This window comes from Platalea leucorodia (genome assembly GCF_965183815.1).
Source record: "Platalea leucorodia genome assembly, contig: HAP1_HAP1_SCAFFOLD_76, whole genome shotgun sequence".
NCBI lineage: Eukaryota > Metazoa > Chordata > Aves > Pelecaniformes > Threskiornithidae > Platalea > Platalea leucorodia.
The window spans coordinates 106,566-248,785 of NW_028121442.1; the positions used below are offsets into that span (position 1 = coordinate 106,566).

Genomic DNA, 142,220 nt, shown 5'->3' on the forward strand with positions numbered 1-142,220 from the left:
ACTTTGGGTTTAGTTTCTGACTTTGACTTCTTGAGCAGTTTGTTCAGTCTTCTCTCAGTATCTGAGGTTCATGGAATGAGCCCCAAATGCTCTAACGAGCTATTTATCTTTCTATATTTTTCTTCAAGTCTTCAAGACTTGTATCGCTAATCGGAGCTGTTTCATAGTGTAGTTAAGGAGGAAGATTTCGAAGTGCACCTAATAAGAATTATTTTTTCTTTTAAAAGGAATACTGTATTACCTTTTAGTTTAGAGAAGAGGTTATAGCAGCATTCTCCAGGTGATAATGATCCTGAGTGTCTCCTCAGGAGGTTTGGACAGGTAGCAGAATCAGTTCCTTGAGGTCTGACACTGTATGGACAGCCTTGCTCCTTCCCTCCCAAACCTCACCATTTCTGACATTGGCCACCTGGGACTTGCATCACTGTTCCTTACATCAGACTTCTGCCCTGAAGTCTGCAGCTGGATGCTGCAGGTCCTTTGCACCATCTCCCACCTGCTCTCCTTAGAGAACTGGCTGCACACAGGCACAGAAGAATTTTTCCTATTTGCAAGCAAAGAAAAGAAAAGCATGATTAGGTTTCATAAACAATAAAACACACTCTGCAACCATATGCTCAGTTCAAGTTACCTCTAATGAGGTTGCCTTTCTACCAGGGATAATCTTATGAGAAATGTTTTAGATAGGTAGATACAAAAAGAGATATAACTAAAAAGTTGGCTAAAGAGACAATTAGACTACTGAAAGACAGGCCAAATTTACTCCCTGAAGCTCAAAGCAGCAGCATAAGGTATGTAGGTAGATACAAAAAGATAGACATAAACACAATTAAAGAGCTGGCTAAGGAGACAATTAGACTGTTGAAAGAGAAGTAAGCTTTTACTCCCTGAAGCTCAAAGCAGCTGCATAGGTGAGAGGTATCTGAATGAATAAAGAACAAGGGGAGGAGAAAACTGAAGAAAAATGGCAAGGGCCTATGCCTAGGCAGTCTGCATCTGCAAAGGTGACTTCAGAAATGGCCATTGTATCAGGACAGGTGCAAATATATGAAAGATTAGAGACACTGAACAGAGTGTGTAACAGGCAAAATGGTGGTAATGAAGTTACAGGGGAAGAGCGATATTCCTTTTGAATCTCCCTTTTGACTTGGGATGGGCAGAGGTCTCTTGTGAGTGAGGACAAGGCAATGTTGCACCCATCTTTGAAAGGGGCCCAAGGTGCGACCCTAGGAACCCCAGGCTGTACAAGCTCACTGTGGTGAGGAGTCTGCCATCAATTAGAGTCCTCTTGGGTGACTTCTCTGGGCACCTAAAAGAGATGAGGGTGCCCAAAAGCAGTCAGCATGGACTTACCAACGGTAAATCCTACTTCAGTAAGGCAGTGGTGACGGTAAGGAAAGCTCTCAGGTTTCCTGTGACCATGGAAGAAAGTCACATGTCAGTACAGTCAGAGCAGCTGTAGCTTTCTTGTCCTGCTCCAGGCTGTGTGGCTCAGATGCAGGGCTACTTGACAGGTATCCCCAAACAGCCCTGGTCAGTTCCTTTGCTTCACCATTCATTTCCTTTTCATTAATTTCCCACGTCTCAAGTGCTACTCTTGAACCAGCCTTAGCCCCTCCCCTGCAAAAAGTCAACCCCTTTTCACCATTTCCCCACTGGCGCTGCCTTTCCTCACTTTGTACCCACCTTTGCTGTTTCTGAGATGGTTATCACAATGCTTTCTACCTTGATTAGCAACTCCATTACACTAGTACTCTTTTCTTATCAGTAGTGTCCTGCAGCTGCTTAAGTTATGGTCTTGTTAAAGGCACCATGACTCAGGATGGACATCAGCACATGTACTTTCAGTGCTTGACTACTGGAGGTTCAGTCCAGAGGGATCTCAACACATCTGGGGATCTGGCCGACAGAAACCTGAAGGTTTGGAAGGAAAAGCTGGAGAACAACTCCGTGCAGCAGCATGGGCAGTGACCATACCAGCTAAGGAGTGCCCTGAGGAGAAGGCCCTGCGAGTCATCATGGCTGCCATAGGAGCCCATGGGCTTTACATTTCAAAAGGAAAGTGGAGAGACTGGAGGGGGTCCAGAGGAGGTCTGCCAAGATGGAGTGAGGAGCCTAAAGCAGGAGGTGTGAGGAGAGTCTGAGGGAGCTGGGCCTCTCTAGCCTGCTGAAGTGGAGGCATGGGGCAACCTAGTAAGAGGCTAAACCTACCTGGAGAGGTGATAGATCCAAGCTCTCTTTTTGCAGTAGCCAGTGAAAGAGGCAACGGCCACAAACTGCCTCTTGGCAGGAAAATAGAAAAAATAAAATGGACTAGGAAGAGCGTTTCTGTGATCTCCACCTTTGGAACTCTCCTTTGCTCCACAAAGTCACAGCCAGCCTGGAGGCTGGACTAGAGTTGCCCTGCAGTCTCTTTCCCACCAACTCTTCCAGGAGCCTGGGCCTTGACCATGTGCCCCAGGAGAAAAGCTTAAGGTGGAGGTGAGGGTCTCTATATCATATGCTCACAGGACAATTCAGGGTGGAAGGGCGCTCAGGTGATCTGTAGTCCAATGCCCAGCTCCAAGCAGGGCCAGCTCTGAGGTCAGACCAAGTTCCTCAGTAAATGTCAGCATCCAGAGAGAGAGTTTAGACATGAAGCAGGCATCTAGGCCACCATTACAGAAATGGAGACGATGTGTTTGACCAGCTCCCTGAACACAGCTATGGGTATGCCATGCCTCCTGAGATTCCTGGGAACATCCACCTTCTTGTCCAGAGGAGAGGGTTCCTTAGGCAAGTGTCCTGGCATATCTCCAGACCTTGGGGTGCTTTAGGCTGGAAACAGAATTGAAAGCCTCTGACATGGGTACTATCAACTACGTTGCTAAAGGAGAGGGAGATGGAGGGATCTCAGAGCTTCCAAATTCCTGCTGAAGATTTAAGGCCTCTGAGAAAGGAGGTGAAGACAACAGTTTTGAACTAGCATAGCCATTAGATCATCTAACTTGTGCAGGCTCTGTTGAATCATTGGCACCCAGAAATCTCACCTGCTTTGCCTTTCTCTCCTCCCAAAACCTGACCAAACGACAGGAGGAAAGGCAGCAGAAAGGCCCTTAGGCCTCTGTGAATCAGCTGGCATCTGGCACTTGGAGGGCCATGGTGTCATTCCATTGCACACCCCATAAAGAATCAAACTGGGAAGTCAGTCTGCAATTCTGTATCAGTAAGGTCCATGGACAGGCAAGGCTGTGTCTATGGCTGTAGCTGGAGACCCGTACACCTCCAGCATAGATCCAGCTGGGGCTGAAACTCAGGCCTGGATTCAATGGTCTCCTGGGCCCATGGACAGAGATGCAGGTGGTGGCCCCAGGTGAGGCTGGTCATGGCCATGAAGGCCTATGGATGCTCTCAGGGCCCTGACATGGGATCCCATGGGATCCCACCTGCCAGTGCCCTCAACAGAGCAACTTCTCACTCTCTGATATGCAAGGTCTGCTCTCTGCTCCTCTCCTTCCCCATGTCCCTGGGGATGTGGGAGACAACCTTTTCTTCATCACTACAGCCAAGGCTGGCACTGCTCTTCACATTCCTGATAAGCCCTTCCTCTTTTGGGAGTATCAGGTCCAGGTTAGCAGAAGACTGGGTGGCTCAGTTAGAAGCTGACCCACACACAAGCTGCCGTCTAACCTGTTGCCTGTCCCATAGAGAACCTCCATTTATCTTAGCTACCTTGAAATCACACAGGGCATCTTCCACTTCTTATCATCCCTGTAGGTCTCTCCTGAAGATGCTGTATCTCCATCCACTACAAAAGCCATGGGAGTTGTCCTTCCCCACCTCAGCTCTTATTCCACTGATGTCACAGCTCTGTGATAGCACACGGGGCTCCTGTTCTCTGTGCCCCAGGCTGTGGGCTTTGGTGCCCATTTGGGCTGCAGCACCTCAGATGTGGCACCAGGGCCCAGGGCAGACTTGTCACATGGAAACCTGGTCCCCAGAGATGGGACCCCATGTGTGGCAAGGCTTTGCTTCCCAGCAGAGGCATGCTGGAGTGGGTGGCAGGTGGTGCCATAATGATGGATGAGGTTCCCCCACGGAGAGCAAAAGCTGCAGTCCCCAAGGGCAGCGAGAAAGAGGCCTGGGCTGTGCAGCCCTGGCAGGAGAGGGCTTTGCTGTCCCAGGTGACTCTGCAGCACCGTGGGGCCTGTGCCAGAGATGGAGCTGATCTGCAAGAAGGACAAGGTGCTGCTGAGAAAGTCACTGTGGGAGGGCAGCCTGTGATCAAACCACACTGTGGACATCATGCTGAGGGCCGACTGGACAGAAAGCAGCTCTGCAGAGAAGGACCTTGGCATCCCAGAGGAGAAGCAGCTGTGTAGGATCTGAATTGCACCCTTACGGCAAAGGCCACCAGCTTCCTGGGCTGCATTAGGAAAAGCATTGCTGGCAGATGGAGAGAGGTGACCCTTGCCCTCCACTCAGTATTGGTGAGGCCCCATCGGGAGTGCTGTGTCCAGTGCTGGGCTCCTCACTACAATAAAGTTGTTGACCTACGAAAGCAAGTCCAGCAAAGGCCATAAAGCTGTTTTAAGGGACTGCAGCATCTTTCATAGGAGGAAATTCTGAGAGATGTGCAACTGTTCAGTCTGGAGAAGAAAAGGCTCGGAGGGATCTTGTTAATGTGCATAAACACCTGATGGGAGGGCATGAAGAACAGGGAGCCAAGCTCTTCTCAGTAGTTCCCAGTGACAAGACAAGGGGCAATGGACACAGCTAAAAACACATGAAATGCCATCTGAACCCAAGAAAGCACTTTTTGACTGTGAGGGTGGTCAAACACTGTAATAGGTTTCCCAGAGAGGTTGTGGAGTCTCCATCCATGGAGATATTCCAAACCCAGCCAGACAAGGTGCTCAGCAACCTGCTCTAGCTGAACCTGCCTCAGCTGAGGGGGTTGACCAGATGATTTTCAGAGGTCCCTTCCAATCTCAGCATTTTTCATGATTCTGTGAGTATGAAGGAGAAAAGTAAGAGAGAGAGAAAGGAACAACACCTAGCCTCGACAACAAAAACAGTGGGATCCCATGGAGAGGACCCAAGCTGGAGCATGGGAGAAGTGTGAGGAGGAAGGAGCAGCAGAGATGTTCTGTAGTGACTGTTAACCCCCTCTTCACCATCCCCCCTGCTCCTGGTGGTGTTGAGGTAGGTAGAAGAACTGGGAACAATGGAGTAATTTGAGCCTGGGAGAAAGTGTGAGGGGAATGATCTTTAATATTTCTGTCATTGCTTCTCACAGTCTGAATCTTTTTATAATTGGCAACAAATGAATTTGATCTTCCCCAAGTCAACGGGTCTTTACCCATGATGGTATTTGGTAACTGATCTCCTTTACTTTATCTTGACCCATGAGTTATTCCATCTTATTTTCTCCCCTTGTCCTGTTGAGGCAGGGGAGTGAGTGAGCAGCTGGGTGGGTGTCTGGCTGCTGGCCAAGGCTAACCCACTACAGGACCACCACATCAGGACTGCTGAGTCCAGTATGCAGCTTCCTAGTACAAGAAAGACTTTGACAGACTGGAGCAAGTCCTGCAGAGGCCAGAAGGGTGGCTGGGACCTGGAGCACATTATGGACAAGGAGAGGCTGAGAGAGCTGGATTCTTGAAAAATCATTCAGAGCGAAACACTGGAGCAACAATCCAGGCCACCTGATGGGAAGTCACTCAATGGAGATATTCAGTATTTGTTGAGACAAGGCCACGAGCACCTGTTAAAGGTGGAGCTGACTGAGAACAGGCTTGGCTGAGAGAGGCCAGCTGTGACAAGAGCTATGGGGCTTGTGTGCAGTAAATGTCAGTAGGAAACTGATTCCCTTTCTGTTAATAATGGCAGTGGAATTGGGTATCACCGTGCCCTGGAGGAGGACAGAGTTTACCATGCAGCAAAGGTCCCTTCTCAGAGCTGGGATATACAAACAGAGATGGAAATGACCACCATGCGGGACTGATCTGGGACAGTTTTCCCAGGAAAGCTTCCTCAGGATGTCCAGGGAACATGGCACAGACTGACCACTCTCTTCTGCACCTTTGGTGCCTTGCTTCCTTCACCATGACACCTGACTCTGCACTGTGAGCACCCTAATGGGTGCCCCCGCCCTGCGCACTCACACAGCTTAGCTCTACACTGGTGCTTTCCTCTCCCAGGCACTTCCCAGCCCAGCCCCTCCCCATCTCTCCCCACCTCCCCTGCCCTCTCCCAATCCCAGCAGATCAGCCCAGTTTGGGCTGGCCCCATGGCAGTGCCCACCACAGGGTGCTGCAGAGCTCTGGGCACTCACCCCACAGCCCCAGCCCCTCTGAAGAGCACAGCAGCTCCTGGAGGGCAGAGAGGGGGTTCAGGCTCTGCATCAGCGCCATGGCTGGTGCTGGCCCCAAGGGCACGAGGAAACAGAGGTGAGGCATGTCTCATGATGGGCCAAGGAAGGGTGACTGTGTCTCTGAGAGGAGAAAGGGACTGCTGCAAAGAAACATCTCTGCAGAGGTGAGACAGGCAACATCGGTGATTCCTTCAGTCTCTTCCCAAGCAGGTTCCTGGAGGGCCCCAGGGACACCTGGAGGGAGCACAGAGTGGGGCGGGGGGCAGAGAAAGTGACGTCTTGGGCAGGTCCCCTCCTCCGGGGCTGAGACAGGCTCCTGGGATGGAGGGAGCTCCTGGTAAGCAGGCAGCAGGGCAGAGAGACAGCTCTGCCAAGGAGCAACTCCTCTGCCAAGCGCGGCAGGGCTCTGGGCAAAGGAGTAGGGCAGAGCGAGATTAAAGGCAGCCTGGAGTGGGAGGAGAGAGGAGAGCTGCAAGGGAAGAAACCTTTGCAGCCCTTGACACGGTAAGTCTCTTGGTGCAGGGCAATGCAGCTGCCGTTGCGGGAAGGGTCTCCGAAAGCGTTCATAGGCTCCAGCCTGCAGGGTCTGTCAGGAGGCCTCCCAGCCCAGGGGCTCATGTTAGACCAGGGGGAAGGGGTGAAGGCAGGGTGTGCAGCCAGAGCTGCCCAGGGCATTTCAGAGGGGACTTTTGCAGAGGAAGAGCAAGGCAGGGGATACCTTACAGCTAAAGAGCTTTCCTGAGGCTGTGCTTTCAGTTTCCTGCTGTTTCAGGAAAAGGGGAAAAGGCGCTGCTGCGTTTGGAGAGGGAGCCTGAGAGTCCTGAGCTGCCACCCTGAGAGATCAGTAGGTCTGGTAGGAGCCAAGGCAACTGCTTGCATCCACTCCTCTACCTCCAGAGAGCACCAGCATCTCCTTTGCTGGCCTCAGCAGGGTTTGTCTGACCTGCTCCTTCCTGCCTGCAAACGGGGAGTACCTCTAGAGAGTGCCTGGAACTGGGAGGTTTCTTCAGGTCAGAGCTGAGCAGACAGGAGTGGGTGATGGGGTCTGTGATCCCTGACAGGGAAAAACTGGAGGGCAGAGAAACAGCTCCCGGCAGCAGAGACATGGGCCGAGAGCTCTAGGAACCTCCAACCCCAAATGGCATGGGAGGGAGAAGCTGGGAAGCTCCCTGTCATCCCCTCCAATGCAGACACCTTCCTCTGTGCAAGACCCCTGCTCTCGTCTCCCACCCAGCACAGCCTCTGCCCTCAAGGCTGTGTGGTCCAGGGCAGGAGTTGCCTCCTCTGCAGCCAGAGCTCTGGCACAGCAGAGGGGCATCTCTCCTGACACGTGGCCGCTTCCCTCTGCAGGGCAAAGGGGCTGAGAGCGACTGCCCTGGGCTTTTGCTGACTGGGAGGTGCTGTGCTCTGCTGGGTAAGGAGAAGGCTTTCCTGAGTGCCCGGCCGCCTCTCCTCTCCTTGCTTCCCTTAGGAGGAGAGTCACAGAGTTCTTCTTTGTTCCTCCACCTGCTTGTGCTGCTCTTCTTCCTGCTCCTGGGGTCCCTGGCAGTAACGGTGGTGGTGTGGGGCAAGGGGTGGGGGTGTGGAGTGCCTGCTCTGGCCCTGACCTGGAGGGCGTTGCCCTGGAGGGCGTTGCCCTGGAGGTGTTTCCATGGGACCAAAGTGCCCAAGGACTCTCTTCATTTTCCAGGCTCGAGACACTGCACTCAGTGCTTGGGCAATGAGACACTGCTTCCCTTAGCAGACCTCACCTTAAGACACCAGATTCTGCTGGACACGGAGTCCTGCGGGGCTGTCAGCATCCCTCCAGAAGGGCACAGCTCTCCTGTAGGACCTTGGAGATGTCTGAGAGCACCCGATCTGCCCATGCCAATCAGCATCCTTGCCCTGTCCCCTTCCTCATACTCTGCAGAGCTGTGCTGGAAAGGAGAGGTGTTTTGAACTCTGCACCTGGAACAGGACTCCTCTGCTCCCAGGACAGTCCAGTGTCTTTTCCAGAGCAACCTGTGGGGAAGAAAGCGTCCTTCTGGGCTTTTTGCCCTCCGCTCCAGTGCAGCACAAGGAACTCCTCCCCAGGAAGCCTCCCTCCAAACACACTGGGCTGTTGCTGCCTCCATGAGTCATTGCTGGAAATCAGGGCTGACCCTTCAGGAGCCCCTGGGGAGAGGGCACGGCTCTGCACAGCACACTCAGCCAGCACAAACCAGAGCTGAAGCCTCCGAGCTGCATAACAGTCCCCCGGGAAAGACCTTTAGATAGTTCACAGTGAATGAATCAAATTTGGCTAAGAGAAGCTTCTCTGAATGTTTCTGTTTTATCTCCTTTGGCAGTTTCCATGCCCAGAAGCAGCAGATGTCCAATGGCAGCTCCATGACTGAGTTCCTCCCCCTGGCATTCGCAGACACGTGGGAGCTGCAGCTCTTGCACTTCTGGCTCTTCCTGGCCATCTACCTGGCTGCCCTCCTGGGCAACGGCCTCATCATCACTGCCGTAGCCTGCGACCACCGCCTCCAAACCCCCATGTACTTCTTCCTCCTCAACCTCTCCCTCCTCGACCTGGCCTCCATCTCCACCACTCTCCCCAAGGCCATGGCCAATGTCCCGTGTGACACCAAGGCCATCTCCTACTTGGGATGTGCTGCACAGCTCTTTTTCTTTCTCTTCTTCATCACAGTGGAGTATTTTCTTCTCACTGTGATGGCCTACGACCGCTACGTGGCCATCTGCAAACCCCTGCACTACGGGACCCTCCTGGGCAGCAGAGCTTGTGTCCACATGGCAGCACCAGCCTCGGGCAGTGGGTTTCTCAATGCTGTGCTGCACACTGCCAATACATTTTCCCTACCCCTCTGCCAAGGCAATGTCCTGGACCAGTTCTTCTGTGAAATCCCCCAGATCCTCAAGCTCTCCTGCTCAGATGCCTACCTCAGGGAAATTGAGGTCCTTGTGTTTACTGCTTGTTTAGCCTTTGGGTGTTTTGTTTTCCTTGTGGTGTCCTATGTGCAGATCTTCAGGGCCATGCTGAGGATCCCCTCTGAGCAGGGACGGCACAAAGCCTTTTCCACGTGCCTCCCTCACCTGGCCGTGGTCTCCCTTTTCCTCAGCACTGGTATGTTTGCCTCCCTCAAGCCCCCCTCCATCTCCTCCCCAGTTCTATATCTGGTGGTATCATTTCTGTACTCAGTGTTTCCTCCAGCAGTGAACCCCATCATCTACAGCATGAGGAACAGGGAGCTGAAGCGTTCCGTGAAGAAACTTGTGATGGGATGCTGTTAAACTGCAAGAAACTGCCCATCTTCTTCTGCAAATCTCATTGCACTCATAATGGAACTCCTTACAGGCTGAGACTTTCTTTGGTACTTTGTTTTTAGCTTTTCTTAGTTGTAATAATGCTGTCCACAAAAAAGTGCCTTTCTTCCTCGTGCTTCTGTTTCAATATCCACCTGGTTTTTGTGATCCACGGACTGTGTAAATGAGGAACCATGCTCTCTGTGTCTTTAAACAAAATAAACGACCCTGCAGCGACTTGTTTTCTAAGATCCTTCTCCTCAGACCTTTGTAAAGCTGCAGGTGGAGTACCTTGGTGCAGAGGTGGAGAGGAAAAACAGCCCTGGCACAGCAGCACTGCCAGGGAGTACCAGTTCTTGGTCTTTTCCAAGCTGCTCTCTTTCCACTTCCACACTCTCCTTCTTAGCCCTTGTGTTGGTGCATGGTCGGAGTGCTCTGGCAGCTTGGTCACAGTCCTGTGGTGCGGCAGTCCTGTGCCCGCAGGCAGGGAGGGGCAATGGGCACCTCTGTGACAGAGCTGGCCTCCATAATAGCATTTTAGATTAGCTATTAGTAAAAACGTCTTCACGGACAGAGTGGGTAGGCATTGGAACAGACTGCCCAGGGAAATGGTACAATCACAATCCCTCAAAATATTCAGAAAATGTGTGGATATGGATATGGTGCCTAGGGACATGGTTTAGAGGCGGACCAGGCAGTTAGGTTAAGATGTTGGACTCAAGGATCTCAGTGTTCCTTTCCAACCTTAACGATTCTATGATTCTATGATTCTGTGAGAAAGGATCTTCTCAGGGCAGTGCCTGAAGGCTTAGGTCTTCTTTCAAAGTGGCTCTAGAGAACATGCCCAGAGAAGTGCCCAGGAGAGGAAAACCCTTGTGAGCAGCTCAAGTGTGTGAGTGTGCAGGTCTGGGGCACACAGCAGTGTCATGGACGCTCATGGGAGAATTCAGTCCTTGGCACCCAAGAACGTCTCCTCGCACAGCCAGGCCTCCTGGGAGAGACGTGAAGGACCAGCACAGCAGGGTCTGGTTTGTTTCCCTTAGACGTAAACCGTTGTGCAAGTCTGAGACTAAGATTGCACCTAGCCGCACCTGGGCTCCATCGGGAGTTTAGAAAGGAAGGGGGTCTACTCTCAACCTTGTGACTCATTGGGAGGGTCTTCCTGACTCTTTGCATCTCTGGTCTCTCTGTGAATCAGTTTAACTCGCGTGTAACTCAATTTCCCTTTGTATGGTTCTTCCATGCAGTAATTAATGGAGCGAACCTTGCCATCACACTTTTTTAAGTCGCACTTTTCTATATTTTATCCTGAGTCTAATTCAAGCATTTCAGAAATGTGATGATGGTGAAATGAAAGAGCGTCCTCTGAGTACTCCGGCGCCATTGCACGCTCCAAGACAGAGCGATAACCCTTTCCTCCCCCTTAGGGATGAACAGCAAAACATGAGGTCAAAAACCAGGTAATGCCAGGACAGCAACTGGGCCTCCTGTCTGGCAAGTGGAATCCTTTCAATGGATAAATAATAATAATGGGCCATATATTTTGATTCCAGTTGGTCCTCGATGACGACTGGTGAAATTTCTAATAGATACAGGAGCACAAATTTCAATGTTAACACAACCGGATGCCGAGATGCTGGGTGTACAACCTGGACGGCAAAGAGATAAAATTACTGGAGGTAACGGAGCAAGTCCTATTTGCCAAACCGTGAAAGTGAATTTAAGGCTCCCAGGCGAGAAGCGCATGCTACCTACTCACTTTGCAATCAAAGATCACAATGAAAATATTTTGGGTTTCGATGTTTTGAATGGCCGAACCTGGCGCCTGCGGGATGGCAGCGTGTGGTCCTTCGGTTCAAATATTAACCCTAACCCTGATAAAAATGGGGAGACTACAGTGTGTGTACTCCACGCTGCCCCTGCACTCCCTGATGCGTAGGTTACTAATGTACTGCTACACCCGATTGCTGCTGTGGCACAAAACCGGATTTCTGAAGTAATAGCAGACTTAGAAAAATGGCACATTATTTCCAGAACCCATACAATTCACCAGTCTGGCCAGTCCGAATGGGAGATGGCGCCTGACAATTGATTATCGGTGCCTAAATGCTAACACAGCTCTGCTAACGGCTGCAGTACCTAATACTGCAACTTTAACAGCCACGCTACAAGCAGCTGCACACCCATGGATGGCAGTGCTAGATGTGAAAGATATGTTCTTTATGGTCCCCTTGCAGGAGGGAGATAAAGAAAAATTTGCTTTTACTGGGGAAGGTATGCAATAAACCTTTAACAGACTCCCACAGGGGTATAGACATTCACCCACAATTGCTCATGCTGCACTTGCTGAACTGTTACAAACAGTCTCACTCCCTCAAGATGTGAAACTGTACCACTATATAGATGATATTCTGACTGAAGGAACTTTCCCTGAAAAAGTGGGGGAAGTGGCAGCAGCAGTGTGGCAAGCACTAGATAAAGCAGAAGTTGACATTCCCCTTGAAAAATGTCAGGGTCCAAGGAGAGAAGTAAAATTTTTAGGTACTTGGTGGATTGCAGAAAAATTGCAGATACCCCAGTCTAGTAAAGAATTGCAACAACTTATGGGTACGTTAGCATACTGGAGGAAACATGTACTTGGATTTTCTGTCATTGCTCACCCCCTGTACTCACTTTTATGAAAGGGAAACTCAATATCCCTTTGTGTGATTCTTCCACACGGTGATTTATAGAGTGAACCTTGCCATCAAACTTTCTTAAGTCGCACTTTTACAACATCATATTAAAACCACTTTTGCTGACACCGTGGATGGTGATTCCTTATGTGTTCTAGGTTATCCATTTGCGACACATTCTGAGGGACATCAGCAGGCTGGAGGAATGGGTAGAGAGGAACCTCATGAAACTTCAACAAAGGGAAATGCCCAGGCAGGGAAAACACTGTCCACCAGGACATGCTGAGGGCCAACCGGCTAGAAATCAGCTTTTCAGAGAAGGACCCTGGTTTTCCGGTGGACAACAAGCTGAACAGGAGCCCTCCATGTGCCCCTGCAGCAAAGGCGGCCACCAGTATCCTGGGCTGAGATAGACTGATACATAGGTGGAGAGATAGATTTTTTTTTCTTTTCTTTCTTTGTCTTAATCTGAAATTTCCCCTCCTGCTTCTTGTCCTTCTTGTCCCTTGTCCCTTCTTTCCCTTCATGGTGCCCACCCAGATCATCACAACTACCCAGACCAAGGACAGTCACAACCTCCTGTCTAAGCTCAGCCTCACTGGGACCCTTTGGGACCATGCAGGCAGGCTGTGGTGTCCAGCTCCAAGCAGAGAGATGGAACTGCAGAAGGACCGTGGTCGTGATTGTGAGCTATTGCTGGGACAGAGCCATGGGACATGGGGGTCAGCAGAGAAGACCTCCAGCAGGTCCCCTTCACACCCAGGCAGGCAGTAATGCAGCTGGTGGTGCTCTTGAGAGAGGACAGTGGCACAGGAGGGGAGGCACAGCGAGCTGCAGCGCAGGGAACCAACACTCACCGTGTGCCTTGGGGCTCCTGACAGGTGGTGCCAGTGGCTGCAGCCTCCAAGACACCCCTGAGCCCATGAGCAGCAGCGAGTCCTGTCGCGGCTGTGGGGAGCTGCTCTGTCTTCAGAGGGGCTGCTGGCAGAGCTGGCGCTGGAAGTGTCCACCCCAGACCTCCCACCCTTGTTGTCTCCTGGGTTCCCAGAGTCATCGCAGTGACCGAGGCAACAGCCCTGCCTGGCTGTGGGTTGGCAGTCATTTTTATGTCCTAGCAGTGCAGGAGCTTCAAGGAGCATCATGTCTCCTGTTTGCATTCCCATCCTTGCACCAGCCCCACTGCCCCACGTGCAGCCGCACAGCCCAACTGTGCAGGCACCACACAGGGCAAGGTGCATTCAGGGTGGGGAATCATTTCCCTGGCGTGGTCTGCACAACAGACCTCAATGCCCCATCTCCCTGCCCCCCTCCTGCTTTGGCAGCCCTCCCCAGCACCCAGCCCCTACCCAGGCTCGACTGTGTCCCACACAGAGGTTCACAGACAGCTCTGCTCTGGGGTCTGCCAGGCGCTGGGCATGTGTGAGCCTGGGAAGGGCTTGGTGGTTCCCCCATGTAGTTGGATTTCAAATATGAGCCCAAACCTGTCCAGGTCCAGACTGCCCTCTGTAAAGACACCATCGACCAGTTCACGTGCAGGACAGCCTTGGGTATGTACCATTCGCCAGCTTTGGAAGAAGAGCCCAGCTTTCAGGCAGTGGACCAGAGAAATCGGATTTTATTACAGAGATGATATGAGAGAGTCAGCTCTGACGAGATCATGCTAATCATGCTCACGATAATTAAAAAAAAAACAACACAAAGTACAGGCCTGGAACAAGACAGCCTGGGATTCATGTGTGGGGAGTGTTGGGAAGTTTCTCGCTATTGAAAAACAGCCATGAAATCACTTTCCTAACGGACTCCTTGAGCTCCTGGTTCCTCAGGCTGTAGATGAGGGGGTTCACTGCTGGAGGCACCACAGAGTACAGGACTGCCACCACTAGATTCAGGGATGGAGAGGAGATGGAGAGGGGCTTCAGGTAGGCAAACATGGCAGTGATGATAAACAGGGAGGCACGTGGAAAAGGCTTTGTGGCATCCCTGCTCAGAGGGGAGCATTAGCACAGCCCTGAAGATCTGCACATAGGAGAAAAGAATGAAAACAAAACACCCAAATGCAAAACAGACACAAAACACAAGAGGCCCCACTTCCCTGAGGTAGGCATCTGAGAAGCTCAGACTTCTAAACTTCTCCCTCTTTTTCTGAGGGTGGCCTCCACACTTCCCTTCTAGGCAAGGACACACTGGGCATCTTTCACCTGCCCACATAGAGCTGCTCGACACCATTTCCATAGCCTTAGCACCTCTCAGCCCCTGTGCTCTGCAGAGGGAAATGGGTGCGTGGCTGGAGAGAGGCACCTCTCCTCTGCTGGAGCTCTGGCTGCAGAGGGGGTGGCCGATGCCTTGTGCCCCACAGCCACGAGGGCAGAGACTTTGCTGGGTCAGAGAGGATGCAAGGGGGCTTGCTCAGAGGAAGGTGTCTGCGCTGGAAGGGGTGAGAGGGAGTTTTCCCAATTCTCCTTCCCCTGAAATTGCCATTTTTAGTTTGTTCTTCTTCCCTGCCCACCCCTCTGCTTCCCGGACCTTTTCCACCTGCTTCCCTGCCCCACATTGTTTTCCTCACAGCAAATTCTGAGAGACCCCATCCCAGCATTTGTGTGCTCGGTTCTGCCTCACACAAAACTCCTCGTGGGAGGGCACTGTCTAGGCACATCTCCCTGGTTGCAGGTGATAAAGAGCAGGTCAGACAAACCGTGATGTTGCCAGCAAAGGTGATGGTGGTGCTGCCTGTAGGCTGAGGGGTAGGTGAAGGCAGTTTATGAGGTTCCTAGCAGACCTTCTGATCATGCCATGTAACGGGTCAAGAATCCCAGCTGCTTCTCAAAAGTGGCAGCTCCTTTTCCCTGTACACCCCCACAGCATGAAATTGAAGACTAAGGGAAGCACCTTCCTTTCCAGGTAGCCCCTGCCTGCACCTTCCTCTTGAAACATCCCCTTGGAAATGCCCTGGGGGTGTTCTGGACCTGTGAGGAGCCTCTGAGCCACACAGCACCCTCTTGAGAGCAGAAGGACCCTGCTCTGCCCTGCCAGGGGTCACTCCTTCCACCCACAGCTTCTCCCCACAGCACCATGGGGAGATCCCCAGGCAGGCTGAGTGCTGACCCTGGCAGGCAGCAGAGTCCTTGTCATGGCACACAACCCCCTGGCGTGCAGGGACCCTGCTCGGAGCCCAGGACACCGCTGCATGCACACCCAGCTTGGCACCCCTGCAGCCATCCCTGGGAGGAGGGAGCCATCATGCCCTGTCCCTCTGATGGTGCAGCAGGCAGTCCCTGCTCTGGAGCACGTCCTCCTCCTCCACACCAGAAAAGCCAGGAGAGCCACCCCGACAGGTCCTGTCAGCTGTGGCATGTGCCAGATCTAGGAGACACTTCCAGGAGCTCATCTGCATTGCCCTGCAGCCTAACACTTACCATGTCAAAGGCTGTGAAGATTTCTCCCTTAGCGAGCTCTCACTTGTCCTCTCACCCCAGACTGCCTTTGACCTCTCACTCCTCTTGTCTGTCCTCAGTGCCTGCAGGCAGTGCCCTCAGCCCTGCTGCCCTTTGCAGAGGAGCTGCTCCTGCGCAGAGCTGTCTCTCTGCAGTGCTGCCCACTTGCCAGCGGCTCCCTCCATCCCAGGAGCCCGGCCCAGCTCAGCAGCAGAGGCCCAGCCCAAGGCAGCACTTTCTCTGCCCCTCTGGGCTCCCTCCAGGTGTCCCTGGGGCTCCAGAGGAACCTGCTGTGAAACAGGCTGAAGCAACCACTGATGTTCCATCCCTCGGCTGGGGAGAAACACTTCTTTCCAGAAGTGTAATTTCTCCTCTCAGAGTCAGTGTTACATCTAAATGTCACCTTTTTTGGTGTTATTATTACACAGGATACCCAGGCAGGGACAGGCAGGGATCTCCTTTACCCCTGCTGAGGGAAGGGATTCAGCTGAGTCAACTGAGGCATCTCATCCTGCATTTCTGCACCAAAGGTAATAGCAAAAGTGGTTTTCATATGATGTTGTAAAACTTTGACTTAACAAAGTTCGATGGTGAGGTTCACTCTATTAATTACTGCGTGGAAGAATCCTACAAAGGAAAACTGAGTTACACTCGAGTTAGACTGATTCACAGAGAGACCGGGGACACAAAAGGGTAAGGAGGACCCTCCTGTAGAGTCACGAGGTTCAGAGTGGACCCCCTTGCTTTCTAAACTCCTTCCTCAGAGAGGAGACTAGGTGCAGATGGGTCCAAACCTAGTCTCAGACTTGGTCAACAGTTTGTGTCTAAAGGATTGTACATGCCAAGTTTATGTAATGTTTGATTAGCATCAATTCAGCCTGCAATTAAAGTTACCAAGACAAAATCAAAGTTACCGTACTACAAGGTTATGCACGATATCAGTCACTTACCAAAGATCTGTCGTTGGTAAAAGTGGTTGAGTCTCCATCCCTGGAGGTATTTAAAAGACGGGTAGACGTGGTGCTCGAGGGCATGGTTTAGTGGTGGACTTGGCAGTGACAGGTTAATGGTTGGACTCGATGATCAGATTGAAACGAGAGGAGTTCACAGCCTGGCCATGGCTCAGGCCCTTCCCTCTTCCAGAGCCTGCCCCAAACCACGGGCAGTCTGGTCAAGGGGCTGAGCACACCCATCACGGACGGGCAGGATTTGCCTGGGCTGCAGGCCGCATCGATCCCCTTGCCAGGATCGGAGCAGCCCAGGCTTCACAGCCTGGTCCAGCCCCATTGCTCTCCTTGAGGTCTGCAGACTCTTGGTGACACCTCGGGGTCAGGGGTGGGTTGGAGCTGGACACCCAGCTCGAAGCTGGACCCCTAACTTGAAGGCACCCTTGAGTGGTTCATTCGGTTAATTCAGTCTTGGCTGGTTTAGCTCTCTGTTTCTGGTTGCATTTCAGAAAACTTGGCTGGGGTTTTCCTCTTGGAAGGAAAGTGTTTTGCATACAAATATGTAAATACCTTCCAATTCTTTTCCCCTTTGCTGGCTTTCCTCTCGGCAGCGCCTCCCCACATGGCATCCGTTCAGAAGACTGAAAGTCCTACCGCTCTTTGCAAAATTAAACCCGTGGACGTTATTTTTCATACATGTCAGCTACCAGCAAGCTTTTACTGGCGGCTTTTTTCTGTCACTAGGCTTTGCTCTGCTGATGTTCAGCTATCACTGAAAAGCTCATCACACCGGGTAGTTTACTGAAAACGTTTTATTGTAATCAAGAAGTGACATAACAAGGCTGCAATGTATTCTGCAAATCATTCTGCTGCTATTTTATAACTGATACCAGCTGCTTCTGCCAGGCAATTAAAAGAAAATTCAACTGTGAAAATTTTCAGGACAGAAAACTCCAGCCAGACTAATTAACGGTGGTTAAAAGTAAGAGGCCCCAGCAACGCCTTTCATGTTGCGTGGTCACAACTCACAATTCTGTACAAAATGTTCGCTTTTTAAAGCTCCGATGTAAAAATCAAACAATCCAGCGGCAATTTTTTAAGTGCAACACAGGGTCTTTCATGTCATCATTTGCAATGCTTGAACTCGTTCACATTTCAACAAAGTTTAATACAGATGACTTGGGAATTAAGTCTTTTTTCATTATCTGTCATTCTATGTAGGGACAGATTTCACTTTTTGGTCATCTTGCTCCTTGTCTTTGCTCTTCTTCCATTTGTTCTTCTTGTGCTTGTGTTTGTGGCTCTTTTCCAATTCCATTTCATTTCCAATGTGTTTCTTCTGCTGCTTCTGTTTCTTCTGCTTCTTGTCCTTCTTCTTCTTTTTTTTCTTGTTCTTTTTCTTGCTGTCTTGCCTCTCTCCTGAGCTGGCACTGCTCCTGTGGCCTCCAGTCTGACTCTCAGAAGGGCTTTGGCTACGGCTGCGCCTAACACTGGGACTGCTTTGCCTTTGACTTCGCCTTGCTTCAGGCCGGTCACCTGGAGCAGGTGCTGCTGTATCCTCTTTCACCTTATCAACAGCCTTTTCCTTTGGGTCGTCATGAGTTTTCCCTGCCGCTTCCTCACCTTTTGCAGATACCTTACTCTCACTTTCATTGCAGTCTGGTACAAATGCAGCCTCATCAGTGTCTCGCGTTCGATCAGAAGAGAGCGGCGAGGAGCTGCTTACCTGAGGCTTAGGCTGGGCAACACTTTTATTGTTTTGTCCAGTCACGTTCTCTTTCTCATGTTTTACATCTGGCGATTCCTCTCTCCAAGGTGCCTTATTACCACCTGGCTCTTTCTCTTCATTGCTCTTTACTTCTGGTACGTGCTTCTCTTTCTCTTCTCCTGCGTTTATATCTAGAGGTTTGGGTTCCTCCAATGTGCGCTTGGAATCGTGAGCAGCTTTGTGATCAGACTGCTGCCGCTCAGGCGGAGGGCTGCAGCTGCTCCTGTTGGCGTCTCCAGTGCACTTTTCGGACAGCTCTGCTCGTTCGTCTCTCGGCTTACTCTCCTGGACTGACGTAGATTCTCTGTTTTGAGAAGGGGACTCTCTTCCCCTTGCTAATTCACTCTTTTCATCTCTACGCTTGGAACTAGAATAATCTCTGTTGCCATCACGGTCAGAATTTTTGTCTTGCTTAGGAGTAAAGTCTTTAGCAGCGGATCCATGGCCAGTATCAGGCTTCTCTGAAAATCTGCGGTCTTTGGAAGATTGGGAAATACTTTTTCCATCTCCTTGCTCGGTTGCATGTTCTGAGGGGTCTTCTTCTTGCTGAACACTGCTCTTTCTCTTCTCAGAGGTGTCTTTGTCTGACAAAGAATGATCCCGGTCTTTGGTTTTTCCTTTTTCATTTGACATCGAACTTTTTGAACTTTTTGCGTCATGCTGGGAGCTTTCATAACTCACCTCTTTTGTAGTTTTCTGTCTTTCCTTCAAAGGCTCCGTCTCTTTCTCACTCTGTTTTACAGGGTTTGGTGGCTTAGCACTCGCATTTTGTATAACATTAGCAGGTTTTCCTACGGTTGCGGGCACCTGGGTAGATCGAATGTCTTCCTCTTCAGACTCAAAGTCATCCTTCTCCCACTTTGACTGAGGGACCTGGATCATAATAAGGATGTCTTTCTCAGGGGCTGTGATATCATTATTATACTCCTCCATGGTCTTAATGACAGTTTGTTTTGTGTCTGGCTTTTCTTCAGTCTTTCTAACGGGGCTTCCTCCAGTAGAACTAGTGCTAAGAGGAAAAAAGCTGACATTAATCGTGGGTGAGATATACACACCGCCATCTTTTGTAACAGTTTAGAAAACGGCTTGTGTTTCCATTCTAAATCTTGCGTATTTTTTCAAAAGATGTTCAATTAAGGGAACAGACGAGAGAAAGGATGAGTCCACTAGCTAAGACTATGAGCAATCAATTAATTTAGTACCTTCCTACTCTACATTTAATTAACAAAGACACGAGATTATCAGATTGGGGACTGTCTGACCTGGTAATTCCTTCATGTCCTGCTTCTACCAATGGTAGATAAATTAGCTATACATTCTTGTTTCGACATCTAAGCAAGCAATTAGGGAGAGGTATACACAACCACAGTTTTATTCTCATGTCCCAGTGTTCTTCTTCAGAAAAAATGTACGTTTTAAAAACTGTTTAGAATATCAAGACACTATCTTAAGTCTCCAGTGACGTCTTAAATGGTTTGAGTTTGCGCTGTCCGGCTTCTTTAGATGCTGAAATGTACGTAATAACAGCTTCACACTAGATTCACTCTTTCAAAGAAGTTGGCACTGAGCTGGAAGCAGTGTAGCTGTGTCAACACGGCACTGTGCTCAAAGCTCAAATCAGTACAAGATATTGGCAACCAAGCTGCTATTTCTGCAAGGTATCGTTTCATCTCACACTGACAAAAGTAGATCATTACAGCACCTTGCAATTTTTCAAAGGCAACATATTGCATGGTAGAGACATGTCTGTTATCCTTGCCTTTAGCTGGATCTGAAGGAAAACCTCGAGGGGACTCCTCAGAGAGTCAACATATAATGAATAAGAAGGGGGGAAAAAAGTCCCAGAAGTAAGGGTGAAAGACGTCATCAATGAATTAACCTTATGAGCTGTCTGGGCAGTACAGACTGCTTGTTTTCTTTCACAAAATTTGATTCTGACCCAAGTACAGCTTAGCAGGAAAGATCACAGATTATTCACTCATTTAGCACAGATTTAGCTGTTCCTTTCATTAGTCACCATAAAGACTTTTACATTTGTTTGCAGGGGGGAGGGAGGAAAGAAAGAATAGGAAAAGAAAAGATGAGGTACCTGGTGCAATGTACCAGAGTTGCACTAGATCCATCAGCTGCCGTTCCTTTGCTTCTTACTTTTCCCTTTGCTTTTTCTTGCTTAAGTTTGCTGCTGTTCGGCTCAGCTTTCTCACCAGGTTCTTCTGCAGGTAGCACATTTTCTCCACTCACAACCTTTTTGCCAGTTTCTTGGTTAAGTTTAATCTTTTTGGCGGGGTTGTTAAGAAAAGCAGGTTTATCCTCTTCTGGAGTTTGCTCTCCTTTTTCACCATCAGGCTCAGTCTTCCCCTTTGGTGGTCTTTTCGAGTCAGCAGCTTCTGGTTTAGAGGCCTTTAGGGAAGTCGCTTCATGTTCTTCAGCAACCTTTTCATCTACTTTTCGTTTTCTTTGTTCAGGTTTTGCATCAGAGGGGTTGCTTTTTTCAGCAGGTGTTTTTGACTTGCCCTCTTTGTTGGAGGGCTTCTCCGACTTGGTTTCTTTTCGATGGTCTTTCTTTGCCGTTTCCTCGTTGGCTGCTCTGGTTTCTGGGTGATCTTTTGTAACTTTGGGGTGAGCTTTCCGTGGGGAACCAAGAGCCTTCTCAGCCTTTTGAGAGGAAGAGGTTTTAACACTGTCTGTCTTTGGCAACTCTTCCTTCACTTTTTTCACAGCAGGTTCCATTCGAGGAGATTCTTCACGATCGCTGTCCACCTCCTCTTGGGAAGCTTTAGCTGGTTTTATTATGCTGTCGTTCTTAGGCAGAACAGCCACTTCTGCTTTCCGCTTTGTCTTGTCAATTTTTGCTTTTGGCTTCTCCTTCTCTTTTTTCACCTTTGCAGATACTGGTTTGAAAGCAAGAGAATCTGCTTCCATAGGCTCATCTCTCACAGGGGTGGCATCGTCTCTTCTTGGGAGCATGAACAGAGAGTCCATTTTAACATCTGCTGCTGGAACTGGCTCTTTGGCTTTCCTCGCACCTTCTAACAACTCAGCTTTGGGAAAGCCTTCATTCTCATCCCCTTTTCTTCTCTTCTGGGGGTTTTTATCTTTATTTCCTTTGCCATCTCCCAGTGGATGTTCCACCTCCTTCTCTTTGGATTTTGTAGCATCTCGGATGTCATGGCTCTCTCTTCCAGAAGGTTTTTCAGGGTAATTTCCAGCTGTATTACGATTTCTGTGGCTCTGCCCACCAGGATAATCCTCCCTACGTCCCCAAGCCTGTGGCAAATTCTCTCGTCTGGTCCCAGGCGGACCAAACCTATCTGGAGAAAAGTTGCCCCTGTTTACTGGAGGCGGAGGTTGAGGGCCAACAGCAAAGCTCTTGTGAAACTTTTCGTACCATTCTCTAGAGTTCCTTTCCCATTCTCTGTATCTTTCCTTTTCAAATGGATCTCTCAAGTCAACAGATCTGCCATAGCACGCTTTCATATCATGTGGAGGAACTTCTCTGTATCTGTTAAAATACTCCCTTCCTCCTTCCCCTCGAGGTACGGTCCGTGTAGTGGGAGAGTGGCCTCTAAACACTGGAGACCTTGATCGTGAACGGTATCTTCTTAGCCTTGAATGGTGATAACCCCATGACCTTGACCTAGAACGATATTTATGACTCTTCCCTTTGCCTCTTCTTGAATACCGTGGGGATCGTGAGCAGGAACGAGAATGGGAACGACTAAAGGATCGAGAGTAGGAGCGAGAGCGGGAAGAACCTGATCTTGACTTGGAGTAGGTGTATGAACTTCTCGAGTAAGATGAAGCACTATAGGGAGACTTGGACCTTAAAAAAAACACAAAACACAAAAAAAGTGAAGTTAACTCAAAACAGTCGCTCTCCCCAGTTTTTTTCCTCCCACATTTGGTTTGGGTTTCTTTTCCTCTCCACAGGCTAATGCCAAAGCTTCTTTCAGCTGCTGACATACTGCTACTGCAAACTGAAGAACTTGATCGTATGTAAAAGTTTCTGCTTAGGAGACAGAACAGCTGCTGCATTGTTAGTGTACCAACATACAGGAAGGGGAAGCCTATTTCCACCCACTTCTATGACATTAACTACCATAGCTATTGATTGATCTAAGGCGGGGTATACTGGCCTCTACTGGTACATGAACGCACACATTTTTCACTACTCAACAACTACCTGCAGTGCAAATCATTTTTGTTGCAGTAAGATGCAAAAGGTGCAAGTCTTAATGGCTAGAGTGCAGTATCAAACACCAAGAAAACACGATTTAGCCTGAAGACGGCAAAGCTCCATTTTAAAATGCCAGCTGAGTCTCTTCATCTTCACTACTGGTTTGGCAATTTGTACAGGATGCAAAAGACTTGTACTGCAATCTTACACCCAGGACTATTTACTCCTGTCGCTGCTGATCCCTTGACTCATCCAATCCATCTGACGATGGAGAGGTGGAGGCGAACTCCTCCTGATTCTTCTAGACAACCCGCTTCTCCATTACGGACGTGTAAAGCAGTTACCTGGAAAACAAACGCCTACGCTCCTTTTGAATCTTTTTATATTCCATCGGTTCTTTACCAAAATCCTTTGTAAACTCATCACATTTGGACTTTTTCTTCTCCCTGTTAAAAGAAGTTTGACCTTTCTTACAAGGATAGTTTGACCTTTCTTACAAAAAGACATCAAGAAACAAACCCTGGCCGATAGGAGAAAATGTCTACGGCACGCAAATGCAAAAGGTGAACATCCCAGTTAAGCAAAGCCAGTTTAGAATGCCTAGAAGTTTCAGGGAAAGCTTTAGAATGACATTTGTCTGGGTTTACTTTTGCATGGTTTCACCTGCAATGAAAAAGAATATTGCAAAAACCACTAGGTCATCTTTGCTTATGTCAGACACACTTTAGTGTAACTGCAGTCCGATATACTATCGCAAGAGATACAAAAATGAAAACCAACGCAACTTCATTGAGCCAAATACTTACTCCTCTTTAGGTCTCTGTTGTTCTCTGTAAAACTCCTCCCTAGGTAAAGGAGGTGCTTGTGTCGTTGGGATGGTATTTGAAGGAGCCGTTGGTCCTGCTGTTGGTACCCAAGCTGGCGACCTGTTGGCAGGAGCTGGGGGATATCCTGGAGGGGGGGCAGTGCACCCAGCAGCTGGAGGCTGACCAGGGGGAAACTGAGGAGGCAACTGGGGCGGTGGTACCCGCGGTGGGAGAGGAAGGGCATGGGGTGGTGGAGGATGCAAGGGAGGTGGAGGCACAGGCACAAAGATGGCGATTGATGGTGGCAGTGCTGGGGCCTGAGTCCTTTGGGTACGTTCACTAGGCGGGCGTCCTCGATTTGAACTTCTAAAGAAACCCAAAAACATGTGTCACTGTTTGTTACACTCTGCCCCAATTTTAAAGAGGAAGGCGAAGGAAGCGGGAGCACGGTGGCGAGCACTTCTTGTTCTCAACTTAAGCATTTCTCTCCCTGCTGTCTGTTCATTAGAGACTGCCCTCATTTCTTGATCCTCAGACTCGCCTTCCACATCCCCAGCCCCAGCGGTTCCCTCAGTCTTCTCTCCTTATACTCAGCTTTGCGCCTGTGGATGGAGGCTGCCCGTGCTTGAAAGACACTCCCATCTCCCCTGTGCCAAGTGCCCACCGCTCCTCTGCCACTCCTTGATATGGTCAATACTTCACACTTCTGATCTTCAAAGCACTGCACAAATACTAACTCATCTTCTCTCAAACTTCTTTTAACTTCTTCCACATAAGCCTCCTATGTTGTTGCCTCATGAGGATGTGTTTGGCCTGGTTTTGTCCCCAAATTGTTATTTTCGGGCTTACTGAATTTGAGATTTTAGACAATCTGTGGGATGGATCCTGGGGTTTGTTTTTATTTATCTTTAGCATAGTATGAACACAATGCCCCCTTACAATCTATCTATAACAAATATGTACCAAAAGGAAGGACTAACTTGACACTGCAATAATAGAGAAAACAGACTCCTCTCTCTCTCTCCAACTGAGAGAAAGCAGCTTGGCTATTTCAGAGGACTGAATTGAAGACATTCAAAATTTTTATAAAATAACACAACACAGTGTTGACTATCCAATGCTTTGCTCAATCAGTATCAACTAAGTTGGTAAAAAAGAATGTTGGAGGCTGATTTCTATGGGGAAATCAATTTCTCCAGCCCTATTCAGCCAGTGATCAGAAGGGTGGCTTTCCACCTCACCCTTTAATGATATTTCATTTTTGTATGTAATTATGCTTTCTTCAAACAGTGTTCATTTTTCAGAGTCCTCTTCTCAATCATGTGCTGCAGTTTTCTTTTAAATACTCTTACTGCAAGCATAGATCCCCTTCGTTAAAGCCAATTCAAACGAAGCCATTTAAAAACGAATTACCACTTGTATTCTCCACAACTATCTGTGCACACTTATTTCATTCTAAATCAGCTTTAAGTTATTACATTATTATTTACTGTATAAGCTACGTGTTATGGTCTCGTTTAACAGGTTACAAGTAGGAATATATTGAATTTCTGTAGCATACTTACAGCTCCCAGCCTGGTCTGCCAGCTGCTGAGCGAACTGCGCTGGCTCTCCTGGGATGGCCTTTTGGCGTGGAGAGAGGAAAAAGAAAAAAATCCCATTCAGTTGATCTGAAGATAAGTTTTGAAAAGAACTTCTCAAGTTATAGTTGCTTACCAGTTGTGTGTATTGAGTGTCCTTGGGGGCCCAGAAGACTTGGTAACGCTGGTTGTCTTACTACAGGAACCCGACAGCCCTTGTGAATAAATGCAAACAGTTGGAAAAGAAGCTCTGCTAAAATACAAGCAGCACTGCATATGTTGAAATAAAATTTACCTTCTCTTCCACCAAACTGCCGATTGACTGAAAGGAAGATTTAGAAAGCCCAGCAGCACTCACCAGCGCAGCAGGAGGCAGAACAGTACCGGCATCACTACAAAAAAACCCAAATTTTTATTATTCAAACAGTGTTTTGAAGTGCTACTTGAAATACAAAGTCCCAAGTGAGAAAAGGCTGACTATAGTAAATGGGGAAAAAAATGAAAAAATAATCTTCTCCAGATGTACAAATGGGAAGTTGGCCGATTCCAAATGAAGCACTGACGAGAAGTCTGTTTGGACTAGTGGCATTTAACGAGAAATAGAACAGAATAGACTAGACTATTTCAGTTGGAAGGGACCCACAACGATCATCTGCTCTGACTGCCTGACCAATTCAGGGCTGACCAAGTTAAAGCATGGGATTAAGGGCACTGTCCAAATCCCTCTCCAACACTGACAGGCTTGGGGCATCGACCACCTCTCCAGGAAGCCCGTTCCAGGGTTTGAACAACCTCTCGGTAAAGAAATGCTTCCTCATGTCCAGTCTAAGCCTCCCCTGGCACAGCTTGGAACCATTCCCACGTGTCCTATCACTGCATCCCACCGAGAAGAGATCAGCACCTCCCTCTCCACGTCCCCTCCGCAGGAAGCTGCAGAGGGCAATGAGGTGGCCCCTCCGCCTCCTCTTCTCCAAACTGGACAAAGGCAGAGTCCTCAGCCGCTCCTCAGAGGACATTCCTCCCAGCCCTTTCACCAGCTCTGTTGCCCTCCTCTCGACGCACTCAAGGACCTTCACCTCCTTCTTCAATTGTGGGGCCCAGAACTGCACACCGTGTTCAAGGGGAGGCCGCAGCAACGCTGAATACAGCAGGATAATGACCTCTTTTCACTGGCTGCTTCCCCTGCCTTTGATGCATCCCAGGATGCAGTTTGCCCTCTTGGCTGCCAGGGCTCACCGGAAAAATATTTTAGTAAGCTGGCTGCACATAAAAGGATTGGAGTACGTATAGCCCAGACACTGACTCTCAGTTGTGGAAGATGCAAGAACTGAAATTCTCTTGGGAAACGTTTATGTGCTGGCTCAGTGGCTGCCTTAGAGGTTCTTTTGACTTGTGACCTTTGTAGTCAACGGTACAGCTGCGCCTGACAGTCTTCTGGACAGAGTGGCTCTTTGCATTCCAGGCATAAAATCGAAAGGACAGAAGCCCTCAACAACAGTACAGATTTTCCATGTATTTTCATACCGCTTCACTGGGTTGCCAACTAGGACTTTGTTGGTAAATGTTTGTAAAGACTTCAAATTTACAGTGTTTCAATGTTTATTATCCAAATCTGCGTGCGGCGCTGACTACACGGCATTACTGAGAATGACTCTGACTTATAATACTGATGATAGAAATACTGTAGAAAAAAGTGATGTGAAACACCTGGTCAGTTTTACCTCTCATTGGGCTTTTTCACTTTTCAGGAAACGATTATTTCCTCAGTACTAAAGAGAAATGAATGCACTCCAGAAGCTCTGACATAACCAAATGCTTACTTTAGGAATTGCTAGCCACTTAAACTCAAAGGGCTCCTGGGGGAAAAAAGTTCCTCTTTCAGGGTCAACGCGTACTGAATGACTTGTAAGAGAAGCAAACCAAAATACTTTGGAGAAAATTCTTGCATGAGGCACGCTTCCAAATTATTAAAGTGTCCTCATTCAAAGTAAAACCCAAACCCAGAACGGCCACAGTTCTCTGGAACTGTCACTAATGCTATAGAAATCGCTAGCTGAGAAGCTCAGGAGAAACAATCTAACTTCTTTTATATTCGTGTTGATCTACAGATTTCCTTACCAAAAAGGTCCACCTGGCTTTTCAGCAGGGGCCAACGATGACAGAGCAGCAACAGAAGAAGAAGCCAGACAAGCCAGTGGACTCATGAGTGGATCCCGCTGGCTGGAAATTGTTGGCCAGAGCAGAGGCTGCAGGTTGCGGGCTGTTGTTTGCCTCAGGAGTGGTGGTGGAGGTGGTGGCGGTGGCGGCTGCTGCTGCTGTTGCTGCTGAACCTGCTTATGGAGCCCTTTTGCGTAGCCAGTCCCATTTCTGAAGTTGTTCACAGCCTAGAGGCAGGAAAGCATTTACAAAAAGTTAATACGAAACTTCAGTAGACAGACGAAGAAAAGCCTGCACGGAGTAAAACTCCTTGTGTATCCTGTAAATGCTATCAGTCCTAAAATGAATCAACATACAGATGTATGGATACATCACACTGAACACTGATATTCATGACTTGCAACTCAGAGTAGCTGTATTTAAAGTACTCCAGCGTTAGCACTGAGTTTGAAAGTGAGACAAGCCTGTTAAACAAAAGGGTGACCTGAATTTGCCAGATTGTCTCTAAAGAGTTGTAAGCTTCTGTAACAACAGATAACGTATTTGAAAAGTAAATTGAGCCTTACTCCATTTAGCCTTGCTTAAGGAGAGGTAAATGAATATCTTCTTCCCTTTCAGCTTTTGAAAAATAGACTTTTCCTTGCCAACAGTTTACGTGAAAGTCATCGTGTTACCTGGCGTAGGGACTTGTTGGCGACTAAAGCGTCAGGAGAAACGTCTGTTTGATGACATGTGGGGCATCTGTGTTCCTCAGAGTCCAGTAACGCTGTTCTAATACCTGTGAATCATCAGAATCATCAAAACAGCTTTTAGCCAAACTAAGGAGTATTTTTGGGCTCTAATCAATTCTAAACACAAGTGTGTGGTTAATGGGTGAATATGGTCTTGAATTGAGAGCACGGAGCGATCAATGTTCAACAGTGTAAAAAATTTCCAGTCTGCAGCAAATAACTATACGGTTTGATATTGCACTCATGCAACACCTGAAGATGTAGAGGAGGCTGTGCCTTGATGTTCCGACTGATCTTCTTTCCGCTGGCTAGTACAGTGAGAAGTCACTAACCTCAAGGTTAATGAAGAAAACACATTTCAACACATTAGGAGGTTTGAGTTCTGAAGGTTTTAACCAACCCTCCGGTGGAGAAGAAGGCGGATTAAATGCCTGACTATCCGTTTGTTGCAGACCACACCAAATCACCAGAGCTGGCTATATAATTTTGTATGAGAGAAAGGGCTGTGGACAAATAAATGCAGTCACTATCTAATTCTGGAATCTCCTGCACAATTACGCACTCTTCTCATACTCGTCCTTCCGTATTGTGCTGGTCTGGGCGGGGACAGAGTTCATGTTCTTCATAGTAGCTAGTGGGGGGCTATGGTTTGGATTTGTGCTGGAAACAGGGTTGGTAACACGGGGATGGTTTCCTTATGGCTGAGCGGTGCTTACACAGAGTCAAGGCCTTTTCTGCTTCTCACACCGCCCCACCAGCAAGGAGGCCGGGGGGGCAGAAGAAGTGTGAAGGAGACACAGCCGGGACAGCTGACCCCAGCTGAGCCAAGGGCTATCCCACACCGTATGGCGTCATGCGCAGCATATAGAGCTGGGGGAAGAAGAAGGAAGGGGGGGATGTTGGGAGTGATGGCGTTTGTCTTCCCAGGTAACGGTTACGCGTGATGGAGCCCTGCTGTCCTGGGGATGGCTGAACTCCTCCCTGCCCATGGGAAGGACGGAATGAATTCCTTGTGTTGCTTTGCTTGTGCGCGCGGCTTTTGCTTCACCTGTTAAACTGTCTTTATCTCAACCCACCAGCTTTCTCGCTTTTACCCTTCCGATTCTCTCCCCATCCCACTGCGGGGGAGCGAGCGAGCGGCTGGGTGGTGCTTAGTTGCCGGCTGGAGTTAAACCACGACACGCGTGTAAAGAGATTTAACGAGATACATAAAAAGGGGAAAAAGCTTTCTGCCTTTTTTTTTTCCTTTCTACAAGGAGAGTCCTTTCCTAGTCAGGCTATACTTCAGTCTTAAATCGAACTGGTGACAAAGTAATGCCGTTATCTCCTATGTCTGCTTTCAGAAGATCAGTTTGATGTTTGGGATTAACAAACCTGGGAGTAACACTTACATTCGTCACAGTAACTGTTTCTACAGCAGGGAATAACCACGGCATCAGTCACTGTATCTTTACAAAGGAGACACAGCAGCTCCTCTGGAACGGGATCATGGGAGGAGGAGGGGGAGGACGGCTCCTCGGGTAAAAAGGGTGGCTTTTCCTTCTTGCCTCTGGCATAAGCTTCCCTGGAGGGGGGGGAGGGGAGGAAAAAGAAAAAAGTGAAAGACGAGGAAAGGAAAACTTTTCCAAGCGTAGGATTTTATCAAAGGAAGACAAGAGATGGAATTCTCCTCGCTCCACACTAGCCTTCGAAGACGCAGGCATCTCGTTTAAACTGCTTTTCTATAGCCACAAGACCAGAAGAGGGAGGGGGGAACAATTTTCCTTCTGCAGAACTCTCCCATTCATTGGATCAACTAAGAAATTGGCTCCAACTACAACAATAATGTTTTGACAGCTAGAAATTGGGTGCAAGGAATCCCACCTCTCCTTTGCCAGGGGGTAAAGGTAAATTGCAGGCTCAGGATGAAGTGAGTCTCCGAGTAATTCCATTTTATAAATAAGGGCAGTCTATGTTCCAGCTTCTACAAAAGGAGATCCACGACAGAAAAGCAGAAGTGCTACCAAGTGCATTTCGTAACAGCCCCTCTTGTCAGCCCACTGCTGGATTTTCTGAGTTTAGAGCAACAGGGAAACTTCAGCCTGTTTCACACGTGAGCTTGGATAAAAGTCAGAGGGGGAGGAAATCTCAGTCCAACGGCGATGGGTTACATTTTGCAAGAAGCCTTTGAAACATAAACCAGCAGCAAAACGAGCTTTCAGAGAGAACAACTCCCACTGTCAACACTACTGAAATATTTTGCAGAAATACAGATTCTTAGCACAGCACTAGTTTAACCAGCTTCCAGGGCCATGAGCAGTAGGGCCACCCTATTTTAATCTTAGAAAGTATCACAGATTTTAAGGTTCAGATACAACGACAATGCTTCCTCCCCTGCAATTACAGAGGCTGGCCGATTTGGTCGCCTGGCCACTCAGACATTTACGCACAGTTTCTCTCATTCGCTTTTGGGTCGGTCCAATGAATTCCCTACTTACGCATTAATAGCTGGTATGGCATACTTCCCAGTGTTGGTTAGCATAGCACCCTTTGTATTGGGATCTTTCACCTCTATCAGGAAACTCCGTGGAATTCCCGTGCTCCTTTTAATTCTGGGAACAGACTCAACATTTTTGCCCTGTTAAGAGAAGAAAGGCAAACATAGCTCATCTTAAGACCCACACTTAAAATGACATGTCCATGATTATTCTAAGCAGCAAAAGCCTTTAATCCTCTCCTTTTCCTTAACAGAAGGGTTGCTTGACTAAAATACTTATTTTCCTAAATGAATATAGCCAGGGTGTTCCAAGGCTTGAGCAGTGTTTTGAACGCCGTCGACACTCTTGGGCTTAACTTCAGGTTCCTTAAGGGTGAAATATCCCTTAGCCTGCCCTCCGCTCAGAAAAGACACCAACCCGCTCCTCCTCCAAAGCGCAATTCCCAGGGCAAGCTCAGTTCAGTGCTCTGAACCAGGCACTGAGGAACTGTATATGAAGGTTCAGTTCATACCTCACGCATATACAACGGTAAATGGCATGCATACTCACCCAGAGGCTTGTGTCATTAAAACAGGCAAATATTCAGCGGGTGGGGTCAACAGAAAGGAGCTTGGGTTTATACGAAATACTAAAAACTGTGAACTGTTGTTAAAAAGAGTTAAAACCAGAAACATTTCCAATGATATTGGAATATCTAAAAATATGCATGAAAGTTCACAGAGAAAGATCTATGGACATATTGAATGTCTATGACCTGGAAAAAATAAAAGTTTACATTTACAACTCCAGGTTTCCCTTGAATTTTGAAGGGCTTCACCCCCAGAGAAACAATTCCAAAGATGAGCAGTCATGTAGTTGTTAGGTAACTGCCAAGGTAAAAAAATGAACCCCCAAGTAACACCAGAAGTCCCCCTCAATCTTACCCCATTTGTTGGGCAGTTCTTTATATAGTGGCCAGGTTGTCCGCAACGGAAGCAGGTATATGATGGTGGAAGCAGACCCAAGGGTTTCTTCATGTAACTAAAAGGTTTTTGGGAAAAAGAAAAAGCTATGCGTGCGTCTCTCTTGTTAAAACAAACATCTCTACGATTTTTCCATCATCTTCAAAGAACAGATTGGACGTTATCAACACTTACTTGATTGGATGATACTCATGGCAGGACTGTGTCATCATAGCCTTGATTTTATCTTCTTCAGAAGCATTGGCCTCAGCCAGATTGGCAGTCTGTTCAACAGGCAATACACACATTAGAAACACATTTCAGCCCACACGGCCAAAGACACCACCACTCCCCCGATCCTGCAAAGAGCAGCACAACGCGGGCTGAGGTTGCATGAAAACAGCCGCTGACAGAAAACAGAGCCGTGCTGAAGATGCGCTGGGGAGTCCTTAGGCCACTGCAGGGGGTTTATGGGCCTGGGAACCTACTTGAAAAGAGCCTTCTTGGGCACTCCAAACCTTGGGCTCTCTTTGTACCTCACACAAAGACTCCTGTAACCAATCCAATGTGCTTCCAAGTGGACTGAAGCTCTGTGTAGGAAAAATTATACTATCCAGCACTTTTAAACGGATTTTTAAGCCCCAGACTATTTGAAGCAGAAGATAGCCCCTGGACATTTAATTGAAAAAGATGCAGGCAAGTACCATTATTTACATTTCGCAGCAGTAAAAGGACACACAAGAGTCGGGGAAGTGGGTCTTGCTGGCTGAAATTCAGCTTCAGACACAGAAGCATTAAAAGGAATCAAGCTTTTTATAATCCCTCAGCAAGACAAAAGATTCTTGTCAGTGGACCACGATGTGCTGTAGGCAGTCCCAGCTGCACGTTCCCCCCCGCTACCCTCTTCATATTCAGCGATTTAACTGCAGCAAGCAAAACCTGCCGGTTTTTCCAGTTTACTGTGTCCTTTTAACATACAAATCGTAATAGAAACCTTATCCAGAATTACTGAAGGTAGCTGATTTTTCTTTTAAGTCGTGTTTGTTCCAATGTTTTTATTACACACCAGCCCAGATACAAGCAGGGCCTGAGGGAGTGACTGTAAATGATCTGGACCTTCAGGCACTGATCATGCAGGTCAACCACTCCTGCTTTTGTTTTTAGATGCATTCACTCCCAAAAGCAACCAACCAGGTTCAACATTCTCTGAAATGGTTGTTTCATATACACAGTTTTTTCTCCACAGTCACATAATGCAGATCGACATCTATGAAATCATTAATGTTTATAGAAAACTTTACAGATACTTGACTCGTTTGTTTGAACCCAAACGGTTTACAAAACACACCCAAAACCCACAAAACCTTACTAGGAATAGACCAAAATTCAAACATAGCGTTTCATACATAGGAATAATAAAACAGAAACCTGCTAACACATTGCCTCCATGCTAAGCCAGTCTGCACTGAAGAGGTCAGAGCAAGTAACAGTTTTGAGCTGCTTTATGCTATGTTCCTGTATTTTTCTGAAATACTTAAATTTTCTCAAAAGCTTCAATGTGTGCCCTACTTGGACAGGTTTTCACATTTCAGAGTAAAACTTCACAGGAGTTTACAGAACCAAGGACACGTTCAGAGACAGCACCAATGGAGACCAATTTCTTTTGGTGGCTGCCTTCCAAACAAATTTATGTTTCCTTCCCCCCAGTGTACACAATTTAATTTCTGCAGGAAGAGAGGGAAGAAGTTACCCGTGGGGAGAGATTTCTCTTTCTCGGCAATGAACTCCAGCCTTTATTTTCAGAAGAAAGAACCAGCTCCTCTGCATTAAGCCCTGCCTTCTCTAATCTTTGTAACTTTGCAGACTAGGAATTCAGTTGGCTAGCACTACGCCTGTCACAAAGGGCCATCACTAGTGCTTTCCCCGACAAAGTGACACCTGGCTGAGCAAAACCAGCAAGCAGCTCCATAGCAAAACAGGGCATTACAACCGTTTCAGAAGGGCACATCTGCTAAAATGCCACACATGCGCATCGGCATGTTCCTCTCGACAGTTAGGTACACTGACACAATTTACACAGTCTGCATTCAAACAAATTAGATCGTGGTGTCCACTGTAGATACGCTACAATTGATGAAATTGTGCAGCATCCGCAGAATGCATCTAGAACTATAAGGACTAGAAATTCAAAAATAGCCATGCAATTGTCCGTGTTCCAGAAGCGCTTCTATTTTGGCTGTTGCAAACCCCCTTGAAATGGCCATAACTTACAGCCAATTAAATTCTTCTGTAAAAAGTGTGTTAGTTTCCAACGCAAAATTAACAAAACATAGGAAAAACGGTAAACGGCTTCCGAAGTGCTGCTGCTTTGTGTCTTGCAGATGAGTAATACTGCAACATTATGTTGAGGCTGAGTTCCCATACTGGTAACTCCTCTTTACAGGATAGTACCAAAATATACACACGTTTTAAAGTTAAAATAAAAACTTTAAATTGCTAAGAATTAAATTAAAGTTGTGTTCACATTACAACAGTCATCCAGCTACAGATCACGGTATAGGACTTAAAAATATGAAGCTAACACAGTTTTTTTAAAGTATTTGACAAGAATACGTACATACCTTAGCAAGCTGGCTCAGAGAAATAGATGCAGAAGAGTCATCAATCTGTTCACAAAAAATGAAACACAGATTCAAGTTCTACAATCAAAACACAGCAATAGTTAACCTCTGCTGTAGCCTGAGAGCCTGCGCTATGTCCTCTGAGTGTCACTCAAAGAGGCATTTCTAACCTAGTGCAATCTGTATCTGCTCAAAACAAAGTCCAAGCCTATGACAGCTTAAGAGTGCCTATGTGGTTCATGAGAAGAAACTAAAAGAACCAAACCCGCTTGCGATCAACTCACTGCTCCAGAATATCGCAGAGAAGGACCCCTGTCCAATGTTCACAACTGCTTAAAAGCTGAAAGGGTAAGGAAGCTGTCAATTTTCAGCTCAAAAGGACTTAAAAAAATACTTGACTTTGTTTGAGAAGGAAGCATCACGACAGGAGACTTCTTTTCAGTGTAGTTTGTAAATTAAGCAGTTAACGTCTCATCATTTAGAAATGCACACGGTTTGGGTTTATGAACGCAGTACAGTTGCCCGTCAAAATAAAGCACAGGCGTATATGCCCTGAAACATGAACTCTGCCCCTCCTGTCCACCAGTTTAAGAATATTCACCGTCCCCCACCAAACCCAAATAAGAACACCAATCCATCACCAACACATCAGCCATACAAGTAACCACCACTTTGTCTAGACAAAAATCAACTGCTAAAATTATTGAAATAAAGGTGACCGAGAGTTTGGCCAAACTAAAAATTCAGCCAGGAAGGACCACAGTTGTGCCTGACGGTGCTAAAACAACGGCCATGACTCTCTGCATTTCTGCAGCCTCGAAGGACAAACACCAACTAGAGATCCTTGCTGTTACTGAAATAGTAATCGAAGTCAAAAAGGATCCACTTTCCTGCTTTGGGCGTAGTAACATTAGGGCAAGAGCGCAAATGTGGAAGTGGAGAATGATAGCTAACACAAGACAAGACAACGAAGAAATATTCAAAGTGTAAGCTTTTGTGCATGCTTTTTAAAAAACTCTTAACTCATTTCAATTTTGCTGCTTTACTCTTCAACAACAATTGGCAAGCTTTCCAGTGCTTTATTCCTGAAAGAAACAAAAAGCACACGACAAGCTGTACAAACATACATCTTGCCAGCTCTAGGCAGCCAGATGGAGAACACGGCACCACGTTCAGCTGTGCAAACCCTGAACCTACATGATCTAAAACCGATCACGCGTCCTCTGTACAACACAAAGTCATTCAGGACATGTTCTAGCAGACTCAGTACGAAATACAACGCATTACTGGGCACAAATACCAACGTTCACATCAGAGCTGTGCAAATAATGGCATTACTCAGTTTTTACTATGCCCAATCAAAGACATTGTATTTACAACATATGCTATGTTTCACTGGAAAAGATATTAAGTTCATGTTTGGAAAACTACTACAAAGCTGCATTGTTTAGAATTAAGGGCAGTGTGTAGAAAAAAGTGTGAGATTGTGTTTTACATACTGCTCTTGATGTGCCACTCGCTGGCTCAGTTCGACTTCTTCTAGAAGAAGAAATAAAGGTGATCAGAACTTCAAATAAAGCACTTGTACCCAACGTAAAGTAGTGAAAACCGATTATAAAACCTGAATATCAAAACATTATGTCCCGATAGTCTCGTACATGTGGAAATTTATTCATATACACAAACTGTTCTCCCTTGGTACATGCAGTGCAACTAAAAAAAAATCCCCAAATCACGTTTCTACTTTGTCACAAATTACTCTAAGGCTTACAGCTATAGAACACAGCAGTGCAAGAGCAAGCCCTCAGGTATTTTGTCTCTGCTATGGAAATATCAAAAATACAAAGTCTGTACTACAGGTCTGTGTTCTTCCATAATCAGCCACCAAAACACGAAGGTCACTTTAGCCAATGTGGGTGCCCCCAGCGTTACAAATAGGCACCAGATACAGCACTTTAGTTTCTAAGAAAGAACAGGGACAGTCTAGACACTTTGAAGTGCAAGTGCACTTATGTTAAAAAAATCAGCCGTCGGACAAAGAAATACCAAACCCGTCAGCAGCAGAGTCTTTAGAACAGGGTTGCTTTGTGGAAGCCCAAGCCCTGTGCTCAGGTATCTGCCATATTTAGCTATGAAAGTGCCAAAATATTAAATGTGTTACGTATGCTATATTGACTCAAAATAGTAATAGAAAGGTCACCTGAAAGCAGTTCCTGGGGCTTTGTGCGATTTAGGAGTCCTGCGACAAAAGAAAAAGGTCTTGATTGCCAGAATTTGCATTAAGATAATCTTGACAATGTTACAATAGTTTAGGAAATATTTATTACATTTGAACACTCGCTGAGATTCCACACACTCATTGATCTGTACCTGCATGCTACTCATCATGGATCAGACATGCAACCGCTGATAGCGTTAGCAAACAATTCATACATCCTCCAAAGTGTGCCATGAGCAGAGGCAATTCAAAGGCTGCAGTGGAATTTAGGTACAAATAGAGAGAGGGCCATTCTTTCCTCATCCCCACATGCAGGCATTTATTTGGTCTTTGATGCTAGCAGCATCTCTCCTCTCCTTTCAGGGCAGCATTACAATACCAGGAGAGGGTGCCATCCAACCCGAAACGGAGGATGCATTGACAAGACGGCGCTAAGCATACGCATTGAAATTAACCCCCAACACAAGGCCCTGTTTATAAGCACAACGCTGTGGCGTCCAGAATTACCAGGCAGCGCCTGAAAGCACTGTAACAACCACGGCAGTAATACGCCCAAAGTTTACATGCAGAGCCACATTAATTCAGGGGTTTTTGCTTGCAAAGGCTTCCTGGGTCCCAGGATGCTCCTGTACTGTTGGTTCAAGACACGCTGTAACTCATCAGTTTATTTACTGAGAACCAACATTAGAAAGACGTGGCAGAACCCCAAGCTAATAATATCAACTAATTGTGGTGGAGAGGTGTATCTTTAAGTAGGCTGGCAAACAGGACCCTCCAAACAATGCCAGTGGAGCTAATATAGAACTGGACTGCATGAATACATAAATGACAGCAATAATCCTGTAGTCGGGATTGCATTTGAAGGGCTGTCATTTTAATCAATATGCCCGGTTCTCTGTCCTCCGTGAATCTTAGGAATACAGAACTAAAACCTGGGGCACCGGTATCACCTCAGGGTAAAAACAGACTTAGAAGGATAACTAGTAACATTTGGTACCGTGCTAAACGGCTTACTGAGTTTCAAGTTTGGAAAGGATTAACCATTCCTTCATCGTACTTGCACAAAAGGCAATATACTTTAGGATATTGTTGTTTTTCTCTTGCCTGAAACGGACATTGTCTTTAGGAAACTACTAAGAATCACTTCTGAATGGAACTTCTTGTTTGCATGGTTCGCCAGCCGGCAACTCTTGGTCTGTCCTCTAGAGCTAGCGTGCAAAAGCCCCAGATTTGGGGGGTAAGAAGAGCTGCCATATCCCTCCCCCTCCCTCCCCCAAATGCAAGGAAGAGTCAAACCCCGAGAAGCAGACTCTTCGGAGATGGGAACAAATTACAAGTTTACACTACAATGCCTATCTGTCTGTACTATAAAAGCCATCAAAGCAAACACATAGAATAAGGAATCTCTCCATGTAGAGGAAACAGGATCCACAACTTGGCTCTCAGAAGAATCAACCCCAAGAACAAACCCAATGAAACCATCTTAAAAGTTACCACTGTTGGAGGTTGAACCCCGTGGCCCAGCAGGTCTGAAAAGGTAAGTCTGCTTTGGGACAGATACATTAAAATTTACCCCATTACAACAAAAACTAACAGCAGCTTTCACAAGAAAGATCCAATCGGAATGCCTCTGTAAACTACGAGCAATAAAAAAGTTAACACACTGAAACCCCCAACAAAGAATGCAATGCTTTACGGATACTTACATCACGTAGGGTTTGCTGGCAGCTTTAACTCCTGCAACAGGGATTCTTCGAACGATGACCGAGGAGTTCTTAGGAATGAGGGCGTTATCATCGGTGTATTCTGCAAACAACACAAATACAGACAAAAACATTAGTCGCTTCCTAAGAATGTGTATTAATAGCTAATTACACAGCACTTCAGAGAACCCCCTCACAGATGTCAAAGCAAAATTTGATGTGTAACATCGCGCTTTTATCATCTCAACACACTAACAGTACAGTTCAAGAAATCTTCAGGTCTGATAATCAAACACAAGCAGCACCATCTTGTTCTTTTTTTTAAAATAGTTGGAATGCCAACAGCAAAATGGTCCCAAGGGTCACTAAAGGAGGCTCTGCTAATGCATGAGGTTCTTTCCTGACCTAGCTGAAGTGGCTTTTGCTGCTGTTGGGCTCCAAACCCAGGAGGTCTTTGAAGAAAAACAAACAGCAGCAAAGTCTCACCTGCATAAACCAGATTCTGAAGCCTGACCAGCTTGCCCTGCAGCAAAACAGGCACTGCGCTAAAGCCTGGAAACTCTGCGCCATTGCTTCAGTAGCCGTTCACTAAAAACGCTTCAGCTACGCTGCTGGTGCTCAGGACGGACAGAACACGGAAGAGAGCCTGCCCTCGCTGCCTATTTCTTGGAGCTTCATCCATCAACAGCCACACTTCTCAGCTGCTCGTTACACTGAAATGGAAACGGGGCTGGCAGTTCTAGAATTTGGATCACAGAAATGTTGGGCGGTTTTTGAGCTTGCTTTCACAAGCAGGGCAGAATGGGCTCCAACGCGGTATCTCCCCTCTTCAGCTGCTCATCTCGTTTGAACGAACCAAAGGAACGTGAATACTTTCCATTCACTTTTTGCAGAGCAGAGAGACTCAAAGGAAATTCCTTAGGAAGGCAGCCTCGGAAAGCCTCTCGAAAACAGCGTGTGCCTGAAGCTACCCATGCTCTGCCTTGGCTCACACCATGTCAGTCTGCTGAAGAGGAGGAAAGCCGCCTGACCTTTACACAAGGCCCCAACAAAAAACCACCTGCCTGAGACACTTGGACTGAGACAGCTTAAAATGCAAAGATCTCTCCATGAGAATGGTTTTGATATTGCACTTCCACAAGCTGGATATGACTAAATATGTTAAAGCACTCTCAGCAGCCATTCCCTGTAATCTGCCTACAGTTTGCAATATCAAAAGCCCTTACCTTCACAGACTAAATCAGAACGATGGTCTGAAAACCAAAGATGCTGCATACCCAGCCAAGCTCTGTCAGGGTGGTTTTGCTCAGTGATCACATACAAAATAGGAATATTTCACAATTTACGCTCCATTTTTCAGTGTCTTAGTCCTAGAAAGGACTACCATTGACAAAACCAGAAGCTTTTCCAGAAGGCCCATATCCTGAAACCAACCCCTAGAGCTCTTCTCAAAAGGAAAATCTAACCATTGCACAGCCCCCTGTCAAGAAAGGCCTGCCCTGGGACGTTTTGATGGAGCAGGAGCTCCGACAGTACTGAGGCCCAGACAAAGAACGGGGAGCTCATGCCAGCTGCACTTCTCGAAGCCCCAAGCTTCAAGGTTTTGAGCTGCTGAACGAAGCCGTGCAGAATATTCTTCCTGCTCCAGATCACAAACCACCGGGTTTTGATTTCAGAGATACGCGATAAGCAACAGTGGCTCCACAAAAAGGCAGGGGTTTGCTACGCCTGTGCCCAACTGAGGATTGCGGGGGTTCTGCAGAAGATTGCAAGCGGCAGCACCTCTCCTAGAAAGAGACTGTATATATGAGGACAGCAACCAATGCTTTGATTCACAAATCATGCAAGCCTGCAGCGGTCAATTTGAACACGCACAGCGGGTGTACGACGCAGAAAGAGGAATAAGACCTCTTTTAGTGTCTTGTGACAATTCATTGACCGTTAGAGGAGAAGCATTGACATCTGCCTTCTGAAGCGACTATCCGTGCATGTATCTGGAGAGAGACAGGTACGTGCTTGTTTTCAATCCACTTGTTAAGTGCACACTGAAGAGAGCTCCAGCCATCTAATGACAGACTGCTATAAAAATGAATTCACCTTCCAAGTCAATCAGTCCACATTTAAATGGATCACCTGAGGAGTGACAATAGCTTGGTGAAGTAACGGCTTTATTTGTGTAGGACACTCATCATGGCCCATATTGGTATTTGGTGCTTGAAGGATCCTACTGGCTCAGCCAGCAGTCAGAGAATTTGTGGAAGAGTGTTTGCATACAGCAGAGGACATTGCTGAGCTCGTTGTGGGAAGGGACCTGGGGCCAGTTGGCTTTCATACATTTATTTTTCCTTTGCCTCAATTAATTGAATGCATTTTGGTGAGGAAATTTTGTTAAAGGTGAAGTCAAACCATGTAGACTAAAAAGTTAATTTTTTTTTTTTTTTTTTTTTTAATCGGAAAGGACTAAAGCTAAAAACACGTGTCTAAAACACAGCCCTGAAGGTAGCTGTCAGGACAGCGACGACAAAACAACAGCTCTGTCGGGCCCCCAGCACAAGTCACAGCTACCGACTGTGGCCGAATCCCGTTATCGCGTCCCACCCCGTGCCCACCACCCCCACCCACCTTCTTGGGTCTGGGCGTTGGAGATCTGCAGGTCGCAGTTGGCCGCCTTCAGCTTCTCGCGGCCCATGATCTGGCGCTTCAGGTCGCACAGGGAGATGTGGAGCCCATTGAAGGTGACTGTATCGTAGTTCAGCTTGGAAAAGAACTTATAGTGGATGCACGACATGGTCGGTGCCTGCTCCGCGACGACGTCTACCGCAGCAGACGGCGTCGCAGCCTCCGCGCCAGGACAGGGCCTGCGGCAGCTCGGGGAAGGGCCCACGGAGGGGGCCAGGCAAGCAGCACGGGCTGGGCTCAAGGCCGCTCAGAGGCCACAGCGCTCCACCACGGCCAGGCCCCCTGGCCTCAGGCAGACTCGGCTGATGGAGGCCGAGTGGTGGACTCCATCCCGGCGGTGCTGCAAGGCCCCGGCCCTCGCCCCTGCAACGCCCCTGCCCACAGCCCTCAGCGATGGAGCTGGGCCGCGGCGGCAGCTCCTGCCCGCTCCTCCTCGCAGTCCAAGCGGGCGAGTGGACGACGGGGAGAGGCCCCCACGGCCCCGGCTCAGCCTCCGCTCCCTCTCCGCACGCAGCGCACCTCGGCCCAACCGCTCACTATGGCAACTCGGGTGCCCCTGCCCCAACGTTCCGCCGAGGGGTTTCCCGGCCAACAACCGCAGGGGCTGCCGTCAGCGTGTCACCGCGCACACATAATGGCGCACGCACAACGGCACACCGCACCCACCTCCCCGCGCCTCACGTGGCCGCTGGTGTCCCTGCTGTCCCCCCGGCCTGTCGCCGCCCGCTGTCCTGCCCCGCTTTGGGCCTGCGGTGTCCCCCTGTCACCTCCCGGGCCTTCACCACCCAGCGTCACCTCCCGCCAGCCCCTGGCCTGTGGTGCCTCTCCCAACAGCCCTGGGCCTGCGGTGTCCCTCCTGTCACCCCCAGGCTGTCACCACCCACTGTCCCCTCCTGTCAGCAGCCAGCCAGGGCAAGACAGCCGGGGGGAGATGCAGCGGCCTTTGCCGGCTGGCGCTCGGCTGCCCGCGCCGCAGGGCCAGCGAAGGGAGGGGACATCTCAGGGTGTCGGAGTGTATTTGGGTGCATTTATGGGAAGTTCAGTCAAAGAAGCCCACGACCATTTCTATTTCTTGCCATCAACCAAGGTACTTCCCCACTTCCCAACCGTGGCACATCCACGGTTGCCTGAACTCTGGGGAGGAGGACTAAAAAGCAAAGAAGGAACCATGAGCGATAGGAGCTGCCCCAGGACAATATTTCTTGCTTTCTCAGTCCTCACCGCTGCTGCTGCAACAGCCCTAGCGCATGACATCATGCCTTGCCTTACCAGGTCTCGTTCTGCTGACTAATATGCTACAGCTTGCAGACGGTTCTGGCCCAACTGGCTATTCCTTTCTCTTCATGTAAATATAATATAAAAGACCTGTTAGAGTCTGGCGGGGCTAACGAGGGAGCTTCCACCACGGCTTGGTTTAGATCTCTAAATGCCTTTTGGTTTTCTGGAGTCAGGAAACCCTTTTGATTTCAGTGCTGTCCTCTATAGCCAAGGGATGCTTAGTTTTGCTACTTGTGTCTCTTTGTTTTTCCTGTCACTAGTGATTTGGAAGCCTAGGCTTTAATATGGTAGCCTTGCTTATAAGCCTGGGGTGGAATATGGATTATACGCATTCATTCCATAATTGGGCCATCGCCACACTCCAAACGACAGCAGCAGAGGCAAATAAGCCCGACTGTTGGATAGGCACTAAAAGCCTATCCTCTACCCCAAATCTACTCTCCTGGGTACCCGTCCCATTGAATTCTCAGTGGTACAAGGACAGGCCCCTACGTTACGAATTTTCACTGAAGAAAGGAAGCACAGCACCCTTCCGCCAAGAAGGGTTTGTCACCGGTCTGAAAGGAGACCCCTGGGTATGCTTGGAGAGCAAACCTATGGACAAGCTTACTCACTCTGTAGGGGCTGGGAACTGGGAATGCCAATAAGCCGTAAAATTCATAGAATGGAGGGACATGGACAATTCAGATCTTATGACCATACAGACAAAAAGGGGAGGCTTATGCCTGGAGTGTTCCGTAGATCTGTTCCTAGGCCTAAAGGGAATTGGTATCACTCCACAAATCCTTCCAAAACCTTGTTGTATACCACATCCACCGAGCATGGGAGGCAGATTCTCCAGAAGCCCTTACATAAAACCTATTGCAATAAGCCTTCACGCTGCAGATTTCTTCCTGGATGGAGCTTATCAGGCCCTGCAGACTCCAAGACAATGTGGATATTTGCAGATAGATTAACTCGCTATTCTGCAGGAAGCCATAACCAGATTGAAGATAATCAATCACCATCGAGCTCCTGGGGGATATCAAGAACACTTGTCAGGCAGCAGCTGCATCCTCTTGCGCAGGCTTTGAACTAGCCCTGGCGAAAAAGCTGACCAGCAGACTGGGGTACGTAAGAAAAAGCTCCTATGTAAAGATGGCTTCGAAGGATGCGCAAGAGAGCTTGACTGGCAGTGACCTCGCCTATACAAGTGGGTCTATTGTTAGAAGAAACCAGACAGAAACCAGCTGAAAGCAGCAAAGTTGCAACAAAATATGCAAACTCAGCTAATAAATGTGCATTAAGCGAGCTTGCACGGGGTTTGTGCGTACAAATCCTCAAAAGTGAATGGTAACAGGCGATCTCACGGCCAAAGCCAACAGGTTTTTTAGACTGTAAAAAAGCACATGTGAGTAGCCTTAAGATTGCCTGTAAGGAATCAAGAATTGTACCACGGGGTCCTTCTCAGGCTCCCAGCCAAGAGGCACCTTTATGGCCGGCGATAAAAAGGGGTTTCAGCTAGAGTGCACCTCTGCTGCCTTCTTTCCTGTACCCACGCGAGAACTGGAAGAGAAGTGCAAGCAAATCCATTTCAGTAAAAGTTCAGGCCAACATTTAAACAGCCCAAACTCTCAGTACTTACACTGACCCTTACTTAGAGATTTATTTTATCTTCCTTTGGTATGGAACTAAGCACATTCCCTCCTACCCACAGTCTTTCCTCCAAGCCTCACAGCTCTCCTACATAAGAAACGTAAAGCTACATAAGCGACAAAAGACAAAAAACCTGCTTTGGTGAACACCAAAACACCCATGACTTGCTCAAACTCTTCATCGCCCCACCTGAGAGTCAAGGGACAGGATCTCCTAAAGGCTCTTTCGCAGGCACTGCCCTGAAACCCCCTCGCTGCTTCTCTGCTAGTGCACAGCGATCAGGAAGAGTTTCATTTTTAACTCTCTGTAGACAATTTCTGAAATTAGACAAGTAATTGTTAACGAGGATAAGCCCTTTGCCTTGCATCTGGCAACCAACGCGGATGCGGACCCAGCAGCACAGACCACTGCCACGCACAAACCACCACCCCACGCCCAGGGAAAGCACGACCCGTCAGAGGTGGTACCCGATCCCGCTCCTCACATCAGGTCTCTGTATGAGCAGGTTAGTTCTTTTAGTCAGACACAGAAATCAGAAGTGATTTCTCCTGCTGCTGCTGCCGAAGCAGACTTTTAAGTAGATATTGCCAAAGAATGCAAAAACAGCCACAAAAAGTTAAAGCAGGTACTTTCATCCTCACTAGATGCACACCATTGAAGTGTTGCTCACATTCTCTTCTCTAAAGGGTCCCCACTTCAGATGCATTTGAGTGACATTGCCATTGAGCATACTCCCCTACAAGACATTTCTCCGGACTGAAGGCTGGCAGCAGTGGACAAGGACAGTCCTTTGTGGTCACCTCACTCCGGCGTAGAAATACCTGAGACTTCCTTTAAGGACAGAAATCTGAAGAGCTACAAGCAGCTTTTTAAATCAAGCACGGCAAATAAAAAGCAAACAAACAAGCAATGACAGGTAAACGTCTGAGGCACTAAAGAGGAACAAAAGGTCTCCCGTTAAGCCCGCTGCCCCTCACAAAACAGACAAGAGGCTTAAAGAGATGCCCGCAAAGAAACCGCGGATGGAAGATAACCCTGATAACTCCAGTACAAGTGACCAACGTTGAAACAGGAGTGCTGACCCTTCTGCTCCTCCTACGAGCTCTTCACCAGCCACGTGAAGAGGCAAAACCAAGGTTGATCGACCCAGGTCTGACAAGAAATTGGCCCCCCCCAAATCCAAAATGATCAAGAAATCTATCTGAAATACAGATTCACATCCACTACCATGGATGATGAACCTCGTCCTAAGCACACGTTGTGCCTTCAGACAGGAGCTAAGGACTGCATGAAGTCACCGCCACGAGCAGATGTTCAAACCCAATGCCTCCAGAACACGCAGGCAAACACCCACCATTTTTTTCAGCAACGTTTCAAGTCACGCGATACTCAGTCCACGACTTTACAAAATGTCACAAAATGATAGCAGCCTCTCTGCAGTTTTCTTACTCAAAAGCAAAAACCAAAAAGCCACATACCCTCGGGGAAACCATTGTCCTTCCGTGTGGCTGGTGTCTTCCCATGGGTCATTTTTTCTTGCAGGTTGAATTTAGAGCTTCAATAGTATTTTTTTAAAAGCAAAATCAACAAGCAAACAAACAAAAAAACCGCTGGGCGATATTTTTCCTTCCAGCTGGGCTCTTCTCCCCCAGCCCTGGCCACCCTGCAAGGTGATGACTGTCACCAATATGAGGGCGCAGGACTGGGCCCAGGTCAGGGCTGTTGCAGGCAGCACGTGTCTTGCGGCTCCCGGGAATGCAGGTCCTGGGGAGTGCGCAAGAAATGGGGCAGCTGCCCATCACTCCTATTTTTGCTCTCTCCCCATGGCTCTCTCTCTGGCTCCCGCTCCCCCTTTTTTAATTTCTCCCTGTCTGTCTTTAGCCCGTCACCATTTTTTCCTTTCTCTTACTCCCTGTCTGTCTTGTCTAATTCCTCCCTCTCTCTCCTATAGCCTGCTGCTATTTTTTCCTTTCTCTACATCTCTCTCTCCCACTCCCTCTCCCTCTCTTCTTTCTGTCACCAGCTCCTGCTTCCTGCCCTTAATTGCTCCTCCCTGTCCTGCAGCCTGTGTCCTCTTTCCTGACTGCATCCCCTGCTCCACTGCCTCTGCTTCTCTCTGGCCTCCGTCCCGCTCCCCATCCCCTTTTGCTCTTCCTCCCTCTCCACCCTGGAGGCCATCGCTGTTCTCTCCTCCTCCGCCTCCTTCTCCCCATCCGCCTCCCTCTGTGTCTCGTCCCTCTGGATTGTGTCCCGCCCTCCCCTCGCTCTGTGTCCCACTCTCCGTCCCTGCCTCTCCCTTTCTCCCTCCCCTTCCTTTCCCCTCTCACCCTTTCCCCTCGCTCCCTCTCTCCCGCTCCCTCTCCCATTTCTCTCTCACTCCGCTCTCCTGCTGCCTTTCCTGTCCCTCTGCCCCCCTCTCCCGCTCCCTCACCCTGACTCTGTCTCTCTGTCCCTCTGTCCTCCTCCCTGCCCTGCTGCTTCTCTCCCTGGCCCTCTGTCCTGCTGCTTAGCGCTACTTTTCTTCCTGCACCCCACTCTCCCCTTCCCCTCCACCTCTTTCCCGCTCTATCCCTAGGCCAGCTCCTCACCAGGATTCTTCCTTCCTCTACTCCCTGCCCACCTCCCCCCGTTCTCGTCCCTCTGTCCGTCTCCCGTCCCTCTCCTGCCGCACCACCGCCCTGTCCCACCCCTCTCTCCCGCTCTGTCCCTCTCTCCTCCTCCTCCTCCCTCCTCCACCGGGGCTCCGGGGCCTGGGCCTGGGCCAGCGCAGCCCCGGGGAGGCGGCCATGGGGCTGCAGGGGGGTGAGGCCCAGCCGGGGCGGGCGACGGTGGCCGCGCAGGGTCAGGCAGCAGCAGGGGGCGCCCCGCGGCATGCCGGGAGCTGTAGTGCTGGGCACGGGGCTGCCGGGCGGCCATGTTGGTTCCCGGGGCATGCCGGGAGCTGTAGTGCTGGGCACGGGGCTGCCGGGCGGCCATGTTGGTTCCCGGGGCATGCCGGGAGCTGTAGTGCTGGGCACGGGGCTGCCGGGCGGCCATGTTGGTTCCCGGGGCATGCCGGGAGCTGTAGTGCTGGGCACGGGGCTGCCGGGCGGCCATGTCGCTCTTGCGAGGCGCCGACTCTGCTCCGGCTGCGGCCCAGCTGAGGTGAGGGCCGGGCCCTCTCGCACTGGCTCTGCCTCTGGCTCTCTGGCCTTGCTCTCCTGGCGACGTGGGCGACAAGGGGCAGGTGGACGCTTACTGGCCTTGGAGAGGGGCCGGTGCAGCTGGAGCTGAAGAGACCAGAAGAAGGTGAAGCAGCTGGAGGATGAAAGGAAGGGGATGCAGCCAGCTGCTGCCTCCAGCTGCAGCCAAGAGACAGCCAGCCTCTCCGGGTGAGGAGGGACCCCTCTGAGCAGGCCTCAGCAGACCACATTGCCCACGGGCACCGCAGGGCCTGTGGAAGTAAGGAAAATTGCAGCATGGCCCTGTAGTGTGTGCGTGTGCGTGTGCGTGTGCATGGCTGTGTACCTGGGAAGCCTCATGTTGTAAGAGCTGTAAGACACCCAGGCGTTCTCTTCCCTGGAGGACAGTCAAGTACCTGGAGCTAGAGAAGAGGAAGGGAGGCAAGGACAGACAGACAGAGAGAGAAGTGCCTGAACTCTCAAATTTGCCTGGCAGTGCAGAGAGCAGGAACTGCAGGGAGTCCTGGGCCCCTGGGGTCATGTCACCCCTCTTCTGCGTCCCGGTCCCTCCCTGCCCCCTCCCCTTTCCCTCGGTGTCATTTTTTTCGCTTCCCCCTGCCTCCCTTCATCTCTGTTATTGTGCTCTGCTCCCTGTCCCCCCATCTCTTCAAGTCTCTCTTTCTCTGCCATCCTCCTTCTCCCTTTACTTTCCTTGTCGCCCCTCTTTCCTTCTCCCCGAGCCTCTTTCTTTCGGTCTCTCTCTGTCCTGCAGGCCATCGCGGTTTTTCCCTTCTCCATCTCTTTGTCTTGATCTGCATCCCTCTCTTTTGCCCCATCATCTCTCTGGCCTGTTCCCTGTCTTTCGTCTCTTTCTGCCTGTAGCTTCTGCTCCCTGTCCTTGTCTTCCCCTCTCCCTCATTCCTTCTGCTTCTCTTTCTTTCTCTCTCTCTCTTGCTCTCTCCTGTTCACTGTCACTGTGTTTTTGCAGTCTGGATCCCACTGTCCCTCTCCTTCTTCCTGTTCATCTCCTCTCTCTGTCCCTCTCTGCTGCTCCCTGACCATCTCTCCCCACCACCCCCACCTCTCTGCAGGGCTCCTGATAACCTCCCTCTCTTTCTCCACCCCTCTGTGCTGCTCACCAGCCCTGGTTTTCTCTTTCTCTTTGCCGTTATTCTTGTCTGTCGCTCTGTCCTGCTCCCTGTCCCGTCATTTCTCACTACATCCCTCTGGCCTGCTCCCTGCCCCTGTCCCTGCCCCTGTTCTTTTCTACTTCCTCTCCGTCTTGCTGCCCACCCTAGGCTTTTTTTGCAATCTCTCTCCTGCCCCCAGCCCTTCTTTTTCTTTCTCTCTCCTGCTCCCTCTCCCTCTTTCTGCCTCCCTTCCTCTCTCCCTGCTGCTTCTTTCTCCATCTCTGTCAAGATCCCCGTCCCTTTTATCCTCTTGCTGTCCTTCTGTCCTTTTCCTCTTGCTGCCTTTCTCTCTCTGTCCCGTTCCCTGTCCCCTCCTTTCTCACTGTATCCCCCTGTCCAGCTGGCTGCCCCTTCTGTCCACTTTCTCTCGCTCTGTTTTGTTCTCTCTCCATCTCTCTGTCCTGCTGCCCTTCGCAGGTGGTTTTTGCCTCCAGTGCTGCCCTGCCCCCTCTTCCTTTTCTCTTTCTCCGTCACTCTCTCCTGCTCCCTGTGTCTTTTTTTAAATTCTTCTCAGTCCTGCAGCCCGTCACTATTTTGTTCTTCTTCCATCCCTTTGTCCTGATCCCTGCCCCCATCCTTGTCTCTCCATCCCTTTGTTCTGCTGCCCATCTCTTTTCCCTCCTTGCTCCCTCTCTCTGTCCTGCTCCCTGCCCCTCTCATTCCCTCTCTGTTTCTCTGCCCTGCTCCCTGTCTCTCCCCCACCCTCTTTTTCTTTCCTGCTCCCTCTTCACTTTCTCCGCTCTGTCACTCTGTCCTGCTCCCTGTCGCTGTTATTTCTCACTCATCTTCCTCCTGCAGTCCAATGCTGGTTTTTTGGTCTTCATCTCTCTGTCCTGCTGCCCAACCCAGGCTTTTTTACCTCCATCTGTGCCCTGCTCTCTCTGTCTTATTTTTGCCTGTCTTTCCCTTTGTCCTGCCTCCCTCACCCTTTTTTCTCTCTCTGTATCGCCCTGTCCTTCTCCCTCTCCTTGTGTTTCTCTGACAATCTGTGTCCTGCTCCCTTTCCTTGTCTTTCTCTCTCTGTCCCATGTCCTTCTTCCCGTCTTTCTGTTCTCTCTATCCCTTTGTTCCTGCTGCTTCTTTCTCCACTTCTGTCACACTCCCTGACCTTTTTCTCCTCTCGCTCTCCCTCTGTCCTGCTTCCTATCCCCGTTTTTTCTGTCTTTAGTTCTCTGTCCTGCTGCCTGTCCCACTCTTTCTTGCTATCCACCCCTGTCCAGCTGGCTCTCCCTTTTATTTGTCCTCTCTTCCTCTTTCCTGCTTCTCAGCTCTCTTTTCCTCTTCTTCTAGCTCATTGCTGGTTTTTTTTCCCGTTCTCGGTCTCTTCATCCAGATCTTACCCTCTCTTTATTTCTCAGTCTCTTTCTTCTGTTCCCTGTCCTCCTCCTTCTCCCTCCATCTCTACATCCTGCTCCCTGTCTTTCTTCATCCCCCCTTCTTTCTTCTCCTCCCTCCCGCCCGTCCCTCTGCCCTGCTCCTCAAGGCTCCTTTTTCTTCCTCCATGTCTCACCAGGGCTCCCCATCCCGATCTGTCTTCATTTCTCCACCTCTTTAGCATTTTCCCTGGGAGTTTCTTCCTCTCTCGGCTCCTCTGTCTTCTGTCTTGTTTGATTGGTCTCTTTCTAGTCCTCTGTCCTTTTCCCCATCAGCTTAAACTGAATGCGCAGGGGCGCCTGTGCTCTGCTGTTTCCTTTAGCATTGCCCTAGGGAAGATCGGTGGGTTTAGGGCTAGGGGTCATTTAGGAGCTGGTCTCCTTACGGAGACGGCAGAGCTGGGTTCTTCTCAGCGGCTGCTCTCTGCATCTTGTGGAAAGAGCAGGCTGTGGGCCTCATTTTGAAGGAAGGTTTCTTGTTCTGTGCTTATTGCTCCTCGGGAGGCTGCCCAAGAGCGGTGTTGGGGACTGGAGGGACAGATGGGACCTGCTGTGGTTCCTCGGAAATGTGAACTGAACCTGTCCTAATGTACTCGGATGAGAGCAGACTGACTTCATAGGGTTTTCTTCCCAGCTCCAGTTCCAGCCCACGTGCTCAGCACTAGTGACCAAGAGACCATGTGCTCTCTTCCAGACGGCCGTGGCTGCGGATTAGCTGAGAACATCACTACTTGGGTAACGGGGCGGTGGCCTGTGATAAGGGATATGCACTCGCATGATGGTGCTTTCATGAATGTCTTCTGATCTTGCCACTCCAAAGCCCTTCCTTTTCGTGGAGATTTTAGGAAGGCATTTCTTATTCTGGGGTTCAGACTGGAGTTGGACTTTATGTTGAACAGCCGATACAATGGACTGCATAAAAGGCGAATAAGAACCCCGCGCTTTTGTTGTTGTTTTCAAACACTGCCTGAACTTTGGTAAGCCAGAGTGGCTGAAAGTCTGTTTGTTGAGAGTAACGTATTCCCATAGCGTGCCCATCTCTGTGTGGTGAAGGTTTCCTACCTGCAGTGGGATTTTGCTGGGCTATGAGGCTGTGTTGGAGCAGCAGAGGTAAGAAGTGGTGTCTTTAAAGGTAATGAAGCTGTAGCAAAACTAGTGGGAAAAGCTAGTTTCTTGCTAGAACGCTGCCTGACAAAAATAGGAGCAAGTTAAGGCACTTGAAATTGGCTTTTTTATGCAGTCTTCGTACGGAGCTTTTGATCTTGATTGGTTTCTGGGAAGCAAGTGCTGAGTGCCTGTGCACTCCCATAAGCCATGTTGCCTCCCAAAATGGGTCCACCCTTCTCCACTCCTGCTCCTTCCACACTCGTGTAGAAGAGGGAAATGCAGCAGTGTGCAGGTTCAGTAATTCCCTGGCAACGGGTGCACGCTGGGAAGGCCTGGCGGAGGGCATGGCCCGATGGGGCTGTGAGGTTATAGAGCAGCAGCGTGGTGCGAGCGTGGGGGGCCGTGGTTCTCCCCTGCCTCCTCCTCCTCCTGGTGGCCCTGCAAGCCCAGAACACCCAGGCTGCTCACAGACGAGCGCAGGGAGCAGGTAGGCGGGCGGGGGCAGCACCCAGCCCCGAGCAGCGTGTCATGGCATCCACCGCACCTCAGCGGGGCGGCAGCGGGGCCAGGGCTGGGGCTGGCTGCAGGAGAGCAGCTGGGCTGGGCTGGGCCGGGCGAGCCAGGCAGGCACCATGGTGCGGGCAGGGGGCAGACGCCCTGCGGGGAGGCACAGAGGGGCTGCAGCTGCTTCGGGGGCATTTTCTGGGTGAGCAGGGGAGCTCAGAGCGGCGACATGGGGTAGGAAGCCCGACGCTGAGTCCCCGTGGGGCTCTCCCTGCTGCCTGGCCCCGTGCCACACTGCCCTGCCCCGGAGCAGCCTGTCCCCAGTGTGCACGTCGGGCCGGGGGTGGTGAGCGAGCAGCGCCGCAGGAGCCAGGCAGCAGCCCACGGCAGCATTTCTCCCCAGGCTGGTTGCAGCCGTGCCCAGGGCCATGACTCTGCTGCTGCCCAGCTGGATCCTGGCTTCCAGCCTCAGGGAGGTCCCGGAGCGGCACGCTCGGGAGGTGTCCGCTCGGGAAAACAGGAGCGTTTCTGCTCTCGCCCTGCTTCCCTTGAATGAACTGCAGGTCCCCAGCCCGCAGGAACACGCAGGGGTAGCGCTGGTGCAGCCTTTCCCAGGCTCTTGTCCACAAGCAGCACAGACAACCGCTTTTTCCTCCAGTTTCCTCCTTCCTCTGTGTGCATGGAAACTCCTCTGCTCTGTGCTTGATTCCAGGGGATGGCATTGGCAGTGCTCATCGAGCTTCTCAGCTGGGTCCTGGTTATGAGCCTTGGGGGGGTGGCAGAGGTAAGTTGTCCATGTCTGTCTGCTTGAGGGAACACTTCTGTTTGAATAGGTTATTCATGGGCAGCTTTACCTAAGATCCTCTTGAGGCCTTCCAGGAGCTGTTTGTGCCTCGGGGGCGTTGCACAGATGAGTCCTGAATATTTATTTCCCTGAAGAGCTGCTAGGTCTCGGCAAACAAGTCACCCGTGTTCCTTTTCAGCTGTGGAACCTACACCTCTGTCTGTGTCCCGTGTCATTACCTCACCCCCTTCCAGCCCCTGCAGGTGACTAAGGAAGCAGTAGATCACAACATGCAATGGAAACTCTCCTCACCTGTGTTCGATTACCTGTTTGGTTCCTGCAGTCCATGTTGATCACGACCCTTGGTGGAATCCTGTTCCTGGGCCTGGGGGGAATCCCAGAGGTAAGGATTCAGTCTTCCTTTGTTATTGGCGTTTTGTGTTTGTTAATCGTTGGTTTGTTATTTGTTAATATCTTGTCGTGATAGTTCAGCCTCCCAGTGGCCAGCAGGCTCTTCTCTACAAGAATTGTGAATGATCGTTTTTTCCTGTGGTGCTACCTGCTCCCACTTTTGCGTGGGCTTCCTTTTGTGTGTGTGAGAGGTCTCCTGGTAAGAGGGCCCTGAGAGGCCCTATGTTTGTCCGTCTGGTCCTTGCGGGGTGTCGCACGTGGCCTGGAGACAGTAGTTTGAAAGCCGCCGGGCCCCAGCCAAGAGGTCACCAGGCCCCTCTGCAGCTTTGGGAATCTCAGCCTGCGCCTGTGTCCCATGTTGTTGCCTGGCTCCCTTCCGGCCACTGCACGTCACCAAGGAAGAGGCAGATCACAACGTGCAACGGAAACATTTTTCATCTCAGCTTGATTACAGCTGTCCCTGTAGGCAGCGGCTACTTGAATTCCCGACTTGAGCCTGTCCGTGAGCCTCAGGGCGATCCCACAGGTGAGGCCCTTGAACGAATGAGCGTTTACATTTTAATTTTCTGTTCATGTGAAAATTAGCTTACTGCTTTCTTGGCTGCTGCTTGGGCATGCAGAAGAGCAGAGAGGGAATGGGTGCGGCTCAGTGATGTACCCCGGGGCGCTCTGCCTTGCAAAGCTGTCTTTGCCAGCTGCTCCGCCCCTGCACTGGTTCCAGTGCCCGCTGCAAAGCCAGCAGGTGCCTTGGGGTTGAGTTGAGAGCTGGCGTGAGCTCCAGGGAGTCCTTTCTCCGACAGCTCCATGCCTGGTTAGTGGCCACTGCAGGCACCCAGGAAATGTTTGCAAGATGCTCCCGAGTGGAAGGGAGAGAGGATTGCTCTCGAGTAGCCCTGTGTTTGAATTGCATTCACTGTCATTCCAATCTGAAGAAGTATATTGAAATATTTCAGGGGCGCTGCTCTGTCCTGTGCTCGTTTCCAGACGTGGCTGCAGGCAGTGGTTATCCAGCTTCCCGGCTGGGTGCCAGGGCTGACCCGCAGGCAGGTCGCGTGGGTACGTCGTGGCTTTTTACTGCCTTTGAGAGCTGCCAGCTGGAAGTCCAAAGTCAGCCAGGCGCCTCTGCAGGTGTGAGAATACAGAGCTGCGCGTGTGTGCCGTGTCATTCCGTGATCCCCTTGTATGTTCTGCTATTCAGTTATGACGGTACAGATCAGGGCATGTGATGGTAACTTCTCGTGGGTGTTTGGTTGTAGACATGGCCACAGGATGGGCTTTTCCAGCTCCTCGGATGGATCCAGGGCTGGATCCCAGCTGGCATCCCAAGGGTGAGTAGTCCGTCTTTATTGATTTTACCGAGTAAGCACTCCTTTTCAATAGTTTATTAATGTGAAATTGGCCTTCATACTTTCTGTTAACGTCCTCAAAGAGGAAAGCCTAAAGCTCAAATAGGGAAGTATTCCCAAAAGATACCGGAAGGTGCAAAGGAAATCCTGAAAGACTTGGAGCAAGCAGCACCTGGTTGGTGTATTTCCCTCTGACCTTATGACTTGGGCAGCTGAGGTTTTAGATTCGTGTATGGACGTGCTGTAGCCTGCACAGCAGGAAGGGATCAATCAGAGCCTCACCGCAGTGACGCTCGATTTCACGCCTTGCGTGGGGTGGTGAGCCACAGAGATGGTCCAGCACAGCATCTGCTACCAGCTGTGGTTCAAGCTGAGTCCCAGGGGCAGCTGCTGCCCCCGTTGTACCATTACTGGTCAGAGCTGCTTTGTGCAGACGCTGGTATGCAGGTGTCAGGAACCGGCGTGTGCTGAATTTGTGTTCAAGGCAGGCATGATGTCCCAAGAGATCTTGGCTGCCCTTTCCTCATGTTGGAAGTCAGGTGCAGATGCTGATTCTGCTTGTGATTGACTTTCAGCCTGCAGACTGATAGTGGTGGTAGGACGAGCGTGAGTGGTGGTGGTGCTCCTGGAGCGCGTGCGGGACTTGCGGAGGAGCGCATTGCTCATGAGCCGTGAGAGGGCCAGCACCCTGGCAGTCGCTGGAGGGGAGAGGGCCCTTGGGCAGCGGGGAGGATGGGTAGGCAGATTTGGGTGGCTGGGACCGTGTCGCGAATCCTGATTTAGGATCCTGCCAACTACGCCAGTTTGTCGCAAAAGAGTGATTTAGATCGCTTAAGGAATCACCATCAAAGGTAATAGCAAAAGTGGTTTTCATATGATGTTGTAAAACTTTGACTTAACAAAGTTCGATGGCGAGGTTCACTCTATTAATTACTGCATGGAAGAATCCTACAAAGGAAAACTGAGTTACACTCGAGTTAGACTGATTCACAGAGAGACCGGGGACACAAAAGGGTAAGGAGGACCCTCCCGTAGAGTCACGAGGTTCAGAGTGGACCCCCTTGCTTTCTAAACTCCTTCCTCAGAGAGGAGACTAGGTGCAGATGGGTCCAAACCTAGTCTCAGACTTGGTCAACAGTTTGTGTCTAAAGGATTGTACATGCCAAGTTTATGTAATGTTTGATTAGCATCAATTCAGCCTGCAATTAAAGTTACCAAGACAAAATCAAAGTTACCGTACTACAAGGTTATGCACGATATCAGTCACTTACCAAAGATCTGTCGTTGGTAAAAGTGGTTGAGTCCCCACCCCTGGAGGTATTTAAAAGACGGGTAGATGTGGTGCTCAGGGCATGGTTTAGTGGTGGACTTGGCAGTGACAGGTTAATGGTTGGACTCGATGATCAGATTGAAACGAGAGGAGTTCACAGCCTGGCCATGGCTCAGGCCTTTCCCTCTTCCAGAGCCTGCCCCAAACCACGGGCAGTCTGGTCAAGGGGCTGAGCACACCCATCACGGACGGGCAGGATTTGCCTGGGCTGCAGGCCGCATCGATCCCCTTGCCAGGATCGGAGCAGCCCAGGCTTCACAGCCTGGTCCAGCCCCATTGCTCTCCTTGAGGTCTGCAGACTCTTGGTGACACCTCGGGGTCAGGGGTGGGTTGGAGCTGGACACGCAGCTTGAAGCTGGACCCCTAACTTGAAGGCACCCTTGAGTGGTTCATTCGGTTAATTCAGTCTTGGCTGGTTTAGCTCTCCGTTTCTGGTTGCATTTCAGAAAACTTGGCTGGGGTTTTCCTCTTGGAAGGAAAGTGTTTTGCATACAAATATGTAAATACCTTCCAATTCTTTTCCCCTTTGCTGGCTTTCTTCTCGGCAGCGCCTCCCCACATGGCATCCGTTCAGAAGACTGAAAGTCCTACCGCTCTTTGCAAAATTAAACCCGTGGACGTTATTTTTCATACATGTCAGCTACCAGCAAGCTTTTACTGGCGGCTTTTTTCTGTCACTAGGCTTTGCTCTGCTGATGTTCAGCTATCACTGAAAAGCTCATCACACCGGGTAGTTTACTGAAAACATTTTATTGTAATCAAGAAGTGACATAACAAGGCTGCAATGTGTTCTGCAAATCATTCTGCTGCTATTTTATAACTGATACCAGCTGCTTCTGCCAGGCAATTAAAAGAAAATTCAACTGTGAAAATTTTCAGGACAGAAAACTCCAGCCAGACTAATTAACGGTGGTTAAAAGTAAGAGGCCCCAGCAACGCCTTTCATGTTGCGTGGTCACAACTCACAATTCTGTACAAAATGTTCGCTTTTTAAAGCTCCGATGTAAAAATCAAACAATCCAGCGGCAATTTTTTAAGTGCAACACAGGGTCTTTCATGTCATCATTTGCAATGCTTGAACTCGTTCACATTTCAACAAAGTTTAATACAGATGACTTGGGAATTAAGTCTTTTTTCATTATCTGTCATTCTATGTAGGGACAGATTTCACTTTTTGGTCATCTTGCTCCTTGTCTTTGCTCTTCTTCCATTTGTTCTTCTTGTGCTTGTGTTTGTGGCTCTTTTCCAATTCCATTTCATTTCCAATGTGTTTCTTCTGCTGCTTCTGTTTCTTCTGCTTCTTGTCCTTCTTCTTCTTTTTTTTCTTGTTCTTTTTCTTGCTGTCTTGCCTCTCTCCTGAGCTGGCACTGCTCCTGTGGCCTCCAGTCTGACTCTCAGAAGGGCTTTGGCTACGGCTGCGCCTAACACTGGGACTGCTTTGCCTTTGACTTCGCCTTGCTTCAGGCCGGTCACCTGCAGCAGGTGCTGCTGTATCCTCTTTCACCTTATCAACAGCCTTTTCCTTTGGGTCGTCATGAGTTTTCCCTGCCGCTTCCTCACCTTTTGCAGATACCTTACTCTCACTTTCATTGCAGTCTGGTACAAATGCAGCCTCATCAGTGTCTCGCGTTCGATCAGAAGAGAGCGGCGAGGAGCTGCTTACCTGAGGCTTAGGCTGGGCAACACTTTTATTGTTTTGTCCAGTCACGTTCTCTTTCTCATGTTTTACATCTGGCGATTCCTCTCTCCAAGGTGCTTTATTACCACCTGGCTCTTTCTCTTCATTGCTCTTTACTTCTGGTACGTGCTTCTCTTTCTCTTCTCCTGCGTTTATATCTAGAGGTTTGGGTTCCTCCAATGTGCGCTTGGAATCGTGAGCAGCTTTGTGATCAGACTGCTGCTGCTCAGGCGGAGGGCTGCAGCTGCTCCTGTTGGCGTCTCCAGTGCACTTTTCGGACAGCTCTGCTTGTTCGTCTCTCGGCTTACTCTCCTGGACTGACGTAGATTCTCTGTTTTGAGAAGGGGACTCTCTTCCCCTTGCTAATTCACTCTTTTCATCTCTACGCTTGGAACTAGAATAATCTCTGTTGCCATCACGGTCAGAATTTTTGTCTTGCTTAGGAGTAAAGTCTTTAGCAGCGGATCCATGGCCAGTATCAGGCTTCTCTGAAAATCTGCGGTCTTTGGAAGATTGGGAAATACTTTTTCCATCTCCTTGCTCGGTTGCACGTTCTGAGGGGTCGTCTTCTTGCTGAACACTGCTCTTTCTCTTCTCAGAGGTGTCTTTGTCTGACAAAGAATGATCCCGGTCTTTGGTTTTTCCTTTTTCATTTGACATCGAACTTTTTGAACTTTTTGCGTCATGCTGGGAGCTTTCATAACTCACCTCTTTTGTAGTTTTCTGTCTTTCCTTCAAAGGCTCCGTCTCTTTTTCACTCTGTTTTACAGGGTTTGGTGGCTTAGCACTCGCATTTTGTATAACATTAGCAGGTTTTCCTACGGTTGCGGGCACCTGGGTAGATCGAATGTCTTCCTCTTCAGACTCAAAGTCATCCTTCTCCCACTTTGACTGAGGGACCTGGATCATAATAAGGATGTCTTTCTCAGGGGCTGTGATATCATTATTATACTCCTCCATGGTCTTAATGACAGTTTGTTTTGTGTCTGGCTTTTCTTCAGTCTTTCTAATGGGGCTTCCTCCAGTAGAACTAGTGCTAAGAGGGAAAAAGCTGACATTAATCATGGGTGAGATATACGCACCGCCATCTTTCGTAACAGTTTAGAAAACGGCTTGTGTTTCCATTCTAAATCTTGCGTATTTGTTCAAAAGATGTTCAATTAAGGGAACAGACGAGAGAAAGGATGAGTCCACTAGCTAAGACTACGAGCAATCAATTAATTTAGTACCTTCCTACTCTACATTTAATTAACAAAGACACGAGATTATCAGATTGGGGACTGTCTGACCTGGTAATTCCTTCATGTCCTGCTTCTACCAATGGTAGATAAATTAGCTATACATTCTTGTTTCGACATCTAAGCAAGCAATTAGGGAGAGGTATACACAACCACAGTTTTATTCTCATGTCCCAGTGTTCTTCTTCAGAAAAAATGTACGTTTTAAAAACTGTTTAGAATATCAAGACACTATCTTAAGTCTCCAGTGACGTCTTAAATGGTTTGAGTTTGCGCTGTCCGGCTTCTTTAGATGCTGAAATGTACGTAATAACAGCTTCACACTAGATTCACTCTTTCAAAGAAGTTGGCACTGAGCTGGAAGCAGTGTAGCTGTGTCAACACGGCACTGTGCTCAAAGCTCAAATCAGTACAAGATATTGGCAACCAAGCTGCTATTTCTGCAAGGTATCGTTTCATCTCATACTGACAAAAGTAGATCATTACAGCACCTTGCAATTTTTCAAAGGCAACATATTGCATGGTAGAGACATGTCTGTTATCCTTGCCTTTAGCTGGATCTGAAGGAAAACCTCGAGGGGACTCCTCAGAGAGTCAACATATAATGAATAAGAAGGGGGGAAAAAAGTCCCAGAAGTAAGGGTGAAAGACGTCATCAATGAATTAACCTTATGAGCTGTCTGGGCAGTACAGACTGCTTGTTTTCTTTCACAAAATTTGATTCTGACCCAAGTACAGCTTAGCAGGAAAGATCACAGATTATTCACTCATTTAGCACAGATTTAGCTGTTCCTTTCATTAGTCACCATAAAGACTTTTACATTTGTTTGCAGGGGGGAGGGAGGAAAGAAAGAATAGGAAAAGAAAAGATGAGGTACCTGGTGCAATGTACCAGAGTTGCACTAGATCCATCAGCTGCCGTTCCTTTGCTTCTTACTTTTCCCTTTGCTTTTTCTTGCTTAACTTTGCTGCTGTTCGGCTCAGCTTTCTCACCAGGTTCTTCTGCAGGTAGCACATTTTCTCCACTCACAACCTTTTTGCCAGTTTCTTGGTTAAGTTTAATCTTTTTGGCGGGGTTGTTAAGAAAAGCAGGTTTATCCTCTTCTGGAGTTTGCTCTCCTTTTTCACCATCAGGCTCAGTCTTCCCCTTTGGTGGTCTTTTCGAGTCAGCAGCTTCTGGTTTAGAGGCCTTTAGGGAAGTCGCTTCATGTTCTTCAGCAACCTTTTCATCTACTTTTCGTTTTCTTTGTTCAGGTTTTGCATCAGAGGGGTTGCTTTTTTCAGCAGGTGTTTTTGACTTGCCCTCTTTGTTGGAGGGCTTCTCCGACTTGGTTTCTTTTCGATGGTCTTTCTTTGCCGTTTCCTCGTTGGCTGCTCTGGTTTCTGGGTGATCTTTTGTAACTTTGGGGTGAGCTTTCCGTGGGGAACCAAGAGCCTTCTCAGCCTTTTGAGAGGAAGAGGTTTTAACACTGTCTGTCTTTGGCAACTCCTCCTTCACTTTTTTCACAGCAGGTTCCATTCGAGGAGATTCTTCACGATCGCTGTCCACCTCCTCTTGGGAAGCTTTAGCTGGTTTTATTATGCTGTCGTTCTTAGGCAGAACAGCCACTTCTGCTTTCCGCTTTGTCTTGTCAATTTTTGCTTTTGGCTTCTCCTTCTCTTTTTTCACCTTTGCAGATACTGGTTTGAAAGCAAGAGAATCTGCTTCCATAGGCTCATCTCTCACAGGGGTGGCATCGTCTCTTCTTGGGAGCATGAACAGAGAGTCCATTTTAACATCTGCTGCTGGAACTGGCTCTTTGGCTTTCCTCGCACCTTCTAACAACTCAGCTTTGGGAAAGCCTTCATTCTCATCCCCTTTTCTTCTCTTCTGGGGGTTTTTATCTTTATTTCCTTTGCCATCTCCCAGTGGATGTTCCACCTCCTTCTCTTTGGATTTTGTAGCATCTCGGATGTCATGGCTCTCTCTTCCAGAAGGTTTTTCAGGGTAATTTCCAGCTGTATTACGATTTCTGTGGCTCTGCCCACCAGGATAATCCTCCCTACGTCCCCAAGCCTGTGGCAAATTCTCTCGTCTGGTCCCAGGCGGACCAAACCTATCTGGAGAAAAGTTGCCCCTGTTTACTGGAGGCGGAGGTTGAGGGCCAACAGCAAAGCTCTTGTGAAACTTTTCGTACCATTCTCTAGAGTTCCTTTCCCATTCTCTGTATCTTTCCTTTTCAAATGGATCTCTCAAGTCAACAGATCTGCCATAGCACGCTTTCATATCATGTGGAGGAACTTCTCTGTATCTGTTAAAATACTCCCTTCCTCCTTCCCCTCGAGGTACGGTCCGTGTAGTGGGAGAGTGGCCTCTAAACACTGGAGACCTTGATCGTGAACGGTATCTTCTTAGCCTTGAATGGTGATAACCCCGTGACCTTGACCTAGAACGATATTTATGACTCTTCCCTTTGCCTCTTCTTGAATACCGTGGGGATCGTGAGCAGGAACGAGAATGGGAACGACTAAAGGATCGAGAGTAGGAGCGAGAGCGGGAAGAACCTGATCTTGACTTGGAGTAGGTGTATGAACTTCTCGAGTAAGATGAAGCACTATAGGGAGACTTGGACCTTAAAAAAAACACAAAACACAAAAAAAGTGAAGTTAACTCAAAACAGTCGCTCTCCCCAGTTTTTTTCCTCCCACATTTGGTTTGGGTTTCTTTTCCTCTCCACAGGCTAATGCCAAAGCTTCTTTCAGCTGCTGACATACTGCTACTGCAAACTGAAGAACTTGATCGTATGTAAAAGTTTCTGCTTAGGAGACAGAACAGCTGCTGCATTGTTAGTGTACCAACATACAGGAAGGGGAAGCCTATTTCCACCCACTTCTATGACATTAACTACCATAGCTACTGATTGATCTAAGGCGGGGTATACTGGCCTCTACTGGTACATGAACGCACACATTTTTCACTACTCAACAACTACCTGCAGTGCAAATCATTTTTGTTGCAGTAAGATGCAAAAAGTGCAAGTCTTAATGGCTAGAGTGCAGTATCAAACACCAAGAAAACACGATTTAGCCTGAAGACGGCAAAGCTCCATTTTAAAATGCCAGCTGAGTCTCTTCATCTTCACTACTGGTTTGGCAATTTGTACAGGATGCAAAAGACTTGTACTGCAATCTTACACCCAGGACTATTTACTCCTGTCGCTGCTGATCCCTTGACTCATCCAATCCATCTGACGATGGAGAGGTGGAGGCGAACTCCTCCTGATTCTTCTAGACAACCCGCTTCTCCATTACGGACGTGTAAAGCAGTTACCTGGAAAACAAACGCCTACGCTCCTTTTGAATCTTTTTATATTCCATCGGTTCTTTACCAAAATCCTTTGTAAACTCATCACATTTGGACTTTTTCTTCTCCCTGTTAAAAGAAGTTTGACCTTTCTTACAAGGATAGTTTGACCTTTCTTACAAAAAGACATCAAGAAACAAACCCTGGCCGATAGGAGAAAATGTCTACGGCACGCAAATGCAAAAGGTGAACATCCCAGTTAAGCAAAGCCAGTTTAGAATGCCTAGAAGTTTCAGGGAAAGCTTTAGAATGACATTTGTCTGGGTTTACTTTTGCATGGTTTCACCTGCAATGAAAAAGAATATTGCAAAAACCACTAGGTCATCTTTGCTTATGTCAGACACACTTTAGTGTAACTGCAGTCCGATATACTATCGCAAGAGATACAAAAATGAAAACCAACGCAACTTCATTGAGCCAAATACTTACTCCTCTTTAGGTCTCTGTTGTTCTCTGTAAAACTCCTCCCTAGGTAAAGGAGGTGCTTGTGTCGTTGGGATGGTATTTGAAGGAGCCGTTGGTCCTGCTGTTGGTACCCAAGCTGGCGACCTGTTGGCAGGAGCTGGGGGATATCCTGGAGGGGGGGCAGTGCACCCAGCAGCTGGAGGCTGACCAGGGGGAAACTGAGGAGGCAACTGGGGCGGTGGTACCCGCGGTGGGAGAGGAAGGGCATGGGGTGGTGGAGGATGCAAGGGAGGTGGAGGCACAGGCACAAAGATGGCGATTGATGGTGGCAGTGCTGGGGCCTGAGTCCTTTGGGTACGTTCACTAGGCGGGCGTCCTCGATTTGAACTTCTAAAGAAACCCAAAAACACGTGTCACTGTTTGTTACACTCTGCCCCAATTTTAAAGAGGAAGGCGAAGGAAGCGGGAGCACGGTGGCGAGCACTTCTTGTTCTCAACTTAAGCATTTCTCTCCCTGCTGTCTGTTCATTAGAGACTGCCCTCATTTCTTGATCCTCAGACTCGCCTTCCACATCCCCAGCCCCAGCGGTTCCCTCAGTCTTCTCTCCTTATACTCAGCTTTGCGCCTGTGGATGGAGGCTGCCCGTGCTTGAAAGACACTCCCATCTCCCCTGTGCCAAGTGCCCACCGCTCCTCTGCCACTCCTTGATATGGTCAATACTTCACACTTCTGATCTTCAAAGCACTGCACAAATACTAACTCATCTTCTCTCAAACTTCTTTTAACTTCTTCCACATAAGCCTCCTATGTTGTTGCCTCATGAGGATGTGTTTGGCCTGGTTTTGTCCCCAAATTGTTATTTTCGGGCTTACTGAATTTGAGATTTTAGACAATCTGTGGGATGGATCCTGGGGTTTGTTTTTATTTATCTTTAGCATAGTATGAACACAATGCCCCCTTACAATCTATCTATAACAAATATGTACCAAAAGGAAGGACTAACTTGACACTGCAATAATAGAGAAAACAGACTCCTCTCTCTCTCTCCAACTGAGAGAAAGCAGCTTGGCTATTTCAGAGGACTGAATTGAAGACATTCAAAATTTTTATAAAATAACACAACACAGTGTTGACTATCCAATGCTTTGCTCAATCAGTATCAACTAAGTTGGTAAAAAAGAATGTTGGAGGCTGATTTCTATGGGGAAATCAATTTCTCCAGCCCTATTCAGCCAGTGATCAGAAGGGTGGCTTTCCACCTCACCCTTTAATGATATTTCATTTTTGTATGTAATTATGCTTTCTTCAAACAGTGTTCATTTTTCAGAGTCCTCTTCTCAATCATGTGCTGCAGTTTTCTTTTAAATACTCTTACTGCAAGCATAGATCCCCTTCGTTAAAGCCAATTCAAACGAAGCCATTTAAAAACGAATTACCACTTGTATTCTCCACAACTATCTGTGCACACTTATTTCATTCTAAATCAGCTTTAAGTTATTACATTATTATTTACTGTATAAGCTACGTGTTATGGTCTCGTTTAACAGGTTACAAGTAGGAATATATTGAATTTCTGTAGCATACTTACAGCTCCCAGCCTGGTCTGCCAGCTGCTGAGCGAACTGCGCTGGCTCTCCTGGGATGGCCTTTTGGCGTGGAGAGAGGAAAAAGAAAAAAATCCCATTCAGTTGATCTGAAGATAAGTTTTGAAAAGAACTTCTCAAGTTATAGTTGCTTACCAGTTGTGTGTATTGAGTGTCCTTGGGGGCCCAGAAGACTTGGTAACGCTGGTTGTCTTACTACAGGAACCCGACAGCCCTTGTGAATAAATGCAAACAGTTGGAAAAGAAGCTCTGCTAAAATACAAGCAGCACTGCATATGTTGAAATAAAATTTACCTTCTCTTCCACCAAACTGCCGATTGACTGAAAGGAAGATTTAGAAAGCCCAGCAGCACTCACCAGCGCAGCAGGAGGCAGAACAGTACCGGCATCACTACAAAAAAACCCAAATTTTTATTATTCAAACAGTGTTTTGAAGTGCTACTTGAAATACAAAGTCCCAAGTGAGAAAAGGCTGACTATAGTAAATGGGGAAAAAAATGAAAAAATAATCTTCTCCAGATGTACAAATGGGAAGTTGGCCGATTCCAAATGAAGCACTGACGAGAAGTCTGTTTGGACTAGTGGCATTTAACGAGAAATAGAACAGAATAGACTAGACTATTTCAGTTGGAAGGGACCCACAACGATCATCTGCTCTGACTGCCTGACCAATTCAGGGCTGACCAAGTTAAAGCATGGGATTAAGGGCACTGTCCAAATCCCTCTCCAACACTGACAGGCTTGGGGCATCGACCACCTCTCCAGGAAGCCCGTTCCAGGGTTTGAACAACCTCTCGGTAAAGAAATGCTTCCTCATGTCCAGTCTAAGCCTCCCCTGGCACAGCTTGGAACCATTCCCACGTGTCCTATCACTGCATCCCACCGAGAAGAGATCAGCACCTCCCTCTCCACGTCCCCTCCGCAGGAAGCTGCAGAGGGCAATGAGGTGGCCCCTCCGCCTCCTCTTCTCCAAACTGGACAAAGGCAGAGTCCTCAGCCGCTCCTCAGAGGACATTCCTCCCAGCCCTTTCACCAGCTCTGTTGCCCTCCTCTCGACGCACTCAAGGACCTTCACCTCCTTCTTCAATTGTGGGGCCCAGAACTGCACACCGTGTTCAAGGGGAGGCCGCAGCAACGCTGAATACAGCAGGATAATGACCTCTTTTCACTGGCTGCTTCCCCTGCCTTTGATGCATCCCAGGATGCAGTTTGCCCTCTTGGCTGCCAGGGCTCACCGGAAAAATATTTTAGTAAGCTGGCTGCACATAAAAGGATTGGAGTACGTATAGCCCAGACACTGACTCTCAGTTGTGGAAGATGCAAGAACTGAAATTCTCTTGGGAAACGTTTATGTGCTGGCTCAGTGGCTGCCTTAGAGGTTCTTTTGACTTGTGACCTTTGTAGTCAACGGTACAGCTGCGCCTGACAGTCTTCTGGACAGAGTGGCTCTTTGCATTCCAGGCATAAAATCGAAAGGACAGAAGCCCTCAACAACAGTACAGATTTTCCATGTATTTTCATACCGCTTCACTGGGTTGCCAACTAGGACTTTGTTGGTAAATGTTTGTAAAGACTTCAAATTTACAGTGTTTCAATGTTTATTATCCAAATCTGCGTGCGGCGCTGACTACACGGCATTACTGAGAATGACTCTGACTTATAATACTGATGATAGAAATACTGTAGAAAAAAGTGATGTGAAACACCTGGTCAGTTTTACCTCTCATTGGGCTTTTTCACTTTTCAGGAAACGATTATTTCCTCAGTACTAAAGAGAAATGAATGCACTCCAGAAGCTCTGACATAACCAAATGCTTACTTTAGGAATTGCTAGCCACTTAAACTCAAAGGGCTCCTGGGGGAAAAAAGTTCCTCTTTCAGGGTCAACGCGTACTGAATGACTTGTAAGAGAAGCAAACCAAAATACTTTGGAGAAAATTCTTGCATGAGGCACGCTTCCAAATTATTAAAGTGTCCTCATTCAAAGTAAAACCCAAACCCAGAACGGCCACAGTTCTCTGGAACTGTCACTAATGCTATAGAAATCGCTAGCTGAGAAGCTCAGGAGAAACAATCTAACTTCTTTTATATTCGTGTTGATCTACAGATTTCCTTACCAAAAAGGTCCACCTGGCTTTTCAGCAGGGGCCAACGATGACAGAGCAGCAACAGAAGAAGAAGCCAGACAAGCCAGTGGACTCATGAGTGGATCCCGCTGGCTGGAAATTGTTGGCCAGAGCAGAGGCTGCAGGTTGCGGGCTGTTGTTTGCCTCAGGAGTGGTGGTGGAGGTGGTGGCGGTGGCGGCTGCTGCTGCTGTTGCTGCTGAACCTGCTTATGGAGCCCTTTTGCGTAGCCAGTCCCATTTCTGAAGTTGTTCACAGCCTAGAGGCAGGAAAGCATTTACAAAAAGTTAATACGAAACTTCAGTAGACAGACGAAGAAAAGCCTGCACGGAGTAAAACTCCTTGTGTATCCTGTAAATGCTATCAGTCCTAAAATGAATCAACATACAGATGTATGGATACATCACACTGAACACTGATATTCATGACTTGCAACTCAGAGTAGCTGTATTTAAAGTACTCCAGCGTTAGCACTGAGTTTGAAAGTGAGACAAGCCTGTTAAACAAAAGGGTGACCTGAATTTGCCAGATTGTCTCTAAAGAGTTGTAAGCTTCTGTAACAACAGATAACGTATTTGAAAAGTAAATTGAGCCTTACTCCATTTAGCCTTGCTTAAGGAGAGGTAAATGAATATCTTCTTCCCTTTCAGCTTTTGAAAAATAGACTTTTCCTTGCCAACAGTTTACGTGAAAGTCATCGTGTTACCTGGCGTAGGGACTTGTTGGCGACTAAAGCGTCAGGAGAAACGTCTGTTTGATGACATGTGGGGCATCTGTGCTCCTCAGAGTCCAGTAACGCTGTTCTAATACCTGTGAATCATCAGAATCATCAAAACAGCTTTTAGCCAAACTAAGGAGTATTTTTGGGGTCTAATCAATTCTAAACACAAGTGTGTGGTTAATGGGTGAATATGGTCTTGAATTGAGAGCACGGAGCGATCAATGTTCAACAGTGTAAAAAATTTCCAGTCTGCAGCAAATAACTATACGGTTTGATATTGCACTCATGCAACACCTGAAGATGTAGAGGAGGCTGTGCCTTGATGTTCCGACTGATCTTCTTTCCGCTGGCTAGTACAGTGAGAAGTCACTAACCTCAAGGTTAATGAAGAAAACACATTTCAACACATTAGGAGGTTTGAGTTCTGAAGGTTTTAACCAACCCTCCGGTGGAGAAGAAGGCGGATTAAATGCCTGACTATCCGTTTGTTGCAGACCACACCAAATCACCAGAGCTGGCTATATAATTTTGTATGAGAGAAAGGGCTGTGGACAAATAAATGCAGTCACTATCTAATTCTGGAATCTCCTGCACAATTACGCACTCTTCTCATACTCGTCCTTCCGTATTGTGCTGGTCTGGGCGGGGACAGAGTTCATGTTCTTCATAGTAGCTAGTGGGGGGCTATGGTTTGGATTTGTGCTGGAAACAGGGTTGGTAACACGGGGATGGTTTCCTTATGGCTGAGCGGTGCTTACACAGAGTCAAGGCCTTTTCTGCTTCTCACACCGCCCCACCAGCAAGGAGGCCGGGGGGGCAGAAGAAGTGTGAAGGAGACACAGCCGGGACAGCTGACCCCAGCTGAGCCAAGGGCTATCCCACACCGTATGGCGTCATGCGCAGCATATAGAGCTGGGGGAAGAAGAAGGAAGGGGGGGATGTTGGGAGTGATGGCGTTTGTCTTCCCAGGTAACGGTTACGCGTGATGGAGCCCTGCTGTCCTGGGGATGGCTGAACTCCTCCCTGCCCATGGGAAGGACGGAATGAATTCCTTGTGTTGCTTTGCTTGTGCGCGCGGCTTTTGCTTCACCTGTTAAACTGTCTTTATCTCAACCCACCAGCTTTCTCGCTTTTACCCTTCCGATTCTCTCCCCATCCCACTGCGGGGGAGCGAGCGAGCGGCTGGGTGGTGCTTAGTTGCCGGCTGGAGTTAAACCACGACACGCGTGTAAAGAGATTTAACGAGATACATAAAAAGGGGAAAAAGCTTTCTGCCTTTTTTTTTTCCTTTCTACAAGGAGAGTCCTTTCCTAGTCAGGCTATACTTCAGTCTTAAATCGAACTGGTGACAAAGTAATGCCGTTATCTCCTATGTCTGCTTTCAGAAGATCAGTTTGATGTTTGGGATTAACAAACCTGGGAGTAACACTTACATTCGTCACAGTAACTGTTTCTACAGCAGGGAATAACCACGGCATCAGTCACTGTATCTTTACAAAGGAGACACAGCAGCTCCTCTGGAACGGGATCATGGGAGGAGGAGGGGGAGGACGGCTCCTCGGGTAAAAAGGGTGGCTTTTCCTTCTTGCCTCTGGCATAAGCTTCCCTGGAGGGGGGGGAGGGGAGGAAAAAGAAAAAAGTGAAAGACGAGGAAAGGAAAACTTTTCCAAGCGTAGGATTTTATCAAAGGAAGACAAGAGATGGAATTCTCCTCGCTCCACACTAGCCTTCGAAGACGCAGGCATCTCGTTTAAACTGCTTTTCTATAGCCACAAGACCAGAAGAGGGAGGGGGGAACAATTTTCCTTCTGCAGAACTCTCCCATTCATTGGATCAACTAAGAAATTGGCTCCAACTACAACAATAATGTTTTGACAGCTAGAAATTGGGTGCAAGGAATCCCACCTCTCCTTTGCCAGGGGGTAAAGGTAAATTGCAGGCTCAGGATGAAGTGAGTCTCCGAGTAATTCCATTTTATAAATAAGGGCAGTCTATGTTCCAGCTTCTACAAAAGGAGATCCACGACAGAAAAGCAGAAGTGCTACCAAGTGCATTTCGTAACAGCCCCTCTTGTCAGCCCACTGCTGGATTTTCTGAGTTTAGAGCAACAGGGAAACTTCAGCCTGTTTCACACGTGAGCTTGGATAAAAGTCAGAGGGGGAGGAAATCTCAGTCCAACGGCGATGGGTTACATTTTGCAAGAAGCCTTTGAAACATAAACCAGCAGCAAAACGAGCTTTCAGAGAGAACAACTCCCACTGTCAACACTACTGAAATATTTTGCAGAAATACAGATTCTTAGCACAGCACTAGTTTAACCAGCTTCCAGGGCCATGAGCAGTAGGGCCACCCTATTTTAATCTTAGAAAGTATCACAGATTTTAAGGTTCAGATACAACGACAATGCTTCCTCCCCTGCAATTACAGAGGCTGGCCGATTTGGTCGCCTGGCCACTCAGACATTTACGCACAGTTTCTCTCATTCGCTTTTGGGTCGGTCCAATGAATTCCCTACTTACGCATTAATAGCTGGTATGGCATACTTCCCAGTGTTGGTTAGCATAGCACCCTTTGTATTGGGATCTTTCACCTCTATCAGGAAACTCCGTGGAATTCCCGTGCTCCTTTTAATTCTGGGAACAGACTCAACATTTTTGCCCTGTTAAGAGAAGAAAGGCAAACATAGCTCATCTTAAGACCCACACTTAAAATGACATGCCCATGATTATTCTAAGCAGCAAAAGCCTTTAATCCTCTCCTTTTCCTTAACAGAAGGGTTGCTTGACTAAAATACTTATTTTCCTAAATGAATATAGCCAGGGTGTTCCAAGGCTTGAGCAGTGTTTTGAACGCCGTCGACACTCTTGGGCTTAACTTCAGGTTCCTTAAGGGTGAAATATCCCTTAGCCTGCCCTCCGCTCAGAAAAGACACCAACCCGCTCCTCCTCCAAAGCGCAATTCCCAGGGCAAGCTCAGTTCAGTGCTCTGAACCAGGCACTGAGGAACTGTATATGAAGGTTCAGTTCATACCTCACGCATATACAACGGTAAATGGCATGCATACTCACCCAGAGGCTTGTGTCATTAAAACAGGCAAATATTCAGCGGGTGGGGTCAACAGAAAGGAGCTTGGGTTTATACAAAATACTAAAAACTGTGAACTGTTGTTAAAAAGAGTTAAAACCAGAAACATTTCCAATGATATTGGAATATCTAAAAATATGCATGAAAGTTCACAGAGAAAGATCTATGGACATATTGAATGTCTATGACCTGGAAAAAATAAAAGTTTACATTTACAACTCCAGGTTTCCCTTGAATTTTGAAGGGCTTCACCCCCAGAGAAACAATTCCAAAGATGAGCAGTCATGTAGTTGTTAGGTAACTGCCAAGGTAAAAAAATGAACCCCCAAGTAACACCAGAAGTCCCCCTCAATCTTACCCCATTTGTTGGGCAGTTCTTTATATAGTGGCCAGGTTGTCCGCAACGGAAGCAGGTATATGATGGTGGAAGCAGACCCAAGGGTTTCTTCATGTAACTAAAAGGTTTTTGGGAAAAAGAAAAAGCTATGCGTGCGTCTCTCTTGTTAAAACAAACATCTCTACGATTTTTCCATCATCTTCAAAGAACAGATTGGACGTTATCAACACTTACTTGATTGGATGATACTCATGGCAGGACTGTGTCATCATAGCCTTGATTTTATCTTCTTCAGAAGCATTGGCCTCAGCCAGATTGGCAGTCTGTTCAACAGGCAATACACACATTAGAAACACATTTCAGCCCACACGGCCAAAGACACCACCACTCCCCCGATCCTGCAAAGAGCAGCACAACGCGGGCTGAGGTTGCATGAAAACAGCCGCTGACAGAAAACAGAGCCGTGCTGAAGATGCGCTGGGGAGTCCTTAGGCCACTGCAGGGGGTTTATGGGCCTGGGAACCTACTTGAAAAGAGCCTTCTTGGGCACTCCAAACCTTGGGCTCTCTTTGTACCTCACACAAAGACTCCTGTAACCAATCCAATGTGCTTCCAAGTGGACTGAAGCTCTGTGTAGGAAAAATTATACTATCCAGCACTTTTAAACGGATTTTTAAGCCCCAGACTATTTGAAGCAGAAGATAGCCCCTGGACATTTAATTGAAAAAGATGCAGGCAAGTACCATTATTTACATTTCGCAGCAGTAAAAGGACACACAAGAGTCGGGGAAGTGGGTCTTGCTGGCTGAAATTCAGCTTCAGACACAGAAGCATTAAAAGGAATCAAGCTTTTTATAATCCCTCAGCAAGACAAAAGATTCTTGTCAGTGGACCACGATGTGCTGTAGGCAGTCCCAGCTGCACGTTCCCCCCCGCTACCCTCTTCATATTCAGCGATTTAACTGCAGCAAGCAAAACCTGCCGGTTTTTCCAGTTTACTGTGTCCTTTTAACATACAAATCGTAATAGAAACCTTATCCAGAATTACTGAAGGTAGCTGATTTTTCTTTTAAGTCGTGTTTGTTCCAATGTTTTTATTACACACCAGCCCAGATACAAGCAGGGCCTGAGGGAGTGACTGTAAATGATCTGGACCTTCAGGCACTGATCATGCAGGTCAACCACTCCTGCTTTTGTTTTTAGATGCATTCACTCCCAAAAGCAACCAACCAGGTTCAACATTCTCTGAAATGGTTGTTTCATATACACAGTTTTTTCTCCACAGTCACATAATGCAGATCGACATCTATGAAATCATTAATGTTTATAGAAAACTTTACAGATACTTGACTCGTTTGTTTGAACCCAAACGGTTTACAAAACACACCCAAAACCCACAAAACCTTACTAGGAATAGACCAAAATTCAAACATAGCGTTTCATACATAGGAATAATAAAACAGAAACCTGCTAACACATTGCCTCCATGCTAAGCCAGTCTGCACTGAAGAGGTCAGAGCAAGTAACAGTTTTGAGCTGCTTTATGCTATGTTCCTGTATTTTTCTGAAATACTTAAATTTTCTCAAAAGCTTCAATGTGTGCCCTACTTGGACAGGTTTTCACATTTCAGAGTAAAACTTCACAGGAGTTTACAGAACCAAGGACACGTTCAGAGACAGCACCAATGGAGACCAATTTCTTTTGGTGGCTGCCTTCCAAACAAATTTATGTTTCCTTCCCCCCAGTGTACACAATTTAATTTCTGCAGGAAGAGAGGGAAGAAGTTACCCGTGGGGAGAGATTTCTCTTTCTCGGCAATGAACTCCAGCCTTTATTTTCAGAAGAAAGAACCAGCTCCTCTGCATTAAGCCCTGCCTTCTCTAATCTTTGTAACTTTGCAGACTAGGAATTCAGTTGGCTAGCACTACGCCTGTCACAAAGGGCCATCACTAGTGCTTTCCCCGACAAAGTGACACCTGGCTGAGCAAAACCAGCAAGCAGCTCCATAGCAAAACAGGGCGTTACAACCGTTTCAGAAGGGCACATCTGCTAAAATGCCACACATGCGCATCGGCATGTTCCTCTCGACAGTTAGGTACACTGACACAATTTACACAGTCTGCATTCAAACAAATTAGATCGTGGTGTCCACTGTAGATACGCTACAATTGATGAAATTGTGCAGCATCCACAGAATGCATCTAGAACTATAAGGACTAGAAATTCAAAAATAGCCATGCAATTGTCCGTGTTCCAGAAGCGCTTCTATTTTGGCTGTTGCAAACCCCCTTGAAATGGCCATAACTTACAGCCAATTAAATTCTTCTGTAAAAAGTGTGTTAGTTTCCAACGCAAAATTAACAAAACATAGGAAAAACGGTAAACGGCTTCCAAAGTGCTGCTGCTTTGTGTCTTGCAGATGAGTAATACTGCAACATTATGTTGAGGCTGAGTTCCCATACTGGTAACTCCTCTTTACAGGATAGTACCAAAATATACACACGTTTTAAAGTTAAAATAAAAACTTTAAATTGCTAAGAATTAAATTAAAGTTGTGTTCACATTACAACAGTCATCCAGCTACAGATCACGGTATAGGACTTAAAAATATGAAGCTAACACAGTTTTTTTAAAGTATTTGACAAGAATACGTACATACCTTAGCAAGCTGGCCCAGAGAAATAGATGCAGAAGAGTCATCAATCTGTTCACAAAAAATGAAACACAGATTCAAGTTCTACAATCAAAACACAGCAATAGTTAACCTCTGCTGTAGCCTGAGAGCCTGCGCTATGTCCTCTGAGTGTCACTCAAAGAGGCATTTCTAACCTAGTGCAATCTGTATCTGCTCAAAACAAAGTCCAAGCCTATGACAGCTTAAGAGTGCCTATGTGGTTCATGAGAAGAAACTAAAAGAACCAAACCCGCTTGCGATCAACTCACTGCTCCAGAATATCGCAGAGAAGGACCCCTGTCCAATGTTCACAACTGCTTAAAAGCTGAAAGGGTAAGGAAGCTGTCAATTTTCAGCTCAAAAGGACTTAAAAAAATACTTGAGTTTGTTTGAGAAGGAAGCATCACGACAGGAGACTTCTTTTCAGTGTAGTTTGTAAATTAAGCAGTTAACGTCTCATCATTTAGAAATGCACACGGTTTGGGTTTATGAACACAGTACAGTTGCCCGTCAAAATAAAGCACAGGCGTATATGCCCTGAAACATGAACTCTGCCCCTCCTGTCCACCAGTTTAAGAATATTCACCGTCCCCCACCAAACCCAAATAAGAACACCAATCCAAAACATCAGCCATACAAGTAACCACCACTTTGTCTAGACAAAAATCAACTGCTCAAATTATTGAAATAAAGGTGACCGAGAGCTTGGCCAAACTAAAAATTCAGCCAGGAAGGATCACAGTTGTGCCTGACGGTGCTAAAACAACGGCCATGACTCTCTGCATTTGTGCAGCCTCGAAGGACAAACACCAACTAGAGATCCTTGCCGTTACTGAAATAGTAATCGAAGTCAAAAAGGATCCACTTTCCTGCTTTGGGCGTAGTAACATTAGGGCAAGAGCGCAAATGTGGAAGTGGAGAATGATAGCTAACACAAGAGAAGACAATGAAGAAATATTCAAAGTGTAAGCTTTTGTGCATGCTTTTTAAAAAACTCTTAACTCATTTCAATTTTGCTGCTTTACTCTTCAACAACAATTGGCAAGCTTTCCAGTGCTTTATTCCTGAAAGAAACAAAAAGCACACGACAAGCTGTACAAACATACATCTTGCCAGCTCTAGGCAGCCAGATGGAGAACACGGCACCACGTTCAGCTGTGCAAACCCTGAACCTACATGATCTAAAACCGATCACGCGTCCTCTGTACAACACAAAGTCATTCAGGAAATGTTCTAGCAGACTCAGTACGAAATACAACGCATTACTGGGCACAAATACCAACGTTCACATCAGAGCTGTGCAAATAATGGCATTACTCAGTTTTTACTATGCCCAATCAAAGACATTGTATTTACAACATATGCTATGTTTCACTGGAAAAGATATTAAGTTCATGTTTGGAAAACTACTACAAAGCTGCATTGTTTAGAATTAAGGGCAGTGTGTAGAAAAAAGTGTGAGATTGTGTTTTACATACTGCTCTTGATGTGCCACTCGCTGGCTCAGTTCGACTTCTTCTAGAAGAAGAAATAAAGGTGATCAGAACTTCAAATAAAGCACTTGTACCCAACGTAAAGTAGTGAAAACCGATTATAAAACCTGAATATCAAAACATTATGTCCCGATAGTCTCGTACATGTGGAAATTTATTCATATACACAAACTGTTCTCCCTTGGTACATGCAGTGCAACTAAAAAAAAATCCCCAAATCACGTTTCTACTTTGTCACAAATTACTCTAAGGCTTACAGCTATAGAACACAGCAGTGCAAGAGCAAGCCCTCAGGTATTTTGTCTCTGCTATGGAAGTATCAAAAATACAAAGTCTGTACTACAGGTCTGTGTTCTTCCATAACCAGCCATCAAAACACGAAGGTCACTTTAGCCAATGTGGGTGCCCCCAGCGTTACAAATAGGCACCAGATACAGCACTTTAGTTTCTAAGAAAGAACAGGGACAGTCTAGACACTTTGAAGTGCAAGTGCACTTATGTTAAAAAAATCAGCCGTCGGACAAAGAAATACCAAACCCGTCAGCAGCAGAGTCTTTAGAACAGGGTTGCTTTGTGGAAGCCCAAGCCCTGTGCTCAGGTATCTGCCATATTTAGCTATGAAAGTGCCAAAATATTAAATGTGTTACGTATGCTATATTGACTCAAAATAGTAATAGAAAGGTCACCTGAAAGCAGTTCCTGGGGCTTTGTGCGATTTAGGAGTCCTGCGACAAAAGAGAAAGGTCTTGATTGCCAGAATTTGCATTAAGATAATCTTGACAATGTTACAATAGTTTAGGAAATATTTATTACATTTGAACACTCGCTGAGATTCCACACACTCATTGATCTGTACCTGCATGCTACTCATCATGGATCAGACATGCAACCGCTGATAGCGTTAGCAAACAATTCATACATCCTCCAAAGTGTGCCATGAGCAGAGGCAATTCAAAGGCTGCAGTGGAATTTAGGTACAAATAGAGAGGGCCATTCTTTCCTCATCCCCACATGCAGGCATTTATTTGGTCTTTGATGCTAGCAGCATCTCTCCTCTCCTTTCAGGGCAGCATTACAATACCAGGAGAGGGTGCCATCCAACCCGAAACGGAGGATGCATTGACAAGACGGCGCTAAGCATACGCATTGAAATTAACCCCCAACACAAGGCCCTGTTTATAAGCACAACGCTGTGGCGTCCAGAATTACCAGGCAGCGCCTGAAAGCACTGTAACAACCACGGCAGTAATACGCCCGAAGTTTACATGCAGAGCCACATTAATTCAGGGGTTTTTGCTTGCAAAGGCTTCCTGGGTCCCAGGATGCTCCTGTACTGTTGGTTCAAGACACGCTGTAACTCATCAGTTTATTTACTGAGAACCAACATTAGAAAGACGTGGCAGAACCCCAAGCTAATAATATCAACTAATTGTGGTGGAGAGGCGTATCTTTAAGTAGGCTGGCAAACAGGACCCTCCAAACAATGCCAGTGGAGCTAATATAGAACTGGACTGCATGAATACATAAATGACAGCAATAATCCTGTAGTCGGGATTGCATTTGAAGGGCTGTCATTTTAATCAATATGCCCGGTTCTCTGTCCTCCGTAAATCTTAGGAATACAGAACTAAAACCTGGGGCACCGGTATCACCTTAGGGTAAAAACAGACTTAGAAGGATAACTAGTAACATTTGGTACCGTGCTAAACGGCTTACTGAGTTTCAAGTTTGGAAAGGATTACCAATTCTGTCATCGTACTCGCACAAAAGGCAATACACTTTAGGATATTGTTGTTTTTCTCTTGCCTGAAACTGACATTGTCTTTAGGAAACTACTAAGAATCACTTCTGAATGGAACTTCTTGTTTGCATGGTTCGCCAGCTGGCAACCCTTGGTCTGTCCTCTAGAGCTAGCGTGCAAAAGCCCCAGATTTGGGGGGTAAGAAGAGCTGCCATATCCCTCCCCCCCCCCCCCCCCAAATGCAAGGAAGAGTCAAACCCCGAGAAGCAGACTCTTCGGAGATGGGAACAAATTACAAGTTTACACTACAATGCCTATCTGTCTGTACTATAAAAGCCATCAAAGCAAACACATAGAATAAGGAATCTCTCCATGTAGAGGAAACAGGATCCACAACTTGGCTCTCAGAAGAATCAACCCCAAGAACAAACCCAATGAAACCATCTTAAAAGTTACCACTGTTGGAGGTTGAACCCCGTGGCCCAGCAGGTCTGAAAAGGTAAGTCTGCTTTGGGACAGATACATTAAAATTTACCCCATTACAACAAAAACTAACAGCAGCTTTCACAAGAAAGATCCAATCGGAATGCCTCTGTAAACTACGAGCAATAAAAAAGTTAACACACTGAAACCCCCAACAAAGAATGCAATGCTTTACGGATACTTACATCACGCATGGTTTGCTGGCAGCTTTAACTCCTGCAACAGGGATTCTTCGAACGATGACCGAGGAGTTCTTAGGAATGAGGGCGTTATCATCGGTGTATTCTGCAAACAACATAAATACAGACAAAAACATTAGTCACTTCCTAAGAATGTGTATTAATAGCTAATTACACAGCACTTCAGAGAACCCCCTCACAGATGTCAAAGCAAAATTTGATGTGTAACATCGCGCTTTTATCATCTCAACACACTAACAGTACAGTTCAAGAAATCTTCAGGTCTGATAATCAAACACAAGCAGCACCATCTTGTTCATTTTTTTAAAATAGTTGGAATGCCAACAGCAAAATGGTCCCAAGGGTCACTAAAGGAGGCTCTGCTAATGCATGAGGTTCTTTCCTGACCTAGCTGAAGTGGCTTTTGCTTCTGTTGGGCTCCAAACCCAGGAGGTCTTTGAAGAAAAACAAACAGCAGCAAAGTCTCACCTGCATAAACCAGATTCTGAAGCCTGACCAGCTTGCCCTGCAGCAAAACAGGCACTGCGCTAAAGCCTGGAAACTCTGCGCCATTGCTTCAGTAGCCGTTCACTAAAAACGCTTCAGCTACGCTGCTGGTGCTCAGGACGGACAGAACACGGAAGAGAGCCTGCCCTCGCTGCCTGTTTCTTGGAGCTTCATCCATCAACAGCCACACTTCTCAGCTGCTCGTTACACTGAAATGGAAACGGGGCTGGCAGTTCTAGAATTTGGATCACAGAAATGTTGGGCGGGTTTTGAGCTTGCTTTCACAAGCAGGGCAGAATGGGCTCCAACGCGGTATCTCCCCTCTTCAGCTACTCATCTCGTTTGAATGAACCAAAGGAACGTGAATACTTTCCATTCACTTTTTGCAGAGCAGAGAGACTCAAAGGAAATTCCTTAGGAAGGCAGCCTCGGAAAGCCTCTCGAAAACAGCGTGTGCCTGAAGCTACCCATGCTCTGCCTTGGCTCACACCATGTCAGTCTGCTGAAGAGGAGGAAAGCCGCCTGACCTTTACACAAGGCCCCAACAAAAAACCACCTGCCTGAGACACTTGGACTGAGACAGCTTAAAATGCAAAGATCTCTCCATGAGAATGGTTTTGATATTGCACTTCCACAAGCTGGATATGACTAAATATGTTAAAGCACTCTCAGCAGCCATTCCCTGTAATCTGCCTACAGTTTGCAATATCAAAAGCCCTTACCTTCGCAGACCAGATCAGAACCACGGTCTGAAACCCAAAGATGCTGCATACCCAGCCAAGCTCTGTCAGGGTGGTTTTGCTCAGTGATCACATACAAAATAGGAATATTTCACAATTTACGCTCCATTTTTCAGTGTCTTAGTCCTAGAAAGGACTACCATTGACAAAACCAGAAGCTTTTCCAGAAGTCCCATATCCTGAAACCAACCCCTAGAGCTCTTCTCAAAAGGAAAATCTAACCATTGCACAGCCCCCTGTCAAGAAAGGCCTGCCCTGGGACATTTTGATGGAGCAGGAGCTCCGACAGTACTGAGGCCCAGACAAAGAACGGGGAGCTCATGCCAGCTGCACTTCTCGAAGCCCCAAGCTTCAAGGTTTTGAGCTGCTGAACGAAGCCGTGCAGAATATTCTTCCTGCTCCAGATCACAAACCACCGGGTTTTGATTTCAGAGATACGCGATAAGCAACAGTGGCTCCACAAAAAGGCAGGGGTTTGCTACGCCTGTGCCCAACTGAGGATTGCGGGGGTTCTGCAGAAGATTGCAAGCGGCAGCACCTCTCCTAGAAAGAGACTGTATATATGAGGACAGCAACCAATGCTTTGATTCACAAATCATGCAAGCCTGCAGCGGTCAATTTGAACACGCACAACGGGTGTACGACGCAGAAAGAGGAATAAGACCTCTTTTAGTGTCTTGTGACAATTCATTGACCGTTAGAGGAGAAGCATTGACATCTGCCTTCTGAAGCGACTATCCGTGCATGTATCTGGAGAGAGACAGGTACGTGCTTGTTTTCAATCCACTTGTTAAGTGCACACTGAAGAGAGCTCCAGCCATCTAATGACAGACTGCTATAAAAATGAATTCACCTTCCAAGTCAATCAGTCCACATTTAAATGGATCACCTGAGGAGTGACAATAGCTTGGTGAAGTAAAGGCTTTATTTGTGTAGGACACTTATCATGGCCCATATTGGTATTTGGTGCTTGAAGGATCCTACTGGCTCAGCCAGCAGTCAGAGAATTTGTGGAAGAGTGTTTGCATACAGCAGAGGACATTGCTGAGCTCGTTGTGGGAAGGGACCTGGGGCCAGTTGGCTTTCATACATTTATTTTTCCTTTGCCTCAATTAATTGAATGCATTTTGGTGAGGAAATTTTGTTACAGGTGAAGTCAAACCATGTAGACTAAAAAGTTAATTTTTTTTTTTTTTTTTTAATCGGAAAGGACTAAAGCTAAAAACACGTGTCTAAAACACAGCCCTGAAGGTAGCTGTCAGGACAGCGACGACAAAACAACAGCTCTGTCGGGCCCCCAGCACAAGTCACAGCTACCGACTGTGGCCGAATCCCGTTATCGCGTCCCACCCCGTGCCCACCACCCCCACCCACCTTCTTGGGTCTGGGCGTTGGAGATCTGCAGGTCGCAGTTGGCCGCCTTCAGCTTCTCGCGGCCCATGATCTGGCGCTTCAGGTCGCACAGGGAGATGTGGAGCCCATTGAAGGTGACTGTATCGTAGTTCAGCTTGGAAAAGAACTTATAGTGGATGCACGACATGGTCGGTGCCTGCTCCGCGACGACGTCTACCGCAGCAGACGGCGTCGCAGCCTCCGTGCCAGGACAGGGCCTGCAGCAGCTCGGGGAAGGGCCCACGGAGGGGGCCAGGCAAGCAGCACGGGCTGGGCTCAAGGCCGCTCAGAGGCCACAGCGCTCCACCACGGCCAGGCCCCCTGGCCTCAGGCAGACTCGGCTGATGGAGGCCGAGTGGTGGACTCCATCCCGGCGGTGCTGCAAGGCCCCGGCCCTCGCCCCTGCAACGCCCCTGCCCACAGCCCTCGGTGATGGAGCTGGGCTGCGGCGGCGGCTCCCGCCCGCTCCTCCTCGCAGTCCAAGCAGGCGAGTGGACGACGGGGAGAGGCCCCCACGGCCCCGGCTCAGCCTCCGCTCCCTCTCCGCACGCAGCGCACCTCGGCCCAACCGCTCACTATGGCAACTCGGGTGCCCCTGCCCCAACGTTCCGCCGAGGGGTTTCCCGGCCAACAACCGCAGGGGCTGCCGTCAGCGTGTCACCGCGCACACATAATGGCGCACGCACAACGGCACACTGCACCCACCTCCCCGCGCCTCACGTGGCCGCTGGTGTCCCTGCTGTCCCCCCGGCCTGTCACCGCCCGCTGTCCTGCCCCGCTTTGGGCCTGCGGTGTCCCCCTGTCACCTCCCGGGCCTTCACCACCCAGCGTCACCTCCCGCCAGCCCCTGGCCTGTGGTGCCTCTCCCAACAGCCCTGGGCCTGCGGTGTCCCTCCTGTCACCCCCAGGCTGTCACCACCCACTGTCCCCTCCTGTCAGCAGCCAGCCAGGGCAAGACAGCCGGGGGGAGATGCAGCGGCCTTTGCCGGCTGGCGCTCGGCTGCCCGCGCCGCAGGGCCAGCGAAGGGAGGGGACATCTCAGGGTGTCGGAGGGTATTTGGGTGCATTTATGGGAAGTTCAGTCAAAGAAGCCCACGACCATTTCTATTTCTTGCCACCAACCAAGGTACTTCCCCACTGTGGCACGTCCACGGTTGCCTGAACTCTGGGGAGGAGGACTAAAAAGCAAAGAAGGAACCATGAGCGATAGGAGCTGCCCCAGGACAATACTTCTTGCTTTCTCAGTCCTCGCCGCTGCTGCTGCAACAGCCCTAGCGCATGACATCATGCCTTGCCTTACCAGGTCTCGTTCTGCTGACTAATATGCTACAGCTTGCAGACGGTTCTGGCCCAACTGGCTATTCCTTTCTCTTCATGTAAATATAATATAAAAGACCTGTTAGAGTCTGGTGGGGCTAACGAGGGAGCTTCCACCACGGCTTGGTTTAGATCTCTAAATGCCTTTTGGGTTTCTGGAGTCAGGAAGCCCTTCTGATTTCAGTGCTGTCCTCTATAGCCAAGGGATGCTTAGTTTTGCTACTTGTGTCTCTTTGTTTTTCCTGTCACTAGTGATTTGGAAGCCTAGGCTTTAATATGGTAGCCTTGCTTATAAGCCTGGGGTGGAATATGGATTATACGCATTCATTCCATAATTGGGCCATCGCCACACTCCAAACGACAGCAGCAGAGGCAAATAAGCCCGACTGTTGGATAGGCACTAAAAGCCTATCCTCTACCCCAAATCTACTCTCCTGGGTACCCGTCCCATTGAATTCTCAGTGGTACAAGGACAGGCCCCTACGTTACGAATTTTCACTGAAGAAAGGAAGCACAGCACCCTTCCGCCAAGAAGGGTTTGTCACCGGTCTGAAAGGAGACCCCTGGGTATGCTTGGAGAGCAAACCTATGGACAAGCTTACTCACTCTGTAGGGGCTGGGAACTGGGAATGCCAATAAGCCTTTAAAATTCATAGAATGGAGGGACATGGACAATTCAGATCTTATGACCATACAGACAAAAAGGGGAGGCTTATGCCTGGACTGTTCCATAGATCTGTTCCTAGGCCTAAAGGGAATTGGTATCACTCCACAAATCCTTCCAAAACCTTGTTCTATACCACATCCACCGAGCATGGGAGGCAGATTCTCCAGAAGCCCTTACATAAAACCTATTGCAATAAGCCATCACGCTGCAGATTTCTTCCTGGATGGAGCTTATCAGGCCCTGCAGACTCCAAGACAATGTGGATATTCGCAGATAGGTTAACTCGCTATTCTGCAGGAAGCCATAACCAGATTGAAGATAATCAATCACCATCGAGCTCCTGGGGGATATCAAGAACACTTGTCAGGCAGCAGCTGCATCCTCTTGCGCAGGCTTTGAACTGGACCTGGCGAAAAAACTGACCAGCAGACTGGGGTACGTAAGAAAAAGCTCCTATGTAAAGATGGCTTCGAAGGATGCGCAAGAGAGCTTGACTGGCAGTGACCTCGCCTATACAAGTGGGTCTATTGTTAGAAGAAACCAGACAGAAACCAGCTGAAAGCAGCAAAGTTGCAACAAAATAGTGCAAACTCAGCCAATAAATGTGCATTAAGCGAGCTTGCACGGGGTTTGTGCGTACAAATCCTCAAAAGTGAATGGTAACAGGCGATCTCACGGCCAAAGCCAACAGGTTTTTTAGACTGTAAAAAAGCACATGTGAGTAGCCTTAAGATTGCGTATAAGGAATCAAGAATTGTACCACGGGGTCCTTCTCAGGCTCCCAGCCAAGAGGCACCTTTATGGCCGGCGATAAAAAGGGGTTTCAGCTAGAGTGCACCTCTGCTGCCTTCTTTCCTGTACCCACGCGAGAACTGGAAGAGAAGTGCAAGCAAATCCATTTCAGTAAAAGTTCAGGCCAACATTTAAACAGCCCAAACTCTCAGTACTTACACTGACCCTTACTTAGAGATTTATTTTATCTTCCTTTGGTATGGAACTAAGCACATTCCCTCCTACCCACAGTCTTTCCTCCCAGCCTCACAGCTCTCCTACATAAGAAACGTAAAGCTACATAAGCGACAAAAGACAAAAAACCTGCTTTGGTGAACACCAAAACACCCATGACTTGCTCAAACTCTTCATCGCCCCACCTGAGAGTCAAGGGACAGGATCTCCTAAAGGCTCTTTCGCAGGCACTGCCCTGAAACCCCCTCGCTGCTTCTCTACTAGTGCACAGCGATCAGGAAGAGTTTCATTTTTAACTCTCTGTAGACAATTTCTGAAATTAGACAAGTAATTGTTAACGAGGATAAGCCCTTTGCCTTGCATCTGGCAACCAACGCGGATGCGGACCCAGCAGCACAGACCACTGCCACACACAAACCACCACCCCACGCCCAGGGAAAGCACGACCCGTCAGAGGTGGTACCCGATCCCGCTCCTCACATCAGCTCTCTGTATGAGCAGGTTAGTTCTTTTAGTCAGACACAGAAATCAGAAGTGATTTCTCCTGCTGCTGCTGCCGAAGCAGACTTTTAAGTAGATATTGCCAAAGAATGCACAAACAGCCACAAAAAGTTAAAGCAGGTACTTTCATCCCAGGTCTGACAAGAAATTGCCCCCGCCCCCCCAATCCAAAATGGTCAAGAAATCTATCTGAAATACAGATTCACGTCCACTATCATGGATGATGAACCTTGTCCTAAGCACACGTTGTGCCTTCAGACAGGAGCTAAGGACTGCATGAAGTCACCGCCACGAGCAGATGTTCAAACCCGATGCCTCCAGAACACGCAGGCAAACACCCACCATTTTTTTCAGCAATGTTTCAAGTCACGCGATACTCAGTCCATGACTTCACAAAATGTCACTAAACTTAACGATAGCAGCCTCTCTGCAGGTTTCTTACTCAAAGGCAAAAACCAAAAAGCCACATACCCTCGGGGAAACCCTTGTCCTTCCGTGTGGCTGGTGTCTTCCCATGGGTCATTTTTTCTTGCAGGTTGAATTTAGAGCTTCAATAGTATTTTTTTAAAAGCAAAATCAACAAGCAAACAAACAAAACAACAGCTGGGAGATATTTTTCCTTCCAGCTGGGCTCTTTTCCCCCAGCCCTGGCCACCCTGCAAGGTGATGATTGTCACCAATATGAGGGCGCAGGACTGGGCCCAGGTCAGGGCTGTTGCAGGCAGCACGTGTCTTGCGGCTCCCGGGAATGCAGGTCCTGGGGAGTGCGCAAGAAATGGGGCAGCTGCCCATCACTCCTATTTTTGCTCTCTCCTCATGGCTCTCTCTCTGGCTCCCGCTCCCCCTTTTTTAATTTCTCCCTGTCTGTCTTTAGCCCGTCACCATTTTTTCCTCTCTCTTACTCCCTGTCTGTCTCGTCTAATTCCTCCCTCTCTCTCCTATAGCCTGCTGCTATTTTTTCCTTTCTCTACATCTCTCTCTCCCACGCCCTCTCCCTCTCTTCTTTCTGTCACCGGCTCCTGCTTCCCGCCCTTAATTGTTCCTCCCTGTCCTGCAGCCTGTGCCCTCTTTCCTGACTGCATCCCCTGCTCCACTGCCTCTGCTTCTCTCTGGCCTCCGTCCCGCTCCCCATCCCCTTTTGTTCTTCCTCCCTCTCCACCCTGGAGGCCATCGCTGTTCTCTCCTCCTCCGCCTCCTTCTCCCCATCCGCCTCCCTCTGTGTCTCGTCCCTCTGGATTGTGTCCCGCCCTCCCCTCGCTCTGTGTCCCGCTCTCCGTCCCTGCCTCTCCCTTTCCCCCTCCCCTTTCTTTCCCCTCTCACCCTTTCCCCTCGCTCCCTCTCTCCCGCTCCCTCTCCCATTTCTCTCTCACTCCGCTCTCCTGCTGCCTTTCCTGTCTCTCTGCCCCCCTCACCCTGCCTCTGTCTCTCTGTCCCTCTGTCCTCCTCCCTGCCCTTCTTCTTCTCTCCCTGGCCCTCTGTCCTGCTGCTTAGCGCTACTTTTCTTCCTGCACCCCACTCTCCCCTTCCCCTCCACCTCTTTCCCGCTCTATCCCTGGGCCAGCTCCTCACCAGGATTCTTCCTTCCTCCACTCCCTGCCCACCTCCCCCCGTTCTCGTCCCTCTGTCCGTCTCCCGTCCCTCTCCTGCCGCCCCACCGCCCTGTCCTACCCCTCTCTCCTGCTCTGTCCCTCTCTCCTCCTCCTCCTCCCTCCTCCACCGGGGCTCCGGGGCCTGGGCCTGGGCCAGCGCAGCCCCGGGGAGGCGGCCATGGGGCTGCGGGGGGGTGAGGCCCAGCCGGGGCGGGCGACGGTGGCCGCGCAGGGTCAGGCAGCAGCAGGGGGCGCCCCGCGGCATGCCGGGAGCTGTAGTGCTGGGCACGGGGCTGCCGGGCGGCCATGTTGGTTCCCGGGGCATGCCGGGAGCTGTAGTGCTGGGCACGGGGCTGCCGGGCGGCCATGTTGGTTCCCGGGGCATGCCGGGAGCTGTAGTGCTGGGCACGGGGCTGCCGGGCGGCCATGTTGGTTCCCGGGGCATGCCGGGAGCTGTAGTGCTGGGCACGGGGCTGCCGGGCGGCCATGTCGCTCTTGCGAGGCGCCGACTCTGCTCCGGCTGCGGCCCAGCTGAGCTGAGGGCCGGGCCCTCTCGCACTGGCTCTGCCTCTGGCTCTCTGGCCTTGCTCTCCTGGCGACGTGGGCGACAAGGGGCAGGTGGACGCTTACTGGCCTTGGAGAGGGGCCGGTGCAGCTGGAGCTGAAGAGACCAGAAGAAGGTGAAGCAGCTGGAGGATGAAAGGAAGGGGATGCAGCCAGCTGCTGCCTCCAGCTGCAGCCAAGAGACAGCCAGCCTCTCCGGGTGAGGAGGGACCCCTCTGAGCAGGCCTCAGCAGACCACATTGCCCACGGGCACCGCAGGGCCTGTGGAAGTAAGGAAAATTGCAGCATGGCCCTGTAGTGTGTGCGTGTGCGTGTGCGCGTGCATGGCTGTGTACCTGGGAAGCCTCATGTTGTAAGAGCTGTAAGACACCCAGGTGTTCTCTTCCCTGGAGGACAGTCAGGTACCTGGAGCTAGAGAAGAGGAAGGGAGGCAAGGACAGACAGACAGAGAGAGAAGTGCCTGAACTCGCAAATTTGCCTGGCAGTGCAGAGAGCAGGAACTGCAGGGAGTCCTGGGCCCCTGGGGTCATGTCACCCCTCTTCTGCGTCCCAGTCCCTCCCTGCCCCCTCCCCTTTCCCTCGGTGTCATTTTTTTCGCTTCCCCCTGCCTCCCTTCATCTCTATTATTGTGCTCTGCTCCCTGTCCCCCCATCTCTTCAAGTCTCTCTTTCTCTGCCATCCTCCTTCTCCCTTTACTTTCCTTGTCGCCCCTCTTTCCTTCTCCCCGAGCCTCTTTCTTTCGGTCTCTCTCTGTCCTGCAGGCCATCGCGGTTTTTCCCTTCTCCATCTCTTTGTCTTGATATGCATCCCTCTCTTTTGCCCCATCATCTCTCTGGCCTGTTCCCTGTCTTTCGTCTCTTTCTGCCTGTAGCTTCTGCTCCCTGTCCTTGTCTTCCCCTCTCCCTCATTCCTTCTGCTTCTCTTTCTCTCTCTCTCTCTCTCTTGCTCTCTCCTGTTCACTGTCACTGTGTTTTTGCAGTCTGGATCCCACTGTCCCTCTCCTTCTTCCTGTTCATCTCCTCTCTCTGTCCCTCTCTGCTGCTCCCTGACCATCTCTCCCCACCACCCCCACCTCTCTGCAGGGCTCCTGATAACCTCCCTCTCTTTCTCCATCCCTCTGTGCTGCTCACCAGCCCTGGTTTTCTCTTTCTCTTTGCCGTTATTCTTGTCTGTCGCTCTCTCCTGCTCCCTGTCCCGTCATTTCTCACTACCTCCCTCTGGCCTGCTCCCTGCCCCTGTCCCTGCCCCTGTTCTTTTCTACTTCCTCTCCGTCTTGCTGCCCACCCTAGGCTTTTTTTGCAATCTCTCTCCTGCCCCCAGCCCTTCTTTTTCTTTCTCTCTCCTGCTCCCTCTCCCTCTTTCTGCCTCCCTTCCTCTCTCCCTGCTGCTTCTTTCTCCATCTCTGTCAAGATCCCCGTCCCTTTTATCCTCTTGCTGTCCTTCTTTTCCTCTTGCTGCCTTTCTCTCTCTGTCCCGTTCCCTGTCCCCTCCTTTCTCACTGTATCCCCCTGTCCAGCTGGCTGCCCCTTCTGTCCACTTTCTCTCGCTCTGTTTTTTTCTCTCTCCATCTCTCTGTCCTGCTGCCCATCACAGGTGGTTTTTGCCTCCAGTGCTGCCCTGCCCCCTCTTCCTTTTCTCTTTCTCCGTCACTCTCTCCTGCTCCCTGTGTCTTTTTTTAAATTCTTCTCAGTCCTGCAGCCCGTCACTATTTTGTTCTTCTTCCATCCCTTTGTCCTGATCCCTGCCCCCATCCTTGTCTCTCCATCCCTTTGTTCTGCTGCCCATCTCTTCCCTCCTTGCTCCCTCTCCCTGTCCTGCTCCCTGCCCCTCTCTTTCCCTCTCTGTTTCTCTGCCCTGCTCCCTGTCTCTCCCCCACCCTCTTTTTTCTTTCCTGCTCCCCCTTCACTTTCTCCGCTCTGTCACTCTGTCCTGCTCCCTGTCGCTGTCATTTCTCACTCTTCTCCTGCAGTCCAATGCTGGTTTTTTGGTCTTCATCTCTCTGTCCTGCTGCCCAACCCAGGCTTTTTTACCTCCATCTGTGCCCTGCTCTCTCTGTCTTATTTTTGCCTGTCTTTCCCTTTGTCCTGCCTCCCTCACCCTTTTTTCTCTCTCTGTATTGCCCTGTCCTTCTCCCTCTCCTTGTGTTTCTCTGACAATCCGTGTCCTGCTCCCTTTCCTTGTCTTTCTCTCTCTGTCCCATGTCCTTCTTCCCGTCTTTCTGTTCTCTCTATTCCTTTGTTCCTGCTGCTTCTTTCTCCACTTCTGTCACACTCCCTGACCTTTTCCTCCTCTCGCTCTCCCTCTGTCCTGCTTCCTATCCCCGTTTTTTCTGTCTTTAGTTCTCTGTCCCGCTGCCTGTCCCACTCTTTCTTGCTATCCACCCCTGTCCAGCTGGCTCTCCCTTTTATTTGTCCTCTCTTCCTCTTTCCTGCTTCTCAGCTCTCTTTTCCTCTTCTTCTAGCTCATTGCTGTTTTTTTTCCCGTTCTCGGTCTCTTCATCCAGATCTTACCCTCTCTTTATTTCTCAGTCTCTTTCTTCTGTTCCCTGTCCTCCTCCCTCCATCTCTACATCCTGCTCCCTGTCTTTCTTCATCCCCCCTTCTTTCTTCTCCTCCCTCCCGCCCGTCCCTCTGCCCTGCTCCTCAAGGCTCCTTTTTCTTCCTCCATGTCTCACCAGGGCTCCCCATCCCGATCTGTCTTCATTTCTCCACCTCGTTAGCATTTTCCCTGGGAGTTTCTTCCTCTCTCGGCTCCTCTGTCTTCTCTCTTGTTTGACTGGTCTCTTTCTAGTTCTCTGTCCTTCTCCCCATCAGCTTAAACTGAATGCGCAGGGGCGCCTGTGCTCTGCTGTTTCCTTTAGCATTGCCCTAGGGAAGATCGGTGGGTTTAGGGCTAGGGGTCATTTAGGAGCTGGTCTCCTTACGGAGACGGCAGAGCTGGGTTCTTCTCAGCAGCTGCTCTCTGCATCTTGTGGAAAGAGCAGGCTGTGGGCCTCATTTTGAAGGAAGGTTTCTTGTTCTGTGCTTATTGCTCCTCGGGAGGCTGCCCAAGAGCGGTGTTGGGGACTGGAGGGACAGATGGGACCTGCTGTGGTTCCTCGGAAATGTGAACTGAACCTGTCCTAATGTACTCGGATGAGAGCAGACTGACTTCATAGGGTTTTCTTCCCAGCTCCAGTTCCAGCCCACGTGCTCAGCACTAGTGACCAAGAGACCATGTGCTCTCTTCCAGACGGCCGTGGCTGCGGATTAGCTGAGAACATCACTTACTTGGCTAACGGGGCGGTGGCCTGTGATAAGGGATATGCACTCGCATGATGGTGCTTTCATGAATGTCTTCTGATCTTGCCACTCCAAAGCCCTTCCTTTTCGTGGAGATTTTAGGAAGGCATTTCTTATTCTGGGGTTCAGACTGGAGTTGGACTTTATGTTGAACAGCCGATACAATGGACTGCATAAAAGGCGAATAAGAACCCCGCGCTTTTGTTGTTGTTTTCAAACACTGCCTGAACTTTGGTAAGCCAGAGTGGCTGAAAGTCTGTCTTTTGAGAGTAACGTATTCCCATAGCGTGCCCATCTCTGTGTGGTGAAGGTTTCCTACCTGCAGTGGGATTTTGCTGGGCTATGAGGCTGTATTGGAGCAGCAGAGGTAAGAAGTGGTGTCTTTAAAGGTAATGAAGCTGTAGCAAAACTCGTGGGAAAAGCTAGTTTCTTGCTAGAACGCTGCCTGACAAAAATAGGAGCAAGTTAAGGCACTTGAAATTGGCTTTTTTATGCAGTCTTCGTACAGAGCTTTTGATCTTGATTGGTTTCTGGGAAGCAAGTGCTGAGTGCCTGTGCACTCCCGTAAGCCATGTGGCCTCCCAAAATGGGTCCACCCTTCTCCACTCCTGCTCCTTCCACACTCGTGTAGAAGAGGGAAATGCAGCAGTGTGCAGGTTCAGTAATTCCCTGGCAACGGGTGCACACTGGGGAGGCCTGGCGGAGGGCATGGCCCGATGGGGCTGTGAGGTTATAGAGCAGCAGCGTGGTGCGAGCGTGGGGGGCCGTGGTTCTCCCCTGCCTCCTCCTCCTCCTGGTGGCCCTGCAAGCCCAGAACACCCAGGCTGCTCACAGACGAGCGCAGGGAGCAGGTAGGCGGGCGGGGGCAGCACCCAGCCCCGAGCAGTGAGCAGCGTGTCATGGCATCCACCGCACCTCAGCGGGGCGGCAGCGGGGCCAGGGCTGGGGCTGGCTGCAGGAGAGCAGCTGGGCTGGGCTGGGCCGGGCGAGCCAGGCAGGCACCATGGTGCGGGCAGGGGGTGGTGAGCGAGCAGCGCCGCAGGAGCCAGGCAGCAGCCCACGGCAGCATTTCTCCCCAGGCTGGTTGCAGCCGTGCTCAGGGCCATGACTCTGCTGCTGCCCAGCTGGATCCTGGCTTCCAGCCTCAGGGAGGTCCCGGAGCGGCACGCTCAGGAGGTGTCCGCTCGGGAAAACAGGAGCGTTTCTGCTCTCGCCCTGCTTCCCTTGAATGAACTGCAGGTCCCCAGCCCGCAGGAACACGCAGGGGTAGCGCTGGTGCAGCCTTTCCCAGGCTCTTGTCCACAAGCAGCACAGACAACCGCTTTTTCCTCCAGTTTCCTCCTTCCTCTGTGTGCATGGAAACTCCTCTGCTCTGTGCTTGATTCCAGGGGATGGCATTGGCAGTGCACATCGAGCTTCTCAGCTGGGTCCTGGTTATGAGCCTTGGGGGGGTGGCAGAGGTAAGTTGTCCATGTCTGTCTGCTTGAGGGAACACTTCTGTTTGAATAGGTTATTCATGGGCAGCTTTACCTAAGATCCTCTTGAGGCCTTCCAGGAGCTGTTTGTGCCTCGGGGGCGTTGCACAGATGAGTCCTGAATATTTATTTCCCTGAAGAGCTGCTAGGTCTCGGCAAACAAGTCACCCGTGTTCCTTTTCAGCTGTGGAACCTACACCTCTGTCTGTGTCCCGTGTCATTACCTCACCCCCTTCCAGCCCCTGCAGGTGACTAAGGAAGCAGTAGATCACAACATGCAATGGAAACTCTCCTCACCTGTGTTCGATTACCTGTTTGGTTCCTGCAGTCCATGTTGATCACGACCCTTGGTGGAATCCTGTTCCTGGGCCTGGGGGGAATCCCAGAGGTAAGGATTCAGTCTTCCTTTGTTATTGGCGTTTTGTGTTTGTTAATCGTTGGTTTGTTATTTGTTAATATCTTGTCGTGATAGTTCAGCCTCCCAGTGGCCAGCAGGCTCTTCTCTACAAGAATTGTGAATGATCGTTTTTTCCTGTGGTGCTACCTGCTCCCACTTTTGCGTGGGCTTCCTTTTGTGTGTGTGAGAGGTCTCCTGGTAAGAGGGCCCTGAGAGGCCCTATGTTTGTCCGTCTGGTCCTTGCGGGGTGTCGCACGTGGCCTGGAGACAGTAGTTTGAAAGCCGCCGGGCCCCAGCCAAGAGGTCACCAGGCCCCTCTGCAGCTTTGGGAATCTCAGCCTGCGCCTGCGTCCCATGTTGTTGCCTGGCTCCCTTCCGGCCACTGCACGTCACCAAGGAAGAGGCAGATCACAACGTGCAACGGAAACATTTTTCATCTCAGCTTGATTACAGCTGTCCCTGTAGGCAGCGGCTACTTGAATTCCCGACTTGAGCCTGTCCGTGAGCCTCAGGGCGATCCCACAGGTGAGGCCCTTGAACGAATGAGCGTTTACATTTTAATTTTCTGTTCATGTGAAAATTAGCTCAGTGCTTTCTTGGCTGCTGCTTGGGCATGCAGAAGAGCCGAGAGGGAATGGGTGCGGCTCAGTGATGTACCCCGGGGCGCTCTGCCTTGCAAAGCTGTCTTTGCCAGCTGCTCCGCCCCTGCACTGGTTCCAGTGCCCGCTGCAAAGCCAGCAGGTGCCTTGGGGTTGAGTTGAGAGCTGGCGTGAGCTCCAGGGAGTCCTTTCTCCGACAGCTCCATGCCTGGTTAGTGGCCACTGCAGGCACCCAGGAAATGTTTGCAAGATGCTCCCGAGTGGAAGGGAGAGAGGATTGCTCTCGAGTAGCCCTGTGTTTGAATTGCATTCACTGTCATTCCGATCTGAAGAAGTATATTGAAATATTTCAGGGGCGCTGCTCTGTCCTGTGCTCGTTTCCAGACGTGGCTGCAGGCAGTGGTTGTCCAGCTTCCCGGCTGGGTGCCAGGGCTGACCCGCAGGCAGGTCGCGTGGGTACGTCGTGGCTTTTTACTGCCTTTGAGAGCTGCCAGCTGGAAGTCCAAAGTCAGCCAGGCGCCTCTGCAGGTGTGAGAATACAGAGCTGCGCGTGTGTGCCGTGTCATTCCGTGATCCCCTTGTATGTTCTGCTATTCAGTTATGACGGTACAGATCAGGGCACGTGATGGTAACTTCTCGTGGGTGTTTGGTTGTAGACATGGCCACAGGATGGGCTTTTCCAGCTCCTCGGATGGATCCAGGGCTGGATCCCAGCTGGCATCCCAAGGGTGAGTAGTCCGTCTTTATTGATTTTACCGAGTAAGCACTCCTTTTCAATAGTTTATTAATGTGAAATTGGCCTTCATACTTTCTGTTAACGTCCTCAAAGAGGAAAGCCTAAAGCTCACATAGGGAAGTATTCCCAAAAGATACCGGAAGGTGCAAAGGAAATCCTGAAAGACTTGGAGCAAGCAGCACCTGGTTGGTGTATTTCCCTCTGACCTTATGACTTGGGCAGCTGAGGTTTTAGATTCGTGTATGGACGTGCTGTAGCCTGCACAGCAGGAAGGGATCAATCAGAGCCTCACCGCAGTGACGCTCGATTTCACGCCTTGCGTGGGGTGGTGAGCCACAGAGATGGTCCAGCACAGCATCTGCTACCAGCTGTGGTTCAAGCTGAGTCCCAGGGGCAGCTGCTGCCCCCGTTGTACCATTACTGGTCAGAGCTGCTTTGTGCAGACACTGGTATGCAGATGTCAGGAACCGGCGTGTGCTGAATTTGTGTTCAAGGCAGGCATGATGTCCCAAGAGATCCTGGCTGCCCTTTCCTCATGTTGGAAGTCAGGTGCGGATGCTGATTCTGCTTGTGATTGACTTTCAGCCTGCAGACTGATAGCGGTGGTAGGACGAGCGTGAGTGGTGGTGGTGCTCCTGGAGCGCGTGCGGGACTTGCGGAGGAGCGCATTGCTCATGAGCCGTGAGAGGGCCAGCACCCTGGCAGTCGCTGGAGGGGAGAGGGCCCTTGGGCAGCGGGGAGGATGGGTAGGCAGATTTGGGTGGCTGGGACCGTGTCGCGAATCCTGATTTAGGATCCTGCCAACTACGCCAGTTTGTCGCAAAAGAGTGATTTAGATCGCTTAAGGAATCACCATCAAAGGTAATAGCAAAAGTGGTTTTCATATGATGTTGTAAAACTTTGACTTAACAAAGTTCGATGGCGAGGTTCACTCTATTAATTACTGCATGGAAGAATCCTACAAAGGAAAACTGAGTTACACTCGAGTTAGACTGATTCACAGAGAGACCGGGGACACAAAAGGGTAAGGAGGACCCTCCTGTAGAGTCACGAGGTTCAGAGTGGACCCCCTTGCTTTCTAAACTCCTTCCTCAGAGAGGAGACTAGGTGCAGATGGGTCCAAACCTAGTCTCAGACTTGGTCAACAGTTTGTGTCTAAAGGATTGTACATGCAAAGTTTATGTAATGTTTGATTAGCATCAATTCAGCCTGCAATTAAAGTTACCAAGACAAAATCAAAGTTACCGTACTACAAGGTTATGCACGATATCAGTCACTTACCAAAGATCTGTCGTTGGTAAAAGTGGTTGAGTCTCCATCCCTGGCGGTATTTAAAAGACGGGTAGACGTGGTGCTCGAGGGCATGGTTTAGTGGTGGACTTGGCAGTGACAGGTTAATGGTTGGACTCGATGATCAGATTGAAACGAGAGGAGTTCACAGCCTGGCCATGGCTCAGGCCCTTCCCTCTTCCAGAGCCTGCCCCAAACCACCGCCAGTCTGGTCAAGGGGCTGAGCACACCCATCACGGACGGGCAGGATTTGCCTGGGCTGCAGGCCGCATCGATCCCCTTGCCAGGATCGGAGCAGCCCAGGCTTCACAGCCTGGTCCAGCCCCGTTGCTCTCCTTGAGGTCTGCAGACTCTTGGTGACACCTCGGGGTCAGGGGTGGGTCAGAGCTCGAAGCTGGACCCCTAACTTGAAGGCACCCTTGAGTGGTTCATTCGGTTAATTCAGTCTTGGCTGGTTTAGCTCTCCGTTTCTGGCTGCATTTCAGAAAACTTGGCTGGGGTTTTCCTCTTGGAAGGAAAGTGTTTTGCATACAAATATGTAAATACCTTCCAATTCTTTTCCCCTTTGCTGGCTTACCTCTCGGCAGCGCCTCCCCACATGGCATCCGTTCAGAAGACTGAAAGTCCTACCGCTCTTTGCAAAATTAAACCCGTGGATGTTATTTTTCATACATGTCAGCTACCAGCAAGCTTTTACTGGCGGCTTTTTTCTGTCACTAGGCTTTGCTTTGCTGATGTTCAGCTATCACTGAAAAGCTCATCACACCGGGTAGTTTACTGAAAACGTTTTATTGTAATCAAGAAGTGACATAACAAGGCTGCAATGTATTCTGCAAATCATTCTGCTGATATTTTATAACTGATACCAGCTGCTTCTGCCAGGCAATTAAAAGAAAATTCAACTGTGAAAATTTTCAGGACAGAAAACTCCAGCCAGACTAATTAACGGTGGTTAAAAATAAGAGGCCCCAGCAACGCCTTTCATGTTGCGTGGTCACAACTCACAATTCTGTACAAAATGTTCGCTTTTTAAAGCTCCGATGTAAAAATCAAACAATCCAGCGGCAATTTTTTAAGTGCAACGCAGGGTCTTTCATGTCATCATTTGCAATGCTTGAACTCGTTCACATTTCAACAAAGTTTAATACAGATGACTTGGGATTTAAGTCTTTTTTCATTGTCTGTCATTCTATGTAGGGACAGATTTCACTTTTTGGTCCTCTTGCTCCTTGTCTTTGCTCTTCTTCCATTTGTTCTTGTGTTTGTGTTTGTGGCTCTTTTCCAATTCCATTTCATTTCCAATGTGTTTCTTCTGCTTCTTCTGTTTCTTCTGCTTCTTGTCCTTCTTCTTCTTTTTTTTCTTGTTCTTTTTCTTGCTGTCTTGCCTCTCTCCTGAGCTGGCACTGCTCCTGTGGCCTCCAGTCTGACTCTCAGAAGGGCTTTGGCTACGGCTGCGCCTAACACTGGGACTGCTTTGCCTTTGACTTCGCCTTGCTTCAGGCCGGTCACCTGCAGCAGGTGCTGCTGTATCCTCTTTCACCTTATCAACAGCCTTTTCCTTTGGGTCGTCATGAGTTTTCCCTGCCGCTTCCTCACCTTTTGCAGATACCTTACTCTCACTTTCATTGCAGTCTGGTACAAATGCAGCCTCATCAGTGTCTCGCGTTCGATCAGAAGTGAGCGGCGAGGAGCTGCTTACCTGAGGCTTAGGCTGGGCAACACTTTTATTGTTTTGTCCAGTCACGTTCTCTTTCTCATGTTTTACATCTGGCGATTCCTCTCTCCAAGGTGCTTTATTACCACCTGGCTCTTTCTCTTCATTGCTCTTTACTTCTGGTACGTGCTTCTCTTTCTCTTCTCCTGCGTTTATATCTAGAGGTTTGGGTTCCTCCAATGTGCGCTTGGAATCGTGAGCAGCTTTGTGATCAGACTGCTGCCGCTCAGGCGGAGGGCTGCAGCTGCTCCTGTTGGCGTCTCCAGTGCACTTTTCGGACAGCTCTGCTCGTTTGTCTCTCGGCTTACTCTCCTGGACTGACATAGATTCTCTGTTTTGAGAAGGAGACTCTCTTCCCCTTGCTAATTCACTCTTTTCATCTCTATGCTTGGAACTAGAATAATCTCTGTTGCCATCACGGTCAGAATTTTTGTCTTGCTTAGGAGTAGTGTCTTTAGCAGCGGATCCATGGCCAGTATCAGGCTTCTCTGAAAATCTGCGGTCTTTGGAAGATTGGGAAATACTTTTTCCATCTCCTTGCTCGGTTGCACGTTCTGAGGGGTCGTCTTCTTGCTGAACACTGCTCTTTCTCTTCTCAGAGGTGTCTTTGTCTGACAAAGAATGATCCCGGTCTTTGGTTTTTCCTTTTTCATTTGACATCGAACTTTTTGAACTTTTTGCGTCATGCTGGGAGCTTTCATAACTCACCTCTTTTGTAGTTTTCTGTCTTTCCTTCAAAGGCTCCGTCTCTTTCTCACTCTGTTTTACAGGGTTTGGTGGCTTAGCACTCGCATTTTGTATAACATTAGCAGGTTTTCCTACGGTTGCGGGCACCTGGGTAGATCGAATGTCTTCCTCTTCAGACTCAAAGTCATCCTCCCACTTTGACTGAGGGACCTGGATCATAATAAGGATGTCTTTCTCAGGGGCTGTGATATCATTATTATACTCCTCCATGGTCTTAATGACAGTTTGTTTTGTGTCTGGCTTTTCTTCAGTCTTTCTAATGGGGCTTCCTCCAGTAGAACTAGTGCTAAGAGGGAAAAAGCTGACATTAATCATGGGTGAGATATACGCACCGCCATCTTTCGTAACAGTTTAGAAAACGGCTTGTGTTTCCATTCTAAATCTTGCGTATTTGTTCAAAAGATGTCCAATTAAGGGAACAGACGAGAGAAAGGATGAGTCCACTAGCTAAGACTACGAGCAATCAATTAATTTAGTACCTTCCTACTCTACATTTAATTAACAAAGACACGAGATTATCAGATTGGGGACTGTCTGACCTGGTAATTCCTTCATGTCCTGCTTCTACCAATGGTAGATAAATTAGCTATACATTCTTGTTTCGACATCTAAGCAAGCAATTAGGGAGAGGTATACACAACCACAGTTTTATTCCCATGTCCCAGTGTTCTTCTTCAGAAAAAATGTACGTTTTAAAAACTGTTTAGAATATCAAGACACTATCTTAAGTCTCCAGTGACGTCTTAAATGGTTTGAGTTTGCGCTGTCCGGCTTCTTTAGATGCTGAAATGTACGTAATAACAGCTTCACACTAGATTCACTCTTTCAAAGAAGTTGGCACTGAGCTGGAAGCAGTGTAGCTGTGTCAACACGGCACTGTGCTCAAAGCTCAAATCAGTACAAGATATTGGCAACCAAGCTGCTATTTCTGCAAGGTATCGTTTCATCTCACACTGACAAAAGTAGATCATTACAGCACCTTGCAATTTTTCAAAGGCAACATATTGCATGGTAGAGACATGTCTGTTATCCTTGCCTTTAGCTGGATCTGAAGGAAGACCTCGAGGGGACTCCTCAGAGAGTCAACATATAATGAATAAGAAGGGGGGAAAAAAGTCCCAGAAGTAAGGGTCAAAGACGTCATCAATGAATTAACCTTATGAGCTGTCTGGGCAGTACAGACTGCTTGTTTTCTTTCACAAAATTTGATTCTGACCCAAGTACAGCTTAGCAGGAAAGATCACAGATTATTCACTCATTTAGCACAGATTTAGCTGTTCCTTTCGTTAGTCACTATAAAGACTTTTACATTTGTTTGCGGGGGGGAGGGAGGAAAGAAAGAATAGGAAAAGAAAAGATGAGGTACCTGGTGCAATGTACCAGAGTTGCACTAGATCCATCAGCTGCCGTTCCTTTGCTTCTTACTTTTCCCTTTGCTTTTTCTTGCTTAAGTTTGCTGCTGTTTGGCTCAGGTTTCTCACCAGGTTCTTCTGCAGGTAGCACATTTTCTCCACTCACAACCTTTTTGCCAGTTTCTTGGTTAAGTTTAATCTTTTTGGCGGGGTTGTTAAGAAAAGCAGGTTTATCCTCTTCTGGAGTTTGCTCTCCTTTTTCACCATCAGGCTCAGTCTTCCCCTTTGGTGGTCTTTTCGAGTCAGCAGCTTCTGGTTTAGAGGCCTTTAGGGAAGTCGCTTCATGTTCTTCAGCAACCTTTTCATCTACTTTTCGTTTTCTTTGTTCAGGTTTTGCATCAGAGGGGTTGCTTTTTTCAGCAGGTGTTTTTGACTTGCCCTCTTTGTTGGAGGGCTTCTCTGACTTGGTTTCTTTTCGATGGTCTTTCTTTGCCGTTTCCTCGTTGGCTGCTCTGGTTTCTGGGTGATCTTTTGTAACTTTGGGGTGAGCTTTCCGTGGGGAACCAAGAGCCTTCTCAGCCTTTTGAGAGGAAGAGGTTTTAACACTGTCTGTCTTTGGCAACTCCTCCTTCACTTTTTTCACAGCAGGTTCCATTCGAGGAGATTCTTCACGATCGCTGTCCACCTCCTCTTGGGAAGCTTTAGCTGGTTTTATTATGCTGTCGTTCTTAGGCAGAACAGCCGCTTCTGCTTTCCGCTTTGTCTTGTCAATTTTTGCTTTTGGCTTCTCCTTCTCTTTTTTCGCCTTTGCAGATACCGGTTTGAAAGCAAGAGAATCTGCTTCCATAGGCTCATCTCTCAAAGGGGTGGCATCGTCTCTTCTTGGGAGCATGAACAGAGAGTCCATTTTAACATCTGCTGCTGGAACTGGCTCTTTGGCTTTCCTCGCACCTTCTAACAACTCAGCTTTGGGAAAGCCTTCATTCTCATCCCCTTTTCTTCTCTTCTGGGGGTTTTTATCTTTATTTCCTTTGCCATCTCCCAGTGGATGTTCCACCTCCTTCTCTTTGGATTTTGTAGCATCTCGGATGTCATGGCGCTCTCTTCCAGAAGGTTTTTCAGGGTAATTTCCAGCTGTATTACGATTTCTGTGGCTCTGCCCACCAGGATAATCCTCCCTACGTCCCCAAGCCTGTGGCAAATTCTCTCGTCTGGTCCCAGGCGGACCAAACCTACCTGGAGAAAAGTTGCCCCTGTTTACTGGAGGCGGAGGTTGAGGGCCAACAGCAAAGCTCTTGTGAAACTTTTCGTACCATTCTCTAGAGTTCCTTTCCCATTCTCTGTATCTTTCCTTTTCAAATGGATCTCTCAAGTCAACAGATCTGCCATAGCAAGCTTTCATATCATGTGGAGGAACTTCTCTGTATCTGTTAAAATACTCCCTTCCTCCTTCCCCTCGAGGTACGGTCCGTGTAGTGGGAGAGTGGCCTCTAAACACTGGAGACCTTGATCGTGAACGGTATCTTCTTAGCCTTGAATGGTGATAACCCCATGACCTTGACCTAGAACGATATTTATGACTCTTCCCTTTGCCTCTTCTTGAATACCGTGGGGATCGTGAGCAGGAACGAGAATGGGAACGACTAAAGGATCGAGAGTAGGAGCGAGAGCGGGAAGAACCTGATCTTGACTTGGAGTAGGTGTATGAACTTCTCGAGTAAGATGAAGCACTATAGGGAGACTTGGACCTTAAAAAAAACACAAAACACAAAAAAAGCGAAGTTAACTCAAAACAGTCGCTCTCCCCAGTTTTTTTCCTCCCACATTTGGTTTGGGTTTCTTTTCCTCTCCACAGGCTAATGCCAAAGCTTCTTTCAGCTGCTGACATACTGCTACTGCAAACTGAAGAACTTGATCGTATGTAAAAGTTTCTGCTTAGGAGACAGAACAGCTGCTGCATTGTTAGTGTACCAACATACAGGAAGGGGAAGCCTATTTCCACCCACTTCTATGACATTAACTACCATAGCTATTGATTGATCTAAGGCGGGGTATACTGGCCTCTACTGGTACATGAACGCACACATTTTTCACTACTCAACAACTACCTGCAGTGCAAATCATTTTTGTTGCAGTAAGATGCAAAAGGTGCAAGTCTTAATGGCTAGAGTGCAGTATCAAACACCAAGAAAACACGATTTAGCCTGAAGACGGCAAAGCTCCATTTTAAAATGCCAGCTGAGTCTCTTCATCTTCACTACTGGTTTGGCAATTTGTACAGGATGCAAAAGACTTGTACTGCAATCTTACACCCAGGACTATTTACTCCTGTCGCTGCTGATTCCTTGACTCATCGAATCCATCTGACGATGGAGAGGTGGAGGAAAACTCCTCCTGATTCTTCTAGACAACCCACTTCTCCATTACGGACGTGTAAAGCGGTTACCTGGAAAACAAACGCCTACGCTCCTTTTGAATCTTTTTATATTCCATCAGTTCTTTACCAAAATCCTTTGTAAGCTCATCACATTTGGACTTTTTCTTCCCCCTGTTAAAAGAAGTTTGACCTTTCTTACAAGGATAGTTTGACCTTTCTTACAAAAAGACATCAAGAAACAAACCCTGGCCGATAGGAGAAAATGTCTACTGCATGCAAATGCAAAAGGTGAACATCCTAGTTAAGCAAAGCCAGTTTAGAATGCCTAGAAGTTTCAGGGAAAGCTTTAGAATGACATTTGTCTGGGTTTACTTTTGCATGGTTTCACCTGCAATGAAAAAGAATATTGCAAAAACCACTAGGTCATCTTTGCTTATGTCAGACGCACTTTAGTGTAACTGCAGTCCGATATACTATCGCAAGAGATACAAAAATGAAAACCAACGCAACTTCATTGAGCCAAATACTTACTCCTCTTTAGGTCTCTGTTGTTCTCTGTAAAACTCCTCCCTAGGTAAAGGAGGTGCTTGTGTCGTTGGGATGGTATTTGAAGGAGCCGTTGGTCCTGCTGTTGGTACCCAAGCTGGCGACCTGTTGGCAGGAGCTGGGGGATATCCTGGAGGGGGGGCAGTGCACCCAGCAGCTGGAGGCTGACCAGGGGGAAACTGAGGAGGCAACTGGGGCGGTGGTACCCGCGGTGGGAGAGGAAGGGCATGGGGTGGTGGAGGATGCAAGGGAGGTGGAGGCACAGGCACAAAGATGGCGATTGATGGTGGCAGTGCTGGGGCCTGAGTCCTTTGGGTACGTTCACTAGGCGGGCGTCCTCGATTTGAACTTCTAAAGAAACCCAAAAACATGTGTCACTGTTTGTTACACTCTGCCCCAGTTTTAAAGAGGAAGGCGAAGGAAGCGGGAGCACGGTGGCGAGCACTTCTTGTTCTCAACTTAAGCATTTCTCTCCCTGCTGTCTGTTCATTAGAGACTGCCCTCATTTCTTGATCCTCAGACTCGCCTTCCACATCCCCAGCCCCAGCAGTTCCCTCAGTCTTCTCTCCTTATACTCAGCTTTGCGCCTGTGGATGGAGGCTGCCCGTGCTTGAAAGACACTCCCATCTCCCCTGTGCCAAGTGCCCACCGCTCCTCTGCCACTCCTTGATATGGTCAATACTTCACACTTCTGATCTTCAAAGCACTGCACAAATACTAACTCATCTTCTCTCAAACTTCTTTTAACTTCTTCCACATAAGCCTCCTATGTTGTTGCCTCATGAGGATGTGTTTGGCCTGGTTTTGTCCCCAAATTGTTATTTTCGGGCTTACTGAATTTGAGATTTTAGACAATCTGTGGGATGGATCCTGGGGTTTGTTTTTATTTATCTTTAGCATAGTATGAACACAATGCCCCCTTACAATCTATCTATAACAAATATGTACCAAAAGGAAGGACTAACTTGACACTGCAATAATAGAGAAAACAGACTCCTCTCTCTCTCTCCAACTGAGAGAAAGCAGCTTGGCTATTTCAGAGGACTGAATTGAAGACATTCAAAATTTTTATAAAATAACACAACACAGTGTTGACTATCCAATGCTTTGCTCAATCAGTATCAACTAAGTTGGTAAAAAAGAATGTTGGAGGCTGATTTCTATGGGGAAATCAATTTCTCCAGCCCTATTCAGCCAGTGATCAGAAGGGTGGCTTTCCACCTCACCCTTTAATGATATTTCATTTTTGTATGTAATTATGCTTTCTTCAAACAGTGTTCATTTTTCAGAGTCCTCTTCTCAATCATGTGCTGCAGTTTTCTTTTAAATACTCTTACTGCAAGCATAGATCCCCTTCGTTAAAGCCAATTCAAACGAAGCCATTTAAAAACGAATTACCACTTGTATTCTCCACAACTATCTGTGCACACTTATTTCATTCTAAATCAGCTTTAAGTTATTACATTATTATTTACTGTATAAGCTACGTGTTATGGTCTCGTTTAACAGGTTACAAGTAGGAATATACTGAATTTCTGTAGCATACTTACAGCTCCCAGCCTGGTCTGCCAGCTGCTGAGCGAACTGCGCTGGCTCTCCTGGGATGGCCTTTTGGCGTGGAGAGAGGAAAAAGAAAAAAATCCCATTCAGTTGATCTGAAGATAAGTTTTGAAAAGAACTTCTCAAGTTATAGTTGCTTACCAGTTGTGTGTATTGAGTGTCCTTGGGGGCCCAGAAGACTTGGTAACGCTGGTTGTCTTACTACAGGAACCCGACAGCCCTTGTGAATAAATGCAAACAGTTGGAAAAGAAGCTCTGCTAAAATACAAGCAGCACTGCATATGTTGAAATAAAATTTACCTTCTCTTCCACCAAACTGCCGATTGACTGAAAGGAAGATTTAGAAAGCCCAGCAGCACTCACCAGCGCAGCAGGAGGCAGAACAGTACCGGCATCACTACAAAAAAACCCAAATTTTTATTATTCAAACAGTGTTTTGAAGTGCTACTTGAAATACAAAGTCCCAAGTGAGAAAAGGCTGACTATAGTAAATGGGGAAAAAAATGAAAAAATAATCTTCTCCAGATGTACAAATGGGAAGTTGGCCGATTCCAAATGAAGCACTGACGAGAAGTCTGTTTGGACTAGTGGCATTTAAGGAGAAATAGAACAGAATAGACTAGACTATTTCAGTTGGAAGGGACCCACAACGATCATCTGCTCTGACTGCCTGACCAATTCAGGGCTGACCAAGTTAAAGCATGGGATTAAGGGCACTGTCCAAATCCCTCTCCAACACTGACAGGCTTGGGGCATCGACCACCTCTCCAGGAAGCCCGTTCCAGGGTTTGAACAACCTCTCGGTAAAGAAATGCTTCCTCATGTCCAGTCTAAGCCTCCCCTGGCACAGCTTGGAACCATTCCCACGTGTCCTATCACTGCATCCCACCGAGAAGAGATCAGCACCTCCCTCTCCACGTCCCCTCCGCAGGAAGCTGCAGAGGGCAATGAGGTGGCCCCTCCGCCTCCTCTTCTCCAAACTGGACAAAGGCAGAGTCCTCAGCCGCTCCTCAGAGGACATTCCTCCCAGCCCTTTCACCAGCTCTGTTGCCCTCCTCTCGACGCACTCAAGGACCTTCACCTCCTTCTTCAATTGTGGGGCCCAGAACTGCACACCGTGTTCAAGGGGAGGCCGCAGCAACGCTGAATACAGCAGGATAATGACCTCTTTTCACTGGCTGCTTCCCCTGCCTTTGATGCATCCCAGGATGCAGTTTGCCCTCTTGGCTGCCAGGGCTCACCGGAAAAATATTTTAGTAAGCTGGCTGCACATAAAAGGATTGGAGTACGTATAGCCCAGACACTGACTCTCAGTTGTGGAAGATGCAAGAACTGAAATTCTCTTGGGAAACGTTTATGTGCTGGCTCAGTGGCTGCCTTAGAGGTTCTTTTGACTTGTGACCTTTGTAGTCAACGGTACAGCTGCGCCTGACAGTCTTCTGGACAGAGTGGCTCTTTGCATTCCAGGCATAAAATGGAAAGGACAGAAGCCCTCAACAACAGTACAGATTTTCCATGTATTTTCATACCGCTTCACTGGGTTGCCAACTAGGACTTTGTTGGTAAATGTTTGTAAAGACTTCAAATTTACACTGTTTCAATGTTTATTATCCAAATCTGCGTGCGGTGCTGACTACACGGCATTACTGAGAATGACTCTGACTTATAATACTGATGATAGAAATACTGTAGAAAAAAGTGATGTGAAACACCTGGTCAGTTTTACCTCTCATTGGGCTTTTTCGCTTTTCAGGAAACGATTATTTCCTCAGTACTAAAGAGAAATGAATGCACTCCAGAAGCTCTGACATAACCAAATGCTTACTTTAGGAATTGCTAGCCGCTTAAACTCAAAGGGCTCCTGGGGGAAAAAAGTTCCTCTTTCAGGGTCAACGCGTACTGAATGACTTGTAAGAGAAGCAAACCAAAATACTTTGGAGAAAATTCTTGCATGAGGCACGCTTCCAAATTATTCAAGTGTCCTCATTCAAAGTAAAACCCAAACCCAGAACGGCCACAGTTCTCTGGAACTGTCACTAATGCTATAGAAATCGCTAGCTGAGAAGCTCAGGAGAAACAATCTAACTTCAGCACCTTGGTGCCTTTTATATTCGTGTTGATCTACAGATTTCCTTACCAAAAAGGTCCACCTGGCTTTTCAGCAGGGGCCAACGATGACAGAGCAGCAACAGAAGGAGAAGCCAGAGAAGCCAGTGGACTCATGTGCGGATTCCGCTGGCTGGAAATTGTTGGCCAGAGCAGAGGCTGCAGGTTGCGGGCTGTTGTTTGCCTCAGGAGTGGTGGTGGAGGTGGTGGCGGTGGCGGCTGCTGCTGCTGTTGCTGCTGAACCTGCTTATGGAGCCCTTTTGCGTAGCCAGTCCCATTTCTGAAGTTGTTCACAGCCTAGAGGCAGGAAAGCATTTACAAAAAGTTAATACGAAACTTCAGTAGACAGACGAAGAAAAGCCTGCACGGAGTAAAACTCCTTGTGTATCCTGTAAATGCTATCAGTCCTAAAATGAATCAACATACAGATGTATGGATACATCACACTGAACACTGATATTCATGACTTGCAACTCAGAGTAGCTGTATTTAAAGTACTCCAGCGTTAGCACTGAGTTTGAAAGTGAGACAAGCCTGTTAAACAAAAGGGTGACCTGAATTTGCCAGATTGTCTCTAAAGAGTTGTAAGCTTCTGTAACAACAGATAACGTATTTGAAAAGTAAATTGAGCCTTACTCCATTTAGCCTTGCTTAAGGAGAGGTAAATGAATATCTTCTTCCCTTTCAGCTTTTGAAAAATAGACTTTTCCTTGCCAACAGTTTACGTGAAAGTCATCGTGTTACCTGGCGTAGGGACTTGTTGGCGACTAAAGCGTCAGGAGAAACGTCTGTTTGATGACATGTGGGGCATCTGTGCTCCTCAGAGTCCAGTAACGCTGTTCTAATACCTGTGAATCATCAGAATCATCAAAACAGCTTTTAGCCAAACTAAGGAGTATTTTTGGGGTCTAATCAATTCTAAACACAAGTGTGTGGTTAATGGGTGAATATGGTCTTGAATTGAGAGCACGGAGCGATCAATGTTCAACAGTGTAAAAAATTTCCAGTCTGCAGCAAATAACTATACGGTTTGATATTGCACTCATGCAACACCTGAAGATGTAGAGGAGGCTGTGCCTTGATGTTCCGACTGATCTTCTTTCCGCTGGCTAGTACAGTGAGAAGTCACTAACCTCAAGGTTAATGAAGAAAACACATTTCAACACATTAGGAGGTTTGAGTTCTGAAGGTTTTAACCAACCCTCCGGTGGAGAAGAAGGCGGATTAAATGCCTGACTATCCGTTTGTTGCAGACCACACCAAATCACCAGAGCTGGCTATATAATTTTGTATGAGAGAAAGGGCTGTGGACAAATAAATGCAGTCACTATCTAATTCTGGAATCTCCTGCACAATTACGCACTCTTCTCATACTCGTCCTTCCGTATTGTGCTGGTCTGGGCGGGGACAGAGTTCATGTTCTTCATAGTAGCTAGTGGGGGGCTATGGTTTGGATTTGTGCTGGAAACAGGGTTGGTAACACGGGGATGGTTTCCTTATGGCTGAGCGGTGCTTACACAGAGTCAAGGCCTTTTCTGCTTCTCACACCGCCCCACCAGCAAGGAGGCCGGGGGGGCAGAAGAAGTGTGAAGGAGACACAGCCGGGACAGCTGACCCCAGCTGAGCCAAGGGCTATCCCACACCGTATGGCGTCATGCGCAGCATATAGAGCTGGGGGAAGAAGAAGGAAGGGGGGGATGTTGGGAGTGATGGCGTTTGTCTTCCCAGGTAACGGTTACGCGTGATGGAGCCCTGCTGTCCTGGGGATGGCTGAACTCCTCCCTGCCCATGGGAAGGACGGAATGAATTCCTTGTGTTGCTTTGCTTGTGCGCGCGGCTTTTGCTTCACCTGTTAAACTGTCTTTATCTCAACCCACCAGCTTTCTCGCTTTTACCCTTCCGATTCCCTCCCCATCCCACTGCGGGAGAGCGAGTGAGCGGCTGGGTGGTGCTTAGTTGCCGGCTGGAGTTAAACCACGACACGCGTGTAAAGAGATTTAATGAGATACATAAAAAGGGGAAAAAGCTTTCTGCCTTTTTTTTTCCTTTCTACAAGGAGAGTCCTTTCCTAGTCAGGCTATACTTCAGTCTTAAATCGAACTGGTGACAAAGTAATGCCGTTATCTCCTATGTCTGCTTTCAGAAGATCAGTTTGATGTTTGGGATTAACAAACCTGGGAGTAACACTTACATTCGTCACAGTAACTGTTTCTACAGCAGGGAATAACCACGGCATCAGTCACTGTATCTTTACAAAGGAGACACAGCAGCTCCTCTGGAACGGGATCATGGGAGGAGGAGGGGGAGGACGGCTCCTCGGGTAAAAAGGGTGGCTTTTCCTTCTTGCCTCTGGCATAAGCTTCCCTGGAGGGGGGGGTGGAGGAAAAAGAAAAAAGTGAAAGACGAGGAAAGGAAAACTTTTCCAAGCGTAGGATTTTATCAAAGGAAGACAAGAGATGGAATTCTCCTCGCTCCACACTAGCCTTCGAAGACGCAGGCATCTCGTTTAAACTGCTTTTCTATAGCCACAAGACCAGAAGAGGGAGGGGGGAACAATTTTCCTTCTGCAGAACTCTCCCATTCATTGGATCAACTAAGAAATTGGCTCCGACTACAACAATAATGTTTTGACAGCTAGAAATTGGGTGCAAGGAATCCCACCTCTCCTTTGCCAGGGGGTAAAGGTAAATTGCAGGCTCAGGATGAAGTGAGTCTCCGAGTAATTCCATTTTATAAATAAGGGCAGTCTATGTTCCAGCTTCTACAAAAGGAGATCCACGACAGAAAAGCAGAAGTGCTACCAAGTGCATTTCGTAACAGCCCCTCTTGTCAGCCCACTGCTGGATTTTCTGAGTTTAGAGCAACAGGGAAACTTCAGCCTGTTTCACACGTGAGCTTGGATAAAAGTCAGAGGGGGAGGAAATCTCAGTCCAACGGCGATGGGTTACATTTTGCAAGAAGCCTTTGAAACATAAACCAGCAGCAAAACGAGCTTTCAGAGAGAACAACTCCCACTGTCAACACTACTGAAATATTTTGCAGAAATACAGATTCTTAGCACAGCACAAGTTTAACCAGCTTCCAGGGCCATGAGCAGTAGGGCCACCCTATTTTAATCTTAGAAAGTATCACAGATTTTAAGGTTCAGATACAACGACAATGCTTCCTCCCCCGCAATTACAGAGGCTGGCCGATTTGGTCGCCTGGCCACTCAGACATTTACGCACAGTTTCTCTCGTTCGCTTTTGGGTCGGTCCAATGAATTCCCTACTTACGCATTAATAGCTGGTATGGCATACTTCCCAGTGTTGGTTAGCATAGCACCCTTTGTATTGGGATCTTTCACCTCTATCAGGAAACTCCGTGGAATTCCCGTGCTCCTTTTAATTCTGGGAACAGACTCAACATTTTTGCCCTGTTAAGAGAAGAAAGGCAAACATAGCTCATCTTAAGACCCACACTTAAAATGACATGCCCATGATTATTCTAAGCAGCAAAAGCCTTTAATCCTCTCCTTTTCCTTAACAGAAGGGTTGCTTGACTAAAATACTTATTTTCCTAAATGAATATAGCCAGGGTGTTCCAAGGCTTGAGCAGTGTTTTGAATGCCGTCGACACTCTTGGGCTTAACTTCAGGTTCCTTAAGGGTGAAATATCCCTTAGCCTGCCCTCCGCTCAGAAAAGACACCAACCCGCTCCTCCTCCAAAGCACAATTCCCAGGGCGAGCTCAGTTCAGTGCTCTGAACCAGGCACTGAGGAACTGTATATGAAGGTTCAGTTCATACCTCACGCATATACAATGTTAAATGGCATGCATACTCACCCAGAGGCTTGTGTCATTAAAACAGGCAAATATTCAGCAGGTGGGGTCAACAGAAAGGAGCTTGGGTTTATACGAAATACTAAAAACTGTGAACTGTTGTTAAAAAGAGTTAAAACCAGAAACATTTCCAATGATATTGGAATATCTAAAAATATGCATGAAAGTTCACAGAGAAAGATCTATGGACATATTGAATGTCTATGACCTGGAAAAAATAAAAGTTTACATTTACAACTCCAGGTTTCCCTGAATTTTGAAGGGCTTCACCCCCAGAGAAACAATTCCAAAGATGAGCAGTCATGTAGTTGTTAGGTAACTGCCAAGGTAAAAAAATGAACCCCCAAGTAACACCAGAAGTCCCCCTCAATCTTACCCCATTTGTTGGGCAGTTCTTTATATAGTGGCCAGGTTGTCCGCAACGGAAGCAGGTATATGATGGTGGAAGCAGACCCAAGGGTTTCTTCATGTAACTAAAAGGTTTTTGGGAAAAAGAAAAAGCTATGCGTGCGTCTCTCTTGTTAAAACAAACATCTCTACGATTTTTCCATCATCTTCAAAGAACAGATTGGACGTTATCAACACTTACTTGATTGGATGATACTCATGGCAGGACTGTGTCATCATAGCCTTGATTTTATCTTCTTCAGAAGCATTGGCCTCAGCCAGATTGGCAGTCTGTTCAACAGGCAATACACACATTAGAAACACATTTCAGCCCACACGGCCAAAGACACCACCACTCCCCCGATCCTGCAAAGAGCAGCACAACGCGGGCTGAGGTTGCATGAAAACAGCCGCTGACAGAAAACAGAGCCGTGCTGAAGATGCGCTGGGGAGTCCTTAGGCCACTGCAGGGGGTTTATGGGCCTGGGAACCTACTTGAAAAGAGCCTTCTTGGGCACTCCAAACCTTGGGCTCTCTTTGTACCTCACACAAAGACTCCTGTAACCAATCCAATGTGCTTCCAAGTGGACTGAAGCTCTGTGTAGGAAAAATCATACTATCCAGCACTTTTAAACGGATTTTTAAGCCCCAGACTATTTGAAGCAGAAGATAGCCACTGGACGTTTAATTGAGAAAGATGCAGGCAAGTACCATTATTTACATTTCGCAGCAGTAAAAGGACACACAAGAGTCGGGGAAGTGGGTCTTGCTGGCTGAAATTCAGCTTCAGACACAGAAGCATTAAAAGGAATCAAGCTTTTGATAATCCCTCAGCAAGACAAAAGATTCTTGTCAGTGGAAATTTGACCACGATGTGCTGTAGGCAGTCCCAGCTGCACGTTCCCCCCCGCTACCCTCTTCATATTCAGCGATTTAACTGCAGCAAGCAAAACCTGCCGGTTTTTCCAGTTGACTGTGTCCTTTTAACATACAAATCGTAATAGAAACCTTATCCAGAATTACTGAAGGTAGCTGATTTTTCTTTTAAGTCGTGTTTGTTCCAATGTTTTTATTACACACCAGCCCAGATACAAGCAGGGCCTGAGGGAGTGACTGTAAATGATCTGGACCTTCAGGCACTGATCATGCAGGTCAACCACTCCTGCTTTTGTTTTTAGATGCATTCACTCCCAAAAGCAACCAACCAGGTTCAACATTCTCTTAAATGTTTGTTTCATATACACAGTTTTTTCTCCACAGTCACATAATGCAGATCGACATCTATGAAATCATTAATGTTTATAGAAAACTTTACAGATACTTGACTCGTTTGTTTGAACCCAAACGGTTTACAAAACACACCCAAAACCCACAAAACCTTACTAGGAACAGACCAAAATTCAAACATAGCATTTCATACATAGGAATAATAAAACAGAAACCTGCTAACACATTGCCTCCATGCTAAGCCAGTCTGCACTGAAGAGGTCAGAGCAAGTAACAGTTTTGAGCTGCTTTATGCTATGTTCCTGTATTTTTCTGAAATACTTAAATTTTCTCAAAAGCTTCAATGTGTGCCCTACTTGGACAGGTTTTCACATTTCAGAGTAAAACTTCACAGGAGTTTACAGAACCAAGGACACGTTCAGAGACAGCACCAATGGAGACCAATTTCTTTTGGTGGCTGCCTTCCAAACAAATTTATGTTTCCTTCCCCCCAGTGTACACAATTTAATTTCTGCAGGAAGAGAGGGAAGAAGTTACCCGTGGGGAGAGATTTCTCTTTCTCGGCAATGAACTCCAGCCTTTATTTTCAGAAGAAAGAACCAGCTCCTCTGCATTAAGCCCTGCCTTCTCTAATCTTTGTAACTTTGCAGACTAGGAATTCAGTTGGCTAGCACTACGCCTGTCACAAAGGGCCATCACTAGTGCTTTCCCCGACAAAGTGACACCTGGCTGAGCAAAACCAGCAAGCAGCTCCATAGCAAAACAGGGCGTTACAACCGTTTCAGAAGGGCACATCTGCTAAAATGCCACACATGCGCATCGGCATGTTCCTCTCGACAGTTAGGTACACTGACACAATTTACACAGTCTGCATTCAAACAAATTAGATCGTGGTGTCCACTGTAGATACGCTACAATTGATGAAATTGTGCAGCATCCACAGAATGCATCTAGAACTATAAGGACTAGAAATTCAAAAATAGCCATGCAATTGTCCGTGTTCCAGAAGCGCTTCTATTTTGGCTGTTGCAAACCCCCTTGAAATGGCCATAACTTACAGCCAATTAAATTCTTCTGTAAAAAGTGTGTTAGTTTCCAACGCAAAATTAACAAAACGTAGGAAAAACGGTAAACGGCTTCCAAAGTGCTGCTGCTTTGTGTCTTGCAGATGAGTAATACTGCAACATTATGTTGAGGCTGAGTTCCCATACTGGTAACTCCTCTTTACAGGATAGTACCAAAATATACACACGTTTTAAAGTTAAAATAAAAACTTTAAATTGCTAAGAATTAAATTAAAGTTGTGTTCACATTACAACAGTCATCCAGCTACAGATCACGGTATAGGAGTTAAAAATATGAAGCTAACACAGTTTTTTTAAAGTATTTGACAAGAATATGTACATACCTTAGCAAGCTGGCCCAGAGAAATAGATGCAGAAGAATCATCAATCTGTTCACAAAAAATGAAACACAGATTCAAGTTCTACAATCAAAACACAGCAATAGTTAACCTCTGCTGTAGCCTGAGAGCCTGCGCTATGTCCTCTGAGTGTCACTCAAAGAGGCATTTCTAACCTAGTGCAATCTGTATCTGCTCAAAACAAAGTCCAAGCCTATGACAGCTTAAGAGTGCCTATGTGGTTCATGAGAAGAAACTAAAAGAACCAAACCCGCTTGCGATCAACTCAGTGCTCCAGAATATCGCAGAGAAGGACCCCTGTCCAATGTTCACAACTGCTTAAAAGCTGAAAGGGTAAGGAAGCTGTCAATTTTCAGCTCAAAAGGACTTAAAAAAATACTTGAGTTTGTTTGAGAAGGAAGCATCACGACAGGAGACTTCTTTTCAGTGTAGTTTGTAAATTAAGCAGTTAACGTCTCATCATTTAGAAATGCACACGGTTTGGGTTTATGAACACAGTACAGTTGCCCGTCAAAATAAAGCACAGGCGTATATGCCCTGAAACATGAACTCTGCCCCTCCTGTCCACCAGTTTAAGAATATTCACCGTCCCCCACCAAACCCAAATAAGAACACCAATCCAAAACATCAGCCATACAAGTAACCACCACTTTGTCTAGACAAAAATCAACTGCTCAAATTATTGAAATAAAGGTGACCGAGAGCTTGGCCAAACTAAAAATTCAGCCAGGAAGGATCACAGTTGTGCCTGACGGTGCTAAAACAACGGCCATGACTCTCTGCATTTGTGCAGCCTCGAAGGACAAACACCAACTAGAGATCCTTGCCGTTACTGAAATAGTAATCGAAGTCAAAAAGGATCCACTTTCCTGCTTTGGGCGTAGTAACATTAGGGCAAGAGCGCAAATGTGGAAGTGGAGAATGATAGCTAACACAAGAGAAGACAATGAAGAAATATTCAAAGTGTAAGCTTTTGTGCATGCTTTTTAAAAAACTCTTAACTCATTTCAATTTTGCTGCTTTACTCTTCAACAACAATTGGCAAGCTTTCCAGTGCTTTATTCCTGAAAGAAACAAAAAGCACACGACAAGCTGTACAAACATACATCTTGCCAGCTCTAGGCAGCCAGATGGAGAACACGGCACCACGTTCAGCTGTGCAAACCCTGAACCTACATGATCTAAAACCGATCACGCGTCCTCTGTACAACACAAAGTCATTCAGGAAATGTTCTAGCAGACTCAGTACGAAATACAACGCATTACTGGGCACAAATACCAACGTTCACATCAGAGCTGTGCAAATAATGGCATTACTCAGTTTTTACTATGCCCAATCAAAGACATTGTATTTACAACCTATGCTATGTTGTACTGGAAAAGATATTAAGTTCATGTTTGGAAAACTACTACAAAGCTGCATTGTTTAGAATTAAGGGCAGTGTGTAGAAAAAAGTGTGAGATTGTGTTTTACATACTGCTCTTGATGTGCCACTCGCTGGCTCAGTTCGACTTCTTCTAGAAGAAGAAATAAAGGTGATCAGAACTTCAAATAAAGCACTTGTACCCAACGTAAAGTAGTGAAAACCGATTATAAAACCTGAATATCAAAACATTATGTCCCGATAGTCTCGTACATGTGGAAATTTATTCATATACACAAACTGTTCTCCCTTGGTACATGCAGTGCAACTAAAAAAAAATCCCCAAATCACGTTTCTACTTTGTCACAAATTACTCTAAGGCTTACAGCTATAGAACACAGCAGTGCAAGAGCAAGCCCTCAGGTATTTTGTCTCTGCTATGGAAGTATCAAAAATACAAAGTCTGTACTACAGGTCTGTGTTCTTCCATAACCAGCCATCAAAACACGAAGGTCACTTTAGCCAATGTGGGTGCCCCCAGCGTTACAAATAGGCACCAGATACAGCACTTTAGTTTCTAAGAAAGAACAGGGACAGTCTAGACACTTTGAAGTGCAAGTGCACTTATGTTAAAAAAATCAGCCGTCGGACAAAGAAATACCAAACCCGTCAGCAGCAGAGTCTTTAGAACAGGGTTGCTTTGTGGAAGCCCAAGCCCTGTGCTCAGGTATCTGCCATATTTAGCTATGAAAGTGCCAAAATATTAAATGTGTTACGTATGCTATATTGACTCAAAATAGTAATAGAAAGGTCACCTGAAAGCAGTTCCTGGGGCTTTGTGCGATTTAGGAGTCCTGCGACAAAAGAAAAAGGTCTTGATTGCCAGAATTTGCATTAAGATAATCTTGACAATGTTACAATAGTTTAGGAAATATTTATTACATTTGAACACTCGCTGAGATTCCACACACTCATTGATCTGTACCTGCATGCTACTCATCATGGATCAGACATGCAACCGCTGATAGCGTTAGCAAACAATTCATACATCCTCCAAAGTGTGCCATGAGCAGAGGCAATTCAAAGGCTGCAGTGGAATTTAGGTACAAATAGAGAGAGGGCCATTCTTTCCTCATCCCCACATGCAGGCATTTATTTGGTCTTTGATGCTAGCAGCATCTCTCCTCTCCTTTCAGGGCAGCATTACAATACCAGGAGAGGGTGCCATCCAACCCGAAACGGAGGATGCATTGACAAGACGGCGCTAAGCATACGCATTGAAATTAACCCCCAACACAAGGCCCTGTTTATAAGCACAACGCTGTGGCGTCCAGAATTACCAGGCAGCGCCTGAAAGCACTGTAACAACCACGGCAGTAATACGCCCAAAGTTTACATGCAGAGCCACATTAATTCAGGGGTTTTTGCTTGCAAAGGCTTCCTGGGTCCCAGGATGCTCCTGTACTGTTGGTTCAAGACACGCTGTAACTCATCAGTTTATTTACTGAGAACCAACATTAGAAAGACGTGGCAGAACCCCAAGCTAATAATATCAACTAATTGTGGTGGAGAGGCGTATCTTTAAGTAGGCTGGCAAACAGGACCCTCCAAACAATGCCAGTGGAGCTAATATAGAACTGGACTGCATGAATACATAAATGACAGCAATAATCCTGTAGTCGGGATTGCATTTGAAGGGCTGTCATTTTAATCAATATGCCCGGTTCTCTGTCCTCCGTAAATCTTAGGAATACAGAACTAAAACCTGGGGCACCGGTATCACCTCAGGGTAAAAACAGACTTAGAAGGATAACTAGTAACATTTGGTACCGTGCTAAACGGCTTACTGAGTTTCAAGTTTGGAAAGGATTACCAATTCTGTCATCGTACTCGCACAAAAGGCAATACACTTTAGGATATTGTTGTTTTTCTCTTGCCTGAAACGGACATTGTCTTTAGGAAACTACTAAGAATCACTTCTGAATGGAACTTCTTGTTTGCATGGTTCGCCAGCTGGCAACCCTTGGTCTGTCCTCTAGAGCTAGCGTGCAAAAGCCCCAGATTTGGGGGGTAAGAAGAGCTGCCATATCCCTCCCCCCCCCCCCCCAAATGCAAGGAAGAGTCAAACCCCGAGAAGCAGACTCTTCGGAGATGGGAACAAATTACAAGTTTACACTACAATGCCTATCTGTCTGTACTATAAAAGCCATCAAAGCAAACACATAGAATAAGGAATCTCTCCATGTAGAGGAAACAGGATCCACAACTTGGCTCTCAGAAGAATCAACCCCAAGAACAAACCCAATGAAACCATCTTAAAAGTTACCACTGTTGGAGGTTGAACCCCATGGCCCAGCAGGTCTGAAAAGGTAAGTCTGCTTTGGGACAGATACATTAAAATTTACCCCATTACAACAAAAACTAACAGCAGCTTTCACAAGAAAGATCCAATCGGAATGCCTCTGTAAACTACGAGCAATAAAAAAGTTAACACACTGAAACCCCCAACAAAGAATGCAATGCTTTACGGATACTTACATCACGCATGGTTTGCTGGCAGCTTTAACTCCTGCAACAGGGATTCTTCGAACGATGACCGAGGAGTTCTTAGGAATGAGGGCGTTATCATCGGTATATTCTGCAAACAACACAAATACAGACAAAAACATTAGTCACTTCCTAAGAATGTGTATTAATAGCTAATTACACAGCACTTCAGAGAATCCCCTCACAGATGTCAAAGCAAAATTTGATGTGTAACATCGCGCTTTTATCATCTCAACACACTAACAGTACAGTTCAAGAAATCTTCAGGTCTGATAATCAAACACAAGCAGCACCATCTTGTTCTTTTTTTTAAAATAGTTGGAATGCCAACAGCAAAATGGTCCCAAGGGTCACTAAAGGAGGCTCTGCTAATGCATGAGGTTCTTTCCTGACCTAGCTGAAGTGGCTTTTGCTTCTGTTGGGCTCCAAACCCAGGAGGTCTTTGAAGAAAAACAAACAGCAGCAAAGTCTCACCTGCATAAACCAGATTCTGAAGCCTGACCAGCTTGCCCTGCAGCAAAACAGGCACTGCGCTAAAGCCTGGAAACTCTGCGCCATTGCTTCAGTAGCCGTTCACTAAAAACGCTTCAGCTACGCTGCTGGTGCTCAGGACGGACAGAACACGGAAGAGAGCCTGCCCTCGCTGCCTGTTTCTTGGAGCTTCATCCATCAACAGCCACACTTCTCAGCTGCTCGTTACACTGAAATGGAAACGGGGCTGGCAGTTCTAGAATTTGGATCACAGAAATGTTGGGCGGGTTTTGAGCTTGCTTTCACAAGCAGGGCAGAATGGGCTCCAACGCGGTATCTCCCCTCTTCAGCTACTCATCTCGTTTGAATGAACCAAAGGAACGTGAATACTTTCCATTCACTTTTTGCAGAGCAGAGAGACTCAAAGGAAATTCCTTAGGAAGGCAGCCTCGGAAAGCCTCTCGAAAACAGCGTGTGCCTGAAGCTACCCATGCTCTGCCTTGGCTCACACCATGTCAGTCTGCTGAAGAGGAGGAAAGCCGCCTGACCTTTACACAAGGCCCCAACAAAAAACCACCTGCCTGAGACACTTGGACTGAGACAGCTTAAAATGCAAAGATCTCTCCATGAGAATGGTTTTGATATTGCACTTCCACAAGCTGGATATGACTAAATATGTTAAAGCACTCTCAGCAGCCATTCCCTGTAATCTGCCTACAGTTTGCAATATCAAAAGCCCTTACCTTCGCAGACCAGATCAGAACCACGGTCTGAAACCCAAAGATGCTGCATACCCAGCCAAGCTCTGTCAGGGTGGTTTTGCTCAGTGATCACATACAAAATAGGAATATTTCACAATTTACGCTCCATTTTTCAGTGTCTTAGTCCTAGAAAGGACTACCATTGACAAAACCAGAAGCTTTTCCAGAAGGCCCATATCCTGAAACCAACCCCTAGAGCTCTTCTCAAAAGGAAAATCTAACCATTGCACAGCCCCCTGTCAAGAAAGGCCTGCCCTGGGACATTTTGATGGAGCAGGAGCTCCGACAGTACTGAGGCCCAGACAAAGAACGGGGAGCTCATGCCAGCTGCACTTCTCGAAGCCCCAAGCTTCAAGGTTTTGAGCTGCTGAACGAAGCCGTGCAGAATATTCTTCCTGCTCCAGATCACAAACCACCGGGTTTTGATTTCAGAGATACGCGATAAGCAACAGTGGCTCCACAAAAAGGCAGGGGTTTGCTACGCCTGTGCCCAACTGAGGATTGCGGGGGTTCTGCAGAAGATTGCAAGCGGCAGCACCTCTCCTAGAAAGAGACTGTATATATGAGGACAGCAACCAATGCTTTGATTCACAAATCATGCAAGCCTGCAGCGGTCAATTTGAACACGCACAACGGGTGTACGACGCAGAAAGAGGAATAAGACCTCTTTTAGTATCTTGTGACAATTCATTGACCGTTAGAGGAGAAGCATTGACATCTGCCTTCTGAAGCGACTATCCGTGCATGTATCTGGAGAGAGACAGGTACGTGCTTGTTTTCAATCCACTTGTTAAGTGCACACTGAAGAGAGCTCCAGCCATCTAATGACAGACTGCTATAAAAATGAATTCACCTTCCAAGTCAATCAGTCCACATTTAAATGGATCACCTGAGGAGTGACAATAGCTTGGTGAAGTAAAGGCTTTATTTGTGTAGGACACTTATCATGGCCCATATTGGTATTTGGTGCTTGAAGGATCCTACTGGCTCAGCCAGCAGTCAGAGAATTTGTGGAAGAGTGTTTGCATACAGCAGAGGACATTGCTGAGCTCGTTGTGGGAAGGGACCTGGGGCCAGTTGGCTTTCATACATTTATTTTTCCTTTGCCTCAATTAATTGAATGCATTTTGGTGAGGAAATTTTGTTACAGGTGAAGTCAAACCATGTAGACTAAAAAGTTAATTTTTTTTTTTTTTTTTTAATCGGAAAGGACTAAAGCTAAAAACACGTGTCTAAAACACAGCCCTGAAGGTAGCTGTCAGGACAGCGACGACAAAACAACAGCTCTGTCGGGCCCCCAGCACAAGTCACAGCTACCGACTGTGGCCGAATCCCGTTATCGCGTCCCACCCCGTGCCCACCACCCCCACCCACCTTCTTGGGTCTGGGCGTTGGAGATCTGCAGGTCGCAGTTGGCCGCCTTCAGCTTCTCGCGGCCCATGATCTGGCGCTTCAGGTCGCACAGGGAGATGTGGAGCCCATTGAAGGTGACTGTATCGTAGTTCAGCTTGGAAAAGAACTTATAGTGGATGCACGACATGGTCGGTGCCTGCTCCGCGACGACGTCTACCGCAGCAGACGGCGTCGCAGCCTCCGTGCCAGGACAGGGCCTGCGGCAGCTCGGGGAAGGGCCCACGGAGGGGGCCAGGCAAGCAGCACGGGCTGGGCTCAAGGCCGCTCAGAGGCCACAGCGCTCCACCACGGCCAGGCCCCCTGGCCTCAGGCAGACTCGGCTGATGGAGGCCGAGTGGTGGACTCCATCCCGGCGGTGCTGCAAGGCCCCGGCCCTCGCCCCTGCAACGCCCCTGCCCACAGCCCTCGGTGATGGAGCTGGGCTGCGGCGGCGGCTCCCGCCCGCTCCTCCTCGCAGTCCAAGCAGGCGAGTGGACGACGGGGAGAGGCCCCCACGGCCCCGGCTCAGCCTCCGCTCCCTCTCCGCACGCAGCGCACCTCGGCCCAACCGCTCACTATGGCAACTCGGGTGCCCCTGCCCCAACGTTCCGCCGAGGGGTTTCCCGGCCAACAACCGCAGGGGCTGCCGTCAGCGTGTCACCGCGCACACATAATGGCGCACGCACAACGGCACACTGCACCCACCTCCCCGCGCCTCACGTGGCCGCTGGTGTCCCTGCTGTCCCCCCGGCCTGTCACCGCCCGCTGTCCTGCCCCGCTTTGGGCCTGCGGTGTCCCCCTGTCACCTCCCGGGCCTTCACCACCCAGCGTCACCTCCCGCCAGCCCCTGGCCTGTGGTGCCTCTCCCAACAGCCCTGGGCCTGCGGTGTCCCTCCTGTCACCCCCAGGCTGTCACCACCCACTGTCCCCTCCTGTCAGCAGCCAGCCAGGGCAAGACAGCCGGGGGGAGATGCAGCGGCCTTTGCCGGCTGGCGCTCGGCTGCCCGCGCCGCAGGGCCAGCGAAGGGAGGGGACATCTCAGGGTGTCGGAGGGTATTTGGGTGCATTTATGGGAAGTTCAGTCAAAGAAGCCCACGACCATTTCTATTTCTTGCCATCAACCAAGGTACTTCCCCACTGTGGCACATCCACGGCTGCCTGAACTCTGGGGAGGAGGACTAAAAAGCAAAGAAGGAACCATGAGCGATAGGAGCTGCCCCAGGACAATACTTCTTGCTTTCTCAGTCCTCGCCGCTGCTGCTGCAACAGCCCTAGCGCATGACATCATGCCTTGCCTTACCAGGTCTCGTTCTGCTGACTAATATGCTACAGCTTGCAGACGGTTCTGGCCCAACTGGCTATTCCTTTCTCTTCATGTAAATATAATATAAAAGACCTGTTAGAGTCTGGCGGGGCTAACGAGGGAGCTTCCACCACGGCTTGGTTTAGATCTCTAAATGCCTTTTGGGTTTCTGGAGTCAGGAAGCCCTTCTGATTTCAGTGCTGTCCTCTATAGCCAAGGGATGCTTAGTTTTGCTACTTGTGTCTCTTTGTTTTTCCTGTCACCAGTGATTTGGAAGCCTAGGCTTTAATATGGTAGCCTTGCTTATAAGCCTGGGGTGGAATATGGATTATACGCATTCATTCCATAATTGGGCCATCGCCACACTCCAAACGACAGCAGCAGAGGCAAATAAGCCCGACTGTTGGATAGGCACTAAAAGCCTATCCTCTACCCCAAATCTACTCTCCTGGGTACCCGTCCCATTGAATTCTCAGTGGTACAAGGACAGGCCCCTACGTTACGAATTTTCACTGAAGAAAGGAAGCACAGCACCCTTCCGCCAAGAAGGGTTTGTCACCGGTCTGAAAGGAGACCCCTGGGTATGCTTGGAGAGCAAACCTATGGACAAGCTTACTCACTCTGTAGGGGCTGGGAACTGGGAATGCCAATAAGCCTTTAAAATTCATAGAATGGAGGGACATGGACAATTCAGATCTTATGACCATACAGACAAAAAGGGGAGGCTTATGCCTGGACTGTTCCATAGATCTGTTCCTAGGCCTAAAGGGAATTGGTATCACTCCACAAATCCTTCCAAAACCTTGTTCTATACCACATCCACCGAGCATGGGAGGCAGATTCTCCAGAAGCCCTTACATAAAACCTATTGCAATAAGCCATCACGCTGCAGATTTCTTCCTGGATGGAGCTTATCAGGCCCTGCAGACTCCAAGACAATGTGGATATTCGCAGATAGGTTAACTCGCTATTCTGCAGGAAGCCATAACCAGATTGAAGATAATCAATCACCATCGAGCTCTTGGGGGATATCAAGAACACTTGTCAGGCAGCAGCTGCATCCTCTTGCGCAGGCTTTGAACTGGACCTGGCGAAAAAACTGACCAGCAGACTGGGGTACGTAAGAAAAAGCTCCTATGTAAAGATGGCTTCGAAGGATGCGCAAGAGAGCTTGACTGGCAGTGACCTCGCCTATACAAGTGGGTCTATTGTTAGAAGAAACCAGACAGAAACCAGCTGAAAGCAGCAAAGTTGCAACAAAATAGTGCAAACTCAGCCAATAAATGTGCATTAAGCGAGCTTGCACGGGGTTTGTGCGTACAAATCCTCAAAAGTGAATGGTAACAGGCGATCTCACGGCCAAAGCCAACAGGTTTTTTAGACTGTAAAAAAGCACATGTGAGTAGCCTTAAGATTGCGTATAAGGAATCAAGAATTGTACCACGGGGTCCTTCTCAGGCTCCCAGCCAAGAGGCACCTTTATGGCCGGCGATAAAAAGGGGTTTCAGCTAGAGTGCACCTCTGCTGCCTTCTTTCCTGTACCCACGCGAGAACTGGAAGAGAAGTGCAAGCAAATCCATTTCAGTAAAAGTTCAGGCCAACATTTAAACAGCCCAAACTCTCAGTACTTACACTGACCCTTACTTAGAGATTTATTTTATCTTCCTTTGGTATGGAACTAAGCACATTCCCTCCTACCCACAGTCTTTCCTCCCAGCCTCACAGCTCTCCTACATAAGAAACGTAAAGCTACATAAGCGACAAAAGACAAAAAACCTGCTTTGGTGAACACCAAAACACCCATGACTTGCTCAAACTCTTCATCGCCCCACCTGAGAGTCAAGGGACAGGATCTCCTAAAGGGTCTTTTGCAGGCACTGCCCTGAAACCCCCTCGTTGCTTCTCTGCTAGTGCACAGCGATCAGGAAGAGTTTCATTTTTAACTCTCTGTAGACAATTTCTGAAATTAGACAAGTAATTGTTAACGAGGATAAGCCCTTTGCCTTGCATCTGGCAACCAACGCGGATGCGGACCCAGCAGCACAGACCACTGCCACGCACAAACCACCACCCCACGCCCAGGGAAAGCACGACCCGTCAGAGGTGGTACCCGATCCCGCTCCTCACATCAGCTCTCTGTATGAGCAGGTTAGTTCTTTTAGTCAGACACAGAAATCAGAAGTGATTTCTCCTGCTGCTGCTGCCGAAGCAGACTTTTAAGTAGATATTGCCAAAGAATGCACAAACAGCCACAAAAAGTTAAAGCAGGTACTTTCATCCCAGGTCTGACAAGAAATTGCCCCCGCCCCCCCAATCCAAAATGGTCAAGAAATCTATCTGAAATACAGATTCACGTCCACTATCATGGATGATGAACCTTGTCCTAAGCACACGTTGTGCCTTCAGACAGGAGCTAAGGACTGCATGAAGTCACCGCCACGAGCAGATGTTCAAACCCGATGCCTCCAGAACACGCAGGCAAACACCCACCATTTTTTTCAGCAATGTTTCAAGTCACGCGATACTCAGTCCATGACTTCACAAAATGTCACTAAACTTAACGATAGCAGCCTCTCTGCAGGTTTCTTACTCAAAGGCAAAAACCAAAAAGCCACATACCCTCGGGGAAACCCTTGTCCTTCCGTGTGGCTGGTGTCTTCCCATGGGTCATTTTTTCTTGCAGGTTGAATTTAGAGCTTCAATAGTATTTTTTTAAAAGCAAAATCAACAAGCAAACAAACAAAACAACAGCTGGGAGATATTTTTCCTTCCAGCTGGGCTCTTTTCCCCCAGCCCTGGCCACCCTGCAAGGTGATGATTGTCACCAATATGAGGGCGCAGGACTGGGCCCAGGTCAGGGCTGTTGCAGGCAGCACGTGTCTTGCGGCTCCCGGGAATGCAGGTCCTGGGGAGTGCGCAAGAAATGGGGCAGCTGCCCATCACTCCTATTTTTGCTCTCTCCCCATGGCTCTCTCTCTGGCTCCCGCTCCCCCTTTTTTAATTTCTCCCTGTCTGTCTTTAGCCCGTCACCATTTTTTCCTCTCTCTTACTCCCTGTCTGTCTCGTCTAATTCCTCCCTCTCTCTCCTATAGCCTGCTGCTATTTTTTCCTTTCTCTACATCTCTCTCTCCCACGCCCTCTCCCTCTCTTCTTTCTGTCACCGGCTCCTGCTTCCCGCCCTTAATTGTTCCTCCCTGTCCTGCAGCCTGTGCCCTCTTTCCTGACTGCATCCCCTGCTCCACTGCCTCTGCTTCTCTCTGGCCTCCGTCCCGCTCCCCATCCCCTTTTGTTCTTCCTCCCTCTCCACCCTGGAGGCCATCGCTGTTCTCTCCTCCTCCGCCTCCTTCTCCCCATCCGCCTCCCTCTGTGTCTCGTCCCTCTGGATTGTGTCCCGCCCTCCCCTCGCTCTGTGTCCCGCTCTCCGTCCCTGCCTCTCCCTTTCCCCCTCCCCTTTCTTTCCCCTCTCACCCTTTCCCCTCGCTCCCTCTCTCCCGCTCCCTCTCCCATTTCTCTCTCACTCCGCTCTCCTGCTGCCTTTCCTGTCTCTCTGCCCCCCTCACCCTGCCTCTGTCTCTCTGTCCCTCTGTCCTCCTCCCTGCCCTTCTTCTTCTCTCCCTGGCCCTCTGTCCTGCTGCTTAGCGCTACTTTTCTTCCTGCACCCCACTCTCCCCTTCCCCTCCACCTCTTTCCCGCTCTATCCCTGGGCCAGCTCCTCACCAGGATTCTTCCTTCCTCCACTCCCTGCCCACCTCCCCCCGTTCTCGTCCCTCTGTCCGTCTCCCGTCCCTCTCCTGCCGCCCCACCGCCCTGTCCTACCCCTCTCTCCTGCTCTGTCCCTCTCTCCTCCTCCTCCTCCCTCCTCCACCGGGGCTCCGGGGCCTGGGCCTGGGCCAGCGCAGCCCCGGGGAGGCGGCCATGGGGCTGCGGGGGGGTGAGGCCCAGCCGGGGCGGGCGACGGTGGCCGCGCAGGGTCAGGCAGCAGCAGGGGGCGCCCCGCGGCATGCCGGGAGCTGTAGTGCTGGGCACGGGGCTGCCGGGCGGCCATGTTGGTTCCCGGGGCATGCCGGGAGCTGTAGTGCTGGGCACGGGGCTGCCGGGCGGCCATGTTGGTTCCCGGGGCATGCCGGGAGCTGTAGTGCTGGGCACGGGGCTGCCGGGCGGCCATGTTGGTTCCCGGGGCATGCCGGGAGCTGTAGTGCTGGGCACGGGGCTGCCGGGCGGCCATGTCGCTCTTGCGAGGCGCCGACTCTGCTCCGGCTGCGGCCCAGCTGAGCTGAGGGCCGGGCCCTCTCGCACTGGCTCTGCCTCTGGCTCTCTGGCCTTGCTCTCCTGGCGACGTGGGCGACAAGGGGCAGGTGGACGCTTACTGGCCTTGGAGAGGGGCCGGTGCAGCTGGAGCTGAAGAGACCAGAAGAAGGTGAAGCAGCTGGAGGATGAAAGGAAGGGGATGCAGCCAGCTGCTGCCTCCAGCTGCAGCCAAGAGACAGCCAGCCTCTCCGGGTGAGGAGGGACCCCTCTGAGCAGGCCTCAGCAGACCACATTGCCCACGGGCACCGCAGGGCCTGTGGAAGTAAGGAAAATTGCAGCATGGCCCTGTAGTGTGTGCGTGTGCGTGTGCGCGTGCATGGCTGTGTACCTGGGAAGCCTCATGTTGTAAGAGCTGTAAGACACCCAGGTGTTCTCTTCCCTGGAGGACAGTCAAGTACCTGGAGCTAGAGAAGAGGAAGGGAGGCAAGGACAGACAGACAGAGAGAGAAGTGCCTGAACTCTCAAATTTGCCTGGCAGTGCAGAGAGCAGGAACTGCAGGGAGTCCTGGGCCCCTGGGGTCATGTCACCCCTCTTCTGCGTCCCAGTCCCTCCCTGCCCCCTCCCCTTTCCCTCGGTGTCATTTTTTTCGCTTCCCCCTGCCTCCCTTCATCTCTGTTATTGTGCTCTGCTCCCTGTCCCCCCATCTCTTCAAGTCTCTCTTTCTCTGCCATCCTCCTTCTCCCTTTACTTTCCTTGTCGCCCCTCTTTCCTTCTCCCCGAGCCTCTTTCTTTCGGTCTCTCTCTGTCCTGCAGGCCATCGCGGTTTTTCCCTTCTCCATCTCTTTGTCTTGATATGCATCCCTCTCTTTTGCCCCATCATCTCTCTGGCCTGTTCCCTGTCTTTCGTCTCTTTCTGCCTGTAGCTTCTGCTCCCTGTCCTTGTCTTCCCCTCTCCCTCATTCCTTCTGCTTCTCTTTCTTTCTCTCTCTCTCTTGCTCTCTCCTGTTCACTGTCACTGTGTTTTTGCAGTCTGGATCCCACTGTCCCTCTCCTTCTTCCTGTTCATCTCCTCTCTCTGTCCCTCTCTGCTGCTCCCTGACCATCTCTCCCCACCACCCCCACCTCTCTGCAGGGCTCCTGATAACCTCCCTCTCTTTCTCCACCCCTCTGTGCTGCTCACCAGCCCTGGTTTTCTCTTTCTCTTTGCCGTTATTCTTGTCTGTCGCTCTGTCCTGCTCCCTGTCCCGTCATTTCTCACTACGTCCCTCTGGCCTGCTCCCTGCCCCTATCCCTGCCCCTGTTCTTTTCTACTTCCTCTCCGTCTTGCTGCCCACCCTAGGCTTTTTTTGCAATCTCTCTCCTGCCCCCAGCCCTTCTTTTTCTTTCTCTCTCCTGCTCCCTCTCCCTCTTTCTGCCTCCCTTCCTCTCTCCCTGCTGCTTCTTTCTCCATCTCTGTCAAGATCCCCGTCCCATTTATCCTCTTGCTGTCCTTCTCTCCTTTTCCTCTTGCTGCCTTTCTCTCTCTGTCCCGTTCCCTGTCCCCTCCTTTCTCACTGTATCCCCCTGTCCAGCTGGCTGCCCCTTCTGTCCACTTTCTCTCGCTCTGTTTTTTTCTCTCTCCATCTCTCTGTCCTGCTGCCCATCACAGGTGGTTTTTGCCTCCAGTGCTGCCCTGCCCCCTCTTCCTTTTCTCTTTCTCCGTCACTCTCTCCTGCTCCCTGTGTCTTTTTTTAAATTCTTCTCAGTCCTGCAGCCCGTCACTATTTTGTTCTTCTTCCATCCCTTTGTCCTGATCCCTGCCCCCATCCTTGTCTCTCCTTCCCTTTGTTCTGCTGCCCATCTCTTTTCCCTCCTTGCTCCCTCTCTCTGTCCTGCTCCCTGCCCCTCTCATTCCCTCTCTGTTTCTCTGCCCTGCTCCCTGTCTCTCCCCCACCCTCTTTTTCTTTCCTGCTCCCTCTTCACTTTCTCCGCTCTGTCACTCTGTCCTGCTCCCTGTCGCTGTCATTTCTCACTCATCTTCCTCCTGCAGTCCAATGCTGGTTTTTTGGTCTTCATCTCTCTGTCCTGCTGCCCAACCCAGGCTTTTTTACCTCCATCTGTGCCCTGCTCTCTCTGTCTTATTTTTGCCTGTCTTTCCCTTTGTCCTGCCTCCCTCACCCTTTTTTCTCTCTCTGTATCGCCCTGTCCTTCTCCCTCTCCTTGTGTTTCTCTGACAATCTGTGTCCTGCTCCCTTTCCTTGTCTTTCTCTCTGTATCCCACGTCCTTCTTCCCATCTTTCTGTTCTCTCTATCCCTTTGTTCCTGCTGCTTCTTTCTCCACTTCTGTCACACTCCCTGCCCCTTTTTTCCTCTCGCTCTCCCTCTGTCCTGCTTCCTATCCCATTTTTTCTGTCTTTAGTTCTCTGTCCCGCTGCCTGTCCCACTCTTTCTTGCTATCCACCCCTGTCCAGCTGGCTCTCCCTTTTATTTGTCCTCTCTTCCTCTTTCCTGCTTCTCAGCTCTCTTTTCCGCTTCTTCTAGCTCACTGCTGGTTTTTTTCCCATTCTCGGTCTCTTCATCCAGATCTTAGCCTCTCTTTATTTCTCAGTCTCTTTCTTCTGTTCCCTGTCCTCCTCCTTCTCCCTCCATCTCTACGTCCTGCTCCCTGTCTTTCTTCATCCCCCCTTCTTTCTTCTCCTCCCTCCCGCCCGTCCCTCTGCCCTGCTCCTCAAGGCTACTTTTTCTTCCTCCATGTCTCACCAGGGCTCCCCATCCCGATCTGTCTTCATTTCTCCACCTCTTTAGCATTTTCCCTGGGAGTTTCTTCCTCTCTCGGCTCCTCTGTCTTCTCTCTTGTTTGACTGGTCTCTTTCTAGTCCTCTGTCCTTCTCCCCATCAGCTTAAACTGAATGCGCAGGGGCGCCTGTGCTCTGCTGTTTCCTTTAGCATTGCCCTAGGGAAGATCGGTGGGTTTAGGGCTAGGGGTCATTTAGGAGCTGGTCTCCTTACGGAGACGGCAGAGCTGGGTTCTTCTCAGCGGCTGCTCTCTGCATCTTGTGGAAAGAGCAGGCTGTGGGCCTCATTTTGAAGGAAGGCTTCTTGTTCTGTGCTTATTGCTCCTCGGGAGGCTGCCCAAGAGTGGTGTTGGGGACTGGAGGGACAGATGGGACCTGCTGTGGTTCCTCGGAAATGTGAACTGAACCTGTCCTAATGTACTCGGATGAGAGCAGACTGACTTCATAGGGTTTTCTTCCCAGCTCCAGTTCCAGCCCACGTGCTCAGCACTAGTGACCAAGAGACCATGTGCTCTCTTCCAGACGGCCGTGGCTGCGGATTAGCTGAGAACATCACTTACTTGGCTAACGGGGCGGTGGCCTGTGATAAGGGATATGCACTCGCATGATGGTGCTTTCATGAATGTCTTCTGATCTTGCCACTCCAAAGCCCTTCCTTTTCGTGGAGATTTTAGGAAGGCATTTCTTATTCTGGGGTTCAGACTGGAGTTGGACTTTATGTTGAACAGCCGATACAATGGACTGCATAAAATGCGAATAAGAACCCCGCGCTTTTGTTGTTGTTTTCAAACACTGCCTGAACTTTGGTAAGCCAGAGTGGCTGAAAGTCTGTCTTTTGAGAGTAACGTATTCCCATAGCGTGCCCATCTCTGTGTGGTGAAGGTTTCCTACCTGCAGTGGGATTTTGCTGGGCTATGAGGCTGTGTTGGAGCAGCAGAGGTAAGAAGTGGTGTCTTAAAGGTAATGAAGCTGTAGCAAAACTAGTGGGAAAAGCTAGTTTCTTGCTAGAACGCTGCCTGACAAAAATAGGAGCAAGTCAAGGCACTTGAAATTGGCTTTTTTATGCAGTCTTTGTACGGAGCTTTTGATCTTGCTTGGTTTCTGGGAAGCAAGTGCTGAGTGCCTGTGCACTCCCATAAGCCATGTTGCCTCCCAAAATGGGTCCACCCTTCTCCACTCCTGCTCCTTCCACACTCGTGTAGAAGAGGGAAATGCAGCAGTGTGCAGGTTCAGTAATTCCCTGGCAACGGGTGCACACTGGGGAGGCCTGGCGGAGGGCATGGCCCGACAGGGCTGTGAGGTTACAGAGCAGCAGCGTGGTGCGATCGTGGGGGGCCGTGGTTCTCCCCTGCCTCCTCCTCCTCCTCCTGGTGGCCCTGCAAGCCCAGAACACCCAGGCTGCTCACAGACGAGCGCAGGGAGCAGGTAGGCGGGCAGGGGCAGCACCCAGCCCCGAGCAGCGTGTCATGGCATCCACCGCACCTCAGCGGGGCGGCAGCGGGGCCAGGGCTGGGGCTGGCTGCAGGAGAGCAGCTGGGCTGGGCTGGGCCGGGCGAGCCAGGCAGGCACCATGGTGCGGGCAGGGGGCAGACGCCCTGCGGGGAGGCGTAGAGGGGCTGCAGCTGCTTTGGGGGCATTTTCTGGGTGAGCAGGGGAGCTCAGAGCGGTGACACGGGGTAAGAAACTGTGGCAATTAAACACGGACTCCGCCTATGAGTTTAGGCAGTAAGACAAGCGAAGACGACGACGACAACGACAACGGCAATGGCAATGGCGATGATAATAACACTTTATTTTTACGATCTATCCCTTTTATAATATGATTTAGTGTTCACGAGCAAGCAAAACCCATTGCATTGGCTACTGTCTTTTGTCCACGCATCTCTTCAGTGTTACTTATTGGTTCTTCAAGCTGGTGCACACGAATTCCTCTTTCAGGGATGTATCCAATCTCATCCTTATTTTTCTGCCTCTAAGTTTCACAAACTTGTTTGTAACAAGCCTCAAGGCCACAGCTGCATTCCTGCAAACCTGTAACAAGCCTGAAGGGCACAGCTGCATCTCGTCAAAGTAAACACAATCTCACTTATTCCTACAAATCCCCGTTTTTGTTTTTCTACCACAAAAGCTTGTTTAATCATATTCTGTAGCATTTTCTGTACCCAAGACACTAGACAAGAAACTATCATTATTATAGTGCAAAATATGTGTAACAAGAAAAAACCTATTTTGATTAGAGACACTATCCACCCGCCAATTCCCCAACTTGTTAGTAAGTGATTCAGCCAATCAAATCCATCACTGACTTGTAATTTGCTAACTTCAAATCTTTGATTGCTTTACGGATTAATTTGGAGTTATGTAGTAAGTCATTCCCCATCAGTCTTCTCGGAGTTCAGTGTCTTCTGCTGTTCGTTCTTGTTATCCGATGCAAGAGCCGGTCTTATGCACTTTGCAGGTACCCACTTAGGTCCTACATCTATTGAGATACAAGCATACCCTCGACCCCAAGTTAGTAGCTGATATGGCCCTTCCCAACACCCAGTATTTAAATTTTTCATCATTACCATCGCCTTCTCCTCTGATATATGTGTCATTCCCGACTCCATAGCTTTAAAATGTTTGACTATGGGTGTGACATCTTCATGTTGAAAAGGCAGCGATAAATGGTTTAGTACATATATAGCTTTTCCTAATCTGTTTTGGGGAGATTCCTGAGCTTCCCCCTCTTTTTGTTTTTGCAATAGAGTTTTTAAGGTTCTGTGTGCACGTTCTATAATAGCTTGCCCTGTGGGGGAATGGGGTATCCCTGTCTTATGAGTGATACCCCATGTGTGGAATAATTTTTGTGTCGCATGGCTGACATATGCAGGGCCATTATCTGTTTTTATTTCTTTTGGAATACCAAGCGCTGCAAAGGCAGCTCGGAAATGGCTTTGTACGTGCCGGCTAGTTTCACCTGTCATTGCAGTGGCCCAGATTGCATGGGAGTAGGTATCTATGGAAACGTGAACATATCTCTGCCGACCAAAGTCGGGTACATGAGTCACGTCAGTTTGCCAGAGCTGAAGGGAAGAGAGTCCCCTAGGGTTTGTCGCAAACAATGGGCGGGATGGTTGTTGTTGACAGTCTGGACATGTTTGCACAATGAGTTTTGCATCCCCCATAGAGATTGCAAATTGTTTCACAAGAGCTTTGGCAGATTGGTGGAAAAATTGATGCGATAATTGAGCTTGAGAAAGTGTGTTTGGTACTGGGGTATGTAATGCAATGTTCGTTAGGTAATCGGCTCGTGCATTTCCTTCTGTAAAGAACCCGGGTAAGTTTGTACGGCTTCTAATGTGGATTACACAATAGGGATATTTTCGTTGTTCTATTAAGAATAATAGCTCCTTAAACCTCAAAAACAAGGCTTCTTTCAGTATACGTTTTAGTTGTGCCCTTTCAATGCGTTGCACAACTCCTACAGCATATAGTGAGTCCGATACAATATTTAGTGGAGTTAGAGGCCATTCTCTAAAAGCCATGGAAATGGCGTGCAACTCGACTAACTGAGGTGAACCCTCAATTTGTTCTATTCTGTGTTGCCGTTGACCTTCTTTTTGCCATGTGATGACTGCTTTTCCTGTTTTCCCTGAGCTATCGGTGAACACTGTTTGACCCTTAACCGGTTGCCACTGGTATAGTGGCACCTCTTCAATTTTCACATTATTGTAAAAGGTGAACATTTTAGGGGGGTGGTGGTGGTGATGAGTATCAATTCTTCCACTAAACCCTGCTAAGGCCATTTGAAGTTCTAGACTATTTTGTAAGCGCCAATCTAAGTAGTCCTTTACGACAGGAAGGACAATGAGATGAGGCTCTTCTCCAGCCATTTCTACAATTTGCTCTCTGCCCTTTTTTATCAAGGCGGCGAAAATTTCAATACGAGTAGCCAGGGTTTTCGCAGGCTGATGTGGCAAAAACACCCATTCCAACATTATGGGAGGGTCTACTCCTTTGTTCTCCCATTGTCCGATGATTGCTAGAGGCTGTTGGTTTTGGTTGCAGATATATAATTGTATGGGTAAATTTTCAAGTCGTCGGTGACATTGTTGCAGTGAGAGTTTTTCATTTATGATTCTCAGTGTGTCTTTTGCTTAGGTCGTCCATTGGCGTGGTGCGTTAATATCGGTATCTCCTTTAAGTAGCTCAAATAAGGGTGTTAATGTGTAGTTATCAATACCACACTGCACTCTATTCCAATTTATGTTTCCCAATAGATTTTGTACATCATTCAAGGTTTTTATGTCTGCTGAAATGATCACATTTTGAGGTTGGATACTTTGTTGTAAGATTTTCCACCCAAGATATTTCCATGGTGCTTCCATTTGAATTTTTTCTGGTGCGATTTGCAGTCCTTTGCTTTGCAATGCATATTTTAAAACAGGTAGTGCTTCACACACCATGGTGTTCGTGGGGCCTGCTAGTAAAATGTCGTCCATATAGTGATAGATATACATTTCTGGGAATTTTAGTCGCACAGGACGTATGGCTTTAGCCACATATGTTTGACAGATCGTTGGAGAATTCTTCATTCCTTGAGGCAGGACAGTCCAGAGGTATCTATCCATTGGCTCGCCTCAGTTAATTTTTGGTACCGAAAACGCAAAACGCGGTGCATCCGTAGGATGTAGTGGGATAGTAAAGAAGCAGCCTTTTAAGTCTACTATGATTATGTCCCAATTTCGGGGTATCATTGTTGGAGAGGGCAAGCCAGGTTGGAGCGCTCCTATTTCTTCCATAGCTTCGTTTATTTGTCTCAAGTCATGTAGCAGTCGCCATTTTCCACTCTTCTTTTTTATAACAAATACAGGAGAATTCCAGGGGCTGGTTGTAGGAGTGATATGTCCTTGTTGAAGTTCTCCTTTGACCAGTTCTTGAAGGGCAGCGACCTTTTCTTTGGGGAGCGGCCATTGATCTATCCAAATGGGTGTTTCTTTTTTCCAAATAAGTTTCATTGTCGGTCGCTCATCAATGGCCACTACTGAAAATTTTCAGGACAATTTAAGGTGAAGCATATGAAATTAGCAGGTAGAGATCTCAGGGAAAAAAAATGCCTGGGAACACAGCATCTCCAGTGCTGCTCCATTAGAGGTTCAGGTCACCTGCCTGTGATTCACCTTGTTTTCTCCCAAGTGCAGCATCCCGTGCAACAGAGACAAGGAAACCAAGGCATTACAAGCATTGCCACTGATGGTCCCCATCAACAGGTCATCTTGTTGAGAAGCTGGTTTCCTGGCAAACTTGGCCAGTGGACTTTGAGTAAAAGAGACCACACTTCACCTTGAAGATGCTTCTGCAGTGTCCCACAAGAGCTGCCATTCATATGCCTTCTGGCCCATTTCTGAGCCTGTCACAAGGCGTCATAGATAGGAAATCAGTTTCTGAGGCAAAACCGAGGCAGAAACATGTAGGCACTTCTCCTCACAGAAAGTATAAAACACTCAGCTCCCAAGCCTACCGCGAGACTCACTGCAAAAGGAGCGAAGGTGCTTCTCCATCATCATCCTCTTTTAACTCCAAAAGCCAGCGCTTGGGACTACTGTGCCCTCTAAAAACCGAATCCAGCGAGAGAGGCGTTGGGAATGGGGACGGGAGCAGGAGAGCGGAACAAGCAGAAAATGGGATATGTCTCACCCACCTCTCATTTCAGAGGAACTTTCAGGGGTCGTTTTTTGTCTTTGGTTTTAATTTTTAATGACTGCACAGCATGAGTGATAAAACACACACCTGCCTTTTAAGGCGAACTGTAAACTACACGAGTAAAACTATCCAGTCTATGTAATTACACTTCTTTCCAGGATACATCTGTCATTTTTTTTACATTTTAGTGGAGAGTTTTATGGTAAAATCACTAAATTCTGATATGGAAATAGCAAAACATTGTCTGCAAATCTTTGAAAAGAACACTACATTGAAGGAAAACTGTTCATATAAACTGTAAATGACATGTTTCTGCTGTCAAAGGTTATAACGCTTTTGAGTATCTTTGCCATCTTCATCTTCTTTGTCTTCACTTTCTCCTGATGACATGATAACTACCGTACCTCAACGGAACATTAAACTGGTCAAGCACTCTTGCAAATCATAGGAAATCCAAAATGCCTTACTGTCCTAGTTTTGGCTGGGATAGTTGCATTTCTTCATAGTAGTTTGTATGGGGCTATGTTCTGGATTTGTGCTGAAAATAGTGTTGGTAACACACCCATGTTTTAGTCACTGCTGAGCAGCGCTTGCACAGCGTCAAGGCCTTTTCTGCTCCTCACACTGCCCCGCCAGCGAGTAGAGTGGAGGTGCACAGACAGCTGGGAGGGGACACAGCTGGGACAGCTGACCCCAGCTGACCGAAGAGATATTCCATACCTTATGACGTCATGCTCAGCAAGAAAACTGGGGGCGAGGGTGGCGGGGGGCCACTGCTCAGGGACCGGCTGACCATTGTGAGCCGAGCGCAGTTGTTTTCACTTGTTTTTCTTGGGTTTCATTCTCCTCTCTCTGTTGTTTTTGTTCTTTTCCTTACAATTTTTAAAATTAATTTCTTTTTCATTATTTAACAGTTTTTAGCTTAACCCATGAGTTTCTTTCTCACATTTACCCTTCTGATTCTCAACCCCATCCCATCGGGTTTGGTTATTACCATCCTGTTAATGACACAATAGATCCTGCCAAACCTACAACCTGCAAAACCTGAAGACCAACTCATGCAAGACACGTTCCAGAAATTACAATCAGCACAGAGGAACATACGTATCTACCTTGTTCTGTCCTTGCCAAAACTGCTGGCTGACCTGTCATCAGCCTCAGTGGATGACGGCAGGCAAGACTCTCTCATCTGGCTTAGCTCAGATGCAGCTCCTAGGAAAACAGCTATTTCAGAAGGGCAGGTCTTGGTGTGTTGGCAAAGTGCTTCAAGGAAATGTTTCTAATACTCTGGAATGGTAAGACTAAGCAGGGTAATCTCACTCCAAGTTCGAGCTCTGCCACAGATTACCTTCTTTTTTATTTTTCCCCTCCTTTCACCAAAAGGGTGGCACTTCTTTCTCAATGCAAGATGAGATACGTGGGGTACACAGCCAGCCCATGGAAAACTGAGAAATGAGTCTGTGATCACTTCCATCCCCATGCCTTGGCACTCCAACACTCCTTTCACACTCCCTTCCTCGCCAGCAGTCAGGCCTGACACAGTCTGAGCAACACCTACAAGATGCTGACTTTGCCAGATACTGCCCAAATCATCTCCTACTTGAGTTCTGATTGGCTCAACCACTGCCACAGCCTCTCCTTGTCTTGCCCCATTCTCACCCACTCAGAAAGCTCCTACAAGGATCATCTCACTCACTGCCTTAATCCCAACTAACAGTCTCCTTAACACCCTGAAGCTGACTCCCTCACATCACGCATGCAGTTAATATGGCCTTTCATGACTTAGCCTCCGCCCTCATCTTATTTCCCACCGAGTACCACAACGACAGCTCCTAATTACAGGCCCTGAGAGCAGCTTCCACCGACTGTCACCTGCTACATACCAACAGCAACAGCACCGTCTCTCCCATGCCCATCTCCACTCTCGGGAGGAGCTGTTCGCACACCCCTGCAGCCAGCCTTGCTGCCTGACAATCCTTGCTGTGCTGCTCAAGGCCATGAAAACTGTCATGCTACGGCTGTACCCGCATCACTGTTCTGCATTCTGACTGATGCTGCCCATGTCTGTGTATTCCCACCTGCCCACAGCCATCACTTGTTTCCAACCTTGTCAGCATTTTGGAAAAGCACACTTTATATTTTTTTTTTTTAATACCTGCTTTGATCTCGCTAAAGTACAGGCCCACAGTCCATGACTATGGCTGGTAAAGTCCATAGCAATACAGAACTGTGTAGGGATGAAAAATACCCACCAGTTCAGCTCACATCAAATGTTTAAGCCAAGGTTTTGGCTACAACACAGGCAAGAAAAGGTAAAACCAGAACTAACCTACACTCCCTCCTTGACTGGCACCTCTTTCTTCATCAGTTCTTTGCATTTCTTTAGTTCCTGGTGAGTACGTATCAAGATTTCCCTGTTTAAAAGAAACAAGAAAGATCAGTCACAAACACGCAGAAAACCTACCCTTCACATACACGGTGCTCACACAGGAGCATTATTGAGGCCCTGCATATACGCGAAAGATTAAATTAATGCACTGGGGAGGAGTGAGCAGGAACAGCGCTCTGGCACCCACGATGAGCAACAGGAATTTCTGCTCTGAACTGGGGCTTAGTCAACGTGCAAGGACAGTACTGATCCAGACACGACACCGTGCGTAGCACTTAATCCCAGCTGCCACATACACCGTACCTTCTTCCATGAATTGTTTTCCGTCCCATCGCAGCTTAGATACCTGCACTCTGGCTCAGGGCTGACTGGGGGAACTTCTCACTGCTTTAACTTTGCTTCAGGCTTGGCATGAGCACGAGGCTTCATCCCTTTGCCTTGGCCCCCAGCAGAAGGCGGGCAAGTGGCAGGTTTGCAAGTGGGTTGATGGAACGGAGCTTGGACACCTACCAGAGATATAAACCAACCAAAGAAAAAGCCCAGAGAAACTGTGTTGGAAGGTAGCAGAAAGAAACATCAGGGCTGATGTCGAGGACTAATCAGAATTGTCTCGACATTGCCGTTCTACCGCCATCTTCTGGGTCCGACATCCAGCCCCCGATGAAACCACCACAGCCCATGCAGAGACCAGGACACGAAAGGCGGGACCATGGACTGCACGCACGCCTGCACAGACACCAGGGCGCGAAAGGCAGAGGCCAGGACGCGGAAGGCGGGGCCATGGGCTGCACGCACGCCTGCGCAGAGACCAGGGCGCGAAAAGCAGAAGCGCAAACTGCATGTACGCAGACCTGCTCTGCGCATGTGCATGGCCCTATAAAAGGACCGCGTGCGCCTTTTGAGGTCCTCTCTTTTTCTCTTCTCGTCCTTCACCGTGCACCTCCTTGGAAGCTGCTCCTGCGGACACAGAGGCTGGACCGACTGGACCTTTGATCGACGGGACAACGCCGGACTCGGAGTGGCGGTAGCTAGTTCCCCTACGTGGCTCTTTTCTCACCCACCTGAGCACGCTCTTTCTATTTTTCTCTCTTTCTCTCTTTTTTTTTTTTTCCTTTCCTTTTTCTTTTTTTTTTTTTTCCCCCTATCTCCCTACCCGGTCCTCACCCCTTTCGTTCGCCAAAATAAAGTCAAAAGGTTGTACGGCATTTGACCTCGTTTGCGTCTTAATCTCGTCCTTGGGATCGTATCGAAACCTCTCTCGACATTGGATCGGGACAGCTGATCACTGTTTAACACATGGGCTTTGGAAGTTTGGAGACTGGAGCTCCCAGCAGACTCCGCTCCTTGAATGGAAACATCCTTTAGCTTTCGATCCTGGCAGAAACACTACAGACTGCCCCCAGCTCTGCTCTGCAGGTGCCTGAAGCGTTTGCTTGTCCATGCCCAGTGCTCTTCCACGCTTACAAAGTCTGTTTAATCTGCAAAACAGTCAGTACGACAGTCCGGCAGCCAAATGCCTCTTCTCTCAAAGATGTGAAAACTGCAGGGAAAGACAACACAGGTACCATGACAACCCTTCTGCTCTGGGTTCGGTTTTAAAAAGCAAGGTCTTCCGAACCTCTGTTTTCCAGCTGCCGCCAACAGCTGGGGAAACTATGTGGTTTGATCAGCTGGATGATCAGTGCTGACTACCAAGTCCCAGTACAGGACGTTACACCGCAGGCTGCAGATTTTGAGCCCAACCCCAAGGACTGAATAACCTCCCTCCTGCCACTGGGCTGACGGCAGTATTGCACATCCCCTGGCTTCTCCAGCTCTTCCCCAGCAGTCTCCTCCCGGCCACTCTGCTGTAGGCCGCTGTATGGTTTCAGGGAACCATATCCCGGACCCACTCTGGCATCTCCTGTCAATGAGGACGCAGAGATGCTCTCCCAGCACACTGGGCTCCTCTCACCTCTTCTGGCCTCTCTGCGTTGTCCTTTCCTCATCTCCACACACTGGTTCTGACCTTCAGCCAGATCTCCACTGCTTGTAAAACTCCCCCGTTGCAAGGAAATCAGCAAGATGACCATGTCCTCCTGATCCTTGTCTCTCACGGGAACTTTGGTCTGGCAACCAATGCAGAACATGGCAGTGGGGTCACAAAAACATCAAGGCTTGCCCCAGAGGTAGGTGGAAGGAGCTTTGCTGTTCTTCTGCAGGGAAGCACAGCACAAAGAAAACCTGGGCAGGTTTAAGCATCAACAGCTTTACCGGGTTTTCACTGCCTTCAGCAGACCTCTTGGCTGTTAACATGCCAAACTTTCTTTTCAAAAGTGCTAACTATTTTTTTTCCATGTCCATATTTTCCTCACCATGGGGAGGAAACACAGACTCTGCAGCCCCTGCAGTTAAATATGGTTCTGCAGGACAGAAGGGAGATGAAAGCAGAGAAACCCAAACAGGGAATTTTCAAATCTGTGAAGAATCAAGCAGAAACAGTTGCAAAGCGTAGCATCAACTTAAAGAAATGTAAATCTGATGGAGCAGAGCAGTAGAAGTGAGTATCACAGAGAACTAGAGGGGAGAACTGCAACCAAAAGGGGCAGCAACACAGACAGCTTTAACTGCATGTTTTCACCTGATTGCGTTGAACAAAACAGGCTTGGGATCCCCATTACTTCACCCTGGAACAGTCCCATTCCTCATCTGAAAGCTGCTGTGTGCCCAGCTGAGGACAGACACAATCCACACAGAGAGCAATCACAGCTAAACACTGCACTTTCCTTGGTGAAGTTTCCTTGGAAATAATACATTTATTTTTTAAAAAAGCGTTATTGCAAGAACTGAGAAGAAAAAATCCCTGACAGGCTGACGGGAACTTCCCGGCTGTGGTAAAACCATCTGCCCTCTCCAGCCCCTTTCCCAAGAGCCGGCAGCACAGCTTGGCTGGGGGAAAGGCAGGTATCAGACCTCGGGGCCGAGAGAGGGGCACAGGCATCTGCCAGGGGAGCTGCATCCAGCCAGCAACATTCCCCGCTTTCTTCTCTGACAACAAAGCCCTGTTGCATGCTCCCACCAGGAGGGAGAAACAACTTCCATGTCTGGAAATCCCCATTTATCAGAGGCTGTCAGCAGAGACGGGGCTGTCCATGAGCACCAGACCCATGTGAAGGCCTGGGGACAGCAAAGGCCCCCGGCCTGTCCCCACCACAGCACGCCTGCTCCAAAGCCTGGAGCCGCCTGTAGACAGGAGGCCACTCTGCCTTCCCCTGGCCTGCGGACATCAAACACCGACCCCCCGCTGTCAGGGCTGGGGCTGGCGACCCTCGGGGCAGCAGCAGGGACCGCCCTGACCCTGCTGCTGGGGCTGGCCCTGGGCTGAGCCCTCGGGCCCAGGGCTGGGGACTGGGCCGTGGCGGGGCCCGTGGGCGGTGAGGCCTCCAGGTCCCTCCCCCCAGGCCCATCCGCACTGGCAGATACCTGCTCCTGCTCCTGCTCCTGCTCCTGCTCCTGCTTCTGCCCCTGCAGCTCCCCCGGCCCTGGCCCTGCTCCCCCCGGGCCCCGGCTGCCCCCGGCCCAGCTCTCGCCCCTTTCTCCTCAGGCCCCTGGGCCTCGGCCCCCTCCGGCCCCGCCCCACCCAGCTGTGACTGACAGGCCGCCTCCGGCTCCACTGATTGGCTCAGCCGTGGCCAATGGCGCGGCTGTTGCCGGGCAGGCTCAGGCAGCCCGGGCCTCTCCTCCCAGAGCCGCCCTGCGCCCGCTGCCCCCGCAGCGCAGCGGCTCCTCAGCCCGCCGGGACACGGGGCCTGCGGAGAGACGGCCTCCAGAAGGGCCATGGCGCCGGGAGCTGCTCTCTCAGCAGCACAAGGTGGGTGTGTGCACAGCTCTGCCGTCCCTCGGTCCGCTGGTGGGGTCTGGGCCTGCGCAGGGAGGGAGGGGAGGAAAAGCGGGGGAAGGGCAGGGAAGAGGAAGGAAGGGGAGCTCCCCTGGATTTGCTCTGGATGGGCAAGTCTTTCCAAAATTGTGGGTCTGTCTGTGCTGGCAGCCACTGCCCTGGGCAGGAGGAGCTGCGTGACAGGAGCCACTCGCATCGGCCAGGCCGGCAGCTGGCAGGAGACGGGGCTCTGCCCCCGGTCCCACCTCCTGTGCTGAGCCCAGCACCCAGGGCCTTCCCCAGGCCTCGCCTTCCCCTGGGCGGTGAGGAGGAGAGACGGCCTGCCCAGGGCATCCTCCTGGGGCCAGAAGGAAGGACAGAGCCCTGTCACTCTCCCCACAGGGGCTGACCACTGTCCTTGGCTTCTGTTCCCGGGACTCGCCAGTGCTGGCAGGCCCCGCAGGGCTTCAGGGCCAAGCAAGTGCCAGGGTGCCAGGGGCTCCTGTGGCTCAGGGCAGCTTTGGGCATCTCCGAAGCTGAGGTGTGGCTGCCCCTTTGCTTCTGCAGATGCAGTTGTTTGCTACCCCCTTAGTGGTCAAAACTGTTTCTCCTCATGGCACATGGACTGGACGGATGCCACATCCCTGTTGTCTGGGAGGACTTCAAGGAAACAAGAAAGTCACAGCACGCACACAGGTAGGAGGACAGTGAAAAGGAGATGTGTTAAGGTTTTTCTCCTGTTTCACGTCTGAACTCAGACACCTGTGTGCATCAAAGTCAGCTTTTTTTCCTTCAAGCTGCGCAACTTGTTGCCAGTAAAAGCAAGGTGGGCTGAGCTGGTCTTTGCGATAACTCGGCACCTTTCTTTTTTAGTTGTGTGCCTACACGTTTCCTTTTCTCCACCTTTTCATTCTTCCTCTTTCTCCCCCAGTTGCATTCTCTGTTAAAGATAATTATGATTTGGCTTTCTGGACACATCATAGAGTAAGTAGAGGCTGGTTTGTACCTTCAGAGCTGTAGGCTATAGACTAGATAGATACGGGCTCCAGGTAGAATTACTATTTGCTAATTATAATTTTTTTTTCCATATTCTACACTAGTAAGCATGGGGACAGCAGTGTAGTCCTCCTACTGAGAAGTTGGGCTCAGTGTAGAATGACAAGAAGCCCACCCTGACTGATACGGTGGGAAACAAGACGGAAGAAGAGCATGGTCAAGAGAGCCATTAAGGTAGCGGCTGAAAGCCAATCACTCCTGCATGCAAAGTGGGAAAGGGTGGGTTGTAGAGCCAGAGGGCTCTGCTGCTAACACTGGCAACAGGTAAGCAGCAGGTCCTCTTTAGAGAAGGTGACACGCATTTGAGCCTTTCCAAAGGGCCTTGGTAATTGCTGTCAACTGGGGCCGTGTGACAGTGATGGTAAGGTCGTCAGCCTGCAGCTCTCCGGCAGTTAGAACTCCCACTGAAACAGTTTGGATGGTGGATGCTGTTCTGTTTTGTTTTGGGTACTCACTTCATTGAGCTAGAATTATTTCTTTGCAATTAGGTGGCGGGGATCTTCTTGCAGGGGTCTTCTCTTTCTGGAGCACGTCCTGACATCGTTTGTCATCCAGAGCTTTCCCCTCTGTTCCTGCGAGGAGCGATGTCCGCAATGGGGAATGACTGCTGTGAGTAAGGGCTTCACCAGCAGGCTTGGATTTTGGGAATGCCCAAAGGCAATGGACGTGGCTGGTGCTCATCCCTGAATGTTGATGTGCTGACAATCTAGAGTGAATGCTGGGGTGTTTCCTGATGGCACCCAGACTTACCCAGGTGTTTTCTATGAGACACAGAACTTGAAAATGACTTAAAAGTGTATAGTGCGAACACAAGAGAGCTTGGTGGTGGGTGGGAAGAGGAATGGACTGTGTCCTTCTATGGAGGCCATGGCAGTGGTCTCCTTGTAGGTGCTGGCTTTAAGGTGGACAAGCATGCGTTATCTTCTCCGCACCCTTGACGTCCACTCATCCTTCTTCCTTTTGCCCTCCCTCCATACCCGTCTGACTCCTGGGCTGATGGGTTGTATTATTTTAATTATGGATGACCCTGCACACCATGGGTAGTTGAACTGTGTGGTGCCACAGAAAGGTAGCTCTTGATGGTAGCTCTTTTCCTCAGCATGGGAAGGACATGGAGCTGTTGGAGCGGGTGCAGAGGAGGTCCACAAAAATGATGGGAGGGATGGAACACCTCTGCTATGAGGAAAGGCTGAAAGAGCTGGGGTTGTTCAGCCTGGCGAAGAGAAGGCTGCGGAGAGACCTGATTGCAGCCTTTCAATACTTAAAGGGGGCTTATAAGAAAGATGGGGACAGACTTTAGCAGGGACAGTAGCGATAGGACAAGGGGGAATGGTTCTAAACTAAAAGAGGGTAGATTCAGACTAGATCTAAGGAAGAAATTTTTTACAATGAGGGTGGTGAAACTGGGAAGGTTGCCCAGAGAGGTGGTAGGTGCCCCATCCTTGGAAACATTCAAGGCCAGGCTAGGTGGGGCTCTGAGCAACCTGCTCTAGTTGTAGATGTCCCTGCCAATTGCAGGGGGGATGGACTAGATGACCTTTAAAGGTCCCTTCCATCCCAAAGCATTCTATGATTCTATGGCCCTGGGAATCCCTGGGAAATGAGGGAAATGTTGGAAATTGTTTCTCCCTCCTGGTGGGAGCACGCACCAGGGCTTTGTTGCCAGAGAAGCCAGTGGGGAGCGCTCTTGGCTGGATGCAGCTCCCTTGGCAGATGCATGTGCCCCGCTCTCAGCCCTAAGGTCTGACACCTGCCTTTCCCCCCACCCAAGCTGTGCTGCCGGCTGTTGGGAAATGGCCGTACAGAGGGTGGATGGTTTCACCACAACTGGGAAGTTCCAGTCAGCTCATCAGAGGTGTTTTCTTGCAGTTACAGGTTTTAAAACAATCCAGGAAAGAAGTTTTGCAAGAAAACTCGACCAGGGAAAGTTCAGGGTTTCGCTCTGATTGCGTTCTGTGAGTATTACGTTTGCCCTCAGCCAGGCGCACAGTAGCTTTCGGACAAGGAGTGGGACTATTCCAGGGTGAAGTGAGCAGTGGGGATCCAAAGTCTGCTTTCTTTAAGGCAATCAGGTGGAAATGTGCAGTTGGAGCCTTCTTGGTCGCTTACCCTTTTGATTTCAGTGCCATCCTCTAGTCCGAATCCTGCAGTGTTTAAGTGGAGAAAGCAGATCTTCCTCACCCACGCACGCACCTTCCGCCTGTTGTCCCAAAAGCGGGGTCATTCGCCCGGTGTGCAGATGCCAATTAACACACAGAGCAGAGGTGTTTTATTTCATGTCTGCGCAGAGGTGGGTGCTAGGTGGTAAATCCACAAAGCTAGCACACCTTCGTACATAATTACAGCATATTTATATTACTACATGATTAGTGTAATCCCGCCTAATTTTACACTTACTGGTTAGTGATTAACATCTCATACACTATTGGTTGTATGAAAATTAGCCTCACTTGCTATGCAAATTAGTATGCATGCTCCTTTCAGGTGTCAGGGGGCAAGTCTTTTCAGTCCTGAATTGAGTTGGTGGTCGCAATCTCCCCTCACCACATTTCCCTTTCACCCAGTTACCGCAGTTTTATCAGACTTCATGTTTGTCGGCCACCATCCAGTCTTTGGTGCCAAGATGTTCCCTTTTATCAGTCCAGTAGCTCTTCTTCAAGGGTATAGCCATGAGTTTTCCATGGTTCATTAATAAAACAAATACTCTTCTATCTTTTAGCTCCCTTCCGAATTCCTTTCCCAGAACACAGGTGGTTCATAGTTTTCCTCAGTGGAAAATTTTCACTTTCTGCAGGTGTCCTGGTTTCAGCTGGGAGAGAGTTCATTTTCTTCTTAGTAGCTGGTATAGTGCTGCGTTTTGGGTTTAGGATGAGAATAATGTTGATAACACACTGATGTTTTTGTTGTCGCTAAGTAGTGCTTACACCAGTCAAGGACTTTTTAGCTTCCCATGCTGTGCCCGGTGCACAAGAAGCTGGGAGGGGTCACAGCCAGGACAGCTGGCCCAGACTGGCCAAAGGGCCATTCCATCCCGTGTGACGTCATGCTCAGTATATAAGCTGGGGGGAGTTGGCCGGGGGGCAGTGATCGCTGCTCGGGAACGGGCTGGGCATCGGTCGGCAGGTGGTGACCAACTGTATCGTGTATCACTTGCTTTGTGTATTATTATTGTATTATTATTATATTATTAGTAGTAGTATTGTAATTATTACTCCTCCTCCTCCTCCTATTTCATTTTACTTCAATTATTAAACTGTTCTTATCTCAGTCCATGAGTTTTCTCCCTTTTACCCTTCTGATTCTCTCCCCCGTCCCACCAAGGGGAGAGTGAGCGAGCGGCTGCGTGGTGCTTAGTTGCTAGCTGGGGTTAAACCACGACAGCAGGATATCACCCCCAGCTCCAGGTGAACAGACAAAATCTGTGACAGTACATTGTTTTATTAAACGTGTATCAGATATCCAGCGTCAGAGGAGTTGTGTACAGTGAATGGCTGCAGGTGCCTGGAGCTTGAGCAGCATCACCTGGGAGGCAAAAAGGAGAAAAAGGTGACCCTGGGGACTTGTTATCAGTTTGCCTGGGTCCCCGTTGCCCTGCACGCCCCCTGAGCCAAACGCCATTTCTGGGCAGTCACTCTGCATCTCTCTCTGTCCCGTTTTTGTCAGGGCTGGGCGTGGGTGCAGCGGAGGGTCAGCATCCTGACCGAGCAGACTTGTCTTCAGCCATGGCTGTCTGTCAGAACAAGGGTGCTGATGGGCACTGGCTGTTCCCTGTAGCACACTGCCGGTGTGTGCCTTGCAGCTTCCAGCTTGCTGCATCTATTCCTCTGGCATGCTTAGTGGAAACCTCATGTATTAGCAGAGCATTTTAAATGTCCTGATGCTGTTACTCATTGGCTTTTTTTTTCTCTTTTGGGGGAGAAATGTGAAGAAAAGGGGAAAATAGTTTTGGAATAGATAAAACACATGCCTCAGGTTTTATGGGAACACTAAAACAAATGACTTGACCCATCATCTGCTGTGCCCAAATTGTTGCCATTTTAAGGTCAGGATCTTTTAAAGATCCCTAGAAGGGCCTGAATTTATTAGGAAAAAGGAGAAAATCTTTGGTGTCATTGGATCAGGGACTTACCGAGTGTTTTCGGACGCAAGGACCTCATGTGCCACTGCCAGTCATACTGGCTGAGCCGGTGTTGTCCTGTCCTGCAGGATGGTGTGTGTTTGTCTAAGGACAGGAGCTTTGGAGGGTTGTCAGGTGTAATTACAGACTAAAAGTGTGATTATTACTGTGGTAGTCTAAAGTTATGAGGGAAACAAAGATTTGATGGGGAGAGGATACTTTTTATTTGTTTGATTTTTTTACAAGGCAGTGTTTGTGGGTCAGTGACAAGACGGTCATGGCAGTGGTGGCTGGGATTCTGTAATGGAAATTCTTTTGTTCTGGAGCTGAAGCCCAAATCGCCCTCTAACAGTCTTAGTCGGAGTACTGAATCTGGCAGTACACAGTTTCTTTTCTTAAAACTGAAGATAATTAAGTTAGAGGGCGAGCCTGTTTGGAATTTTTAGGAGTTTGGGGGCAGAGGCCAGTTGGGGGCTGAGGTGCTCGGGGGAGGGGGCTGTTTCTGCCCCGTGCCCTTGGCCTGGCGCTGCCAGCTGGGAACGGGCTTTCCAAACTCCTGCTGGAAGGAGCCAAATGCGGGACCTGTGGCCAAGCTGGGGGACAAGGAGCATGCCTGGACCAGGCTCAGGACCTGTGGCAAACCTGCCTCAAATCAGCTTTTCCCAGCTGGAAACTGCCCAGGAGTAACTGTGAGGGTTGCTGTCCTCCTTCAGGAAGCATGGCACGCACCAAGCGCAGCCAGAGCTGCGCCTGTGCCAGGAGAAGCCTTGAAGCAGAGCCGAGGCTGATGGTGACAGCGCCCAGCAACTGTCCAGCTCAGGAAGATGCAGGTAAGATGGCAGAGAGGTGACCCTGACTGACTGTCACTTCTCTTGCAGGAGCAGGATTTAACAGCAGAAGGGAGGCAGGACGAAATGCCCTTTGAGGTCAAAAAGTGCATCAGGCACCTGGAGCAGCTGCGATGACAGCAGAGGAGGAAGAGAAGGAGATGCAGGTGACCTGGCTGGGATACTGCTGCCGAGGTAAGATCTGCCACAGAGACACAGAGACAGACACTGGGAGGTGGTGGAGTTGGTTTACAAAGGTGCCTGGGAGAGAGGAGAGCACGGGGAGATGAAAGACAGAGATGGAGATGGAGGTAAAAAAGCTGGGATGTTGGAAGTGAGGATGCTCCTGCTGTGCAGGTGCTTGTAGGG

The 142,220-nt window shown here is 48.6% G+C and overlaps 3 protein-coding genes across 3 annotated transcripts; all 3 read right to left on the minus strand.

Moving 5' to 3' along the window:
- Positions 1-17,909: 17,909 nt before the first annotated feature.
- Positions 17,910-40,663, minus strand: LOC309603408 (E3 ubiquitin-protein ligase RBBP6-like; the record flags this gene model as incomplete). Its single annotated transcript, XM_082338264.1, has 18 exons — positions 17,910-19,473; positions 20,554-22,287; positions 22,986-23,087; positions 23,448-23,810; positions 25,013-25,070; positions 25,164-25,242; positions 25,323-25,419; positions 27,146-27,411; positions 27,859-27,962; positions 29,307-29,479; positions 30,393-30,532; positions 31,316-31,412; positions 31,529-31,617; positions 33,955-33,999; positions 35,454-35,490; positions 36,155-36,193; positions 37,879-37,978; positions 40,498-40,663. The coding sequence occupies 18 exons, from the start codon at positions 40,661-40,663 to the stop codon at positions 17,910-17,912; spliced, it is 5,253 nt and encodes a 1,750-aa protein (XP_082194390.1).
- Positions 40,664-55,823: 15,160 nt separating this feature from the next.
- On the minus strand, positions 55,824-78,566 carry LOC309603407 (E3 ubiquitin-protein ligase RBBP6-like; the record flags this gene model as incomplete). The annotated part of the gene is made up of 18 exons (XM_082338263.1): positions 55,824-57,387; positions 58,468-60,201; positions 60,900-61,001; positions 61,362-61,724; positions 62,927-62,984; positions 63,078-63,156; positions 63,237-63,333; positions 65,060-65,325; positions 65,773-65,876; positions 67,221-67,393; positions 68,307-68,446; positions 69,230-69,326; positions 69,443-69,531; positions 71,869-71,913; positions 73,362-73,398; positions 74,063-74,101; positions 75,786-75,885; positions 78,401-78,566. 18 exons carry the CDS (start codon positions 78,564-78,566, stop codon positions 55,824-55,826), a joined length of 5,253 nt encoding a protein of 1,750 aa, XP_082194389.1.
- Positions 78,567-92,989: 14,423 nt separating this feature from the next.
- LOC309603406 (E3 ubiquitin-protein ligase RBBP6-like) lies at positions 92,990-115,743 on the minus strand (the record flags this gene model as incomplete). The annotated part of the gene is made up of 18 exons (XM_082338262.1): positions 92,990-94,547; positions 95,628-97,361; positions 98,060-98,161; positions 98,522-98,884; positions 100,087-100,144; positions 100,238-100,316; positions 100,397-100,493; positions 102,234-102,499; positions 102,947-103,050; positions 104,394-104,566; positions 105,478-105,617; positions 106,400-106,496; positions 106,613-106,701; positions 109,046-109,090; positions 110,539-110,575; positions 111,240-111,278; positions 112,963-113,062; positions 115,578-115,743. 18 exons carry the CDS (start codon positions 115,741-115,743, stop codon positions 92,990-92,992), a joined length of 5,247 nt encoding a protein of 1,748 aa, XP_082194388.1.
- Positions 115,744-142,220: the final 26,477 nt, after the last annotated feature.